Source organism: Cololabis saira, chromosome 2, assembly GCF_033807715.1.
Source record: "Cololabis saira isolate AMF1-May2022 chromosome 2, fColSai1.1, whole genome shotgun sequence".
Taxonomy (NCBI): domain Eukaryota; kingdom Metazoa; phylum Chordata; class Actinopteri; order Beloniformes; family Belonidae; genus Cololabis; species Cololabis saira.
This window is the reverse complement of record NC_084588.1, coordinates 27136407-27248963: the sequence shown is the minus strand read 5'-3', so window position 1 is coordinate 27248963 and position 112557 is coordinate 27136407. Positions and strand designations below refer to the sequence as shown.

General features: G+C 38.5%; 9 protein-coding genes across 11 annotated transcripts in view; 5 read left to right on the top strand and 4 right to left on the bottom strand.

Annotated features, from left to right (window-relative positions):
- Positions 1-8875: 8875 nt before the first annotated feature.
- LOC133461249 (ferritin, heavy subunit) lies at positions 8876-11744 on the top strand. The gene is made up of 5 exons (XM_061742099.1): positions 8876-9127; positions 10058-10163; positions 10687-10833; positions 11096-11221; positions 11364-11744. The coding sequence occupies exons 2-5, from the start codon at positions 10062-10064 to the stop codon at positions 11520-11522; spliced, it is 534 nt and encodes a 177-aa protein (XP_061598083.1). The 5' UTR covers positions 8876-9127; positions 10058-10061; the 3' UTR covers positions 11523-11744.
- A 4592-nt stretch (positions 11745-16336) lies between these two features.
- Positions 16337-18833, bottom strand: LOC133420478 (methylmalonyl-CoA epimerase, mitochondrial-like). The gene is made up of 3 exons (XM_061710174.1): positions 18803-18833; positions 17063-17403; positions 16337-16863 (listed from the first exon to the last, which is right to left on the bottom strand). The coding sequence occupies exons 1-3, from the start codon at positions 18828-18830 to the stop codon at positions 16711-16713; spliced, it is 522 nt and encodes a 173-aa protein (XP_061566158.1). The 5' UTR covers positions 18831-18833; the 3' UTR covers positions 16337-16710.
- A 57-nt stretch (positions 18834-18890) lies between these two features.
- Positions 18891-27077, top strand: LOC133420468 (U3 small nucleolar ribonucleoprotein protein MPP10-like). The gene is made up of 11 exons (XM_061710166.1): positions 18891-19005; positions 20724-21387; positions 21482-21678; positions 21762-21927; positions 24174-24315; positions 24468-24535; positions 24638-24775; positions 24857-24967; positions 25259-25366; positions 25444-25674; positions 26817-27077. The coding sequence occupies exons 1-11, from the start codon at positions 18920-18922 to the stop codon at positions 26964-26966; spliced, it is 2061 nt and encodes a 686-aa protein (XP_061566150.1). The 5' UTR covers positions 18891-18919; the 3' UTR covers positions 26967-27077.
- Positions 27078-28160: 1083 nt separating this feature from the next.
- On the top strand, positions 28161-34347 carry ist1 (IST1 factor associated with ESCRT-III). The gene is made up of 10 exons (XM_061742085.1): positions 28161-28279; positions 28777-28873; positions 29739-29919; positions 30007-30094; positions 30185-30268; positions 30375-30485; positions 30586-30783; positions 31355-31456; positions 32689-32734; positions 32852-34347. The coding sequence occupies exons 2-10, from the start codon at positions 28786-28788 to the stop codon at positions 33016-33018; spliced, it is 1065 nt and encodes a 354-aa protein (XP_061598069.1). The 5' UTR covers positions 28161-28279; positions 28777-28785; the 3' UTR covers positions 33019-34347.
- Positions 34348-36054: 1707 nt separating this feature from the next.
- On the bottom strand, positions 36055-48996 carry pkd1l3 (polycystic kidney disease 1-like 3). 3 transcript variants are annotated; one of them, XM_061710143.1, is made up of 23 exons: positions 48658-48993; positions 47986-48090; positions 47803-47828; positions 47681-47714; positions 47540-47601; positions 47371-47433; positions 47107-47265; positions 46922-47025; positions 46716-46839; positions 46517-46639; positions 45606-45825; positions 45311-45492; positions 44959-45189; positions 44757-44858; positions 43522-43700; positions 42909-43055; positions 42613-42815; positions 42097-42284; positions 41874-42006; positions 41129-41324; positions 40805-41024; positions 40528-40612; positions 36055-37150 (listed from the first exon to the last, which is right to left on the bottom strand). In XM_061710143.1, the coding sequence occupies exons 1-23, from the start codon at positions 48971-48973 to the stop codon at positions 37104-37106; spliced, it is 3249 nt and encodes a 1082-aa protein (XP_061566127.1). In that variant the 5' UTR covers positions 48974-48993; the 3' UTR covers positions 36055-37103. The 3 variants fall into 3 exon arrangements, with proteins under 3 accessions (XP_061566127.1, XP_061566134.1, XP_061566140.1); XM_061710150.1 differs by lacking the exons at positions 36055-37150; positions 40528-40612; positions 40805-41024 and having other exon boundaries at positions 41135-41287; positions 48658-48996; XM_061710156.1 differs by lacking the exons at positions 36055-37150; positions 40528-40612; positions 40805-41024 and having other exon boundaries at positions 41264-41375; positions 48658-48996.
- Positions 48997-50111: 1115 nt separating this feature from the next.
- On the top strand, positions 50112-61682 carry dhodh (dihydroorotate dehydrogenase). Its single transcript, XM_061710135.1, has 9 exons — positions 50112-50202; positions 53003-53215; positions 53299-53498; positions 55699-55781; positions 56336-56523; positions 58178-58291; positions 59927-60080; positions 60198-60357; positions 61209-61682. The coding sequence occupies exons 1-9, from the start codon at positions 50185-50187 to the stop codon at positions 61276-61278; spliced, it is 1200 nt and encodes a 399-aa protein (XP_061566119.1). The 5' UTR covers positions 50112-50184; the 3' UTR covers positions 61279-61682.
- Positions 61683-77941: 16259 nt separating this feature from the next.
- LOC133420428 (beta-2 adrenergic receptor-like) lies at positions 77942-90306 on the bottom strand. Its single transcript, XM_061710125.1, has 3 exons — positions 90216-90306; positions 79966-80317; positions 77942-78944 (listed from the first exon to the last, which is right to left on the bottom strand). The coding sequence occupies exons 2-3, from the start codon at positions 80246-80248 to the stop codon at positions 78037-78039; spliced, it is 1191 nt and encodes a 396-aa protein (XP_061566109.1). The 5' UTR covers positions 80249-80317; positions 90216-90306; the 3' UTR covers positions 77942-78036.
- Positions 90307-96842: 6536 nt separating this feature from the next.
- On the top strand, positions 96843-98158 carry hp (haptoglobin). Its single transcript, XM_061710115.1, has one exon. It carries the CDS (start codon positions 96938-96940, stop codon positions 97700-97702), a length of 765 nt encoding a protein of 254 aa, XP_061566099.1. The 5' UTR covers positions 96843-96937; the 3' UTR covers positions 97703-98158.
- A 10244-nt stretch (positions 98159-108402) lies between these two features.
- The window catches only part of sult5a1 (sulfotransferase family 5A, member 1), a 12930-nt gene continuing 8775 nt past the window's right edge, over positions 108403-112557 (bottom strand). Inside the window, exons 2-6 of the mRNA XM_061710105.1 lie at positions 112078-112289; positions 111287-111413; positions 111097-111191; positions 110254-110434; positions 108403-108623 (exon numbers count right to left, since the gene is read on the bottom strand). Of these exons, the coding sequence (XP_061566089.1) occupies positions 108487-108623; positions 110254-110434; positions 111097-111191; positions 111287-111413; positions 112078-112289 (752 nt within the window). The 3' untranslated portion in view covers positions 108403-108486. The remainder of the gene's footprint in view (positions 108624-110253; positions 110435-111096; positions 111192-111286; positions 111414-112077; positions 112290-112557) is intronic.

Genomic DNA, 112557 nt, shown 5'->3' with positions numbered 1-112557 from the left:
TAACTCGCCACCACCTCAGCCCCTCGTGTAGGAAACAACCCACATCACATACAGAACTCCATGGATTTTACCAATAAAATCCAAGATATGAAGTCATGAAACCATTTTATTTGATGTAACATCTCTTTTTTGTAATATATTTATATCTGAGACAGTGGAGACATCAGTAAACTGCTAAAGCAAGATTTATCCTTAAACAGTAGAAACATCCTCACCTCTAACTGGATTAATGCCTTGCTGGACTTCTGCCCCTCATTCAATCGTTTCAAACTATATAAGCTTTAAAAATAAGCACGGATGTGCCATTGATTCTCTAGTGTCCCCCACTGTTATAAGTGAATGAGGAAGTGGAAAACTGAGCATTAGAGGGTGTAGTCAATGTAATAGATGACATCCTGGTCTGGGGAGAGAGCATAGAGCAGCATGATCGCCGCTTGAGACAACTGCTAGACCGCCTAAGAAGCGTCAATCTGAAACTGAATAAAAGTAAGTGTAAGATAAGGATGACAGAAATCAGTTACATTGGACATGTGCTCAGTGAGAAAGGACTCAAGCCTGATCCTGAAAAGGTTAGAACCATACAAAACATGCCTGCACCAGAGGACAAAGCTGCCCTCCAGAGGTTCACAGGGTTACTGCAGTATCTAAATTCATCCCTAACCTTTCAGACCTGAGTGCTCTAGAGTCTAAGGAAGTTGGAAGGAAATGTGGAATGGCACTGGGGGTCAGATCAACAACAGAGTTTTGACAAACTGAAAGCTCTCGTCGGCCAAGCACCAGTACTCAAGTACTATGATGTCAGAAAGACAGTTATCTTATCTGTTGATGCAAGTTGTGAGGGTCTAGGAGCAGTGCTACTTCAAGATGGACATCCAGTAGCATATGGCTCCAGAGCATTAACTGATTGTCAAAACCGTTCTGCAAGAATCGAAAAGGAATTGCTTGCAATCATGTTTGGCTGTGAAAAGTTCCATCAGTATCTACTGTATATGGAAGACATGTCCATGCGTACGTGGCTCAACGCGACGCTGCGGTCACATACTTCCGTAGAGTGGGAGACACAAAAAGTTATTGTGGACAAACCCACTCTACTCTCAATTAAACCACACATTGGCTATTTTCATGCCTGAACTTGGGGAATTCGTGAGAGGATTACTAAAGTATTTTTCAAATTTAACTTATTACTTATTGCTTTCTTTCTATTGTTTTTTATATTAATTTATACAATTTTAAGTCAAGCTGGACAGGTTTCTGTTTAAGAAAGACACTTAGTTTATTCAGTTCATTTTGTTATTTTGTATTAAAGTGGATAATCTGTTTTCCATGTGTTCATGGCATTCAAAAATATGCATCTAATTCAATTCAGGTTCGAGTGAAATAGTTAAGAAATCGCTTCACTCACAAAAAAAGGGGCTAAAAAAATTCACCACGCCAAATGCGTCATGTTTGTGTCGGAGGTACACCTGGGGTTTTGAGGTGGGGGAAAACAAAACACTGAGTGACCTTCTTTGAGACAATGCTGAACTCTGATGAGATAAAGCTCTGTTTTTGCTGTTTGATCTTCATAATCAATTGCCTGGGGTGGATCATAATATTATGCTCAAAACTGTTATGGTCTCATCTAAAGTTATTCAATGCTTGAAGTTCATTACTTTATCATCGTGGTGATGAATGAACCATTCCTCAAGTAAAAAAAAAGCCTTGCCAACTGGTATCCTGTAGGATACCAGACATACATTCAACATTATTAAAGAGCCCAACCTCATTTCTCGCATTTACACAGACTGCACCTCTCTGTACATCACTGTGAGCTTAAATAAAATGTTCTATCAACAGCTTGAGTGGAGACATATGTAAATGTCTCAAATTTAATGCTACTTGCAGAAAAATCAAGAGGTGAAATTTCAGATATGACCTTTAAAATCCGATTTGAATGTCACACTAGTATTTAACTCCCAGAGTTATTTTATTTCCCGGGCAGACAAACATTTCTACATGCTTCACTTCAAGCAGATAAATGGTTGCAAAGCTCTTCTTTGATACAGGAATTACACAGATATTGATTACCAGACTGGTTTACGGTTAATATCTGTCCAAATATGAAGTTGCGTTAAGCTTTTGAATAAACAGTATAGTTAAGTCATCCTGTAAATGCCTGCAAGATGCTTTTATCCCATCTTTCAAGCCTCATGATTCCTTATTTCTTTTTATGATTTTAAAACATGCAACTCTAAACTCTCCAACAGCGTGCATGAGGGTTTCACAAGCTTTCTGGTTTGTGAGTGCAGACGCATTTCTCAGCTGTCGTCACTATTTCTGCCTGGCATCCACACTGCTCCAGTGAACTCCACCCAGTGAAAATGGAAAACATTTGATCATCAGCAGTTTCTTGCTTTAAAAACTGTTTAATCCTTTTAAAATCACGACATAACTGCACACATTTGCGTCATAAATTTCTCCTCAGGGCCACTATGCATCCATCTCCGACTCAAACCGGTACATGACCACTGAAGGAAACTTTTGATGCTTCATATTCAACATGGGCTAACACTACCGTAATCGTTTTACTAAAACTGTACTAAGCTAGACATGGTGTTTTTGATATTTAACAGTACCAATGTTTTACTTTTATGATCAGCCTGATCAAGTTTACTTAGTTTCAGGCGGTCAGCCATTTGGTTCACTGTATTCAGTTAATCTACTTTTCAGTGACACAAACATTTCTTCACATCCTGATTAAAGCTCAAATCTGAAACAAACAATCTGAGTCAGCAAATACCTTTGAAGGTAGACAGCATATAAATAATACTGTTGAGATGAATACTGGAGAAGTGTGAGCCAGATTACACAGAGATCCATTCAGACTCATCACCCTGAATGCTGCGAGCTACAATGACGCAGTACCAGTCTACAAAGCTGCTTTTATTCTTATTATCGACTCTTTATAATCATTTTACAAAAACAACACAGTACAGTGGTAAATATTTTGGCACTGCAGAACAAGATTTATTTTATTGTTGATAACAACTGAAATCACTAATCTCCCAAGTGCCAGCGAAAGATGACATTCTTCAAACAAGGAATATAGAAATATATATCCTCAGGTCCAGGGAATTCTTCAAGCTCATGAAAGTGCTCCAATCCCAAAGTGACCAGTTCAATGTTTACTTTTGATTCAGTCATCATCCTGAATGAATGTGGTTTTTAACATTTGACTTCAGCATTATTGGTTAACTGGGAGAATAGGACAGAAGCAACGGATTCGTACATGGATGCACATGAATAAATTCTCCACTAGTCCATGGTGTGGCATTAAAGCTAAAGCATTTGGTTCCTAAACTTTACAGCCAAACTAAGCAGACGAATTACACATTACACAGTAAGTTCACTGTCAAATGTCCACAATTGTTATACCAACCACAAAAACAGGGCAACAATAAAAAGCATTTATTAGACAAGTCTGCCTCCTCTTGCTGTCTTCAGCACTGCAGGTGCATCACCAACGTTCACATTTAACAGCAAAACAGTTCACAATGTTTCTAAAATAAAATACAAAATTAACAAATAAATAGATCATGCAGAAACAGAATCTTCAACAGTAGTTACATAGTCCTGTAGAGCCGAATTTTGTTTCAAGCAAGTAGGCTCCCAGACAGCAAAAGGACTGCAGGGTGTGACCGTTGAGCTACATTCGGCTCCGATCTACAATGTAGACTCACATATAGAACATATGTGAGCATCATCATATAGTCAAGCTGGATGGGGTGACGGAGCCTCCGCTGCTCAGTTTTCCCAGATGAAATTTCATTTAATTCATTCAAAAACCTTCCCAATGTGTTATACCTACAACAGAAGTCAAAGCAAGATGAGCATTAGCCTAATGATATCAGAGGTATTAAGAAAATCCTCAGATATATTGAGCATCAAATGGTAAACACAGCAACCATGTCTTCTTTGATGAGTACCACAGGTACACATTTGATGGGCTAAATAATCATACTAATTGCTATTGTTATTAAAAAGGACCATTTAATATTGCTAAATTATCAGGCTAGGAGACAGAAATGCATAAATAAATAAATGTGGAAATGTAGAAATACAGAAATAGATGTAGGAAGACATAAATAAATAAAATAAATGAATGTATAAATAAATACACATGTAATTGTATAAATAAATAAATGTAGAAATACATTAATGTGTTATATACACAATACACACATACATAAATAAGTACATAAATAAATACACAAATACAAGTACAAAAAAATTCTATTACCTTTTTCATGACCAAAACATATTTGTTTATTCATTTATGCATCAGAATCAGAATCAGAATCAGAAAAAGGTTTATTGCCAATTACATTACTGGACATTCAGGGAATTTGGACGTACACAGATTTTCTAAATAAAATATACTCGGTAAGTGAATTCAGTGAGTTGAATGATGGTCCAACAATGTGCAGGTGATCCCAGTGTAAGTTTCCAAAATGCGAGCTGAGTGTTAATGTAACACATAGAGGGCTGGTGAAGTGTCATGTCGGAGGTAGGGTGGGGGAGAGTGTCAGGGTGGGTTCTGGGCCTGGTTAATAAGGCTAGTGACGGACGGGAAAAAAACTGTTCTTGTGGCGTAAGGTTTTGGTCTTGGTGATGGAGGATGTGAGGATGGACTCAATGATGGCTGTGTATTGTCTTTGGCAGGTTGGATTTTTCAGCTGCCACAGGAAGTACATCCTCTGCTGGGCTTTCATGGTGAGGGAGCAGATGTTCATCTCCCACTTCAGGTCCCAGGAGATGATGGATCCCAGGAAGAGGTAAGACTCCACGGTGTCAATTGTAGAGCCACTGAGGGTGATGGGGGCGGGTGAGGCTGAGTTCTTCCTGAAGTCCACAACCATCTCCATTGTCTTTAGACCATTGAGCGCTAGGTTGTTTTGGCTGCACCAGTTCACCAGATAATCTACCTCCCACCTGTAGGCGGACTCATCAGAGATGAGTCCAATCAGGGTGGTGTCATCCACAAACTTCAAAAGCTTGACAGACTGATGACTGGAGGTGCAGCTGTTCATGTACAGGAAGAAGAGCAGAGGAGAAAGAACACAGCCTTGGGGGGATCCGGTGCTGATGGTCAGGGTTTCAGAAACATGTTTCCCCAGTTTCACGCACTGCTTCCTGTCAGACAAGAAGTGGGTGATCCACCTGCAGGTGTCGGGCACGTTCAGCAGGGAGAGCTTGTCCTGGAGTGATGAAGATGTTGAAGGCAGAGCTGAAATCCACAAACAGGATCCTGGCAAAGGTTCCTATGGAGTCCAGGTGCTGGAAGATGAAGAGAAGGGCCAGGTTCACTGTATCATCTACAGATATGTTCGCTCTGTAGGCAAACTGCAGAGGGTCCAGGAGGGGGACGGTGATGTCCTTCCTGTGTGAGAGCACAAGGCGCTCAAAGGACTCCATAACCACAGAGCTCAGGGTGACAGGTCTGAAGTAGTTAAGTCCTGTGGTCCTTGGCTTCTTGGGAACAGGGATGATGCTGGCGGTCTTGAAGCAGGCTGGAACATGGCTTGTCTCCAGTGAAGTGTTGAAAATGTCTGTGAATACTGGATACAGCCTATCAGCACAGTGCTTCAAGCTGGCTGGTGAGACAGAGTCCAGTCCAGCAGCTTTCCGGGGGTTCTGTCTCCTGAAGAGTTTGTTGACGTCCCTCTGATGAATTGAAAGAGTCGTGACTGAGGTGGGTGGGGGGGTGGAGGTGGTGCACTGGAGCTGGAGCTGTTGGGTGGTGTTGTGGGGGATGGTTGCAGGACTGTCCCTTTGTCTTTCAAAGTGGCAGTAAAACTCATTCAGGTTGTTGGCTAGGCGTCGGTCGTTGATGGAGCCTTTAGGTTTGTAGCTGGTGACCTGCCTGATCCCTTTCCAGACAGACGCAGAGTTGTTGGCTGAGAACTGGTGTTGGAGCTTCTCATACAGTGGTTTAGCTTCCTTCACTGCCTTGCTAAACGTGTACTTTGCCTGTCTGTGTCTGTCTTTGTTCCCACTCCTGAAGGCCTCTTCCTTGTACAACCTTAACCTTCCAAGTTTGGCTTGGGGGATTGGTCATTGTTGTAACTCACCCTGGTGCGTGATGGTACACAGCAGTCCGCACAGAAGCTGGTGTATGACATCACAGCCTCTGTGTACTTATCCAGACTGTTGGTAGCAGGCCTGAACACATCCCAGTCTATAGAGTCCAAACACGCCTGGAGATCTCCCACAGCCTCACTGGTCCACTTCCTTGATGTCCTCACTACAAGTTTGCAGAGCTTTAGGCCCCGTTTACACGGAGCAAAAACTGAGGCGTTTTCATGCATTTTGGCCGTTCGTTTACACGAAAACAGAGCTCAAAGTCACCAAAAACGATCATTTCTGAAAACTCCGGCCAAAGTGGAGATTTTCAAAAACTCAGTTTTCACGTTTTTGTCTAAACAGAGGAAAACTGAGATTTAGGCTTCAGAACGTCACATTATGCAACAGAAACGTCACCAGCGCCATGTGTGCGACCTGTGTTTACAATTAGTTTGGCCACCGTCAATATTTTCTTGGTACACAGCAGTCCGCACGGAAGCTGATGTATGACATCACAGCCTCTGTGTACTTATCCAGACTGTTGGTAGCAGGCCTGAACACATCCCAGTTTATAGAGTCCAAACACGCCTGGAGATCCTCCACAGCCTCACTGGTCCACCTTGATGTCCTCACTACAAGCTTGCAGAGCTTTAGTTTCTATACGTAAGAATCAGGTGGACCATGACGTGGTCGGAGTGGCCCAGTGCAGCGCGGGGGACGGCGTGATTAACATCCCTAACAGTGGTGTAACAGTGATCCAGAATGTTATATGTGTATTTATTTATTTATGCATTTCTATGTGTATCTATTTATTTATACATTAATTTATTTTTATATTTATTTTTTGTTTTGTCATTTTTTGTCCCTCATAAATTGAATGGACATTCCTATATCCCAATACAGTATATGAAAAATGTCCATACAATGCTGAACATAATTGTTGCCTGAAATTCTACATGATTTGGTTACCAAATACCAACAATCTAGCTTATTTAACACCATTACATAAACACACACTTTAAATGTAAGGATTGACCAGTCATCTTCAGCGGGGGGAGCGGGGACATTGCACAACAGCAAAGTACCCGGATGTGTTGTTCTCATCTGAAGCTTGCGTAATTTCACAGTCTATGGTGAATTTTTCCCATTCACGTCTGTGCTAAAGTGTCACTAGTCACGTTTTTTTATGTGGTCATTCTACTGTTGCTTAACCCCTAACTTTTTTAATTTGCCAATGTAAGTGTTAAAAACCCCCCACAGAGGTGAGTCACGTCATGTGTTCAGGGATGAGTCAGCAGAAACGTCGACCGCTTTTTGCTGTGTCATGTCAAGTCTTTTTTTTTCTACTCTTAACTAACTCTTAACACATACTCTTAGTAAGTGTAAGAGGTGGTCCACAAATCAAAAAGGACACATAAAAAAAAACAGAATATTTATTTACAAGCCTGCAAAAGTACTACATGTAACAGTCATGCTAAAAAAAAAGAAAAAAAAAACTTTCAAAGTGTGGTACAGTTGAATTATTTTAACTCACGTATTTGCACAATTTTCGATACCACATTATGTGATCACTAACTGTATTATACAGTTAGTATATATGTTTCAAATTAATATTTACTTATAAAATAAGACGATTTTTTTTGTCACTTTGTCTTTATTGGATTTTCAGGTTATTACAACTGCACATTTTTACCAGATTACAAAGATCGTCTGTATATTCACTGTGCAATAGAATAAGCAATCTGAAATAATAAAGCAAAAACAAACAAACAAAAATAAAAAGTAGAGAAACATGAACATAAACTTGTGGGTTAGCGCATTAATAATCTATCCAAAAAAAGAAAAGAGAAAGAAAAAAAAAGGTCTGCATCCTTATGCTTTCTCTAGATAAAATGTCCACTTTTGCCATCTCTTCTCAAATAGCCCTTCCCTCAAACCCAGGATATGGGTCAGTCTTTCTATCGTCCATATTTCTTTCATAATATCCAGCCACTGTTTTAGAGTAGGCGATTCAGGTTTCAGGTTCAATGAGACGAATTTAATCTGTAAACACTCAAAGTAGAGTTATTTTCCATCAACGGTACTAATGCTGCGTTCCATTTACCTCGGAAGTCGGAACTCGGAACTGGGAATGACGTCACAGCCGAGTTATCAGCGTTCCAGTTACAAAGTAGGTAAACAAGTTTGTAGTTCGCATATACCACATGAAAAATGTAAATTACACTATAGCAGCATATATATGCTGAACAATACTTGTATACGACTGATTTAGTGTGACCAAGACTAGAATGAAGTGCTACGAATTTTTACAGAGCTCTCTTCTACTGTTTACAACCGGGGCAGCCATCTTGGAATGTGAACTCGGGGGTGGTGAAGACTCTCCCACTTTCCAAGTGGGAAATCCCACTTCGAGGGGTGTTCCAGTTGAAAAATCCAACTAGGAACTGGGAAATCCCCACTTCCGAGGACAAATGGAACGCGGCATTATGCTTTCTCTAGATAAAATGTCCACTTTTGCCATCTCTTCTCAAATAGCCCTTCCCTCAAACCCAGGATATGGGTCAGTCTTTCCATATTTCTTTCATAAAATCCAGCCACTGTTTTAGAGTAGGCCATTCATGTTTCATGTTCAATGAGACGAATTTAATCTGTAAACACTCAAAGTAGAGTTTTTTTCCATCAACGGTACATAATCAAGCAGCTTGGGGTTTCCTCGACGCCCCGCCCCTTCCCGAACGTGACGTCACGCACAATGGCTTTATAAGCTCCGCTCACGTCCCGACGCTCATTCGACCCTCGACATCGGACGGTGAAGGTTACCTGCTTCAACAGTGCTTGAACGGCAACCTTTTAACTGTCTTGAAACATCCTTCGACGAATCTCTTACCTTTTTATTTTTCTAACTTGGTTAAAAACATCTACAAGCTAAGTAATCTTAAACCACAACGCCTAGCTCCAAAGCTATCCGTTTGTTTTGCTAACGACACAACCTCAGCAACCTCCTCCCGAGACGACCTCCGCTCAGGTGAGACCCTGCACCGCTTCACCTGTACACTGCTGTTTTTAGTGGGGGACTGGGACTATGTTGTAGGTCGTAGCGGCCCGGGTGGTCCATATTCAGGGGCGTCTAGACCGTTTGTCCTCGTTGTTTTCCTGCTGAAGCCTAAATTATGGTCGACGCAGAGCCTACGGCGTAGGGTACGCGGCGAAGCACACCGTACGGTGTGCGTCGTAGGCTCTGCGTTGGCGTAACGCGGAACCATAAATCAGCCTTGAGGCTCATGGCGCAGTTGCGCAGCATTTTCAGTGCGGGCATTGCTAAAGCCAACCTGCTAGAAATCATGTTAATTTAGTCTAAAAATTGTTTTTTATTTTATTTTTGTACATGTATTTATTTTTATATTTATTTTTTATATTATTTTTATATATATATATATATATATATATATATATATATATATATATATATATAAAAAATCTCACTGCAGTTGACAGACATTAGATTGTCAACCATCCAAATATTTGTTTGGTCAACAAGGGTCCTGTTCATGAACTGAAAAGTTGCGCAACGAAACGACGCACACACTAGTGCTTCAGTTATACATCTTTATTTATATATTTTATTTTTTCAAATTAAATTGTAATCGAATTTAAGTGTTATTGATAAACTACTTTTTTATTTCTATGAACTTTATTACAGTCTCTAGACCCAACAGCAAGACGTACAATAAAAAACAAATACGTCGCACCCATACCAATGTTTCCATAGATTATGATTGATATCTGACCGAACTGCACCTGGGGCTTGTGAGCTTCATTATAATACAGTTTTGTGACTCATCAAGTCGAGACATAGACCAGCCGCTACTTAAAAACACTTACCATTTATTTTATAACGTAACATTAAGTGGAAGCTGTTGGTTTGTTTTGTAATTGTGGTCTTTGTTTTTTTTAGAATCATGAGTTCCCAGGTGAGACAGAACTTCCACCAGGACTGCGAGGCTGCCATCAACAGGCAGATCAACCTGGAGCTGTATGCCTCTTATGTCTACATGTCCATGGTGAGTCCAATAGGTGAAAGTAACAAAATGGTAGAATATAGTAAAGATGTGTGAAGAACTCTGCAGGAACCAGGTGTTACAATACAGGTGGAAGTGGGTTGGGAAAGGGGAACTTTGTATGTCAGTTGTGTTTCATGACTTAAGCGGGCACAACTATCTTTATTGCCACTTAAAAAAGGCTGCAATGTGGTTATACAAGAGCTGCCAGTGTGGCATTTTAAAGTGTAATGGAAGTTTAGATGAAGGTGTTAGAGCACCCTTTATATTAAATGTAACGTGTAATTAAACAGAGACTAAAGGTCTTTTTTGAGATTATGTTCCTAGAAAGGGCCGATAATACATTAACTTGCTGTGTGGCAATCAGTTTTTTAACCTACATTAAGCTGTGTATTCAGATAAATGATTAAATGCACAGGATGTGAACATGGCTAGACTTTAGACTAGACAACTAAACAAAGATTATGTGTCAGTGCTATCTGATGGAAATGCACGAGTTGGCATTAAACATTTCTCTCCATTACAGGGGTATTACTTTGACCGCGATGACCAGGCATTGAACAACTTTGCCAAGTTCTTCCGTGGGCAGTCAACTGAGGAACGTGAACATGCTGAAAAGCTAATGAAACTCCAGAACCAGAGAGGGGGGAGGATTTTCTTGCAAGATGTCAAGGTATGAGCTTAGCAAAAATAATTCAAGATTAATGTGTGATAAACTTCTGTTGGGGTTGAGGCAGCTTATTCAGTATTGTAAGGGAGGGGCCAAAAAGATAGTGAGGGTGTGAGTGGGGTGTACTGCTTATCTCTTCTGGACAGGCTATCGCAGGTCCCAGAACTTTAGTAAACGTTAAACTGTACATTAACTGATGCGACCTGAAGGCCGGTTGTTTATCCTCTGATTAATGAGTATCTAACTTGTTCTGCCCTTATTGCAGAAACCAGACCGGGATGAGTGGGGCAGTGGTGTTGAGGCTCTTGAGTGTGCCCTGCAGCTTGAGAAGAGTGTGAACCAGTCACTTCTGGACTTGCACAAGCTCTGCTCTGATCACAATGATCCACATGTAAGTATTAGCAGTGTACAGTCATAAAGGCTGTGTCTTTAACTCGGAAGCATTTGTTGGGAACTTTTAAGCTGGAACTGTTTATCAAATTGTATCTTTCATCTATGCTGTCTGAGCTCATTGAATAATTTCTTCCTTCCAGCTTTGTGACTTCATTGAGACCCACTACCTTGATGAGCAGGTGAAGTCCATCAAAGAGCTTGGAGACTGGGTGACCAATCTGCGCCGCATGGGAGCTCCCCAGAACGGCATGGCTGAATACCTGTTCGACAAACACACTCTGGGCAAAGAAAGCAGTTAAATCCGTCCAGATCATAGCCAAAAGCTTCTGTATTTGTACGTTGCAGCCATGTGTTTTTTTTTTTTTGTTAAGTAAAGAGTCTTTTGCATGGTGTACTGGCTGAAACTTTAGATTTGACACAAGCTTTCTCCATCTTCCAGTTCTGTCAGCTTTGCTCATGCTATCACTACATATTTGCTGAAGTTGCTTATCAAACAATAAATGGAACCCTCTGGATTCTGATTCATTGTGTGTTGTCATTTGAGCATGCCTCAGTTCTGCATTTTTCTGTTGTCTTACTGGGGAAAAGGGAACTAATGACTTCTCAAATACGCAATGGGTGGATTTTTTTTTTTTTTTTTTTTTTTATTGAGGGGAGGGCTTTAAACTTGATCTGAAGTTAAAACTTGTAAAACGGTTTTGGAACATGGACTTGACGAGGGAGGTGTTGCCGTCTTGAACTTGGAGAACAAATTACTGTTTTCTCTTTGGCGCCTACAATTTTGTAAATATACACCAGAAATCTGAAATGACCAGTTTGTTGCAAAACTAATAAGCATCTGCGGTTCAAACACTTCACAGGTGTCCCAAACTCAACTTCAATTAGTAAAGATGATGCCACGCAACTTAAGTACAGTTGACGCTGCTTTACATGCTGGGCCAAATAGGAATGTGGATTTTCACATTTCCTGACTCGGTAGACGGCATCAACTCTGTCGCTACTGTTCAAATGGTGTCCTAAAAAGCTGATAACTAAAATGTGTGTCTTACCTGCAGACATCTCTAAGTTTTTGCATGTGGAGTTTTTTTTTTCTCAACCTTCAGAGCATGAATCCTGTCTGCTCAGCTCTTGGTTTCAACTTGTGTACACGACTTGTGTATCAGTCGTGTTTACTGTGGTTTTGGGATTATCCGTTACTGCACATTTATTCCTACTAGCGCCGCCTTGAGCAGCTAGGGGCCTCTTGGTAATTTATGTTGTGCTGTGATGCAGGAGTATCAGGAAACACCTGCTACCACTAAAGAAAAACACCGATCTGGTTTCTTCAGTATCTCAGACAACTTCAAGGTTATGCCATACACTGGTGCTTCTCAGTGTTGTGAGAAGCTTAATCATTGGATAAGAGGTGAGCCAAAGGTGTTTTGGCAGTCTTGGAACAGTCTTCCCAGGAGTGGATGCCTCAGGAATTTAATCTCTTTCAGGATGTGAACAGAACATGCCATTCCCTTCCATGTCATTATTTCAAACATGATAGTGTAAGGTAACAAGACATGCTTGAACAATGATTGCAAGAGACTTTTTTTTGGTAATAGCAGCATTCATGACATGTTTGAAAAGGAGTAGGAAGAAGTAAAAAACTTATGAACTCCTATCCCTTGAACTCAATACTATTCTTTCAGATGGACCCTCGTTATTAGATATCAAAAACCTTGAGGTATTTAGAAGTTACATATAGATAGTAAGAATAGCAAGAATTTTTCACAGTATAAATATATATTGTGGTATACCTCAGTATAAATTTGCAGATACCTGAGTGATTATTGCCATGTACAATTATGTCACTGTATATAAACACTATTTACCGTGAGTCCCTGTATTCATCTGTACATAAAAGCATACATTTACAATGTGACTATACACCCGTGTACAATCTTATTCATTAGAAACGTTCTTAAAGATATTTCTACACGCATTAAATCATACATGTACACATATACTTGTTTCTTTCCAAATATATATATAGATACACACATTTTCACACACGTATACACCCACAACCATACAAGTCCTCCCACCAGCCCTCAACCAGCACCCCCACATTTACATATACACATTTGTACTTGCACCCACCCACATTTTCTGTATCTTGTGAAAATTACCTCCTTATATTTCCTTTTAAATTGTATTACATTTTGACTTTGTTTTAGCTCCTCCTTTAGTTTGTTCCATAGTTTTATGTCATGAATTTAAATAAAAAAAGCTCTTTTTTTTGTTGTACGTATGCTACCAATCCTTAAGTTTAAATGACCCCTTAAATGATATTCCCCTTCTCTTTAAAAAAACCCAAAATTTTCTGTATGTGCTCAGTTAATAATTTATTAGATGCGTTAAACATAATTTGAGCATTATGGATGATTCTCGTTTCTGTAGTATTCAGTGGTTGTAAAGAGCTTTTGTACTTAATTCCCCACACCTCTAAACAGTATGTTAAATAAGGCAGAATCAGCGAGTTATAAAGAATATGAAGTGATTTATTGTTCATAATATGTCTAGCTTTGGCCAGGACAGAGACGCTTCTAGATAGTTTGTTCTCTAAATGTTTAAGGTTGATTAATGTACCCTTTCTAGAATGACACCCTCTATCTGGACTGGAATTTGAGCATTTTTGTGGCAGTTTCCAAAAACCATAATTTAGGTCTTGTTCAGATTTAATGCTAGTTTGTTGTTGCCTAACCATTTCTTTAGTTTACTGATTAAGGTGATTATGTATAGAAGTAGTTGTAAACTCTCACCAGAGACCAGAATGTTGTGTCATCAACAAATAACACAAATACTTTCTTTTTCAACGATTCACTACAGTACAAATGATTTTATTTTAGGATCTAGTAAAAATCAAGTGTTATTTAATCATATCTTAATGAGTAAAACTTTAAAAAATAGATAAACTAAAACAAGTTGTACTTTCTTCCTCAAATTCATAAGCTGAACTGATTTAAGGACGCTGTTGCATGCCTCTGGTTCAAATATATGAAGAGAAAGTAATTTGGGGATTACCGTGGTTGGCAGTATTCTTTTTTTTTATGGAAGTAGGTTAAATGTTTCTGGTTGAGTATACGTCACCAAAATTTCGCAACTGTTACAACATGATCCTCCCTAATATCCCTGACCCTATTCTGGTTGAACTGAACCAAATGTTTACAGGAAGATAAATGATACATGTTGGCATTGTTTCCACCCAAAACTCATTGGCTTTATTTTCTGTGACAAACATGAACAAACAAAAGACAAAATCCCGACCACATGGGCATCCTTCATATGGTCTGCAGGGGAGTTTGACTCTCATACACAGAAACACATCCACACACACAGAAACACATTTACACACACAGATCATTTTACATTGTAACAATCAATGCACAGAGAAGCTGTTTGCTCTCACTCTTTACCTTTTGCCATGCGTCCACCTGCAAACTGTTTATTCAGAATATTTTTACCCAACATCACACTCAACTTCATGTTCACTGTCAACACTGCATCTTATATATATATATTATATATATATATATATATATATATATATATATATATATATATATATATATATATATATACATACATACATAGATAGTACAACTTCATCAAAAAAGGCTAGACACGTTGCTGGCCTACAGAAGAAGAAGGATAATCTGAGTTTTTATGGCATTAACAGTCTGGATGGCAGTCAACCCATATTGGGAATAAGGATTTCTTTGAGCAGTTAGGCAAGGCACTGGTGACACTATACATCCAAAGGAGACATGTGTCCAGAACGCCAGCTTCTCCAAACACAGTGAGGAGAACGGCAGAGCCTCCAGCTGTCCCATCTGCACGCCTCACATGACCACATCCTCATGTTTGTGAAGTAAGTGTCCTGCTGCAGTTGTATGATTTTAGAAATAAATTCTCAGTTGCAGCCGTAGCAAGAGGAAGTGCTGTAAGGTGTGTGGACCATCAAAAGACACAACCCACAGAAACTAAAAAAAAAAGGACACATATGGTTGTTTTTTGTGAGGCACATGGTTTATAAACAGGCATGTGTCTTTTTTATCTTCCCCCTGTTGCAAGGACTTTGCCTCTGTTGTTGCAATCTGCATTTGATAAGATTAAATTGATTGACTGTTGAAGTTCAAATTGATATATTGACAGTTGGCATTCACAATGATAAATATTCATGAAAAACGTCTCACTTGATTGGTGACTTGATACCTTAGTCTTGACTTATGGTAGACTTTTAACAACATTTTTTTTACCTTATGACCAAAAAACAAAAAACAGAATCAGATTTCAATATTTCATTGTGGTCTACTAGAGACTGATCGCAATCATGAAATAAATATCCCTATTGTCTGAAATTGAGATAAAAGAGACATGTTGATAGTGTTTAAAGTAAAATGTTATTTCAGAATTTGACCCAAGGGATACCAGAGGGTCCCAAAGACTATATGAGGGTTAAGAGTTCTTGTTTTTCTTTTGTTTTGTTTTTTTTAAAGACAGGGTTACTGTTGTTGCCTGCTCATGTGTTACTCCCTCTAGTGGTGAACTGAAAACAGTCCGATGTTTGGCCCTAAACGGGTTAGACGTGGATTTGAAAAATGTAACCTCTAAAACTAATAATAACCCATATTCTACTGGTGGCAGACCGGTCCAGTGGTTGCTGTACCTTCTTTTTCACTGCAGCCATGCCCTTTAAATATGTGCAGTGTGGATTTGCTTTGTTTTGTTGAAAAATAAAAACACGTCCCTAGAAAACAAGTTGTTTTGAACGCAGCATAAATTGCTGCTGACACTACCTCTTTACAAGGATAACATAAGGATTTGTTTTTTTACAGAGTGAAGTTTAAACCGTCATTTCTGAATCTACATATTGTCATGCTCATCAAAGGCTTCCCTTCTCATGGTTCTTATCATATCAGCCATTGATGAAAGACGGTTTTCAATTTTTACAACTTTACAACTACAACAAAAACTTTAAATATATATATATATATATATATATATATATATATATATATGTATATGTATATGTATATATATATATATATATATATATATATATATATATATATCTTGTTCATATTTTATAATAAAATACAAGTCAAAGTAAATTTTGTAAAGTAGATGCAATTAAACTGCAGAAAGTGTTTTATTTGAATAATCCATGCTGTCCCATCTTTTCAGATTTTTGGGGTTGTCGGACGGCACAGAAAGATATTCAAACTTAAATGAAAACAAAAATTAAAAAGTCAGTGAATAATATTGTTATTATGTTATTAATATTGTTATTTATGGTAATTGTAAAAAGACACACCACACTATGATAATTTCCCAACAGAAGAAGAAAACCAAGAGCATGTTTTCGGAAAATGTTACAATGAGGATTTGTAACACTGTAATCACCACGATAATCTGGCCGTGACATTTCTAGATGTGAAGGAACAACTCCCACATTCATGCTTGCTCAAGCTCCACCAACACACCGTCGCAGTCTTTGGGATGAAGGAACATGACCGGCTTCCCGTGGGCACCTATTCGGGGCTCTGCTGACAGCGTTCTGATGTTCCTTGCCTTCAGGTCGGCCACGGCAGCGTTAATGTCGTCTACCTGCAGACAAAAAGGAAAATGATTCGCTAATCATCTAAACATGTACCATTAAAGGATGAAAAGTACTGTGGAAACACACAACCATTTATGTTTATCCACTCATTGTGAAAAAAACAACAAAAACCCCACAGTATTGACAAAAGAAAAACTGAGCTTTTTAATAGTAACAGTAATCTCCACGCCATCATTCTTGTCTCACCTCAATACAAATGTGATGCATTCCTCCGGATTTGTTCTTCTGTAAGAAGCCAGAGATGGGGCTCTTGTCCCCCAAAGGATAGAGCAGCTCCAGCTTGGTGTTTCCAAGCTCCACAAACACTGTGTAGACGCCATGCTCAGGCAGGGGCACCTTGTCGCTCACTGTGGCCCCGAGTACATCCCGGTACAGAGCTGTGGCCTTCTCCATGTCAGGCACAGCGATGGCAATGTGGTTCAGCTTTCCCAGCTTCCAAAGCGATCCAGGAATTCCCTGTTGAAGGGCCGCTGTTGTTGAATGTCCCCTGAGGAGCATGATGCGGGAGCATCTGGAAACACCTGATACTGAATAAAGTTTCAAATTCAATTGGATGAAGTATCGCAATTTAGCTTTAATCCTGAATGTATTTAATTTTCATTTAAGAAGCATCAGGATTATACAGTGGATTCTGTTGTACCTTGACCCCCTTCACCGATAAATTTTGGTTTCATGTTATTTCAGGGCTGCATCAGTCCTTCAAATTAAAATGAGCATGTATTGTAGATTATGTGTTTGGAGCAATTTATGCACACGCTTTCTGGCATTGGGAAGTAGGTTTAACATATACATGTGGATTATTTCTCAGATATGCCATTTGATATTCTAAAAAAATTAAAGTTGAAATTTTTTGGAGTTATTCTTCTTAATCATCCAAGGAAGTGATACATTTTAGGTATATTTGAGCAGGACCGTTTAACCGTTCTTCGACCCTCATCATCTTTTTCTGCATTACTCTTTAAACCACTTCAGCGCAAATCAAAACAACTAAAACATTCAATAATGTTCTGGATTTCAACCCTTTAAATGCCAGTAAGGATATGAGATACTTTGTCTACAGTGCATAGTGGAAGGATGTGGGTTTATTTTTATTTGATTTTTTATTAAAGTCTCGAACTATGGACATGATCTCATTGCAATGCCCTATCCCCCCACTATCCATTTTTAATAAAACAAGTGACATCATCTATTCAAACTAGCATTTAGAATTGATATAAAGTCTCAAAAATGATTAGTCGTTTGGTAGGTTTGAGAAGAAATGGTTTGAGAGATGAATACTTAAAAAAAGCAACAAAAAAGAGATGTATGCGTGTATTAAAGGTCCTCTGAGGACGAAAAGAGTGTCAGTATTGTATAAAAGACCTGTAATTGTAACTAACATTAGATTTAAAAACTGTGTTAAAAAAAAATTCAAAAAGAAAGAAGCAAAATACTTGCTTAAATGCCTGCCATAAAGTGTAATAGAGCCATGCTGATCACCAAATCAATAAAGAAAAATGACGAATATTCACAAAAATAGCCTGAGTGCTCCCGACGGGTTCATGTTTATGTGGGTTATTGGTCAGATACTTTTGTGGATTATAATTCTGCAAAAGGACAGGAAACCCCCTGCGTTATTTTTAGTTATTCTTAAAGATCTGACGACCAGATATATTTATATGTATATTAGAGCAGGACTGGATAAAAGCATCTGATTAAAAAAATTACTGGAAATATTTTAAACAGAAAAACATTCGGTGTGCACATCATGCACGCAAACGCATCACGAAGACAAACTCAAAACGTTGCGTGAATATAATGTCTTTATAAATGTTGAAGTCTTGTTCGGTGTTTAACAACGCGTCATAGTTGTGTCTGTGAAAGCAGACAACTGAAAACATCAAACATAAATGTAGCAATGGAAAATTATAATAAACAAAAACTAACCTGCAACCTTCAACAGTGTGGACGCCATGTTTGTTCCTCGGAACTAAAGTGCAGGACTCGAGTTGCTCGTGGAGCCTGTTTACGTGAGGCACAGAGGGCCACACATGTGAGGGGAACATGGCTAGTAAAGATGTGCGGAGTGTGCTGGAGGACTGTGTCAAAACCATTAATGCCAATGCAGCACAGCCAGAGAACTTTCTGAGGCAAGTTCTGGTGGATATTTTTCTCTTTTAAAAGTGGTTATTGATTTATTTTTGTATCCTTATGAACGAGAAGGCTCATGTGTCGGCTAATGCTAACTGCTAAAACCCCTGCACGAAGTCAGACTTTATTCCCGTGCTCAAATGAGGATTTGGAAATGATTTCACGATGAAATTACAGGTTTTTGTTAAAAGTGTGAGATATTTATGTGAATACTAGCAAGCGTACAGAACGTATCGTCTCGTACCAGAACTTGTGCTTTCTTGTAGTTGCATGATTTTTAAGTTCTTCTAATATTCTTGTGTGACAGCTAAACATACTCCATTAAAACATTTTGTGACTGGGAAGTTCATAAAAAAACAACAACAACAAGGTTTTAACCACTGAATAGTTATGCACCTAATTGCTACTGTCAGCAATATCTGTAAAAGACATTTGTTGGCTCAACCCTCAATTTCTCCTGGAATCACACCCAGGATTACCACCTTTTGGTCTTTAATGAATTGTTGATTAAACACATATGTATTAAATTTTGAACTTGTTCAAAATATGTGAGTGTGGTTCCCTATCAGCCTGCCACAGTTTCTCCAGCACTTGTCAGATTCATTCACACTATTGCTAGTGTCTGAAAGAACCTTGTAATTACCTAATTGTATTCCCTCCAATGATTTGAATTAGTGACTAAAGGTGTCTCAGTGCATATTTTATCTCATATGTCCAGTGATATATCTGTGTTCATTTCAATTTCCCACCTCTCTTTTATCCTCAGTTTGTTTAAATCCATGCCTGAGAATGCTTAATGAAAAAGTCCTATCACTTTCTTATTTATGTTTCCTGTTGGAATTTTCATTAAGAGCAGTTCAACGGGGGTCGGCTCTAAGACCTTGTCCCATTTTCTGTTTTTTTTTTAGAACATTCCTTAATTGTAAATATCTGTAGAAGTCTGTTTTGGGAAGTGTCAATTCATCCCTTCCTGTTCAAATGATTTAAGACTACCATTCTTATGAAGTTGGTGTAAGCTAGTGAGGTCATATTCAGACCACTTTCTAAATCCTACATCCAGAAGGTACAACATCTTTTATATAACCAATATTGGTTAGTGCACACATTTCCTTTTGGCAGACCAAATGATCATCCTCCAAATATTTCTTGTGACTCTATTCCACCCATCCATTTGAGTTTCGAACCCAGTTCCTCCTGTTCCACCAAAGACCCTGAATCCCCAGTTGCTCCCGGTTGTCAGGCCAGCGCTGTTGTTGAATGTCTACAGTGTAAAGCGCTTTGGGGCTGTAGGAGTACAGCTGGGAAGTGCTATATAAGTGTAAGCCATTTACCATTTCCCTAAGGCGAATGTTTAGAAAAGGCAGTCAGTAGGGGTCTGTCACATAAACCTTTTTTGATGTTGAGCCAGCATGTAAATGAAGAAGCCTGGATCCAAATAGTTAGGGGTTTTAACTATGCAGCCCAGAAATGGTATAGTTTTAGAAGTTTTAACCCACCATGTGATTCAGATAGCTGCAATCTTTTTAGTCTAATTCTGGGCTGTTTTCTTTACCATATAAATGCAGAGATGAGCTTGTTCAGTTTATCAAATGTGGATTCAGGAATGCCAATAGGAAGCATCAGAAATGGATATTCAAGACTTGCGAGGACGTTTATTTCCACACAGCTGTTTTAAGCCATTTATGATCTCTCATAATGATTATTTTCTCCTTTTCAGCCTTCAAGATGAAGTGGCAGCAGACTTTAAATCCCTCACTAAGGCCCTGTATGACTTCCACAAAGCTCAGGAGCCCGCAGATTATAAAGGCAGCCCTTTGGCTCAGCTGGTGGTGGAAGATTTTGATGAGGAGCAGATTTGGCAGGAGCTGGAGCTTCAGAATGATGCTGTATTGGGACACTTCAAACGTGCCATTGATGTGGCTTTGTCAGACAAGACATTAAGTTTGCTGTCAGCAGAGGAGGAGGAGGAAGAAGAAGAGTATGGACAAGAGGAAGAAGGAGCAACAGATGATGAAAATGAATTTAAAGAACAAGAGGAGCCATCTAGACGGTCTAAGAAAAAGCCTCTGGAGGCTGACAGGTACTCGGAGGATGACTCTGACATAGATTTCGATGTGGATGATCTCGAGAAACGAGAGAAGCAGAAGAAAGAGAGTGGAAGAAAAGGCTCCAAAGCAAAATCAGTTCCCTCTGAGGTTGACGATAAGTTCTTCAAGCTGTCAGAAATGGAGACATTTCTTGACGATATGGACAAACGAGAGGGAAAGAAAGACGAGGATGAGGATGAACTGGACTATTTTCAGGACCTGCCTTCTGATGATGACGACGACGATGATGATCTTGACTTGGATCAAATAATGTCTTCCACGAAGAAAAACACAGTGTGTATTTTATTCACAGCTTTCCACTCATTACATGGGATCCCGATGATACAGAGAACAGGATTTAGATTATTTTTATGTTTTATGTCTACAGGTAAAAAGCTCAAGAGATCTCAAATACAAGGACTTCTTTGATCCAGTGGACAGTGGAGCAGTTAAAACAGATGAGCAGTCAGATGGAGAAGATCATGGCACGGATGCGAGCCAGGAAGAAGAAAGTGATGACGAAGCCGCTGATCATGATGGTGAAGAGGATGAGGATTATGATGATGATGATGATGATGAGGATGGGTAAGTGTGATCAGAGTTATCTAATACGTACCATTCACGTGTGGGACAAAATTGTCAAGATGTTTGTGTCTCCTCTTTGCCAGGGAAGAGCAGAGAAACAACGCCAAATCATCTCATAAAAAAGTGACCTTTAATCTCAGTGGGGATGAAGACAGCGAGGGGGAGGATATGGAGGACATCTTTGGAGGAAAAGCCCCAACCACAGACAAGTCTGAAGTAAAGTCTTCATTTGAGAAGCGGCAAGAAAAGGTAATCAGGATTCAAATGTGGCTGACTTTATTTATGAATTTTTTCAAAATAAGACAAATATTTCTAATACAAGTGTTTGAATTCTTCAAATGAAGCAGCTCAGACCTGAAACTTGCTCAGCAGTAAAATGAATGCTTCAATCAGACCAGCTGTTTGATGCCAAGTTTATTTACCGTATTTTCCGCATTACAAGCCACACTGGCAGTGCGCCCTATAATCCGAGCCACCTTATGTATGAATTTAGTTGTGTTTACTGACCTCGAACCAATTTTATATGGTACACTCATAAATCTGGCAAAATGGTTTAGTGCGACTTTGATTAGCGACGAAGCCGCTCCGCTTGATTGATATGTCGGATCATTCCCAGCTGACACATTCAAGTCTGTCCTTGGTTGGATACGGGTTGCAACGCCAGTGAATGTTAGATTACTAATTATGTAGTGCTGGCAAGCAACCATCATCCAACTTCTAGTCAATGTTACCTTACTATGATTAGATGTCAAGCCAATGTAAGGGTTTTAGCATAAACACAATCCAGTTATAATCAAATGTTGGAATATAACGGTGTTCCAACCTCACACTAACTTCAGGTATCTGCTATCACTGCCAACTATGAACCAATCACAGAACATGACGTAGTACGGCGCTTACCTCTTCCCCTTGTAATTGTGTATCTGTGGAAGACGGATGATTTAAAATGTGAGTGTATTTTTCTTTAATAGTTACAGCTGAACGATATTCTGAGTTATTGTAAAATGAGTTGAATAAAGTTCAACTTACCAGACTGTTTTGTTTCGCTTTATATATGTTTTATCATGCGCCTCATGTATGAAAATAGACCCGTTCATTGATATTGCGCCTTATAATGCGTAGACTGTAGAGTTTTTCAGTCCTTTTTCAGTCCTGTGGTATGCACAGATGAGCACCAGTTTTCTTTGAGAATGTGAGGAAAATGTTTTTTGCACAGTTGCAGTTGACTCGCACACTTCCCAGAGAGAGATTCTCGGTGCGTCCGAAATGCCACACTAAACAGTATATACTAAAAAGTATACTTAAATTTGGCACACTTTTGAGTAAATATCAGTAGTGTGCATTAATTCGGACGTACTATTAAGAGCGCACACGTCACGGAGGAAGTGACGTTTCACAGCGGCAGTAGCAGCGTACCGCTATTTTACATTATATACTATTATTATATACGAATATTTTAATATTATATAATAATATTATTATACTTAATATTATACTTATGACATATACGTATCACTTAGCAACCAAACAGCGCTGCATTGCATTGTGGGAAGATTCTGCTCAGCTAGTGTCCATCAATCCACACTAATAAATTTCTCCGGAATGAGTATGGATAGAACATACTATGGAGTACGTTCTAATGTTTCGGACGCACTAAAAAAATCTGGCATACTCATTTTGCATCCTCATTAGGGTGGAAGTGTTCTGACCTACCTGCACTTCTGTTTACTTTCTGAAATTGCTGTTGAGCCTTATTTATGCTTCTCAGTTTATCAACAGTGCCGTGATGCAGACCCCTTTCTGCAGAAAGGGGTCTGAAGTGCACCTGCAAAAGTGACTGACATGTCACGTTGACGCAGACCGCAACAAACATGATTGGTTGATTATTTTTTGTTTCCCTTTTTCCAAGATCCCACTGCTAGTGCCCAGTTTTTTCTTAGTTTTAAAGTCAGGTAGAAGATAATTTGCTGCAATGTCCGCAAAAATGACTCATGGCCAACATTTTCAGCTTAAGCTTGCATAAATGATATTTGATATTTATTTGGTCGGTTGTTAAATCTGAGCACCATACAGGGAGTAAACAAAAAGAAACTGGGCACTGTGACCTATGGTGCTGCAGAAAAGAACCAATGCTGTCACCTTGTAGTTGCTGGTGTAATTAGAGAGCAGCCCAAGTGATAATGCAGAAGTGTAAACGGCAAGGGGCTTTGTGTGTCCCACATCCCTCCTCTGGAACATCAGTTTAGAAGTTTAGCTTACAATTTTCATGTATTTGAACGTTCTTTTCTTGTCATTTACTGGGTTTTGATCTGATCTTGAAAATGACAGACTAGAGAAAGAAAAAATCCTATTTACATAAGATGTATTGAAAGAGTCCATGTTGGAAATTGGCTTCAAGAGTGATTCAAAATCACGTACCGAATGTCCTGTGTGCCATGGATTAACTGGGTAGATTTTAGTGCTCTAACAGCAGCTGTCGTTCTTCCAACCTGAAGATGTCGCAGAAAATCGAGGAGCTGGAGAAAGCAGCTCTCGGCCAGAAGCCGTGGCAGCTGTTGGGAGAGGTGACGGCGCAGACCCGTCCTGAGAACAGCATGCTGGAGGAAGATGTGGAGTTTGAGCAGACGGCAAGGATGGGTGAGGGCTGACCACTGAGTTTACTTTGGATCTAAATGCTTTGTCTTGTTCACACCAGTGGAATTTAGTTATTCAGTATCACAGTTTTAATGTTATAAATCCCTTTCTGTGAGCTATTTTAAACCGCATTTTAACCAGATTTTGTTTTTTAGCTCCCGCCATCACTGAAGAAACCACACTACAGCTTGAAGACATCATCAGACAGAGAATTAAAGACCAGGTTAGTCCCAGGAATTTCTTTCCACTTTTTTGGAAATGTTTATTTTCGTTTCTTACGTTCCCTTGAATCATAACCGATACCTGTCGCTTGTGATTTGTTTAGGCATTTGACGATGTGGTCCGCAAAGAGAAGCCTAAAGAGGAGGTGTTTGAGTACAAGAAGAGACTAACCTTGGACCATGAGAAGAGCAAGCAAAGTCTAGCAGAAATCTATGAACAAGAATACATTAAACAGACCCAGGTTTGACTTTTGCTTCATTTTCATTGCTACAGTACCTGCCAACTTGGCATTATCCATAGTGTTTTATTTTTCTTATTGCAGAAAAAGACTGAGGATGAGGAGAACCCAGCCCATGCAGAAATTCAAAAAGTGATGGATACCCTCTTCCTAAAGTTGGACGCTCTCTCCAACTTCCACTTCACTCCAAAACCAGTGGGTTTTCCCCGATATCAGTGACTAAAAACAGTCCGATGAACTAAAAATATTTAGATTGGTTGTCCTTTTGAGATATAAAGATTTTAATGATGCAAAAATAGACAAGTGTGTTTAGTAAAGACTCGCTAAAACTCAGGATGTTAATTAAATAATTATAGTTTGGAAATCATCTTACAAAACTTTTATCTCTAAACAGAGCAGTTCCTTTTAAATGTGTCAAATGTGAAGGGTAATACACTAGTGGAGTTATTGATAAACACATTAATTTGTTTTTTTCCCCCCCCACAGCGTGTTCCTGAAGTCAAAGTTGTATCTAACTTGCCCTCAGTTACCATGGAGGACGTGGCTCCAGTCAGCGCCAGTGATGCTACCCTGCTCGCACCAGAAGAAGTCAAGGTTACCAATCAAACAGTTATTTTGATGTGGGTTTATTCCTTTACACAGCCGGTCTAACAACTCTCTTTTCACTAAAGGGGAAGAACAAAGCAGGAGATCTACTGGGTGATGCTGAGAAGACGTCAACGGACAAGAAGCGCGAGAGGCGTCACAAAAAGAAGGCGAAGCAACTGAAGATAAAGGAAAAAGAAAAGAGACAGAAACTTAAGGATGCCAGCAAATCGGGGGAAAACAACAAGCCATCAAAGGCTCAAGTCACAGAAAGCCTGAAGAAACTCTCAAAAGCCGGCAAAGCCACGATACTCAAGGTAGGTGTTATATATGACTAAACTGGGCTTTTATAATTACTTAAGATTGTGTTTGCGTTCAAGTTCGTCTGTCTGTCTGTCTGTCTGTCTGTCTGTCTGTCTGTCTGTCTGTCTGTCTGTCTGTCTGTCTGTCTGTCTGTCAATGAGAGAAAACAAAGAAATTAAAATAACAGTTCTCATACATATATTTACAAGGTAAACGGCACCAATTTTTACCTCCTGACACGTGTTAAATGGCTTTAAGTTGTACTGGATCTTATTGCATTGCCTAATTAGTACTTTTGAATAAGAGTACATAGCCCAAAAAGGGATTTTTACTATTACATGTTTACATTACATGTGTACTTAGAATTCTTTTTTTAGTTTTCACTTTTATAGCTCATTCTTAAAGTGAAATGGTGGAAATACATGTGTATACACTGAAAAGTGTTGCATATGTGTTACGCACCTCTAAGTTATGATCAGGTGATGTGAACTGCCTTCAGAAGTCCCATAAATGGTTCTGTTAGGCCCACTTGTGTCCACAAGTAATGAAAGGCCCTCCAACAGACCTAAGTAAGGGGTGCCCTGAAGCATGCAGCGCAGCGCAGAGCTCTCCAAACCCATCAGCGATTAAGTTGTGGAGAGGTACAGACTAGGGTTAAGTAAAAATAAAACTAACTCTTAATGTTCCTCAGAGCATCATCAAACCAATCATTAGAAAATAATATGAAATCATAACAGATTATCCAAAAAGGGTACATCATTAGATTTGCAAAAGTTACAGGGACTCATCTCAAGAGGCTTCAAAATTCAATTCAGAAATACTTTAATACCTGAAAATTAAGTAGGCTATTAATAAGCTGCAACTGCTGAAAAATTAGATTTAAAAAAAATATTTCCCTTCAGCTATGTTTTCAGATTTTTTTTCTCTCGCATGTTATACATGAAAAATGTTCAGCATCTGCAATGCCTTCCACCACCAACACACACACACGCATATCTATTTTAAGCATCCATGTCGAATGAATTGTTGATTCCCTCAGTCTTTCCAGACATGCCACACCTTTTAGTTGACAAAATTAACACTACATTACCTCTTAGATAATGCTGTGTCTGTGTGCTCCTAAAATGACTCGTCTAACAGCTTTTCTGGTCTTCAGGACGAGGGAAAGGACAAGGCTCTGCGATCATCTCAAGCATTCTTCTCTCAGCTGCAAGACCAGGTCAAAAGTCAGATCAAGAGTGCAAAAGACCAGTCTTCAAAGAAGAAGAAACGCAAAGAAGTTTCTGCCAGCAAACTCAAGTTGTAATGAATGTAATGGTGTGTTTCTGATGATCAGTTTTATTTTGTACAGATTATTTTTTCTTTTTTTTTTTTATGAAAAAGCTGCAATTTATTAAACATAATGGTCCATGTGAAACATTCCTATTCCTTTCTAACATATCGGCTCTATAAACTCATAGTTTTGAGTGATGCACTATTCCTGTGTTTTCAAACGAAGTCTTGCACATTTGGGCAGCACTTTAACAATGTGCAACAAATTTAATGGGTTTCAACTGCCAAATAGCATTTGTGATTTATATCAAAGGAGAAAGCGAGAACACAAGTGTTGACTTCATGCAGGGAGATAGTGATGGGGAGACTGGGTAACTTTACCCAGGTGATTTCTAATGATACCCTTCATATCTAAACAGCTCACTGCTATTTTCAGACTCGGGTAGCCCAAGAAAGAGAAACGGATATGCTTCATCTGAATGTTTGAGACGGTCATCAAGTCAGATGTGTTGGTATTTATATTATAATGAATAAAAATCTGGTAGCAATGTTTCCCTTTTAGATAAGATAAGATAATCCTTTATTAGTCCCACAGCGGGGAAATTCGCAGTGTACAGCAGCAAAGGGGATAGTGCAAAACAAGAGGCGTCAATAGAAATAATAATAATACAATAATATCAGAGTATGACACACTATAAACAGTACTGGTATATAAAATAAGATAACAGACGGATATTTACATAATTGCACGTTGCAGTGAATGATATTGCACATTATTTTCCAGTATGTTTATATGTAGGTTTTTATTTATTTATAGGTACAAACTGCAAACAAGTCTACGGTTGCCTTGTCACTATTATCTTTATTAGAGCTAAATGTTTGAAATTTAGTTCAAATGAGTGACCGTATATGAAATATGTCACAAGTAAGGCAATCGTTTGATTTTCTGTAGCTGAGATATGAGGTACAATGTCACGAGTTTAAGGATTAATTTGGCTATAATTTTGTTTTTTGTATACTGGACTAAATGGAATTAGTCTTTGTAAAAAAAAAAAAAAAAAAGTGAAATTTGTTCAGTAAAATACACAGGGAAACGTAAACCGTAAAAAGTTGTACTTAATATTTAAATCTTCGAAGAAGAAAGGAAAGGAAACATTTCTACATTTTACACGTTTGTTTTCTTAACAAAGGTGAAGCTGGTTCACCTGCTCCTGTTGCTGTGGTTACTGGCCACGCCCCCTCGTTTCCAGTGACGTCACTGCAGATCAACGCGGAAGTGAAACCAGACGACGAAGCGAAGAGACAAAACAAAATAAGTTGCTGTTTACGCTCCTACAGCATTCACGCGTACGTTTCCCTCGGGTTTTGTTTTTTAATTTCAAACGTGTTTAATTGACCCGGTTCTTCAGGCTACTTAAGTAATGTTGTGTTAGTTTTTTTTTATTTGGTTTATCTTGCTAGCTTTGTGAGCTAACCGTGAGAGACCTCGACAGAAGGAAAAGACCAGCCAAACCTTCGGTTTGACGACATAGTTTTACATCTCTGAATGTTTATGAATACCGTACTGTGTCCTCAAATATATAGAAATGTCAACCCCGTGAGATGTTAAGGTTTGAGGCGGTCCATTGTTAGCGTGTGTTAAGCTAAAGCAGCTAACTATATTCAGTGTCAGCTTGTAGTTTAATTTATCTATCAGTATTTACTGTTCGCTGTGTTTCTATGTGTTGCATTATTATTACTAGAGTGTAACCTGTGAGGGCTGGGCTCACATGATGCAGTGACTCAGCAGCATGAGGGAGACGGGCTTGTGTTTTCTTATTTAATACTCTCTTGTCCACAAATAGTCTGTCACCATGTTGGGAGGAGGCTTCAAAGCAGAGAGGCTCAGAGTCAACCTCCGCCTCGTAATCAACCGACTCAAACTCCTGGAGAAAAAGAAAAGTGAGTCCAGCTTTTAGTCTTTTGACAGTTTCATTGGATTTATGTTGGTAAAGAAGTCGTGGTTAATCTTTCGCGTGAAACCAGCAGAGGTGGGTAGAGTAGCCAAAAATTGTACTCAAGTAAAAGTACTGTTACTTCAGAATAATATGACTCAAGTAGAAGTAAAAAGTAGTCATCAGAATAATTACTTGAGTAAAAGTAAAAAAGTACTTGGTGAAAAAACTACTCAAGTACTGAGTAACTGTTGAGTCATGTCGGATTAATTTTTTTAACACAACCATTCTAACAGACAAAAGTACAAAATAATCATCTTCAGGCAAATTAAATCAATAAAATAAATTAAAATTAATAAAAAATATCTTAAATTAAAATAAACTTAAAGTAAATTCAAGTACTTTCATACATAATAAAATAATAACAGAATAAAAAAATAAATTAAGCAGACCTAGCACAAAATTTCAAGCCTTTGTACTTTTCTTTTTTTAACCAGGCTCCGCAGGCAGAACTAGAACAAACCCATGAACTCATATCAACTATGTGTGTGTTTGAGTCTGTGTAAATGTGACAAAACATGCAAAAACAAACATTTTTCCCAAAGAATCACCCAGTGATGTCATGAGATTGACACGTACGCGGAGGGGATAAAAGAAAAGTAATGAGCTCAATGTAGCCTAATGTAGCGGAGTAAGAGTAACAGTTTCTTCTTCACAAATCTACTCAAGTAAAAAGTATAGTGATTCAAAACTACTCCTAAAAGTACAAAATTTCCCAAAACGTACTCAAGTAAATGTAACGGAGTTAATGTAACTCGTTACTACCCACCTCTGGAAACCAGTAGTGACTGTTTTCCTTTTTCCAACCCAAGCTGAGCTTGCCCAAAAGGCAAGGAAGGAGATAGCCGATTACCTGTCATCTGGAAAGGATGAGCGGGCCCGCATCCGCGTCGAGCACATCATCAGAGAGGACTATCTGGTAGAAGCTATGGAGATCCTGGAGCTTTACTGCGACCTGCTGCTGGCTCGCTTTGGCTTGATTCAATCCATGAAGTGAGTACTGGATGGGTGGCTTTTACAGTCTGTCATTAACTGTCAATTTACTTGTCAAAATGTAAATCCATGTATTTCACTTCTTAGAGAACTAGATCCAGGCTTACAGGAAGCAGTGTCCACCCTCATCTGGGCAGCTCCTCGTCTCCAGTCAGAGGTGTCTGAACTAAAAATTGTAAGTAAGATTAAACTGGCTGCTGTTCCAGAAGATGAAACAAGATTGTTCATTTTTGTCATTCTTATTCATATATCATTCTTCTTTCAGGTCTCTGAACAGCTATGTGCAAAATATAGTAAGGAGTACGGCAAACTGTGCAGAACAAACCAAATTGGCACAGTCAATGACAGGGTAGGCAATTATCTGCAGTAGCTGCCTACCTTTCTTGTTAAGAATTCATGAACCTTTAGTTTAATGACTTGTAAGCCATGTGATCAAATATCTGACATGTCTACAGCTGATGCACAAACTGAGTGTGGAGGCCCCTCCCAAGATTTTAGTGGAGCGCTACCTCATAGAGATTGCCAAGAATTATAATGTGCCATATGAACCTGACGCCATAGTCCGGGTATGTTTTTACTTTTTCAAGACTGTCTGTCTTGTATGGATGATTAAATCATGGAATCTGTTCACATAATTATTCACTATTCTCTGTTGTCTTCTGATAGCCTGAAGTGTGTCCTGGAGAGGAGGCAGACCTGATTGATGTGGACACTGACAAGAAGTCTGGAGGAGGAGGAGGAGGTGGTGGAGGTGGTGGAGGTTTTGGCGTTCCTGCTGGTGCTATGCCCATGCCTATGCCTATGCCCATGCCCATGGGCATGCCTATGCCATCGGCTTTCAACTATCCACCTCCCAAGGGAGCGGTAAGGAATTTTTTTGGTACATATATATCCCAAATAATCATATAAGATAATATATGGTCTGTATAATTATCAAATCTTCAAGTGGATTCAAAACATTTTGAATTGTATATTTTTTTGTTTTCTTTTAAAGTGAAAATGTGAAAATCCACTTTTTTAGTGATTCTATTTAGGTATTTTTAACATTAAATTTTGTTGAAACAACCACATTTGGCCAACAAAATGGTCCATGTTACAGTGCAGTTTGGAAGTCAGTGAAATTCATGTTTCTCACATTTTGGTGTGTCTCAGTTTTTTTTTTAAGACTAATATTCTCTTTGTGACTACTTTATGCAATAAACTAAATAAATAGGTAATTCTTCCTCAGCTCACTTTTTGACAGTATCGAGAGTATCGATACATTAAACATCATCCACTGAGCCCGTCGACATTTGTCTTTGACTCTGCACACACAAAATTTGCAGTTGTGTATTTTCAGCTTGATGGATTTACAACTTGAGATGTGTGTGTGGTCATATTAACACTTGTAAACAGTCTCCCTTAGACTTTTTTCTTGGCTTTTGTCAACCTTCAGGAACCCTTTAACGCTCCAGTTGGAACCTACGACAACTTCAGTCACGCCATGGGAGGAGGGCGGCCCCCTCAGCTGCCTACTTCTCCCCCCACATATGAGTCTGTAAGTCCCTGAGCCCTTCACATCCATGCCCACCTCCTGTCCCCACAGATGGACAAATGGACAGGGAAGGGCATCATTCAGGGAAGGAATAAGTTATTCAACTTGCTTGCAATTTTGCCTACCTCAACTTTTTCAACCCAATTACGCCTGCTTTGCCCATGTGAATCTACAGTTAGGGCCACATATATTTGGATGCTGCCACAATTTTACGATTTTTAGTCGTTTGTTAAAATATATTTACTTTGCAGTTACGTAATTGAATATGGAACTACAGACTGTCTCAATTTGGTATTCACATCCAAACTAGAAGGCTTAGAAATTACAGTTCTGTAATGGGAAGAGGCTTTTTTAGGGGTCCAGAATAGTCTTAAGCAGTATTTTGGAGCATTCATGGGGACAAAAAACAATAGCCAACATAAAAGATCCTGGATGAACATCAACGTTTCATCGCAAGATCTTTTATACGATAAAGTGGCCATATTATGCTGACTTGGAGCTATCATATCATTACCGTATGTCCTATTTTCACTGGACTAAAATCACCCGTTGGTCCTGCAGTAATTTTGAAATTACATCCTGACATCTGTATTTAGTTCCGTGCATTTGCGTTGGATAAGTGAAGTCTGTGTTTTTACACTTGATTTACAGACATTAATTTTATTAAACAATTACCTTTTTATTTAACATTAAATTTGAATAATGAGTTAAAAGCATCTGATCAGGTGCTCAAGGGTTAGATTTCAGTGACTACGCGTCACACTTTGACAAGTTGATTATGAAATCTTGCACTTTCTTTCAACAGCTATAATTAAAGTGTCAATGTGTCCACATCATTTGCACTTCAGGTGTTTACTTTCAAATGAATTGTGGTGGTTTCGCTGAGCCAAATATATGAAAAATGCATCATTGAGCAAATTTAAGCAAACCTTGACTCTTGCCATTGAGACGTGCTTTTACAGCAACTTACTAACAATGTTAATCAGCTGCTTTGCGCTTTACTTTAATGAAGGGGTCATAGTATTGCATCACTTTGAGGGAAAAGTTGGACTTCCTTTCTCCTTAAATCTGCTGTAGTGACTGAGGTTGGTGGTTTCTCAAAAAGATAAAAGGTGTTCATCTAAATCTTTAATGTTTGTTTTGTGTCTGTGTTGCTGAGTGTGTTCAATCTTTGTCCGTTCTAACAAATAGGATGTATCTTGGTACACAAATGATACAATTTCTTTGTTTTTCAGATTGATGACCTTACTGATAAACCTTCTGCTCCCTTCCAGGCTGTAGGTGAGTTCTAGCTACAACAACAGTGTCAACTATATCGATACTATCTGAATCCAGCATAATGTAATGATAGGCTGCTGCATGCTTTGTGTAACGTATTGTTTTTATTTTTCACCCCAGGCCCTGGTCCATCATCTTACCTGTTTGACAACAACGCTCTACCAGAACTGCCCTCTGTTCCTGACACACTCCCCACATCCTCCATAGGTGGAAACACCACCAACTCGGATGACATAGACTTTGACGACCTCACACGGAGGTTTGAGGAGCTGAAGAAGAAAACCTAATTGTTACCCTACTGGTCTAAAACACACAGACACACAGCAGCTTGTGTCATCACCAACTCAACTCAGAACAGGAAATGTTTAAGGCTTTGAATCAGATCTGGATTGTTCTCCTCTCCCTTCTGTGTTAAAGTAATTTTACAGTGATATTTAAACATGTATATTCTTACCTCATTTATAGAAATACAAACAACTTACTGAGGGTGTGGATGTTCATTTATCGACCCTGTCTGTGAGAAAAAAACTAACTTCCTTTTGCATTGAGTGCCACATTTCTTCCTTAAAGGCACATTCTTACATACAATCATGTGGGTGCTGAACCCACTTTCACTCCATTTCATTTGGAGGTTACACTGGCTTTTAACTTTTCCCATTTGGCTACGTGATAAATTGTTTAATCAAATTTAGATTTTAAGTTTTGTTTTTTCCTTGGGCTTGATGGATATTTACTGTACATGCCTTGATTCTATTTTGCACATGTTGATATCGCTGTGATCTTTGCCAATGTGTCACCCAGTCCTCACTCAGACCGGTCAAACAAGCCCGACAGGCTGCCTCACTTTGAAAGGAACAGGCATTCATTCTCTATGAAGTCACCATGTCTTCTCAGAGGACACAATTCAGCGTCCAACTGTGCTTTTCTAAAAGGTATCTGTGAACACAGAAGCCATATTTCCGGTGTGTCGAGCTGTCGTCTAGTTTTATCCATGTGGAATGGACATTTGCAAACGCTCAACGCTCTCTCAAGAAGAAGCTTATCTAGTCACATGTCAGACCTGTTCATCTGTTACAGCTGGTAGAACACAAAATTAAAAGAGGCGAAAAAGTGTAGCTCTGTAAAGTAGACACCTATTTACACGGCTGATTTAGAGAGTCTGGAAGCAGGGAGTTGTCCAATATTTGATGAATCAGTTTTCTATATATTTATATCATCTCCAATCTCCATTTTTTTCCCTTCATCATTTTGAATGTCAGTTTTACCGAATACACTTTATGATGTATGTAGAAGAAATCCTTTCAGACAAAAGCAGCCACGCAGAAAGCTTATAATCAGATATCATTTTTGACCCCAGAATAGTTTTGGGTTGTCCTTTGTACATGGATGTAATACTACATTTGCCTTACCTGTCATCTCTCATCTGAGGCCTTCCCAGTCTTTTATAGGAAAGAAGTATTTGTTAGCCATCAAGACTGGAGAAGTGTTACACTTAATGAGTCTCCGTTTATTTGATTTTCAAAAACAAATCTATCTCTTCAAAATAAGGTAAATGAACATAATGTTTGCAAAAGGCATATTTTTGTCTGTTGGGGTAGTAGTTTTTTTATTTTTTTATTTTATTAATGCAATTTCTTTTCCCCCCGCCCCCTTTGGAAAGATACAGAGAGGGTTTTGTTCTCATGCAAACATGGCTCGTTGCTCTAAGTCTAACCTAACCACACCCAGCTCTGCTTGCATGGCAAATGAACGGCTGGCTTGAGTAAAATGATTCAGCAGTTTTGTGGAGGAACAACTTCACAGTTGGATGTAGACACAGAAATTGTTTAACTTTGTTTTGAAGGAAGTAAAGAGAGATAATTAACACTATAGAGCTTTGAACTGTTAATCTTTTTCTATGTTGAACTGTATTGTTGTTATATAACCTTTGAGACACAGCTGTGTCTTATAAAATGTTTTTTTTTTCCCCAAAGTGTATGCTAAAATGACAGTTTAATAAAAGATTGATTGGACCTGGACCCACTTGAGGCTTCAGAGCTATTTGCATTTGACTGTTTTAAATTCCTGTACTGAGCAGCGGCGGCCAGCGGGGTGCGCTGTAGTTACATTGTCACAACGTGCAGTCTTCACATGGATTTGTTTTTAATCTTTTTAGACAAAATTGATAAACACAAATTCCTTCCAGCCTATGTCCCTGAAAAGATAAGAGATACAAAAAACATATTTCACTGAAAGGTAGAAATCAAACAAGCAAACAAATGCTTTTCATGCAGACTCAAGGATGATCTTTATAGCGTTCTGATTATAGTAATCTCTGAATTAAGGGGAAATAACAAATCAGTATAACGGGTACATTTAATTTGTCCATTGTAGTCCATTGTAGAGACATTGTTCCTCCATTTATAGCTCGCTGTTGCAGCATGAGAGAAATGTTCATCACAATTCTGGCAATTGATTTATATGAGCTTCATGAACCAGAACTACAACCTTTCAGCAAGTGTTTTCTTCTTCTTGACAGTGCAATGGCATACATAATCAGAATTGAAGACATTCATTGTAAAACCATTTAATGTAGATCAAGGTGCTCATACAAGGATGTCAAAAATCAAACAAATCTGGAGATTTGGGTCTGGAGAAGTATGAATATTTTTTCCTTTGATTTCCGTTAATTAAAGAAAAATAAAGAAGTATGAATATTTTGAAATTGAGAGTGCAGGGACCTTGTACAGTGATTAAAAAGATGGTTATCTGTTAATATTTTACATTAGAGTTGCCTGTTACAGTCTTAGTTTGGTCTGGTGTCTGAACAAGTTTACATGTGAATTTGCAGATCAACAAACACTTGACAGATTGTGTGTTTCTACCTCTTGCAAGTTTGGTGTGTTGAAGAACGGATGCTGCAAGTCTGCTTTGTTTAGTTGATCACAAATTGCGAAACGGCTGCAGAAACTGAAATGGCTACCCATTTCAAGAGAGAGGGTTTTTGTGACGTGAATGGGTAACATTTTGTATACAAACTGTCTGAGCTTATTTTCAGAGAAATATTTGCTTCTATACTTTTCTACCTTTTTACTGAATATATTCAAATGTTTATATAGTAAGTGGCAATGTTTGCTACACTAGTATTGACTCTTAAGAGCCTCATATGTGAAATAACACAAAAAATCCCACATTCCCAACACTTTGTTGTTATTAAAAGTCAACATTTTTCCCAGGAAAATTGCTCGTGTTTACATGTACCAACGTATTAATTATTAATTTTGCCGTCAGATTTAAATGAATAAATTCCAGGTTTTCCTAATTTTCTTTAATTAAAACACACATTGAACTTTAAATATAGATACATTTATTGAAATTCAAGCAAAGTATCAATAGCTAAATAATTTATAATTGAAATGAAAGCACAAAAACTCAGTCAAAAGTCTTTGCTGGACTACATCTCCTGTATTTCTAAGCCCCAAACCCAAACTTAACACATAGTCAGGCCTCCACATAAATCATTCAGGGGGAGGACAGACTGAGTCTCACAGAAGAGGCCATGAATGATGAAGAGGCAAAACATGCACTTTCAGCATGTATTACAGTGACGGCACTAAAATGAAAAAAGTGATCAATTAACCATTAGCTCCCATATGTGTGATTACATAAGTGTTCCTTTTCACTTGTCCTCTCAAGTGTGGGTTCATTTACCATCCGCCGCTGCCTGTCACTCGCTCAGATGCTTTCACTCTTTAAATGCTGATCACCATGTTTTAAAAGTTCCCAGCTGCAAAGACTTATTTGCTAATGACGCAAGAGCCGCCTGTTTAAATTAAGAGCCTCTTCATTCAAACTATCACACCAAAATGAAAGATAAGTTCATAATAATGAAACTTCAGATAAAAAAGACACTGATTCTGGCAACTTATTACTAAAATCACACTGTAGATTCCAGGATCAGCAGATTAGAGTTACTTTGATGGATTAAAACAGTTTTTTTTAACTCTCGAAATAGCTCAAAAAGCTCAAAACAGGTTAAACAGTTGTTGGATGTTTAGATGCATCAGTGCCTCTTTAATCTGTAAATATATTGGGTTAATTTTCCTAACATTAACATTAAATGAACAAGCTCTTTAAAAGCAAATATTTCTTTTTACACCTACATCATTATAGATATGTTTACTACATACAAGAATAGTTATTTAATTCCCCATTTACTTTGACTCACCTCTACTGAAACCTGAAACTCTGTATCTAAACACCAGAATCTAATTAGATCATGATAAGGTCAACCCTTCAGTAAGTGAAACAAAGGTGGAGGAAGTGAGGAGGCGTCATGATGAAGGTTTTCACTGAGAGGATGGAGGACCCCCCCCCTCCGACTGCTGCGTCCTCACAGCGTCTCCCTGTCCGTGTACAGCCTGCACCTGTCTCGCTGCTCTGTTAAACGGGAGAAAACACTGCAGTTAGACTGTCGGTACTTAAGTTCTCTTAAAATCACTGGAACATTCAAGACAGATAAATTACTTGGAGGAGCAGGGAATGAAAACGAACCCTTGATTATGGTTGTCAACAAAATCTTTTTGCACAAGACTACATGAGAGCTCTCTGCAGTCAAGCTGAAATAAAATGGGAAGGCAATGGCTGTCTGCTTTATAAAACATGAATAAATTATTTGCGTGTACAATTATATTTGGAGACGATCTCAGGTTGGGTCAAAGGAAAATCTTCCCTTCTTGGAATCTTGTTTTTTTTTAGGTTTTTTTTTTTAGTTTTTGTTATGTAAAGTGTTACATATTTCATGAAAACTTCCTCTATGAAGTAAAAAGTAAGGCAATATTACTTTGAAGCAGGGGCATTGGAGATGGGAGGGCTGAAGGGGCTGCTAGCTCACCTACTAAAACTGTTACCCGACTAATATCCAGCGACCGACGGACTCTCTCCCAAACAATATAGTAAGGAACAAAAAAAGCAACAAACACAACAGATATAACCTGTCCATTTTGAGGTCCACAATCGCAGTTTCTCTACTGGAGTCTCACCTCCATCACAGACATGAATGTGATAGGCTGTGTCCTCTCCCACAGATGGACTGGCTCTGGTCGTAATTAGCACTAAAACCCATCAATCAAATGATTGCAGAGGTGAAATCTTCTGCTCACTCGTGTCTGTGCAGATGCCAGGTTGGAAGGAAGGTGGACATCAGGAGCTACCTACATTTACACTGCAAGTCTTGGTGGCCTAGAGAGGGAATGCGCATGACGTCACAGATGCAACTTCACAGCGGGTTACGCCCACTGAGTGGCAGAAAGACTGAGTGGCAGCGTAAACCTTCAGTTTGAGCAACTGGAAAACATCTAAAATGAGACAGAGCTGTTGTGCAATCGACTGTTCTCATAGATTTAGCAAGAAATCGTAGTTATCGTTTTACAGACTGCCGAAAAATAAGCTTAAGAGAGACAAATGGATCGCTGCAAATCGCAGAAACAACTGGATTCCAGGCACCGAAACGTGGATTTGCGGTTCCCATTTTGTATCAGGTAATGTTGGATTTTTGGGTAGCTAACGTTAAACGGTCAAATCATAAAGTTCGGTGTCCTCATCACTTTAATTTCACCAACAAATCCTGCCTTGAAGTCGGACCAAGCGTCAAGACTTTTGTATGCCTTCAAGCTTTGCTTCGTGTGTAGAAATTAAGTACATATAAATATCAGGAAACTGGATTCGTGGCCAGATATTAATGTCCATGGACCACTGGTTCTTCAGGTAACTGTACGGGTCACTGTCAAGTCCAACTGCCTATAATTTAAGCCGGTAATCGGCTGGTATCCCGTCTTCTCCAGTAGTTGCAGCTGTTTTTGCTGATGTTTTGCCACTCAGTGCGAGTAAGGGGGCGTGGTCCAGTGGGGAAGTGACGTCAAAGCATACCCTCTATTCAAACCTACTGCCTATGTACAGTATATTTTAAAAAAAATAGTGATCCGTATCTGTTGTCTGTATTAACAGATGTTAAATACTAGAAAAGCAACTGTCCAAGGTATATGAGCTCACAATGATCTGGATAAAGTTGGGCAGCGAGGGAGAAAGACAGGTGATATTTCAAATCAACACAGGTTAAATAGAAGATGTAGCAAACCAAGCAAGCTAAAAAAACGGAATTTTGTTTGTGAAGCTGGCTGAACGAGTACAATTGTATTTTAGCGCCTTTTGAGGAAAATAGTGCGGTCAGGTAACATTTCAAGAAAAATCAATAAACTTGTACATTTTTGTAAAACAAAACTCTTAACACAAATAGTGCACGTGCTTCATGGTGGGTTACTGAAATGTGTTTATTTAACTGGTTTTCAGATGAGAAAAGGTTATTTATCTCCAAATACAGTATGTATCTGGTGGGTGACCTTGTAGCTTAGGGGCCCCTAGTGTCTGCAGGAGACACTTTTCCACTAGTATCGGCTCAGCCCGGCTCGGCTCGGCGCGGCTTTACACGGCCCCACACGTGTGTTTTTGCCCTGCCAGGGGAGAAGTGGGGGGTTGTGGTGAAGCTGCTGTGACGTACTCGATTGCGCAACACCTTTGTTCATGTCGGCGCAGATGAGAAATCAGCTGGAGCCGCGAGCGGCTGAGAGTAAAACAGCCCGTCTACATCGCTTTTTTAATTTTTTCTCGACAGCCACCAGGTTTATGAACATCTGCACCTCAGAGTTGGATCACCAAACAGACGTTTTGCGCTTTATAATAAAATCGCAGCGAGCCGCGAGTCCCCTCGCTCTGACTCCCGCTTCCTGATTGAAACGTTTGACGGCCCCGCCCCCGACCAATCGGTGGCGAGGAGGTGGTGACGTCAGAAATAGTCCCTGCTCAGCCCGCTATAGAACCTCACTGAAATGGTTACAGAAAAAAGTATCGACTTGGAGCGGCTCTACCGTCTCAGCCCTAGTGCGAAAGCGCAAAACGGGTAGAACCGAGCTAAGGTGATACTAGTGCAAAAGCGGCATATGCATCTGCACGGTCCTCATCCAGCAAGAAACAGCTCTGGACTTCTGTGTTTGTATGTTGTAAGCCGTTTTCGGGTTTCGGTTAAGATTTAATGCTTGTTTATAGAGATTCACAGCTGCATTACTGCTGGAGTAAAGTGGTGAATTATTTTAACGTAAACAAGCATAAGGTGGTACAGCTCCCACCTTCCACGTTACAGGGGGGTGGAGTCCAATGTCAAAATCAAACATGCAGCCTTTCCTGTAAATTTAAAGTTGTGTATCATGAAGAGATTGCATGAAACGAACAAAATGTTCTATTCCCGTTTCCTCCTTGAGGAAATCTGTTGGAGCTAATGACAGTAGTAGTAATGTGCTGGTGTATTTTTAACTCGCTACATGATTAATGGATATTTGCTTAAATTACTTAACAAGAACCACGACTTTCAATACATAAATTAACAGTATTCGATAACTTTAGTGAAGAAGCCTAGCATAAAGAAAATCTGAAAAAGCCACAAAAGTAATTCAAAGTACTTCACTAAGTGAACTTTAACGGGGTAAGGACACTTTTGTGTTATTTGGTATGTTTAAAGCCTTTTGAGTCAGATTTGCCTGAGAATGTGTCGTACAATATCAAAATCTTAATAATAATGTTAATAATAAATAATAAATGATAAATAATATATAAATATATAAAGACTGCAAAGCAAAACATCAGAGGTAGAAGAACTCAAAGTAAAATGACAACTGTAGCTGCCTTTCTGAACGTATGAGAACGGTACAAACCTGTAAAGTCTTCTCTGTCCTTGTTACAGATGGCCTACATAACTTTCTCCTTACCTAACAGCACTTGCTCCACTTCTTCAGTCTCCTCCAGAGCCACAGGTTTCAGCAGCAGAGCAAAAAACACAGCAAGGCCGATCACCTGTGAACAAAACAAGCCACAGCAAAATCTCCCATAAATACTGTATGCCTGATACAAAGAAAGATAATAGTAGATAAGAATCCTTTAAACAAACTGATTTATTCAGTGTTACATGGTCCTTTCATTCGTTTTTTGATGGTTTTTAGAGCTAAATTATTTTTATTAAGTGATTTTTGAATGCAGTGTATCCACCTTGAGAGGCTGCAGTATGAAGATGCTCTCAAAGAGGGAGAGGCCCAGAGACATCACCCATTTGATGGACTTTTCTTTGCCGTACTCAAAACCGTACAAAAGCGTGAAGTATGTGGAAATGGCACTGATGGACAGCAGGAGAAACCACCCCAGGAACACAAACCACCAGGGCAGCCGGCAGCCTGAAGAGGTCTTCTTCTCCCTCATCACAGGAGGGGGGCTGCAGAAAGAAGAGGAAAGGCAACAACACGCAAGATGATACGAGCTGAACAAAACTCCTGTTGGTCCTAAGCAAATAAAAAGTGTGTATTTGAGTTGGCTGACCAGTTGGACAGGTGGTAGCTGAGGACCATCTCAGCCTTGAGAACCAGCGTGTTGGTGGTGTGGAGGGCATACTGGTACTCTTGCTCACTCGTGAAGTTTTTCCCATCCAGTTTCTTCAGGCACATCAAGAGGTGGCAGAGACCGGACAGGATGAACTTGCTGCAGAACAACCAGTGGTTGTCACTCTCAGCCTCACCTGTGACAGTAGCATGTACACAGCTTGTAACCGGGCCTTAAAATGTGTTTTCTGGAGAAGAAAAGTATTTGTTTTGGCCCTCTTATGCAAAGCAGAACGGTGCGAGTGCTTGTCCTGATGTTAAAGGCTTTTTAATGTGTGCATTCCAATAACCTGCTATAAGTGAAAATGATGTTGTTAAAGGACAGGTTTGTTGAATTGTTACTTTACTTTCTCACTTTCATCATGATTATCAATAAGCAACGTGGTTTATTTTGAATTAGTCATCAATCATGCACTATTGTGCACCACATTTGAAACTGCATATTTTCCCATAAACCTGCACACATTTACTTAGGTTTAAAGATCTGGTTAAGGATGCATTGCATGGTTTTTTCAGAGCGTAGTTATCCCCTTTAGCCTTGATTCAGCATATTGAGTAACTAACAGACTGAGGATTACTTTTGAGCATTATGGGATGTGCTGTTTCAGTTTGGTAAGGATTAGAATGAACAGTATCATATCTAATTTTTCTGTCGACCCAAATAAATAAATAAATAAATAAGCTACCTTGCATACAGCGGAGGAAGTCGTGCACCCTGTCCAAGGCAGGGCAGAGGTCAGCGGAGGACTCCAGCTTGAACGTCTCATGCATCTTGTTTCTTGGACTCATGCCCAACAGGGAAATAATCTCCTCTATTTCCTGGAGGAAGCCAGAACAGCACATGTAATGAAGATAACTGATCGAGCCAAGAAAAATAATCTGAAGTCAAAGCCAAACATAACAAAACACCTTCAGCACATTTGACAGGTTAACTTGGGGGAGTTTAAAGTTCTCTGCAGGAACGTCTTTCTTAGATGTTGATACCACGCGAGGTCTGATGCTTCGGAAGATGGTGATGATGAGGATGTTGATGGGGAACATGAGGAGGCCACTCTGCACCCCAACCATGATCTCCTGCCATGTGATCTGCAGGGACCCTGGGCAAATAGAAGAGCAGTGACACCGTTGGTGATGTGCAGCAACTCAAAACAGACCACAAGTTCATATTGCTTTGAGCTTTGATGAAATTTCTAAAAATGAATCCGTATTCAAGTTCAAATGTTTTAGTGCCACACAATAATACAGAGGACCAGTTTAATGCTTTGCAACATCAGCTGACCTCATTTCCCAGCTTGTGATCAGTGGCTAGTTTAATACGATGCTGTTAATAATCAACATCAGAGCTCATTTAAAGAATAGTTTCCCTTTCTGACTGATACTTTTTTCTCCTGGTCATTCAGCTATGTAAATGGAGACTGGAGTCACCTAATGAAAAGATGACTCGTGAGTTCTCATCCAAGGGGATGTTCCAGAAGGCGATATTGATGGCCATGGTGCAGAGAAGTAAGCTCATGCAGCAGGAAACCCTCTGAGCCCGGGTGAAGGGGCTACGCGAGGGAGGATCCACGATGGACACCCAGATGTGTTCATCCCTAAAACCGGTCAACGTTCGGGTCTGGAAAATATTCCTGGCAGGAAAAAAAAAAAAATGACACAGATCTTTTGACATGGCTTCTTCAAGAAGGGTTTATATCATCAGAATGAAGAGGCCTGAGTCTGACCTGAAGCTGGCGATCTCGTTGCTTTTCGCAGCATTGAAGGTTTTCTTGATCAAGCCGTCTCCTTTGTCAGCACTCAGCCAGCAGTCACAGAAGAAATGCCACACGTTTCGAGTGCGAAGGTCCTGTATCGTTACCTTCTTAATAAACCTATCAAAGGAAATTCTTAGAACGGTTACAGTTTCACAATATGAGTAATTTGATTTGATTTATGGGCAAAAATGAACTCTTTAGTGTCAATAGCTTTATTTTGATTCTTTTACGTTTTTACTTGCATGTTTCCATTATCATTTAAGTCACCTGAATTCTAACTTGAAGCCAAAGCCAGAATTAGATTGGTGCTTTGAGCAGATCCGATATTGATCGTGTCCTAAGCAAAAACGGCATCAACTGTAGGAATCTTATTCAAATCATATTTTACAACAAGAATAATATTTTATATTTCAGTACAGCTCTATCTGTCATATAAGCCTGTACATGTACATATGTACAGGATGCCAACTTGACGCAGTCATTTACACGTTTCATGAGTTGCTGTTACTTGAACATTTTGTGTTCTGTTCTGATGTGGTTATAAGTGTATTGTTTTTTGTTAATAAAGCTCAGCATCTTGTACCAGGATGCGTGACCTCCAGAGCCGTCGTGCTGCAGCCGGAGGTTCTTCATTTCGCCCAGCGGGAAGGGGGTGGCCAACAGGAAGATATCGGTAGCCCCCCTCTCAAACACAGGCTTGTCAGGATCGGTGAGGTTATGCGTGGTACTGTCTCCTTCTGAGCCAATCAGCTTCACTGTGACCTGCAGGAGAGAACCGTAACTGGTGAAACACCACTGCACTCACACATCAGTGACACACATGGTGGGTATTCCTCATGACCACGTGACTAGTGGCTTTGCAAAGTATGACAACGGAGGCCGGGAAGCCATTAGGTGACACCACAGTGGATTATTCATTTCCACCTTACTCTGTCTTCTGCATTTTATTCCTCTGTCACACCAACCGCTCCATCCTCTTATCACACTATCCAGATATGTACCCTTTGGGTTTTTTCTGTCCTGCTTGGATATCCTGCGTCTTTGTGCCCGATCATCTCAATGTTGCCTGTTTTACTTTATCTCCAATATCTCCAATCCTGGCTGTCCCTCGGATGTGCTTCATTTTAATCCAATCCATTGTCATCATTCCTAAATAAAATTTGAACATATTTTCTCCTCCAGCTGTTTCTTGGTCAGTGCTACAGTCTCCAGGCCATATAAGACTTGTCTCCCTTCTGTCTTGTAAACCTTTTCTTCTCAGTGCTGCTCCTCCGTCACGGTGACTCCAGACACTCTTCCCCACCTGCACTCTCTCCCTCATCTCTTTTCTACATCACATTGCTTTGAACAGTTGAGCCCATTTAAACTCCTGCACTTTTTTCACCTCTTTTTTCCAAATTCTTCCCTTTCATTTACCCATGTATCCAGTCTTGCTGGAATTGAGCTTCATTTTCTCTGGTGCACAATCACATCTCCACCACCCCAGGTTTTATTCCACCTGTTCCTTTCAACTACTACAGATCACAATGTCATCCTTAAACATCTTGGTCCGTGGCGAGTCCTGTCTGATCTCATCCATCAGCCTCATAGTGTTGTGATTCTATTCTTCCAAACGTACTAATTTAATCATTAAATATTATGAGTTTTTCTCATAAACATACAGCTGTAATATTATGCTTCATTCCATCTTCATAAAATTGCAACTTTATTCTTGAAATTCAAGATTTTTTCATTTAAACTGGCCCGAACACTCACCTTTGATACACCATTGATAAATAAGAAAATAAAAGACTGTATTGTCAGTGAAGGGAAACTTACATTAGCAGAAGTCCCTGCATTCTTGCGATGGCCAGTTTGGACACAGATCAGATAGTTGTACTGAGCTCCAAGGTGATTGTCGTCCAGAAGAGTCATCTTTCTCTGATAGTTCAGCAGAAACGTTGTGGTGCATGAATACAAACTGTTTATGTGCTACGTGCAAAAACACACATCTTGACTTGTTACATGAGACCCATCTGACCTTGGAGCGCGACCTGCGGTCGGCATAGCAGGCCCAGAACAGTGTGATCAGGTAGAGGCTGAAGAAAGCACACAGCAGGGCAAGCACCACGTAGTTCTGAGTAACGGTGGCAAACAGTTCTGCGGTGCGAGACACATCCACGTAGTTTGGCATCACAAAGAAGGAGCTCGCGAAGAGGGTGAGGTGGTTACACAAGCACTGTGTCATCTCCGGAGTGCTTTTATCTCCCACCTGAGACGAAATATAGCATTTCACTAAGTGTTGTGGAACTGCTGCTGCCACTGTAAGATTAATGTCCACGTAGAGGCAAAACTATTCAGTGAAGTTATGACAGCAGATTACAAGCACCAACCATGCAGCCATCAGTTCTCCACTCCAGCTTGTCTGTGTCCCAGTACAGACACTTCCCCATGAAAGAGGTGATTGTTAGTTTCACGCTTGTTTCCTGTGTGTAATTGTCTAGTCTGGTGTCAACATACCAGACCCCTGAAGTCCCATTTAACATCTCTGGGGTTATCATCCAGCGATAGCCTCCTACAGCAAAAACAAAATGTATAATAAATATATGTATATGAACCCATCATCCCAACTATACCAACAAAAATGGCAGAAATCAGCACTCGTGCTGCACAGTTTAGTGCAGTTACCTTTGTGGCTCAAGACGGTTTTTTTGGTGAAATGTGTAGAGGTGGGGGGTGAGGTATGAGACAGAAAAAGAGACAGCGACACATTGAGACTGGGCTCCACGTCAAAGACAATGGTCATCTGATGGTCTGAGACGTTCAGCCTGGTGAGAGATTTTGTGTCCTTTCCCAACTCAACAGTGTTGCTCAACAATGCTGAAGCATTTGGACGGTGCAAAAAGATCTGAGGAATCAAAACAATAGGTCAGTGTCACCATGAGGAGCATGGACATCAATCTTTTTCATGTTGTGAAAATTATAATGTCAATAAAATTGACATCTGATATCTTAAAAGTCCCCCTCCATCAGTCATGGCATATGGATAATGCTTCTATATTGAGTCATAAACCCTTAATTTACAAATTTACACGGGCCTTAATAGTATATTAATAATAATATTCTTATATTTTAATAATATTGTTAGTACTTTAAAGCTACTCTGTGAACCAAAACCAGCATATCAAAGGAAAGTTCATGCATCAGCCATGAGTGGAAGACACAACAAAATGTATGTCCGGTGAAAAAAGAATTGGTTTATAAGATGCGCCGGATGCTCCCCACTCATTGCCATAGTATTGTCAGTAACGTTTGCCAGCACATCAGCTCTAAAAGCCCACCTGTGGTCAGAACTGGTACTGCTACATAGAGTGGCTTTAATAATAATTACGAGTGACTATATTTGTAATTATTTCCAAGGAGTATTTGTGAATCTCTACATTTCACCTCTGTTTCAGCAGAGCTTTGGAAATCTCTCTTATGGTCTAAAGATCATTGGAAGTATGTTTATGCTGAAATCACTGCCCTGATTTATAAATATAATACCTGTAAAAAAACAGTTCAAACAAGATGGTACCCAATTTTTATTTTAGTAGTACCTCAATCTTCTCTGTCAGGTTTTGCATCTTTATATCCGACTTTCCATCACTAAGTATAATATTGCAAACAATTCCTGATATGTTGTCATCAGAGGGATGGGGATTAGTGTTGAATGTAGCCATCTAGGAATGAGAGAGAATTTGTTAATGTCATAGATGGCATTAAAGACGCGTAGATATATGGATAAGCCGCACTGACCTGTGCGACGACCTTGTCGTACTGCTGAAGGTAGGACGCCATTGCTGAATAAGAAGGGAGTTTAATATACTCGCCATCCTCCTCTGAACCCAGCACTGTAGAGCCGAGGGCGGATGGTTCTTGGCTGAAATCAAATTCCTCGTTAAAAAACCTATCTTGTTTTTTTAAGAGGAAGCTTTAAAATGGAAACAAATAAAAATACCTACACTCTCTGATAGACTGTGCTCGTGTCATACTTGGTGACAGAATTTTCTGTACCCACCAGCAGGTAAACTGCCCGAATAATCTCAAAGGTATCCTCAAACAAAGTCTGCAAAAACAAAACAAAACAAACACCTTATTTGAAGAGCCATAACAGCCACATATTACTAGTAAAGGCCCATAAACTTACTTTAGGGTTTGGGTTGGTTTCAATATCACATTTTGTTTGTGAAAGTCGCAGCATTCCAGTGCTACAGTTCACAATGGATTGGACTATTTCTTCATTTTCTAAAGCAAATTCTGGGGTCAATTGTTTTGTCCCTTCCAACAAATGCCGAAGAAAATCTTTCTGTGAGAAGAGACAACAGAGAGACGTAAACAGAGCCTGACATGCTGAGATGATAAAATTATATCAAGTCATATTTTTGATTCATTAGAAAAAGCTGGTGTCCACCCTGTTGTCATCTGTCGGCTCCCCTTCTGTCTGCTCCATTCGTCGCAGTTCTCCATCTGCAGCCTGCCTCAGATAAAGGTATACCTGACTAAGACCTCTTTCTGCGCAACTCAGTCCCTTTTATATATTTCATGAGTGACCTGAGTGAAATTAAAGAAGCACCACTTACCTTGAGAAGTTTTTCAATTTGTCCAACATTATCACCCATATCGTCTATGTTCCTTCTAAGTCCTGCAACAAAGTATGTATGTTTGTTTTTTTTGTACATAGTGAATTAATAAAAACAAAAACAGATTTTGACTTAACTTACGGGATCTGGGTGCATTACTGGAGACAAATGTTTTCTGTAGAGAGAAAAGAATAAAACGGAGACATACAAAGTACCGTACTATCTTTTGACTTCTCACAGATAATTTGAGGCATATTTCTTACCTTTCGGCTTGGTGTAGATGTTAAGCCTTTAAAACAAGAATTTCACTTTTAACTTACCAACTTTAGGTATAATGAAATGTAGTTTTTAATTCTTTCGCTACAAGAGCAAGAAAAATAAGGAATGCAAAGAAGACAGATAGAAAATAAACAGCATTAAAATGATAAGAGGCAAACGTCACACACTGTACGTGCAGAGGAAGCCGCGTTTCTCGCTGCAGTCAGATGTTAGGAGCTGAAGAGGATTCAGTTTTATGTATCTGCAGGAGTCACTGGAAATATGGCCATTGTCTGTTATGAAAGAGTGTATGAAGAAAAACACATGGGGTATCAGAGGAATATGTTTTTTGAGTTAAGGGACTGGTGTTACAATGGGTCTGTCAATTATTTTATACTAAATCAGGTAAAATCACAATAAACTGTAACAAAATGCAAAACCCCCTGTAATGGCTCTCATATAGCCTTTTTATGTCCAGTTATTTATGTAAATTGTAATTATGTATTTGCTAAATGTCTTGTTTTATTAATAAATAATTTATCTTTTTTTCTTTAGTCTTATTAATCACATGTTTTTTTTTCTTTTTTATAAAACAGAGTATTCAAAACTATTTAAATCCGTACTGGTTAGTTACAATAATATCACAAAAATGAAAATGTAACAGACATCAATTTTTATTCAGGTAGTGTTTTTATTTAATGGAGCCAGATTTTTTTTCTTTTTTTTTTATATGTGAATGTCTTTCCTGTAATTACCAGCCTTTAAAAACCTTTACAGCCTTTACACACAAACAAAGCAAACTGTAGAAAAGAAAAGAAAAAACGACATATTTCTCTCACTTTGAATGGGATCTTTCTTACCGATTTGGCCCCTTTCGCCCATCCACCAGGTGAAGTTGCTGGTGTTGCTCTCTCTGGTCATGCTGCCCATGAAAAATTGATCAGAGTTGTCCAACACCTCCAAAAGCTTCCCCCCCTTCTCTTCACAGCTGCTTCTGGCTTGACACCAGGTTTTCGGATTTCTAACAAACTCAAAACAAACATTTCTTGAAACAAATTCACACCAGGCAGGCAGGTTACTGCTCAGAGAGGCCCCAGACCTTTGAGGTACAGATGAACATTCAACTGAAATCCACAAAAAAATAGAGATCTGGAGTAACATGGTCATTCTTGACATAATGTGCAGAGCTAAAAAGCATATGATGCTGCTGGAACTGTGGCCGAACCAGCAAGTAAGTGAGGTCACTTCAGTCTGTCGCATGGAAATTAGAGTAAAGAGTTAGAGAACATCCTCCAGGAAGTTCTGCATATGTTATAAGTGTCCCTGCAGACACCCAAATAAGATGCAAAGTGAAGAAAGAGATGGATGTAACTTAAGGTCCTTCAGGCTTTACCTACACTGTATATAATGACCAGAATCAACGTTTACTGTCTGTATCATCAACATTACAATTTTGAAGAAAAGTTTATTAAATTAACCAAACATTTATTTTGTGTTAAGAAAAGCTAAATAATATGACTGAAAAGCCTTATCAAATAGTCTTTTTTTATTAATTTTTTTATTTAACATTTGCAAACATTACAATGATAACAAAACTTCAAATTATGCAATTTCACGTTGAACTATAACATATAAAGAGTATAACTCAAATAAAAAACAAAACAAAAAGCACAACACATTATAACCAGCCAGGGGGGATGAAATTATAACAGAAAGCCAAAACATTTACATACATTTATGGTTTTGATTGCTTTTGAATTAGTAGAAAACTTAATAGAGTCCAGATACTGTTTTAATTCACAATGAAAAGTAAAAAAAGAGGGTTTTTGGCGTAAGAATTTGGATTTGTGGATGTGGAATTTTGCGAGGATAATCAACAAATTAATAAATGTTTATTTTGGCTTTGTTCTAATTGTTACATGGTCAAAAACACCAAACAACACATCCTTCCAAAATAAATTAAAATCAATATCAATTATTTCAGACACAAAATTACACATATCACACCAAAAAGTTTGAACAATGGGGCACAGCCAGAATAAGTGAGTCATTGTTTCAGAATTTGCAGAACAAAAAGTACAGTTTGAATTGATATTTCTTTTGAATCTTTTTACAATGTGATCATTTGTAGGATAGAATTTATGAATTAACTTAAATTAAATGTCTTTAACTTTGCTCATCAAATAGTCTTCTTAATGAATACTGTCATTAATATGGTCAAAGATTCTCTATACATATTCTATATATTTATTGAACGTCTCTGATATGCTCATCACCCGGATCCAAACTCTCGTTCAAATATCGCGAGAAGACATGGAGGAAGCTGAGCGCGCGTGTGTTTGTGTAACGAAGGAAATGTCCTTTAATGCAAAGACTAAACTGCATCAATGGCGGGACGCTTGAAGGTAATTTCTAGCAATTTAATGAGGTTTTTAGTTCTCAAATTTAGATATCTTGAAACGGCATGTGTGTTTCTGTTCGTTTGCTCGAGTTACACTGTCTGAAAGTCACTTTAAACTACAAACAGAAGCTCATCTGTGCAGCTCTCTGTTACATATTTACCCTACAGGCGAACCTTTCCTTTCCCTTTCTCTGTAGGAAAGTTTTATTTAGTGCAGAGGTGCGCTTTATTTTCCCTTCAAACACAATAAATCCTCATATTAATTGCCAGTAAGCTGCTATACTGTTTCACCACTAACAAGGGACATGGTTTACTGTTTCATTACTTATTGAATAAAAACTAATCCAAAGTACAGATGCAACTTGTGGGGAAAAGTGTAAATACACGTTTATTGCTTCTGTATGAGTCACAGGCTATGTAGCTGCAAGGATGTAGGTTAAAAACATACCAAAATAGTCTTCAGCATCTCTGTAAAAGCAGAGGTGGCTGATCCGAAACCCAATGCCATGGAGGAAAGACATCACCGATTATCTTAGAGAAGGACTTGTTGCTTGCCATCAACATAGGATGGTTTGTAATGCCATTTCCACACCATTTGGAGTCTCTCATTCTACAATGAGAAAGATTATTGACTAGTGAAAAACAGGAATGGGAATTACGACTATTTTGGTAGTCGATCTGTTGATTATTTTCATGACTATTGACTAGACAGTTATTTCTATCATACCTGCCTTGTTATAGGGCTGCCAAGAAAATACAGCTGTTTATCAGCTAATGGCCCTTTTGCACTAGTCTCGCTTTACCTCGGTTCTACCCGCCACGGCCCCGTTTTGCCCTTTTGCACTAGGGCTGAGACGGGTAGAGCCGCTCCAAGCCGATACATTTTTCTGTAACCATTCTGGCCAGGTTCTATCCGGGCTGAGCCGGGACTATTTCTGATGTCACCACCCTCCGCGCCACTGATTGGTTGGGGGGGGGAGCCGTCAAACGTTTGAATCAGGAAGCGGGAGTCAGCGCGAGGCGACTCGCAGCGATTTTATTATACAGCACAAACGTCTGTTTGGTGATCCAACTCTGAGGTGCAGATGTTCATAAACCTGGTGGCTGACGAGAGAATTAAAAAAGGGATGTAGACGGGCTGTTTTTTTCTCAGGGTGGAGCTGCGTCGAGCCGCGTCGAGCCGCGCCGGGCTGAAGCGAGACTAGTGGAAAAGTGGCATAACACAGGCAACTCACCACTAGCATATTGGAGGATACGGGCAGCAGATTGGCTGATGAAGCCGAGTACTGAAAGCCCTCAGTGGCATCACTATTGTCACACAAACTGCTGCAAAGCAAGAACTTGCTCATGCTCTTCATTCCCCTGATTCTTTCCTTTGTCTCTGTTCATATTTTTGACATACTGCACCCAGTGCTTCCTGCACTGCATTACAAAAACAAATAGCCAGTAAAGACCTGTTTGCCCAATACATTCATGTGATTTTACACACTGAAAATTTTGCACCGACCAATTTTCATAATCGGTACGTCGACTAACTGTTGCAACACTCGTGGAAAATATTCAAGATATTTGTCATTTTTCCTTTGAGTTAATGTCAAAGTGGAAATGATGAAAACCCACCAACTACGTGTGTGACTATACAGACCTCAGTTAGCATGTTTAATACTAAAGTTCTTGACAGTACAATTACAAGAAAGCTGACTAAATATGGCTTGCGATGATGGAGAACAAGTGCTTTTGGTTTGTAGTAAGCCACAGGATCTCAGCCTCTTTTTGTCATATTGTACGTTGACCACAAACTCTTCTGTATGTAAGAATGTATTTAAGAGCTAAATCTCAGAAAAAATTAAACAAGGGTCATGTTACAGGGGCTGTTTTCTGAGGTAAACCAGCAAATCTACGACAGAATGACTGATTAGAAAATAATCAATCTGTTGTAATGAGCCAGACAAAGTCCATACCTCAACCTGATTGCGATGACAGCATCTTAGGAGAGCTGTGCGCAAACACATAAATCAAAAATATTCTACAGCAGTGTGAGATGCTTATAATGTCCCATAGAAAGCAATTACTGAAATCACTTTTTAGTTGCCACAAAATTATGTGATTTTACAAGTTAATGGGGTGTACTTAGCTTTTTCACACACACTGTCTTCTGCATTGTGGTTTAGTTTCTGTATAAGTTCCTCTATAAGTAATAATATGGTAACATGTGGTTGACTTACTTAATTTTAGAACATAATGCGTCCCAAATGATCTTTTCTTATCTTGAGTGACTTAAACTCTGATCTTTCCTGTAAGAGTAGGTGAAAACTAACTAAAACTAAGAAAGTGTAAACATTGATTCCAAGTGAACGATAACAGTGTGTAATGGATGAGGCAATAAGTTGTTTACAAATTTGCTTGATGGGCATGGTCTGACATATCAGCTGATAATGTTTCTGTATTGTGCTCTCCACTTATTTCTACAACCTTAAAAGTAATTTAAAAAAGAAGTCAGTTACCCCAGTGTTGAAGTCATTCATTGAAATCAAAAGATAGTGATTTACATTAACATTTGGCAGATGTTCTGACTTTTCATTAGTTAAACAACACAAAAGGAAGCAATGCCCAGTTTCCATTTCATCATGTCATGTACAGTAATGGTGTTTAAATAACAAAAACACTGTATGCAGGTTCAGTATATCATGGGAAGTGGGTCATGGAAAACACACATGTTCTTTGTATTTTTAATTTGAGCATATTTGTTACTGTGACAAATATCTGACTCCTTTTAAAATCATCTTCCATGTTCTTGTCAACAGAAACAGCTAAAAGAGGCTGTGAAGGTCATCAGCTCAGGTAGCCTTTTGTTTGCTTCCTACCTCACTGCGGTTGGAGATGAGCGTTTCTATGCCAACCAGCTGATGCCTCTGCTGCAGAGGATTGTGGGTCCAGAAACTGCACATGTGTTGGCAGTGAAGATGATAGGAATGGGCCTGGTTCCTCTGAACCGCTACCAGGACCCTGCTTCATTGGTAAACATGTCAACGGCACTCTCTTACGTGGACTGAGCACTTTGTAGTGACACCATGTTTTGTTTTCCAATATATTTCTGCAGGAAATGAACATACTTGGATTAAAGTTCAAAAACCCTGTTGGGATTGCAGCAGGTTTCGACAAGCACGGGGAGGCTGTAGATGGCCTGTACAAGGTGGGCTTTGGCTTTGTTGAGGTGGGAACGATCACTCCAAAACCTCAGGATGGGAACCCGAAACCACGTGTGTTTCGACTCACTGTAGATAATGCAGTGATAAACAGGTTAGTTGAACAGGAGGTCGATGGGTTGAGTCAGGTTAAAAATGTTTCACAAAGGAACTTTAATTGGAAAGAAATTTAGCATTTTTAATATTGTCCTTGTTAATTCCTGGTGGACCCTTTTTTTTCTGAGAGTCATCCAGTAGACACAAACATCCAGTTCCCCACTGCCCCCAGAAACAATACAGTCTTGTTTTCAGGTTACACCATAGTATGTATTTGAATGGAGCCAACATTTCTGAAACATGATATATATACACATACATACATACATACATACAGGACTGTCTCAGAAAATTAGAATATTGTGATAAAGTTCTTTATTTTCTGTAATGCAATTTAAAAAAAAAAAAAAAAAAATGTTCTGGATTCATTACAAATCAACTGACATATTGCAAGCCTTTTATTATTTTAATATTGCTGATTATGGCTTACAGCTTAAGAAAACTCAAATATCCTATCTCAAAACATTAGAATATTTCCTCAGACCAAGTAAAAAAAAAAAGATTTATAACAGCAAAACAAAATCCAACATTTGAAAATGTCCATTTATGCACTCAGTACTTGGTTGGGAATCCTTTTGCACGGATTACTGCATCAATGCGGCGTGGCATGGAGGCAATCAGCCTGTGGCATTGCTGAGGTGTTATGGATGTGTAGGATGCTTCAATAGCATTTAGCCTTTAGCTCATTTGCATTGTTGGGTCTGGTGTCTTCAGCTTCTTCTTCACAATACCCCACAAATTCTCTATGGGGTTCAGGTCAGGGGAATTGGCAGGCCAATCGAGGACAGTAATGCCATGGTCAGTACATCATTTACTGGTGGTTTTGGCACTGTGGGCAGGTGCCAGATTATGCTGGAAAATGAAATCATCATCTCCATAGAGCTTTTCAGCAGACGGAAGCATGTAGTGCTCTAAAATCTCTTGGTACACAGCTGCATTTACTCTGGACTTGATGAAACACAGTGGACCAACACCAGCAGCTGACATGGCTCCCCAAACCATCGCTGACTGGGGGAACTTCACACTGGATTTCAAGCAACTTGGATTTTGCTCCTCTCCAGCCTTTCTCCAGACTCTGGCGCCTTGACTTCCAAATGAAATACAAAACTTGCTTTCGTCTGAAAAGAGGACTTTGGACCACTCTGCAACTGTCCATTGCTTCTTTTCCATAGCCCAAGTCAGACGCTTCTTCCTTTGTCTTGAGTTCAGAAGTGGCTTGACCATGGGAATACGGCTATTGTAGCCCATTTCCCGGACACGTCTGTGAACAGTGGCTTTTGATCCTTGGACTCCATCTTCAGTCCACTGTCTTTGAAGCTCCCCACAATTCTGGAAGCGACTCTTCTTCACAATGCTGTTAAGGCTGCGGTCATCTCTCTGCAGCGTTTCCTGCAACATTTCCCCCTTCCAACAGACTTTTTGTGGATGTGTTTTGAAACTGCACTCTGTGAACAGCTTGCTCTTTGAGAAATGTCTTTTTGTGTCTTCCCCTCCTGATGGAGGGTGTCAGTGATAGTCCTCTGGACCGCAGTCAAATCAGCAGTCTTCCCCATACTTGTGATTTAGTTTACTGAACCAAGCTGAGTGTTTTTCAAGGCTCAGGAAACCCTTGCAGGTGTTTCGAGTTAATTAGACGATTCAAGTGATTAGTTGAATACCCTACTAGTATACTTTTTCATGATATTCTAATATTTTGAGATAGGATATTTGAGTTTTCTTAAGCTGTAAGCCATAATCAGCAATATTAAAATAATAAAAGGTTTGCAATATTTCAGTTGATTTGTAATGAATCCAGAATGTATGACATTTTTGTTTGAAAATAAAGAACTTTATCACAATATTCTAATTTTCTGAGACAGTCCTGTATACATGCATATACATATGTAGATATTAGGACCCAGTGATGTGGGCTAATTGATTGTCACCCTCTGGTCCAAATATGGTCATTTCTGGCTCCAAAAATGTCAATATTTAAAACATAAGAGAAAGTCAAAGCTTCGAAACTGCTATTAACAGACTAGTTTGATATGTCATAGTGTTTGATATGTCCATACTGTTGTATGCTGTTTATCTGCCAATCACATGAGGTACATTGGGTTAATTCTTAGACGTCATAAAATAATGAATAGTGTATTTTTCTGTTCTGATTATTAGGTAGATATTTTAACATTCTGAACACTGTGTGTTTGTGTGTCAAGATACGGATTCAATAGCTGTGGTTTGGCAGAAGTGCAGGCCAGGCTGAAGGCCAGAGAAGAAACGCAGCTCCAGCACAGTAAAAGTTAGTTGCCCGTCTTTATGTTCTGAAAACTATAGTGTTAACTGAATCAGCTGGAAAAACAAAACACTAAAATGCTGAAGATCTGTTCTTCCATCTAGATCGGCTGTCAAACATGCATTTGTATGAAACTTATTTGCATTAAAAAAATATTTTCTTGGAGTTATATGTAAATAGATTACAAACTAAAGTTAAATTTTGAGGTATTTCCAAATAACTGCAACAAGTCGTGATTTATTGCTATGTAAAGAAGTTAATTGCTTAAACATATGAGTTAAGATGTCAGAGACATCTGGCATAAATTTGCCTTTATTCTCCATGTATTCTTTGTTCTTGGTTATATTTTTTGTGATGAAGGAAGTCAAGCATTGAATTTATGATCAGATTAATATTCTTCTCTATTCTCCTCTGTTTTGCTGTTTTAAATAATCCTGACCTCTCCTTGTCTTATGTTTTATTCCATCAGCACCCTCTGCCCCAGCTGAGTCATGTGTCTGATGATGCAACCTATGTTTGTGTTTACCTGAAACTTTCCATTCGTGTGTGTGTGTTTATAGCTGGCCTTCCCCTGGGCATCAATCTGGGGAAGAACAAGCTTTCCCAGGACGCAGGGGCAGATTACTTGGAGGGTGTGAGGGCACTGGGCCCACTGGCTGACTACCTTGTTGTCAACGTCAGCAGTCCAAATACTCCAGGTCTCCGAGACCTGCAGGGCAAGGCAGAGCTCCACCGGCTCTTGTACTCGGTAAGATGTGGAGATGTTCAGTTGGCACAAATTTGAATGCAATGTAAATTTTCATCAAACCTTCTTTGTCAGCCGATGCCCCTCAGGTGTAATTGGACTGGCATTTAGCAATAAGTAAAGGGTATTTTTAACTAAAAACATTGTTTTGGAGACTTTGAAAACTAAAATATGCAAACTTTCACAACCAGAAGGTCTGGATGGAGGCGGGGGTGCAATCTTCTTTCTTCTTTTGTTGGTGTTTTATCTAAGAATATGTAAAATCAGACAGGATGGTTGACACTGATATAATCTCATGCTATTTAATCTGTGAAACCCTGCCTGTGCATTTGATTGGTTCAGTGTTTGCACTGGAGGTTGCTAAGTTGAATTATTCTAGTTTAACTTTTCACAGCAAAGTATAGGACGTGTCAGTTGAAGTTAATGAGAGATGTGATTTGAAAATAAAACACAAAAAATTGAATTCATCCTTTTTGTTGAGTGGAGCGTCCGCAGCGTAGCTGTGAGCTTCGTGTATGAACTAACATTTGGAATATTTGTAAAGCATAAGTGCAAAAGTACAGTCAAAAGAATCAAGCATTACTGTCACTCAGTAAGGTAATTCTGTTATTTGACACACACACACACACACACACACACACACACACACACACACACACACACACACACACACACAGAATGCAGATACATCTTGTGCATCAGACCCTGATAGGGGCAAGATTACATTTGTACCCTTCAAAAACAAATATATAAGGCAGATGTTATCTGAGCAGGAGCAGGTGAGTAGTGGAAATACTTCAGGTGTCTCCTTGAAACTTATGTACCAGCGTTGATGGTGGAGAAGGTTTGCATACAGGTCTCATTGTTACTGCTTTGTGTTTACCAACAAAGAAAGGAAGCATGTGTCCTTGGATTCAATGTTGATCTACTTATCACATTGCAGTGAGGACATTTTCACTAATGTGAGAGGATTAGATTTGTCATCATAGGTGTTACACCATATTTTCTGACCTTTCAAAGCCACTGAGGCCTGCAGCAGTGCTGAACTTTTAGTTTAGTTCATATTAAATATATAATAAATCTGTGTGTTATCACTTAGTACTTAGTAACAATGTAAAATTGATGCCTTCTGTACTGTTCTTACTTAATCTTGAGCAGCTGCAGCACAGCCGCCCCCCTCCTCCTCCCCCGTGAAAAGCAAATACTCTTTCCTTGCAGCTACAGAAAAATCAAGGCCAGGGTTAATGAATGCCACTGAGGGATGACAGCATATGTGATAAAAGCCCTTCGGCTCCTTCTCACAAGAGACCTTTTCTGTGGTTTAGCTATTGATTCAACTCAAAGAAGATAATTTTTCTAATGCATTCATAAATCAAGCCAGTTTTAAGATTCAGAAGAATATTGGAAATTGATGATGCTTTCAGACTCCATCAATTATATATTTTTTTATTCATATTTTTTTGAATCAGGTAAGGTGATCAGCTGCTGTTCAAATTACTTTGTGTTTTTGTTCCTCGATCAGTCCATCAATTCAAAGGTTTATGTTTTAATCCTTCACATTCACACATTTTACATCTTTCTGAAGATTCCATGTACAGCCTTTCAGAAAGCTGAAATTTCTCTGCTTCTTCATCTGATGTTCATATATTTTGTTCAGGTGATGAAGGAACGGGACGCTCTGCAGCAAGAACACAAACCTCCGGTCCTGGTTAAGATTGCTCCAGATCTCACCGCCCAGGACAAACAAGACATCGCTGATGTCGTCACTGAGGTTTGGAATTTACTCTTCATATTTTTCATTTTATTTGGGCAGATTTTATATAACATACAAAAAAAAATACCATTCAGATTCTGCTGCTTTTATAGACTCTTCATTTTAAGATCATATTTTTTCCCTCAAAGTTAGGGGGGAAAAATCCAAAAATGTACTGGAAGATCATATTCTCTCTGGATGCGATGATGCCAATAGTCTCATATCTGGATATGAATCGGGAGTTAGGCAGGTGACCAATAAACTAGTGGTTGGTCATGAGATTTAGGATTCATTTGTTGCAGATGCAAATCCGTCATTGTCATCATCACACAAGCTTTTTCGCCTTTCGCGCAGCATCAATTATGATTGAGCTTATACCAACGAGAGTAGGCTGTGAGTGGCTCAAATAATACTAATAAATAACATGAAGTAAACAAAGTTAACGAATTAAACGAAAATAGGCTTAATATCTTACCAAGGCAAGTCCGTTTCGTTCAACTGTCCGACGTGCTTTCTCTTCAAATGCTCGTGCATTACCGACGTGCTCCCAAACTTTTGAAGTGTTATTACGCGCAGCTGCTGTACAGGACGCCATCATTTTGTTTTACCCGCCACTGCTCGGCAGAGACGCTGTTGTGCACGCACGACTCTCGGCAGAGATTGTATTGAAGTGAGATGCCTCACTCCATTGGAAAAACACGTCTGGCGACAATGGAATTCATTGTCGACAATTTTGATTATCGATCTTTGTCGACGTCGACAAATCGTTGCAGCCCTACAGTGGACTGGCTTCAAGATAAGCGCTATTGTAGACACAGTTTGAATTTTTACCCACCAGAGCACTTAAACAGATAATTTAAATAGAAATGTATGAATGTAAACTGAAGCTCCCTGTTTAGCCTGGTGTTTTTTTTGCACAGATGGGAAGAAAACTGAATTGAATCGCCATTAAGCTTAGTCTTTACTGGGGCTGAAAACGTCTGTCAGCACAGCACTAATTTAAAGGAAAAATGGGTTCCGCATCACTTGTATGACTCGATAATAAAAAAAATTGGTTATCTTTCTAAACATGAGTACAAGTCTTTCTAAACATGAGTACAAAGTCCCCTGAAATACCAAAGTCTATTAAAATATTTCAGCAGTATACTCCTGGTAACATAAAAAAAGTGCAAGTGAAATAAAATGAAACATCTTTGAATGAAAACTTTAAAAACAAAAACAAACCCCAGAGTGTACCACTCTCCTCACCAATGTATTTAGGTTTTCCACACATCACTGTATTTCCTGTATTTTAAAAGATAAATATTGTGTAATATGTGTTGTTCACTTAAAGTGTATTTACCCTCATCTTACCAGGGGAACAGTTTATTTTTAAGCATTTCTGCTCTGGCAACCATGTCAACTCTGCAGTATGTTCTTGTGCACATTGGGCAATTGTGAAATACACCTTAATGGAAGAGACATTTAAGAAAGCAAATGTTTTGCTGCCACTTGATCTCCTTGTTTTCACAGTGCATCTCACATTAGAGGACAGGAAAAATCAGAAGACCCTTTCTTGTAGTCACACACATACAGCACCACAGCTGCTGGAGATACAGCAACACGTGCCACTTACATCCTGTCCTCGCCTGTCTGTATGTTCTGTGTTTGCAGCTGGGAGTGGATGGGTTAATGGTGTCAAACACAACCGTGTCCAGGCCAGAAAGCCTTCTGGATCAACACAAGTCTGAGGCTGGTGGGCTGAGTGGCCAGCCTCTCAAGGACCTCTCCACTAACACGGTCAGAGAAATGTACAAACTCACCAAAGGTACACATTGTTTTTATTCCACATAATTCTGTCTTTTTCTGTTCTTTTAAAAGTTGAGGCAATGCATTTGAGAGAAACATGTGTGTACAAATGTGTACGATTTTTTTTTTGTCGTAGGGACAGTACCAATTGTTGGAATTGGGGGTGTGGCCAGCGGGCAGGATGCAATGGATAAGATCCGTGCTGGCGCTTCACTGGTCCAGCTTTATACCGCCTTGACCTATCAGGGCCCACCTGTGGTGGCAAAGATTAAACGGGAATTGGACCAACTTCTAAAGTGAGTACAAATCTCCTCTACCTTGAAGTACAAAGTGTGTGTGTGTGTGTGTGTGTGTGTCACAGACACATATTGTTGTTCTGCATTAGTTGTATCTTATGATTTAACAGCTCCCACCACACTGCGGTTTAAGAAAATAAATTTTCTGCAGGCTGAGAGAGCAGAAATTTAGCAGCAATTTAAAGAAAATAAATTGAAAGAAAACAAACAGTGTTTCCAAGGAAACTAAAACATTTTTTATCACATTTTTGGACAAGCATGTTGACTGCTTTTTACACTGTTTTGCTATTAATCTGTTTTCTTTATTTGCAACACAGTCTTCTATTTTCTTTTGTTTTCAAACATCTTTTTGTGTTGAGTTTTGTGTGCTACTGTGATATTAATGATTTTGACCATTCTTATTGGAAATAACATTGCATTTCTTGATTAAATTGCTCATGGTCATTGCTAAGAGTGAGAAATACCAGCCATACAGTTTAAACAACAGAAAAAACACAACAAAACATAAAATAACTTTATCTTTGAAGTGAGGAAATGAAGGTGAATGGGACAATTTTTTTCTAATTATTTTATATTGACTCTTTTTTTTTAGTACAAACTGATTATTAAGGAGATATTGTCTCCACTTTTGGTTGTTTAATAGTTAAGATAATCTTTTAAATTCAATATATTTACTACTGGTATATCAGGGACTACTGATATATTTCCTCGTGCAGAAAATAATGTCAGAGCAACTCCATGATGTAGAGGCAGTTGTGCAGAAAAAAACTATTTACAGATCATTCAAGACTGTGCTTTATAAAAGACATTACAGATGTGTTAATAATTTGCTTTCGTATGTGTTTGCACAGAGATCAAGGTTTCAGCTGTGTGTCGGAGGCTGTTGGTGCCGATCACAGGGAAGGACATGGAAAATGTTAATGTGAACACTGATGGCTGGTGATACCTGTGACGGCCAATTCCTTCAACAAATCCAGCGTGATAATGAGCTTGTCCTGAACTGTATTTAATTCAGAGTTTTTATGATCATCAATCTGTCCATCTGGATTTCCTTGTCAGTAAACAACAGCAATGCTTTTACAGAAAATGTAATGAAAAATGACCACAACTGTATGTAATCCAGAGTATTAAGAAGCTGAAGTCTCCCTCGTGACTGCAGCTGTTCATGTTTTGTTACAGTGTAACAGCAGGTAGTGTATCTCAAGTGCAAACTGACGCCAAAGTGCTGAACCTTTTTGTTTCGTTTTTGTGCAAAGGAAATAATCTGTCATAATTATGTGTGTTTTGGCTGATAAAACTTGACAGAATTGACTAAAACAGTTGAAACATGAATTCAAATCCTGATGTTTTATTTCTTTCAAAAAAAATCTGTTATTTGTGAACAATTGAAGTGAAACACTCCTTAGATATTTAAGGTAAATGTCTATGAAGTGCTGTGACTCTTACTCTGCTGTGGACAACATTTTTCTTCATACGGCCATATTTTCTATTCTTGAAATAGTCACACGAATGAGTAAATGAAAATGAGGTCAGTTTACCAACAGATTCTGTCATCCATATTTTCAAAATTCACCCAGATGAAAGCTTGATTTCACAATTTTCAACATTAGTTAATTACTACTGCAAATTGGTGGATGCAGGACTGTTCTGTAAAACTATGCATTTATATTAAGTTGAAATACTTCATATTCATGATATTTTTCTTGTTTTTGCATCATGACAGATTTTCTGCTATAGTTAACCTGCTTGGTTGAAAAGTGTGCTGTTCTATTTGAACACGATAATACTTACTGTACCAAACAAGTCAGAGATGTTGCCAGTGACTCAGTACTCAATGCTATCAAGTACCAACCAAGCCAGCATTTACATGTTTAACTATATGAGTTAAAAATGGGTCCCACATGGGTTTGTCTGCTGGTTCAATGCTTACTGTTACCCTGCCTGCCTGTGCTTGTCCATATTGACTCTCAGTGGGATCTACTTGGATTTTAGGTGGCAACCAACTGGTTAATTTCCCAATTAGAAGGATATGTTGCTGAAGCTAGATGGGACTTGCACTTTCCCCTTTCTTAGCCCTTTCCTAACCCATTTCAAGTCCTCTCTGTACCCAAGTAGCCAACTCTAATCCAGATGGGGCCACATGGAAATGCTGTATGGGAAGAAGAAAAAAAATACTTCTGTTGGATATAACCGTGAGGAATGCCATATTGATATGTTTTTGCCCATGACTGCTCTTACTAGAGTTACAGGGCGTGTAAGAAATGCTTCCTCTCCTTGGTAACTGGGACGACATAAAACTTGAATTATAGCGACCTAGACCTCTAGATCTCAATGAACCCTCTTATTGCTGTCAACAAAATGTATTTGTACAGAGAATTTGCTAAATCAAAAACAGGGCTATGCTTGGATAGGATCTGCAGTTCCTGTTTTTGAGAATAGAAATTATTTTCCCCAATCTTCAAGAGAAGCCACTGATGATCTAAGATATTTCTACAGTTGGAAGACTCCTGATTTTTTTTTTTCAAAAATATATTTCTGGCAGGAACACAAAAAGCCTTTCAAGCTATAGGCGGATGGTGTATCCTCCCATTGGAGCCTTGGGCTGCTTTTAGAGATATTCTCAGCTTTTCGTCACTTACTGACATATTGAAATGTTTTCTTAGTCTATCAAAAATGCCCAGAACAGACAACAATCATTAGCCATTGCCAGTGCAGGCTGTGAGGATCAGCTGTCAGATGCCAAGCACTTCCTTCTTCTTCTCCTGAGGCCAAGTCCACACTGGTGTGTATCCCATATGTGGTATCACAGGGGGAGGAAACGCTTCCAGACAGGAAAAACTTTCTTAACTGATGGCCACTTAGATTTATGATGTCCTCAAATAACTTCCATTTCAGCTGGGAGGCAGCACGAGCTGTTACACAGAACACTGTCCTTGAGATGCTTGCTGATTTTCAAAAGGGACATTCAAAGAAAAATCATTACCAGGTCCAAAGGAACCAAGTGTTTAAGCATTAGTACAAAAAAGAGAAAATGTCCAAAATATCAATACTGGAATAATTTTAATAGCAAAACCATCAATGTCCCACAGTCTAAGTTAACCCTTAACTCAGCCTCCAGACACATACATACCTGATTATCTTTATTAAATACTTTTAAATAAAACAGTTGTGTATGTTTTAAAATGTTCCTTGATGAAACCCAACTCGTATATAACTTTGCACTATTAAAACATTTGATTTATCTTTCATCATAAGTTGACCACCCTATTGCCTTTTTTTTGCCTATATTTATTTTAAATCTGGGAATGTAAAATTCATTTGATCTAAATTAGTTTACTGTGTAATGTCAACTTCAGCTCAGCTCAATTAAAGGAAAGATTTTAATAATTTTGTTCTGGAAGTTACAATGTTATGTGGTGGCTTTAAGACAATCAAAGCTACCTGTCGTAAAATATAAGTGTGGAAGAATATCTTTAAATCTTAAAGATGGTGAATTTCTGAACATAGTGAACTTGTGTGTGGACGAACGGTATCTTCACCTTCATTGCAGAGAGAAAAATGAATAAGAAAGCATCCACCATCAAGTTCCTCGTCATTAGCACATTTTATATGAAATCTAGATGCTATGAGATAAACATCAAAATAACATAATTTGAGAATCCAGCCAACTCCTAGCAATAGGATTAAAAATGTATAAATGGACAGTAAAGCAAGCGTGATGGTGTAACCCTGAGAGCTGCAGGTGCGGTGTGAGGTGTTTGTTTGGGGAAGCCAGCTGTGAGCCTGTCAGCTCCCGTCAACTAAACGGGCCTGACTGTTTCTCCCTAGTCCTGATGGTGACATAATGATGCTGGGATGCTTGTGTTCAGCTGTCTTCAGCTAGAAGTTACAGTAGCATAGTGAGATAAAACTGGAGGGGATCATCATGTTTTTATTGATGTTGCCTGATTAATTGCTGGCTTTGATTTATTTATTTAACTTTTTTTTTTTCAATATTATGCTTCTATTTTTTTTTCTTACTTGTGTACGGTGTTAATATAATGAACGTTTGCTTTAAATGGACTGAACATTGTTTTACCATCCCTCAATACTTCAGACCAATGTTTGTGTATGTATGTTTATATGTTGATTACGTTTTCCTTCACAGAGGTTGGTATGACTCACAGAGAGATGAGAGATGTGTGCATTTACTAATTAACGTCAGTCCAGCAGTGACCATGAACAAAAAAAATTAAGCTTTATTAATTTTTCTTTAATTTATTTTTTAACCTTGAAAGCATGATACAATATGATTAATTTCCACTGAGTCTGTGCTTTATTAAAGAGGAATTGCTTAAGAATCTCAGACAAATGATCATTTTGATGAGAGAATTTGAGCAGTGCAAAAAATCTGACAGGGTGTCAGGAGGTCATGAAAAGTATTTACAGTCTTTAATACTCACAGTAGATGTAACTATGTAGTGAAAATATACGTTTTTGCTTTTTTTCCTCTATTGAAACTGTAAAAGATGTAAATAAAAATATAGTTTCTTAAGATATGAATGAAGCTATTTTGACTACAAATGCCCCTAAACTTTTACATTCCCCAATAAGTATGGCAACCCTTTTAGTATTAATAATTTATATTTCAAAAGAGGTATAGTGTATGTGCGTGGTTACACAGATTTAGACAAGCATCTTTAAAGTATTGATAGTTTTAAGTCCTTTGTTTAAAAGTAAAAGATACATTTAAAAAAAAGAGAGAGATTATTACAACTTTTTTAGTCAAATTATGCTCAACTGAGTTTTCTAATGGCAATTGTGACATCAGTTGTAGTTGTAAACCAGGAATGTTTCTGAAAACAAAATGATTCCACCTTGATAGTCAACAGTGAATTTGCTACTTTTAATTAAAAGGTATATGTATAGTAGTTGATTGTTGGACTCTTTTTCTGTTGGCTGAATTCATGGAAACTATGTGGCTCTGGTGTAGTGATCCTGTTGACGATTAATGTTTTGAACCGTGCTGACCAAACCATATCAGTGCAAGGTTTACTGGTATAACCCAGTCACACACTGCCACACATAGTTTAATGCAAACAAGAGCTACAGAGAACCTGAACAAACACTTTAAAGTTGTTTTACTTTTGCTCAAAAGACCTTGCATTGACTTAAACGTCTTTGAAGGTACAGAGAGGAAACATAACTTTACATACGCCAAATACAATAATTGGGAATTAAGAGGAAGAACTTGCTCCAGTTTTGTGTCATTTCGTGAAAATATTTACCGTGAAGGTAAATATTTACCGTGAAGGAAGACGTCAGAGGTGAGAGCTGCATGTCTGCACTGGAGTGTGATTGATGTGTAGAGGCCAGTGTCTATCTGCTGTGTTGGTCATGAAACAAGGTGGCGTCTCAAAGTCACAGGTGTTATGGAGGCAGGCAGGGTCATAATCCACACACCAGCTTGCCCAAATAAATTACAGCTGATGGGAGGATGCACACACAAATGGAACTAAACTTAAGAGAGACCAACACGGTCTGATGCCGTGTGATGGATAAGTTAGCCAGCACTTTCACATTTAAGGTTCAATATTGGTTCAGTCCTCATACGTCCCTTTTCTCATTACAAAATGATACACGTTTGCACAGTAATATTCTCTGCAGTCCGGACAAATTTCTCGTTTCACTTTCAAATTGTTAAGGTTAGGAATTTAAGGGACAAAGGATTGATTTTCTTGGTAGAAAACAAGAGCCCTGGGGTGCTGTAGACTGACTTGTACATTTCTGATATGTAAATTAATGTTTTTATTTCAAGTTTTCTGGTGAAAAATGGACCCAATAGCAACAATTATCTTGTTCTAATGAGTACGAACTTCGACTGAAGGGTTTAAAAAAAAAAGAAGAGTGGACCCATTTTTCATCAACCCTAAAAATGAATCTGTTGTAAATAGGAACTTTTAAATAGTTTCATTAATTCTAAGAAAGACACATGCATTGAATCATTGATTTATGGCACACTATATTGCAATTAAATCAACATATATTGTTTTATATTTTTATTTATAGATATATTCTTATAACTTTAATTTACCTTATTTTCATTTACTAAATGTCAATACTTTGTAATGGAAACAAGCTTAACATTTATTTTTGCTTGGATGTGAGTTAAATGTGTAAATGTTTCACATGACCTAAATGATAATGAGGGCGTACAATGACATCAATAATTTAAGTTGTAGTGCATGTTGTGTCGTCTGGATTCACTACAGAACTATTGGTAACTAATAATTTATTATCAAAAAAGCATTTTGCAAACTGCTGTGTTTTAGAGAGCAAATATGATGTAATATAATGCCATTTGATTGTAAGGTTAGTTCCTAAAAAATATGTATTAAGGCAAAAGTGCAAAAAACCCTTTAGATTTTTATCCCCCAAAATATTGCAGTTTTGCTGCTTCTATTATTAGCAGTGTCCCACGGTTGTTTTAAGGCTTTACATAACTACCGGTTCCAATAAAGTCAGCAACTCAGCGTCGGCCGTGCAGGAAAGCCATATGGAACTTCAGCTCTTATTAGTTCAAGTCAGCGTGAAACAAACACACTGAGAGGCATCAGGGATAAATGTCGTTCAGCCCCGAAAGTGGCTGCCTTCTTAAATATTAAACCTGCTCCGGTTTTACTTACATGCATGTGTAACTAAAAAAAAAAAAAAAAGTAATGGATTTTGTGTCAGGGATACAAGACAGCACAAGATATGTTTTGTGTTTGCAACACAGTTTGGTTCAGCTGAAAAAGTGATCACGAAGAGTGCTGTTCTGTTATCACACCGCCTGGAAAACAACAACCTCTCCTGTTGAAGACTCTCAGGTTATTCTGGACACTATGAACTGTGCAGATGTGTATTTATAGTGGACCGTATCTACAAAGACTGAGGGTTTATCTGCAGGACAGGTGGCATCACAGGGGCCACTCTGTTATTATGATTGAATAATCTAGCTGACACTTCTGCGAGGCATGGGATTCGGGAACTTGCCTCATTCCATTCATTTCTTCAGACTCAACTGAGATGTTTTTTTCTTTTTTTTTTCTCTTAACATCTTGTTAAACTGTCACAAATGAATCGTTCAGCTCCATGCTCCGTATAGGGACTCAAATGAGGATGAGGAGTTAATGTTTTCACTGCATGCAGAAATGTATGACAAGCATTTGATCCTCATTTAAACATTGCAATTTCATTCATTTAAACAAATTCTAAATATATATGAATTGTTTTTGGAGAAAAATACAAACCCCATTTCCAGACAAATCATACATTTTCCAAAATGTAACAAAAACTTCAATCTGTAATGTTTCTTTGAAACACACATATTTTACACACATACATTTACAGATCAAATGATTGGGTGTTTTTATTGACCAACTAAAATGGTTTAAAGAATACAGACAAATCTGGATACTGATGGTTATGACCGAAAATAGCTTGGCTACTTTGGGATTAATTGGCACTATATAAATAAAGTAACATGAACTGAAGTAAATGGATGGCAATGGAGCATAATTCATTTGACTTAGTCTTAAAACTTGAGGTGGACTGTATTTAACTGTAGCTGCACTAAACTTGTTTATCTCTTGTATAAGATGCCTTGTAATGATTTTTGTTGTGATTTTGTACCATATAAATACATTGAACTGAATTTCAATGAAAAAGTGGATGCAACGTGGTCACCCCTGTGGTGGAAACCCAGCAGCGCTCCTGAGCCCACTCCTCTCAGCTGTCTCCGTCTTTGCCCTTTTTCCTCCGCTGAGCCAAAAACAGACTCCAGCCACAGGTGGTATCTGTGCTTTATTGGCTTTGACACACATCTCTTGCCTTAAGAGCTCAGCAAAATAATTAAAATTTCATTAGAGAAGTGAAACTAGAGAGGATAGAAAATATATAGGACAAACAACAGTACATAACCTTGCAGAGGCCCTGAAACACTCATGACCCGTCATCTACAATGCCTCTTGCCGGCGGTATCAGTGTGCCTGTGTTTGTGTAGCTCTGTTGTGGTGTGAGTCTAACAGAGCAAATAATACTGTTGACCTGAAAATCATACATCTGAGGTAAATCTGTTTATTTCTACAGGACATTTAAGAACAACTAGAAATTACTTATGTATTTAATTTCATCTCAGAGAAACTGGTCAAGCCATCTGATTTGTGCATCCTATCCTTGGACATTTGACCACATGTAAATTATTCTGACTAACAAATAACTACCAGCGATGGTTTTTGTTTACTTGCAAATTAGCCTTTGCTGTCTTTCAATAGCTGATCCTTCCAACACAACTGAACCAATTTTTCCAATTAGGAGATGTTAAATATGCTGACACTTTGTACATGTTCCTGTACCCATCATAATGACTAGCTAGATATAGCGCCCTTCTAGGCACCCAGAGCGCTTTACAGAAATCATTATTCATTCACACACATTCACGCGGGGCAAGGTGGGTAAGGTGTCTTGCCCAAGGACACTACGACAGCAAACTGGGACAGAGCGGGATTCGAACTGCTGACCTTCCGATCATTGGACGACCCGCTCTGCCACCTGAGCTACTGCATCACTCCACAAAGTTAGGCTGTAGCATCATTTTTGTCTTGATACGTTTGAAAAAGTATCATACAAACTCTGCTGAGGTAAGCGTTAGTGTGTTGTATAAACCCACCATGCAACAGAATAATGATCGTAATGGTCCCGTAATTTGTAGTCTGACGCACTGGCTGTTCTCTGTCCACCTGGCAAATTAACCCTGGTGATAGAATAAAGGTCCCTGCTTTTACATATATATATATTACATATGCTTCATTAGATCACACATAATCTTAATGTGTCATATATGAATATCAGCATAGAATTTAAACCTGTGACTGTTCTGAGAGTTGACTTAAAAACAGAAATATGGTGTAATACGAGGCAAAAATTTAAAATGGTAGTTGGTCACTTAAAGGTCTCATGTTTTTCTCACTTTCAAAAAGTTCAAAGTGGATTTAAAAGTGTAACATGCTCAGATGTCAGGCCATCTAGCTGTCATTATAAGCGGTGCACCACTGATTGAGCTTTAAAAAAAAAAGAAGAAAAGTCAGGAGCTTATGTGATTTTTTTTCCCTTTAAATTGCAGAATTTGCATATGCAGATTGGTTCTCTGAAGCAGATCAACCAAGCCCTGCATCTTTCCCCATATATCAGCCCTGCCCCTTTAGCCACATTCAGTTCAAAAGGTATCACCCTCCAATTGTCTCCGTCACTGTAGCAGGTGACCAGCAGTAATGTGTCTGATTGGTTCAGGAAGGTAACCAATAACAGCAGACTGAACCGGAGCGAAGGGGAAGTGTGGTGCTCACTGCAACACACAGAAAATACAGATTTTAGGCTGTGCAATCTTACACCCACAGAGAGTTGTTGTGTCAAAATCTAAATAAAACAACTCCACTGTGGTGCTTGATCAATATGAATAGGGATCACAATTGTATATTATGGAACCTTCACAGTTTCACCAGGAATACAATCGTTTAAGATTCATTACAGCAGTAAGGAACTGTTTGCCAAATCCATGTCTGTGCATACTTATTTCCTCATTGCCCTTATATTTTATACTAATGCCTTTATACAATTTTATTTACAAATACTAACTTTAAGTATTTATATTTGTGTATAATTATATACTGTATATATGAAGTTTTTGTCTGTTAATGCATCACTTGCACCTTGTCTTGTATGCACTATTTGTTTATCTTTCTTTGAATATGCCACGTTCTCCAAATAAGAAAAAAACAAAAAGAGGAATAAAAGATTCAGAGGATAAGGATATGAGGCCACATCTGGAGTCTGTTTCACAAAGTGGGTTGTGTTGAATTTTCCGTTTCGTAACACGAGGGGACAGTTGAGCCGGTTTCAGAAGGCAAAAAAAAACTCCTATTATCTGTTATCATGGTAACTTACCTCAAATTACTTTCCATGTCCTTCCCTTCACGAAGCTGAAATGAGTTCATTTTAATCAGATAAAGGATCATATAACGTGCATTTTAGAGAATTCAGAAGGATGACGTTGCATTCGTGTCAGTATATGTAAAAGTATATTGAGGGTCACCGGTCAATCTAACAGTCTGGGTGACCCCCTTTGCTTTGAGCTGACAGTACTTACCAGTGCATCACTGTGCTGCGTCTAACCTGACCAAACTATAATTCATGCATATATATGAACCACAAACCTCCAAATGTCTAACCCTAACCAAACCTTATTGATAACAATAACTGGAAGTAAAGTTACTTTATCTTATTTGACAGTACCATGTGTTTTTTTTAAACTTTGTATTACATTTTAGTCCTGTTTCCTGGTTGTTGTTTTGAATTTTTTCAAAAATGTAATTTCTTGCAGTGTGCAGCGCTTCATGTCGATTAAAAGGACATTGCTCACTAGTTCTGTCTTCTTGGTCTTCTGCGCTGGTGGCCTCCCTTTACCTCAATACACATACATATTTTTACAAAATAACCAAGGTCTACTTTGTAAAGCACTTTCCGAAAAAATATGCACCCAAGAGAGCTTTAATATAATCTAACATCATATCATAGTTTTATTATGATTATGCATAATCAAAGACTAAAGACTGTATACTTTTAGTTTTTAATTTGTTTGTTTTTTCAACCAGAAAAAGACTGTGTTGGTGAAGTGAGTGTCAGGGTTTGACCCTTCCTGTTTTATTTTGAAGCCCGTGTCTTTGTGTTTAAGTTCTTGTATGACCTTCCTGTTTCTCATCAGTCCTGATCGTCTGCACCTGTGTCTCGTTACCCCTTGTGTATATCTAGTCTTGTCTTTCCCCTGCTCCCTGCTGGTCCGTATTGTTTCCTCCCTCCGTGTTCCCATGTGTTTGCAGTTTTTGATTCGAGTTTTTGATTCAAGTTTTTTGTATCCTGCAAAGCAGGGCTTTTTTGTTAGTTTAAAATAAATCATCATTTTTGAGAACTCCTGCCTCCTGCTCTCTCCTACATTTGGATCCGAACAACGACTGTTTCCTAACACTGAGGCTTATAAACACACTGGATCTCAGCAAACACAAATGTATTAATTGTGATAATCTGGTCAGTTTTAGTGTGGACGGAGCAAATGTAGAAGAATCAACCCTAACCCTGTTGAAGAGTACACTCATTTTTGTATGTGCTGGTGAAAAGTGACTTTTTTTTGGATTGTAGTCACATAAACAAACCGGTGGACATCTATCCAGATGTTTTCCATACCAATTCATCTTAAGGTCTGCATCAAGAACCGTCTTTAAGAGGTGACGATGTTAACCACCCAGGTGCCCATGATATAAAATGTATTTATTGTTGTAATTTGGTTTCTCACTATCATTTCTCTTTTAAATAAGGTATATTTATCTCTGACTGTGGGTGCTATAAACTATTAATGCTCTGCGTCATGGTCTTGCATAAGGATGCCTGCTCTAGCATTGCTGGAAGGCTACGCTGAGACTTTAATAAGAGATCAGGCATTTCTTCTGGGCTCCTGTGAGGAGTCGGGCTGTCATAAGCAGAAAAATGTACTGAGATTTTAGAACAAGCTGTGCTGCCTTTAAGATGACATCAGCTGCATTTCCTCTGCACGAACATTTTAAAAGAGCTAGAGTTTTTTAAAGGGGGCTTTCCTTGGCCAGCTCCCTTCCCACCACATGAACCAAAAACTAAAAGTTTGGGCTAATAATTATTATGCAAAGTAGCTTGTAAAATATTTTAACTTCATATTTAACCACTGATTGAAACAGTACATACTTCAATCAAGCTGTGAATGGGAGAAACACGGGTGATTTGTGATTGTTTCACAGGATAGCAAGTAGAACATTGACAGATTTTGTGTTGATAAAGCTAAAGCGCCTCCCTCACTGCTCTGTTTGTGTTGTGAAAAAACATGATAATAAAAGAGTAAATACAGGCAAGTGAGTGAATTAAAGCAATAAAAGATCGGTCTCCGATTGTTTCACAGTAATTAAGTTCTATCGCTCAAACAAACCCACCCACAATCCATAGAAAATGTGAAACATTAATAGATTTTACAGCAGTAGAAACTGAGGCGCACATCCTGGCTTGACTTCTTGTTGGCTGTTGTGTAACCAGAGGAGAAACCGACCCAGTTCATCTGAAATCACTTAGGAACACTTAACGTTTCATTTAAGATTTAATTCTAAAACTGAGTGGATTTCAAACTGTTAAAAAAAATGTATTGTCCCATTTTTTTGTGCAATCCCCTGCAGGCCTGAAATTCAAAGATCAAACCATCCTGCTTGTTATCACTGCTCACTTCAAAAGCCTGGATCTTTGATGGTATGGGGGTGCATTAGTCCCTATAAAACAATTAGACTGGATATCTGGAGATGATCATCATTCATGTGTACAGTACTTATAGAGGAGCTAAAAAAGTGGATAGTATGAAAAAATAAGAAAGAAACAAAAGAAAGAAACAAACACGGAAGGCCGGTGTGAATAAGAAATTGGTTTACTGTGACAGGTTATCAACCAAAGCAAGGCAGCTTTATTTGTAGAAGCTGAAGCTTTTTAATGATTTAGATCCATATGAGAACTGAAAAGACGGCACCTTTGATCCGATCTGCTTTCTCCACTGAGACACCTGATTTGTTTTTTTAACTTGATTGTGGTGTGAGTACATGTGCAGTTGAGAAGTTCAGGACTTTCAAATCTCTTCAGTCACAGAGGGCTTGCCTATGCCTTGCAGTGGTTAATCACTACATTGTTATGTAGAAAGACTTTTAGTGAGGATGATAAATAAATGAAACCATAAATGATGAGTGAAATTAAATAGCACTAATCAACAAATTACATTGTAATGTATGATGATCTCAAGTAAAGAAGATAAGCAGGTGTGATGAAAGTTGCTTTACATAATTAATATATAATAGCACTAAAACTAAACCTTTGACTTGCACTTTTCCCCTTAACCACACAACAGTATTTAAGTCCAAAAAATATAAAAAACAGAGCAAAATGTATTGTCTACTGATGATTTACAGAACCAAGCATGTAAATACAAACGTGGTGGACTCCTCAAGAGCATGATGCGGTACCATGATCCCAAACTACACTCTGACTGTTGTATTGATTCCTCTATCAAACTCTCAGAATGACAGAAGTGCAGTTGATATTTTCCAAAATGCTGTAGACTTTTATTGGGTATGTTAATATTTGATCAAATGGCTTTGTTTTGTAAGGATTCTACATTTCAACGACATGTGGTTATTCTTAGGGTAGGGACTCTTCCTGTTTTTCTCAAGTCCTGGCTGTTTTAGATTTTTAGCTGGCTCCTTTTGTTTAAGAAAAGCCCAAAAATATCGTGTAAGATATTAATTAATCCTAAATTTACATTTAATTCCTTTCTGTGTTTTTTTCCTTTGGTGCAGGACATAAAAGAACAATAAAATAAATTCTAACGGTAAAGAGGACTGACACTTTTGTTTTGACTTTCATGCCATTGAATGGACTATTAATTATAGAGTCACAATAAATGTTCAACATTTCACAGCAGTTATTCATAAAGATAACATCTTCAGCATAGCATTTATTGTCTTTGTATCAGTTTTCTTTCAAACAAAGATCACGTAGTTATGACAACATTACATCAATCACCTATAATAGGGCCATTCAACATTTCAAAAAGCTTGTCAACCTCATGATCTATTTTATGATCTATTATCATATAGTCAAATTATACAATACAGAATTTCAAGCAAAACACATGACTTACAGCTGACACAGATCATTTTAAGTTACAGACACGTTATACCCTGAAATCAGAGGCTGTCACAGTGTGAGGGTCTGCTCTGATTATAATCCCTACACATCTGTAGCTGGCATTTTTTTCATTTAGTCATTACTGAAGTTTTAAATGTACAGCTAGCTCATTAATGTTCTGACCAAGATAAGCAACATTATAAAATGCTAAGTTAAACCTGTATAAAATAACGTCATCTGACACATGGGACAATGCAAGTCGCTCACGTAATAACTGATAAAGTGCATTCCTGCCAGTTGTGGCACATTTTTATCTCAATAAATGAAAATTAGATGCAAAAATGAATCAAATCATGCCAACATTTCTCTCAACAATAACAATTGTAGTATGCATCAGTCTAATAAAGAAGATTAGCACGTTAGATTTGATTCCTGAAATCAGTAAATTGTTCATAAAAGCCCTCTAAAGCAAAGCTTTACAAGAAAGACTACAAAACAGAGGAGAGATAATAGGAGAGGAGTGTGGATTGTTTTGGCAGTAGAGCAGCTAGGACCTGTTTTTTTCTATTTATTTTCTTTTTTATTTCAGATTATGGCCCTGTTTCTTCGTAATCTACAGTATGTGTGTTTGTACTGGACCTGAAAGCTGTTTTGTCATGCAATGCATAGGTTTAGGCTAGTTGATTTTGTATGTTTATCATATATTTTATAGATAAAAGGGATTGTGGTCAAAATATAGACTTTGGTTTTTTGTTAATTTTTCACTTAAATAAAGAATTTCATGATTAAGTTTAAGATAAGACTAACTATTTTCATTAGCTCACATAAAGTTTATCATTCCGTAGTGTTAACTTTCTTGAAGGGTTAAATGGGACATATGAGGTGTAACTTGAAAAAAAACTTCAAGCCAGCAGCAAATTTAGCATGAAGACAGGAAATACATAGATTTGTCCAAAGACAGCACCATCAGCCTACAAGCACATCTGAGCCCCACTAAATGGTATTTGTGTAAGATTATTTCTTGGATGACCAGTAAGTGGTTATATGTTAATTTATCCAATTCAATTACATTTTATCTATATAGCATCTATGACAACACAAGTTGTCTCTAGGCGCTTTCCTGAGACCCCGAACATGACCCCCGAGCAATTATTACAGTACATAAACATAGACAACTGGCTCACAGTTCCCTGAATGACCACTAGCTGCTAGCACCAAAGGCAAGTCCATTTCCATTGATCTCTATATTTTCAAAATGTCCAACTTGCTGAAATTCACATACTTAAAGCGAAGCACAAAAAAGGTTTTGGTCTCTAGGTAGATCTCACATATATGTGAGAACTGAATAGGGAGGGAATCTTTATGTACCTCATCAGTTAAAATTATATTAATCCAAAAATGTATTCATAATTAAGGCTGTGAGTTCTTTGATTTAGCTGCATTGCAGTTTTTGGTTTCAAATTGCTTGTTGTCATCCCCTCAGTTACTTAACATTTTCAGCTAACTTGTCTTAGTTGTATATTAAAACCTAGCATTTCCTTATGAAAATTAATATGGATACGTTTTTATGTTAATTGTAGCCAACTGCTGCTTCCAGCTCTGCGTTGGCCTGGAAGGGTCCAGAGGTGACGTTGGCTCAGGGTTGAGGAGCTGGGCAAAGGCTGAAGGACTATCCACCTGGCTTTGGCTGAGCCACTAGCCTTCATCGCTAGCTGTCTGCCTGAGCTGCCTGAGCTGCTTCCCCAGAGCAGCCATCAGCAGACAATTTGGTCCCCAACCCATGACATGTCATTGTCCTGTGGCATAGGAACAAGGTTTGCTACTCCAGCTAAGCTACTTAGCCAGACCATGGCTAGCTGACTATAGCCAGCCACAATGGAGCTCTGTCAGTCCTTGTTTCAGCTCTAGTAACCTTTGCAGGTATTATTTTGGCTCTGACTTCAAAAATGAAGATGGATGGATTGGTCTGATCAGGATCAGTGTATGGTAATGTTAGTTAACATCATAGGTTATGATCAGCTTTGTTAAGCTGGAATCAAGCTCCAAGCATCATATTTCCAGGTTGAAATCAACACGGAAGTAACACAAAATGAAGTTCGTTGATTGACTGCTGGGGGCTGGCCCCAAAAGCAAGCCCATCTCTACTGACCCCCATGTCAAAATATCACCTTTGCAGCAGAAATAAACACTTTTATAGCCTGGTTCAAAACCTGGTTTTAGTCTCCAGACCATTTCTAGATTTCACATCCATGGATGTGAATTTTTTTTTGTACCATGTCAGGTGAGTTTATACAAAGCAATAAAGTAATTCAGCATATGGGGCATAGGATTTTCATAGACAGGTGGATTAACTAATGACTATCCATTATCACTTCCTCATCGGTCATAGGCTACTATGACATTTCGTGAGGTCAATGGCACTTTCTTCTCTCCCAGTATCGGCTAAATGTCGTCATTTCTGATTTTGCCAGCAAAACATTCCTCTGCCATGGATGGGCTGAAGAAGCAGCTAGAAGTAATACGGGGAAAGAGACTTCAAAGCTACTCTTCAGAAAACCTATGGGTGACTTCCTGAATAGCCTGTCCAGTATTTTTTCAAGTCTATGGCTGAAATAGATAGATTGTTATAACTGAGGCAACATGGACATATTCCTATTGACTGCCAAGCTTGAGCGTTTCACCCATTTAACAAACTTTGAGTTAAGTGGGTTTTCCTGTCAGCTCCTGCCAAGATGGCATTTACAATACCAGCACTAAGAAACTTGTGCTTCAATCCCACTCTTCAGAAACCTGTGGGTGTTGTCACAGAGTTGTTTTGCACTCTTCATTAAAAGTGATAAGGATAACTAACTAAAAGAGGGAGTAATGTAAATGTATTTATTGACTGTATAGTTATAATTAGTGTGACATTGGGTACATTAGGTACAATGTTTTGACTGAAAGAGTAAAAAAAAGGCATATTTCTGTTATAATACTAGATTTATCTTTGAAGAAAGTGTCAAGTGGTTACTCAAAGAACTGAAGTTTTTTGGCATTTCTGGGTCAACTTGTTTTTCAGCCCCAGGGAATGCTTGGTCCTGTCTGATCTGATCGCAGCTGGACACTTCTATGTGTGCCAGTTGACTTCCTCCATTGATGTGCATCACAAGTGAAAACTTGTGGCCGAAGCTCACCTCCCTGTTTAAACAAACACATTTCCCGTTCTGTAAGACCAAATCCACAATCCTGCAGTTATCTTCGAGTCAAATCAATATAATCACCCTTTTTTTTTTTAATGGCACATTTTCCTCTTATTTGGCCATTATTTTAAGAGGCTGGCAATATCAAATATTGATTATATATCATATAGGTGAATGTATGTATGTCTACCCTCACCACTTTCTTGGGTATAACCAGTGTTTCTAACAAAGCAGCCGATGAATGTGTATCAAATATATTTTGACCCAGCGGTTTCAGTCCTGTAACCTGACCTGTGGCCAGAATAGAGATTCAGACAAATTGTTACTGAACAGATGGAGGAACATCTACTGAGTAGGTGTTTATATGAACTGGCCCTAGACACATTCAGGTTCATGGTGCTAAAAGAACGCATCCATTTGCTTCCCCAGAGCACCTCCAGCTGTGTTGTTTAGAGGTGTTGCTCACACTGCTTTCTGGGTGAATTTACAACTGTATTTAGAGCAATCTCTTTGCAGTCAAATCCCTTAAGACACACATTAATGACAGGTGATAACAGTGCTTGTGTTATCTTTGGACAAAGCATGGACTAGCTGTGTTCCTCTTATTATGCTAGGCTAAGCTATATGTACAAGGATGAGTAAGCCATTGATCCTCTCACAAAGAAAGTGAATAAACATGTGTAAAACCTTGCACCACAGCCACAAACCGCATTTGCAGCTACAGAATGAATGAATGCGGTTATCAGGTCTTCTCACCATGTGGGAGGGATTGCTCTCTTTGAAAGAGCAGGGTCACACCCTTCCTGAAGCGGTGGTCCCTAACACTGTAGATAATGACGTTACAGCAACTGTTTCCTGTCAGAATCCAGAAGGCAAAAAAGGAAAAGTTACACCAAGTGTATCCCACCACATTTCCAAGCACAAATACTGCAATGGGAGAGAAGGATGCTGTAAAGGCAAATGTTAGTATGCCAATTGTCTTTGCAGCCTTGATGTCAGAAAAAGATGGCCTGTGAGAGCATCCTCCCCCTCCACCTCCTCCTCCTCCTCCTCCTCCGTCACTGAGGCTTCCCTCTGAAAGTAGTTTGCGTTTTCTGGTGTACTGACGAATGCTAGAGAAAGACACAATATTTACTGCTAACGTGCCCCCGAGCAGTGTGAAATCAAATGCTGGAAAGAGCAACAGAATGTTGGAGTCAGGTGGGAATCGGCCTTCAAACAGTAGGGGGGTGTAGTTACACATACGACTGCACTCGTTGTACTCCAAAGTGAAGTTTCTGCTGAAGATGAGAGGAGCGAGAGCCAACAGAAAGCTGGCCGCCCAGGAGAGCAGGATGAGGAGCAGCGTTCTTCTTCGGGTCACCAATGTGTCCTTGTGGAGCGGCCACAGGATGGCTACACTGCGCTCCAAGGTCATCAGGAAGATGGTGCTGATGGAGACAAAAGTGCATCCAGCAAACACGGGCCCAATCAGCATGCAGGGCTGCCATTGGTTCACTGGTCCATCCAAAGAGGAGAGCACAGCGGATGAGGTGGTACTGCCCTGGTACCAGATGGGAGGAGCACTGGTCACCATCAGAAAGATTTCGGTGTAGATTGAGAAGGGGACCACAAGAACACCAACCATCATGTCTGCTATGGCCAGAGACACTGTCACAAAGAGGAGAAAGAGAAGAAAAATGAGGGATGATGTGGAGGAAAAGGAAGAGGGGGAGCTGCATTCACCCTTGTAGAGCAATTCAACTGTATTCAACTTTACTTTAATAAAAACTGTTGTGGTCTATAGATCTTTTGGATTTGCTGATGTTTTATATACTCTAGTTCTCATATATATATATATACCGTATTTTCTGGACTATAAGCCGCTACTTTTTTCATAGGTTTTGAACCGTGCGGCTTATACAAAGGTGCGGCTATTCTGTGGATTTTTCTTCCACCGCTAGGGGGAGTGCTAACCGGAATTAGAATCAAAACTAAGACAAAATAAATGCAAAGAAGAATATTCTACTTCTTTAGCAGATAGAAGTAGGTAGAAGCAGATTTCAAACAGATAAACAGATAAATAAATACAGGTTATTTTCTCTTGGTTCTGTCCCGTTTCAATCAGCAAAGTTGCTGCCGTGTTAAAAGACTGTTAGGAAAGGATCTATTTAGGTACAAACATGTACATCATTTACAGTTCAAAATCCTTCTGTACATGTAGTAAATATCTAATCTAACAACATAAATATCTGCGGCTTGTATATCTTTTTTTACTTGTTTTTTTTTTTAAATAGAGCGGGTGCGGCTTATAGTCCAGAAAATACGGTATATATATATATATATATATATATATATATATATATATATATATATATATATATATATATATACACACACATAAATATATAAATATATATATATATATATATATATATATATATATATATATATATATATATATATGAGAACTAGAGGCGAAAACACATCTGGCCAGTGGAGGACAGTAGATAGAGTAAGATAGAGAAAGAGTGAAGTAAATGAAAGTGCATTTAATAAAAAAAAGTAACAGGTTGCTTGTGAAATATACTTAAAACATCAAATTAAATAGTTTCTAAATGTAATACTGAAAAGAAAAAAACATCTCTAATACCAGTGAGCTCTGTGCATTGTGGAGATCAACAGCATTTACCTTTCAAGTATCCCTGTGGTGTTCTTGATTGCCTCGTTTGCACAAAGACCGTAAGTGTGACCACATTTCCAATGACCACAGCAAACGCCAAGATGACCATGAAAACCACTGCCAGGATGCGATTGAGGAGCCCACAGCAACAGAGTGTACAAAGAGGCGCCAGGGACTGGCCTGGCCCGTGTCCTGCCTGAGCAGCAGCTGTCAGGTTAAAGGGATGGTCGGTGGTCCCCAGCAGAGCTGCCGTGCTCCCTGGAACGCTGACATTGGGAAGCAGAGCGCTCATGGCCCACACTGGTTATAACCCCTGTGATGTTCTGGTTTGAAGGCCACTCAGGAAACCATTGTAGTAATTCTAAGGGAAAAAAAACACCTCAGTGAAACAAAAATAGTTCATCTGCATGTGAAGCATAATTTCAAATTCCTCCAACTCTCCCATCAGTAATTACAGCTGGCCTCGACAGGAAGGGTCCCCCCTTATGAGCCTGGTCCTGCTCAAGGTTTCTTCCCTCCTAAAGGGGAGTTTTTTATTGCCACTGTTTGGCTTAAGGTTTTTCTCCAAATAAGGGAGTTTTTACCTGCAATTGTTTATATAATAATTGCTCCGAGGTCATGTTCTCGGTCTTCTAAACGCCTATAGACACAACTTGTGTTGTAATAGAGGCTATATAAATAAAACAGAATTTAAATGAATTGCTGCTGTAATATAAACTGCTCTCATTAAACAGCCGGATTCACGCCCCCCAGTCAGCTTTTTTAAGTTTCTGTCAGCCATGTCATTGTTATTTATAATTATTATTTAGGATTCTTGAAAGTAAAACTTCACACGAGCACATGCAAAAATGGGGATGATAGATTTAGCATTTTGTGGAACTAGAACAATGCTGGTTTAGCTTGGATTGACATTACTCTGTAAATTAAAAACAAAAACCAACATCTAACCTGTTTGTACATTGGTGGAAAAAAATAACCCTTTCTTTTAACTTCATAATACATGAAAAAGAAGGAAAAATGTTTATTATTTCTCCCAGCATGATGCTTCACAGTAAAACAGGAATTTCATGTTTTTTGTTTCTCTTTTTACTCAAACTTTAGTCCAATATTGCAGTGTTTTGCTTTGTCTGTATGAATAACTTGAACATTTATTCATAAATAGCAAAAAAAACAAAATCTGAATCTCCCAAGGTTTTCCAGACGAAAACTTGATTCACTAAAAATGGAACTATGTCTCTGATAAATTGAAAATAGCCTCTCCTTCCATATTTAAGGGAGACAGTACAAATAGAATTAATCGTGACTGAGTTGGAGACTAAAACATAACCATTCCAGCTGGCACAAACATAAAATCCAACAATTGAACTTATTGTCTGCACAGTTCAGACCTGCCAAACACTGAGCATCACAAACTTCATAGAAAAAGATTTAGCAAAAGCAAAACAAAGTGTGGGTCAAATATCCTGAAGAAATTAACAATCTCATAGGTGAAAAAAGATTCAGATTCAGATTCTCAACAAAACAGCAAAATGGGGGATTCGTTGGAAAGGTAGTTGCAAGGAACAAAACCAGTCTTGTAAGCAATGACTGAGACCACATAAGTATTTATATCAGGTGACTAATTACTGATAACAAACCAGTATGCAAGATGGAAAAGGAGCAAAGACAGAAATAGCTTGAGATTGCAAAAAATACATTTGATTAAAAATTGTGTTTGGAAACCATCACACTGCGGTTGTTTTAGATATCACAATTAAACTTTCCAAGTTTAATTCCTCAATGGATGATGTATTGTAATTTATAAATACATTTCGGAGAGTATAGCAATAGCGGAAGTAGTCAAAGAAAAATCCACACAGAAACATCCCTGCAGGGATTCAAACCAGGAATTGATTTTTAAGATTTTTCAAGTTATTTTTGTCATGAAGTGTCGTAAAAGCCAGGGGCATGATGCAGTCATATCCTGACCATAAATGGGCTCCATTTTTATTGTAGAACTTATTCCACCAATTCAATTGTATGGGTTTCAATAAAGAAAAGAAATATATAAATATATACAGGATAACTGTCTTTTTTAGTGTGGCATATGTGCTTTGTCACCTATGTGTTGTTGTTTGCACTTGTTATCCCTGTTTGACGCCTGTTGAAGTTGACAGCACCAATACCAAAACCCTGACTTCAGTAGCAACTGTCTCTCAGCTGACAGCTAAATACACAGGTCCCTCAGTCATTTGTGCCGCCCACTGGACTGAGAGCAGGAAGGTGCACACAGTAAAAAAAACAGTGTAACAAGAGTGGACATATTCAGACCAGAGCAAAACCAAGCCAGTGTTGGAGCACTGCTTTGTATGCAGGAGCACAGTCAGTGAACCACTCAGAGGCTGTCAAACCAGAGATACTTGAACTTATTTTGCCCTCATCAGCAGTGAGAATTAAACATCTTTTTAAGATACCTCAAAGTTTGTTCCCCTTCATAATGTCTTCACTTGTGTATTTGAGTGTCAATCTAAATTGAAGGATTCAGATGCTAAAAACATGTGAGAATTATCCTCAGTGCTAATTAGGGTTAGACATAATAGTCGTATCTTGTTGGTTTGTGATTTACATATTAACTGTACAAAACTGAAGCCGTTCATAGTTTCCGTCAAACATCACGAATGTTTTTAAGAATAATGAATCTCCTTCAAACGTTTTGTTGAGATTATGTGTACTCAGAATAAACCATTTCAGTGAGAGCTAAGATGACATGTCTAAGGCATGTCTAATCTACAGGTGCACCCTTGAGAACCTGTGACAGCCAGTAGTGTGAGTAGGGATTCCTCTATGTGCATGAAAACACATCTCTCAGTCACATTGTGCATGTGTCAGAGTGCACACATCCAGATAAATTCTCCTTTCTCATTAGCCAGGTTTGCACGTCCCCTTTTATCAAGAAGGTGATGACGTCACAGATCTGAAGCTGTCAGAGCCGGTCTGACATCTTCACACTTTGCATCTGTGTTTATGTTTATTCTTCTCTGAATTTCTCGTTTTGGTTTCCACGTGGTTCAGACCTTGCAGGGTGGTTGTCTAAGTGAGATTGTGTTGTGTTGTTTGTGTATGTATTTATTGCTTTATTAATTAAAGGCTCTGCTATGGACCGGCAAGCTGTCCAGGATGTACCTCTGCCTTTTACCCTAGCAGAGCTGGGCTGGACTGCAGCAGATCCCTGTGACGCTGAATGGGAATAAATAGGTGTAGATAATAACGTGTTACTTGGAGGTTGTTCTGCTGGAGGACAGGGCTGTACAATGCAGTCTGGGAAGTGTCTTGCCCCACACTGACGTAAGGCAAAAAGCTCTTTTAGTTCAGATTAGGGAGATTATGGATTCAGTTGATTTAGTGAACGTTAATCAACATGATGCATCTGAATTAACTGCAGTCTTATTTTTGTGTGAAAAAACAGCCTCATATTGCTTTTACTAATGACACCTATCCGCAAACTGTTTATAAGTGCTGTCTTTAAGTGAAACATACAGTGATTATCTTATTATCTGAGCTCTGGAAAATGTGAGAGAAATCTGAGAAAGGAAAATGTGGGTCGATTTGTGAAGAACAGTCCTTTTACTCGCTCCATGCACAATTACCTTTATCAAACTGTATCTCCTAAATCAAATGGGCTCAAATGGAAGTGAATAAGATTCTAATCTTTTAAATAAGGGTTCCAGAGTTTGTCATTGTACTGTAAATCAAGATTTGCCACTATTTGCCACATGCAACTTTCTGACTGTGTTGAAAGCATTTGCATTTACAGAAAAGCTTAGTACTCATAGAAATAGATGCATACTTCTTTCGTGAACATTTGTGCACTTATACAAATTATGAAACTGTGTCCAAAGTTCATTTTCTTTATTCTTATTCTTAACAGGATAGTTCAAGTGTATATGTGGAAATTCTACCTCACTTCAGGACCCGCAGTGCACTTGAAGGTAGTGAAACCATCTGTCCTCTGATTGGACAATAAGTTTGAGAAGTAGATGGCATCAAAATTTGTACTTATAATTCCAAAGTCACTCACAGTAAAGGAACCTTCTTTGTTTGTATACGATACTCATATTTGATTTTTAATCACACTTTATTTGGTTCTTTATGCAAACGTTTTTTATTTTGTGCAATATTTTATCAATAAATCATTAAGGCTTAGTTCTGTAAAAATAAATGTTCAGACTTGTCCTCCTTTCAGAAGCAAATATCATCCCATTAGCAAAATGAAGGAATGTAAATCTGATGAAAAAATGTCCAGTAGCAGTTGACTTTATATGATTCTCTCATGTAACTTCAGATCCAGCAGCTGCAAATCCGTGTCGCTATTCATTTGGCCACTTCACTCATAGACTTGTGGGAAATATTTGTTTCTTGCTCAGCACTTCTGTATGTTAACTGTGTCTGTTTATATATGGTATTATCATGTGTGCTTTATACTGTATGTCCCCCTCTGCGTGGCTCAGGACAAATTTGCTTTCATCCTGGTGACTCCAAGCATCCCACCACCCCTAAATATGATCTGAATGATCAGGCTCTTAACTTCATGGTCGTAAAATGCTTCCAACAATTTTGGCTTATACAACAGAGACCAGGAGCAAGAGCTTGGGCCTCCGTCAGAGAGCCTGTACTTGGCTCTTGTCAACCAGTCAATGTCTCAGTCAATGTTTCCTCTCACACCGTCTTGACTCTTGTTATTTGGAAAACAGGGATTCTTGTTTCACGCTGCTCTTCCTGGACTTCAATTCTGCATTAGATATTATCTTCGGGCAGACTTAAGCTGCTTGCACCAAAATCATCATTCTACAACTGGGACATTTGGCAAATAAACCACAGACTGTTAGAGTCCCCGGCATCTCATCTTCCACATTCTCTTCAATATCAGATCTCCCCAGGACTGTGATCTAAGCTCCCTGACATTCATAAACTGCTCAAACATAACTGGTTAACAAGATATCCAAGCAGTAATGAAGAGAAGTTTTATTGTGATCTTTCATGTGGTGACATGTTAAAAAAGACAATAAATTCCCAATCTTATTCACAGGAATGCACTTGTGATCATAACCCTGGACTCATGACAACACGAGGTCTGAGCAAGTTACTGTATACCTTTCTTGTTGTTTCCTGCGGTGCTATTTAATTAGCCATAAATAAACTGTGATACTTTTGCCATGAACTCACATTTGTGACTAATGGTTTGAATCAATATTTGCAGTATTTGAATACTGTAGATGGAACGTTTTCCAACCTTTGTAATTTTTTTAAATGTTTTGTTTTTAAAATTGATATCTTTCATTCTTTTTATCTTATAGAGGGGGGGGGGGGTCAGAGATAAATAAAGAGATGAAGAGAAGAAAGAATATTTATATGTATTTGTTACAAAATAATGTAGTGGCTGCTGTGGATCCCATTCAAAGTAACAATTCTGGTACAATTAATTAGGTCTATCGGAGGCTCAAGCATCTTCCACTAAAGAAATATGGTGCTGCTGTGCTTCAGGACAGTTTAAATGTTTTTACATCATTCTTCATGTTTGTTCATTAATACTTTCTGTTTTGAAGTTCTGCAGACAAGTCTCTCCACCTGATGACTTTCACTGTTTAAATTATATTGAATAAATTGTACTTACATACTCCAATCAAGTTGTAGAGAAAGTCCCAGCATGCAATAGACCTCCACGATAAAGGTTGTTATAAAATAGTTTTGTTCATTAAATTTCTTTAATGCTAAATTTTATTTTAATCCATGTTGATTACTGCTGTTTCATTTATGTATTTTCAACTCATGATTACTTATCTCTGTAAATGATGTCATCTAAATATGTATATTGATTTTTAATTATATTTCTGTTTTTGTTCTTTATTGTGTTACTGTTGTTTTGTTTTCTGGAGGAAACAGAAAGATAAATGAGCAGAATAATGTTTAAAAGTTTGAAAAGATTGGAATGAATTGCTTGCGCTCAAGGCTGAAGGTGACTGGATTCTCTGTTATTGTGATCGGTGGAAATAAGATAGACGGAAGAAAATCCATCTACCTTTGGATTCCTTGATAAGGTCGATATGTGCTTCACAGCCATGCCAGCCTGCGCAACAATGATCAAGGCCAAGCTTTACAAAAGACTGTTTGTAAGTGTTAACCCTCTCAAATAAACTCCGGAAGACCTAAAGCAAATGAGGAAACAAGTTACAGAGTTTGACGTCAAACGTAGCTCAGCCTTTGACTGTGATTTAGCTGTAAATGAATATATTATATCATCTGTTATTCATTCAGCATAAATGCAGAAGAATTACAAAAAAGGAAAAGATAGAAAAGAAACAACGCCTAACGTTTTTAACTGGACGTGTTTTCAGCAGCATTAGGCATTTTTTCCTAACAAAACAGTTCATTGAGTTTTAATCGGCTTTTACATGTGGTGAAACAAAAGGAAATTATTTTTGGAAGGAAAAATGAGGAGCCTCATTTACAGGCTTTTTTTCCCCATTACCTTGAGTGAAGATGACAAGCGGAAGTCTTCCCGGCAGCAAGACCTCAGGTGTAGTGACACATGGTCCTAACAGCAAACACAGCACACACACACACACACACACACACACACACACACACACACACACACACACACACACACACACACACACACACACACACACACACACACACACACACACACACACACACACACACACACACACACACGTGCAGCTGCTACACAGATCTGATCTTAGCATCTTGATAGACATTTAAGACTGAGAGACTGGAGTGTGCTCTAAATTAGTAGGACGGTAGATATTTTTTTAATTTACAGCCTTTATCAAACATGTAGCAGGAGACAATAAAAACTCCTCTGGAGGTTGCCAGGTCTTCCCATTGGACAATACAGACTCAGATGACTGAAAACCCATTACATAAATCACACACACACACACACACACACACACACACACACACACACACACACACACACACACACACACACACACACACACACACACACACACACACACACACACACACACGATCACAGCTCAAGGTGGCTATGAAAGCTATACATCTTTTACATGCTACCTGAGCCCTGCTGAGTTTGAGATGTAGCACTTATTCTTGTTATTGAAAAATATTTTCTCTGAGGGCTGAATTGTCAGATTTTTGGACATGGTATGTCCATTCCTGAGAAGACTGCTGGCATTAGTCAAACATCTTGTGATTGACTTGCAGAACCTGGCTTGTTTTAAATTAAAAGTTACCACAGGAATATCTTTGTGAAATAAGTTATTTTTCAGTTCATCCAATTTTAATGTTGTTCCCATAGCTTACATGTTATTTTATTTTTACTCTAAATGTGTACTGTCTTTTTTGGATCCATCTTTAAAGGTCAACTGCCCTTAGATTTAACCCCTGTGGCCCCAAAACTGCAAAGATGTTGTTTTAAACTCAGACAACAAATATTTTCTTTTGTTACTTTTTATTATGAAATTGTATTTTTTCAACCCTGAATTGAGAACATGGCCCAAACTATATAAAGTTGGTTTTAACGTAACAATATTTGGGGACTCTTTTTTAAACTAATTCAACTTCCAACCAGAAATAAAATAGTAACTGGATAAAAACAACATTCTGAGCTCATGTCTTGTTCTCTTTTGCCTCTGGTTGTGTTTTATGTTCAGCTTGTTTGCTTGACTTTCTGCGTTTGTTTATTACTTCCATCGTTCTCTGTTCCTGATTCTCAACACTTGTGTCTCCTCAACCCCAGCACCTTTATGTTGTCCTGCTTTCCCTTCCTTTACTGCGGATCTATTGTCTTTCTTCTTTCTAGGAGGATTAACTAATGTTTACTCACAATGACCATAAATTGATCATTTCTCCCCATCAGTGTTGAACGACGGTGGACACTTTGAATGGAAATGACTATGAGTGGATAGTGTACCTTCAGATATCCATTCATTCAGTATAATAAAAGCAAAATAACCTCCATTCAAAAACAAACGGCACAGCTGTGCTGTGAAAATGCAGTTTTCACTTTTAAGGTGGGGTAGGCAACTACGCAGAACGCTTTCTGTCACATTCAGTGAATATCATATACAGTAGCAAGTGGGTGACTTTTTTTACAAAAAAAACCCCAACCATAAATAATGTAGCTCAAGCCAATCACTGGTCACTAGCTGGTGGGTTTTTGCTTGGAGTGTTTTCTTGGGGAGCACTGTAGGGAGTGAGAGGGACATGCCACTGTCCATTTTTGTTTCTATTTTGTTCAAATATCAACAGATGTGATGCCATCCAGAAATTGCTTACTCTACCTTTAATGTGTGTATTTTTAATGTCACACTCAAATGACAGTTATTAACTATTTTATTACCTGTGCAGGAAAAAATATTTTGCCAAATAAAGGTTTAAAAACATTTGAAATAGATTCCATATGTATAAGCATTATTATTATAATCATTGTTGATATTATTATTATTATTATTATTATTATTATTATTATTATTATTATTATTATTATTATTATTATTATTATTATTATTATTATTATTATTATTATTGTTCTTGTTCCGTAAAACCCACAGTTTCCTTGTTTTGAGGAGGCTGTTGTGCCGAAATAGCCGTATGATTTGTTTTTCATGCATGTAGTGAATTTCCTTTGTCAGGGCTATGTCCTTGAGTGATAGAGTCAGGCATACGAGGAAAGACTGCGGGGTCCTGCCCGGGCCCCCAGGCCAGGTCGTTCTGCGTACACAAGGGTCATGTGCAGCAATAACTGCACTGGACAGGCCAGCTCCGGGACGCCCAAGGGTCCGGGCTGCCACAAACCACAAGTAGAAAGGACTTTCTCGTCACATCTTTGCCTGTCAGTCTGTCTGTGTTTGTTTTGTTTGTGTGTGTCGGACAAGTGCACAACAACACATTCATACACACAACGTCATGATGTCGGTGCCGTGAACCTACAAGATTATTTTTGTTCTCTGACAATGTCTCCTTGGGCGGACTTTATTCTCAGACTCCAACAAACAATCAACCATTTTCTCTCATCCTTTTAATCCATCATAAAGATACCGTTACAATTTATATCAGTTTGCAAGGTATACGAAAATATGTTTTACATGTTTCATTCAAAGGAAACACTTTGAGAGCACTTTGGGAACAGAGGCAAATACATGTTTTTATTTAAGGGAACTGGAAGCTAAATCACTCAGTATTGTAACTGTTTATGTTGAAACTCTTTCCTTTTTTTCACCCGACATGTGAACACTAAATTAGATAAATAAGCATTAGTGATGTCCTATTTGGACTAAATGATCATACATTAATTTGCAGGCTTGTATAGAAAATAATCAATAACTTGTTGGTTTCCAATGAACTCCAAACATCATTGTTTAATTAACTACTGAAACATGACGATGCAAAAATTTGCACATGTGAGTACATTGTTCATACTCCATGTGTCTGTGTACTGTCGTTCCAGTCAATGACTCCCACTCTAAATTTGATTCTGTGAATAAATGTCGCACCCACAGCTGCACAGAGTCAACAGCTGCTTCGTGGCTGGACGATCTGACAGCAAGCAGGACAGCTTTGCTCACACGTTTATGAGATCTGAAGTCATGCAAGGCTTTGGTTTGTGATTTCTAATTGAAGCAATATTTACATAAGGATAACTATATACTCTCCATTTAAAATGCAATTTTTAACCTTCGGTTAAAAAAACCCAAAGCTAACGAGCAATTTATACAGACATTTGTTAATTTCTTGGTTAGAAAAAGAAAGAAGAAAATACTTTTGATGGTGAAGCAATTTGCCAAACTGCATCCCACTGAAAAATCTTTCTTTAAGATAACAATAAGAAAGAAAGAAAGAAAGAAAGAAAGAAAGAAAGAAAGAAAGAAAGAAAGAAAGAAAGAAAGAGAAAGAAAGAAAGAAAGAAAGAAAGAAAGAAAGAAAGAAAGAAAGAAAGAAAGAAAGAAAGAAAGAAAGAAAGAAAGAAAGAAAGAAAGAAAGAAAGAAAGAAAGAAAGAAAAGTTTAGATGATTACTTATTGCAAATTAAGGTCATTCAGGAACTTCTGGAGTATTCAAATAAATCTAAAAACATGAAGTCTATATGATACAATCTCTTATACGTCATAACAATAACAGAAGTTGAACATGAAAATGACAATGTGAAAATGCTGATTTGTTTGTTGGTTTTTAAGAGAAACCAGGTGCCATAAAATGACGAGTTCCTATAAATGAGAGGTCTGAACTTACCAGCATTGCCACTGTTACTGGCTGGACCCCAGAGCGCTTGTACAGGTGAGAGGCCGATAACCCAAACAAAATCCAGGTTTAAGACACTGACTTAATGGAAGTTAAATCCAGTTAAAAGCTGTCCAGTGCACAAGAAAGTGGAGCTGTAGTCCTCATCGTTCATTCTCCCGAAAGCACACTTTAAGCTTCTCACACACTCCGGCTCTCTGTGGCTGGGATTCAGCCCCCCACACCCTCTCCCTCCTCCTCTCTCTGCTGATTCTGAGCACTCAACCTCCAGCAACTGCTTCCCCCTCTCCTCGTCATCCTCATCACATGCACAAGATCTCTCCCAGGGCTTCAAGGTAAAGTCCACAGCAGCATTTCACTTTTCTTTCTCTTGCTTTCCTCCCACGTTAGTCTTCTGACGTGCCCACCCTCCCTTTCATCTTCTTTCGACATCACCCCTCCGAACATCTGTCTATCTTTGTGTCTAAGAGCTCCCATCCCTGTTCAACTCTTAGTGTCAGTGCACGCCTCATTTTATTAACTTAACTCTTCACTCGCCTCACAGGCTGTTTGTCATCCAGGTTATGTCTGCAGTGGTTTCTTTTCTTCTTTTGCTTTTCTTTATGTCCAAAATACTGAAATGTTTGCTTTTATAATGAAGCTAAAACAAATACAATAGAATGATCGAGAGAGTCAGACGTGGAAATCAAGCCACTATGTTGCACTAATGAGAGGTGACTGTACTACAGTATGCATGAGCGAGAGAGTAAAAACATCCATTCTCCCGAGGCATTTGTCCAGCACTGCCACTAGTGGACTTGCATGTGTGCAGACCTTTAGTGGTGTCTGGCAGGGATGCTCATATCTATCCTCTACGTTGTTGCCCTCAGAGAGCAGAGAAGCATCTTTCATGTGAGATCCTGCACTGGCATAGGACTGGAAACACCAGAAAATGTACTGATGGAGATAATGGTTGATGTATCCTTTATTTGACATACCGGAAACAGTCTCATTCAATAGTAAACACACTGAAATGGAAATGAAACCTCAGACTTAAACTGGAAGAGATGAAGACGTGGTGGGAGAGCAAACTTGTGCACATGGCCACATTATGTAACCTAATCCTCAAGGCTTTTTTGTAAACCTTCCAAATAAATAACTATAGGACACAATCCTGCCATGTGGTAGAAAAAGGGTCATACTGTTTGTCTGATTTGCTTTCCAACAAGATATGACCTCTGTTCTTGTTGATAAGGACCAGCAAGTGCCTTGTGATGGTTGGGTACACATTTCTATAGCCCGCTGAAAAAGGGTATAGCATCGGGTTTGTTAAAAGTCATACCGAGAATAATTCAATACAAAACAGGCAACATTGCCTTGAATAAATTATTTCTAATGAACTGGTTGCCTGGTGGCCCACAGGTATTTAAGGTTAATCGCAGTCACGTTCACTCTGGTCAGGTTCAAATTCAATTAATTTCCCCAAAAAGAAAAAAATATATATTTCACATTAGTTCTGTGTTTTAATGCAGCCATTTTCACACATGGACGTCAGACGTTTTCGTGAGTTAGTGTGAGATTATTTATGTACTTTTGATATGTTTGGTTTAATCAGAAAATCCAGGAATTTCAGCTGGAAGTCAAAGGAGCCTGACAGACTCCTCCTTCAAAATAAAAAGAATGCCTAATCCATCCGTCCGTCCGTCCGTCCGTCCGTCCGTCCATCCATCCATCCATCCATCCGTCCATCCGTCCGTCCAGCCGTCTGTCCATCCAGCAGCTCCTGCTTGTCTGAATTCGGGTCATAGGCAGCAGTCCAGGCTTTTCTCTCTCCAGTCACAACCTGCAGCTCCTCCAGAAACATATCACGGTGTTCCCAGGTCAGCCAACAAATATAGTCCCGCAGCATGTCGGGTCTGCATGTCATGGCTTCTGCAACCCTATTAAACATGCTCAAAAATACCTCTGCAAGTACATGTCCAATGGGGTCCTAACCAGATGTCCAAACCACCTTAATTAACTCCTTTTGGTTCGGAGAAACAGCAGCTCTTCTTCAGTCACTTCTATCTGCAGACTTGCTCTTTAGTCAGTACCCATAATGTGTGACAATAGATGAGGGAATGGGAATCAACCAGATCAATTATTTAGCCACATTCGCCGGGTGCGACAGGATTTGTGTAGCTGCACTAATAGTGGACCTTTGCTAGCAACCCTTAACTTCCAAAACTGTGTCTTGGGACATTGTGAGAGTCAGTTGTTGCCTAAAAAATTTGGTATTATCTCAGAACTACCAAATAACTATGTTGCCTGAACATTCGTTTAATCAAAACTAAATATAGAAAAATATAAAAAGAACGTAACGTAACAGAGTGCTAAATAGAAAAAAACAACTACATCTGCATAGGGAAAGTCACCTTGCTGACTTCTGAAGGCACCATTTAATGGGCTGATAACATGAGATATATGACTTTTGTTAAACTGTAATCCGTATTATAATAACCAATTAAAAGAGCATGTGATAAATAAAGCTTTAAAAAAACAGCTGCAGCATTAAAATAACATTTATTAAAATGATCCAAACATCCCACGCAGTCTATACCTGAGAGTCGTGTTTATAATGAACCGTTTCTTTGAATAAATCCTGTTAAGTACATCTCTCTCATGTTACCACAGATCGTATTACTTAGCAGCACTGCTACCACGAAATAACGACATTTCAGATTTCAAGTGCTTGAAAAAATGTTTAAAAACAGGAATAAGGTATGATGATTGACCGCCCGAAACTGCTTCTTAATATCCCCAAGAACCAATGTTATTTCAGCTTGAATGATAACATACGAAACTCCCAGACCAACAAGTCAGGCTCATTACAAGTGAGGAAGGGAAATTATTTTGTTTGCAATGCAGGAAATAAAAATATTCATGAATATTCTCTGTTAATGCATTTGTTCATTTAATAACTTCCTAAGACCTGGTGCAATTTGTTTTGTTGTTGCTTTGGGCCCCTGTTAAGAAATCAAATATTATGAAATAGACAACACAACATATATTGCCCACATATGTGTAGCCAGGTCAATGATTCACATCAATGAGCACTGGCTGTTTTTGTTATTGTCTATGTTTCAATATTACAACTAGTTTTTAAACTCTAATGATCTGTTTTGGTTTCTTGTTTGACTATTTTATTTGCAAACATGATTTCTCTGGTGAGTAAGTAAAAATAATAATAGTAAAAATAAAAAATTAAATTAAAATTTAAAAATTTAAATTAAAAAAACGTTGGATGCAATTGTGGACTTTCCTCTGCGCTGCATTTTCCTGACATACGTCTGTCTCTTCGAAATATCTGCTGCCAGGAAACTGGAAATATCTCGTGTTTGGTTCCAGCAGAAAAAGTATTTTCTGTAATCACAGCATAAACAGCACACTCAAGTACAACTCATTATTTACACAGATCAGTCAGCTATGTTTGCTAAAGAGTGTCCCTGTGAAAAACTATGGTACTTCAAAAAGTGTTTTACTTTGCACATTTGATCCCATTACAGCTAAACTTTTTTAAAGCTAAAAAAAGCAAGTTTGCATAAATTCTTATCTAATTTACTGATTACCTGAAATACTTTCGTAATCATGAAACTTGCAACAGATGTTCCCTTTAATCCTGATGTTTGCAGAGTCGTCCAAACCATGTTTAATGAAATTTCGCAATTCCACTGTTTATTTAACATTCTGTTAATCCACCTTTTTTTTGGGGGGGGGGGCAGTTGTGCAAGGCAGAAATTTCCAGGTCAGAGGTTTTTTCTCTCAGCAGATATAAATACTCCGAGGACAAAGAACACACTCGAGAGTCGAGACTGTTGCCATCTCTGCAAAACATGAATACTCTGAATAAGAGGTAAGTTAAAATATTCTCTCACTTTTCATGTTTCAATCTCTCTGGATACAGCTTACCTGAGTCTAAATCTCTTACTAACGTAATATTTTACACCTCGAGGAAAAATGATTATCCAATCCGTATGACTGGAACCTGTTTATCAAAGCACAGATTTTTCCATGAAAGTTCTGACATCTTTTAGGAAAGCTTTGGGACCTGCTTCAGTTTGCAATAATTATTCTTGTAAATAAAAATAAATGACCCTTGTAAATGAAACTCTTAATGCTCCTGTAGCAGGGCGAGTGCTACGGGGGCCCGACCGACAGGATAGAGAGGACACGGGTTTTCGTGCAAGAACTCTTTTTATTCGGAACACGTGCACAAGCACCTTCTCCAACAGCAGCCCTCTTGGGAGTGAAGCTGCTCCTTAAGAAGGCAGGCAGGGTGGAGAGGTTGATTGGCTCCTCCACCCTGCCACAGCTCCAGTTTCTAAACTCATTTGACCAGTGTATGATTTTTGTTTATTTATTTTAATCTTTGATAGACCCATCTTTATTGTTGTTTGAAGGTTTTCTCTGGCGGCGGTCCTGCTGACTGCCTGGGCCTGTCTGCCGGAGGCGACGCCCTCCGTGGCAGGTAACAAACACTCAATATCACTGCAATATCACACATAACTTTCCCAACAAAGTAAGGGGTTGTAGTTTTTACATCAATGTTCTATACAGCATTTATGATGAAATATAATATTTATTGTTGCATTGATTATACATTTGTTACGTAGGAGAGTTTTATTGTCTTCAATATAAGTCCTGGAATTAAATTTTCTATTATTTCACTATTTTTATATTTATTTTATTGAAAACTGCCATAAATGTTTTCCTTTTGTGCAATTCAATGCAAGAGTTAAAGATCTGTATAATGCAGATTGACGACTCATAATTCTGTTTTGTGGCTGAATGAATGTCTTGACTCATTCCCTTCGTTTATGAAGAATCTGAATGAGGGTAAAAAGACTGGCCCTCTAACAAAGTGCATCAAACAGGTCAAGAATGTGGTTTACTGTGGCGAGAGGAAGAACATTTATTGCAGAACAAAAGGTGTAAAGAAAATTCAGTGATGCACAACGAAGACTGAATTCATAAACAAGCAATCTGAAAATTAAAAAGTAAAGTAATAAACTAAATGAATTGATTCAAAACCACTCAAAGAGCATTGGTATTTTAGATAATAAAAAGAAAGAAAATGAGGGATGTAAAATAAAAGAAGTTCTGTGATAATCAAGTGAAGGTGTCTGCAGCTATTAACAAAAGAGACTGAAAATGAGGCTTTATGATGGTGCTCTTTATCACTCCTAAATGACTCACTTTGCAACATGATTGTATGGGCCACACTTAGCAACCCAGAAGCTGCTGGAAAAATTCAGTTTGGACGAAAGTGATTGTCGACTGCCACAGCAAGCTGACTGGGACAAGCTCTGGTAAATTAAAGGTCTACTCTGACTTGTTAATAAGTTGATTCACATGTTTAATTGCCTGTAAAACATTATCTGCTGTTTACAATACATTTACTGACCAAGACACTGGAAATCCTTTTGGTAAATTAATCCTCCTAGAATGTGGGATTTCAAGAGGATTGATAAATATCAACATATACTTCAAGATATTGGAGTGACTTTGAAGTAGCTTGAAGGTTGATCATATGGGTCTCAGCACAAGTAGATCAATAGCACAGAGCCTAGTCGTACGGGTTTCTTTTCTGTTATTCAAGTAAATTCTAAACAAGTCTCTAAGAGCTTGAAAGTATTGCAAAGTAAATGTCTGGGGAAGAAAGTAAGTTATTCAATGTGGTGCAAAAGGTACATGAAATACCAGGTTTAGAGAAGGAAGTTTTGATTGAGGGGAATTTCATTGGGGCTTTCAACAGAAGAAATGCAGAAATAAAATCTTGAGGCTTCAAATCGTATCCTGAAAATCTGGCTTTATCAAGGAAGTGGTTAAACATTATGCATTCAACAAGTCTTCTTAAGATCAACACATAACAAAAATCATATGCAAACATAGGTTGCCTCAGGTGAGTCCGTTATAAGAAGGTAATAAACACCAACATTTAGTAAATAATCCAGTAAATTAGACAAATTAGACTCCTCTTTGCAGATAAGAGAGCAAATTCAACATAAATATCAGAGTTCATCAAAAAGGAGGATACACTTTAAATAGCCTGGATTTAAGACACACACACACAAGATGGAGTTATCCGCATAAGTTTGGACATGCATGAATTTAAACTACTGCATATCCAGGATGAACACAAATTAACAAAGTGTGTGTGTGTGTGTGTGTGTGTGTGTGTGTGTGTGTGTGTGTGTGTGTGTGTGTGTGTGTGTGTGTGTGTGTGTGTGTGTGTGTGTGTGTGTGTGTGTGTGTGTGTGTATTGATGCATTCATTTTTGCTTCTTATTTTTTTACATCTCATTGCCGTCATGCTATGTCTGGTTCTGGTTGAACTGACTTAATTTGTGGCTCTTTTATGTCTCATTTTGATAGTTTTGCATCACATTATAATATGTTCACTTGTATTTTTCTTTTTCTCGCCATTGCATCTCAGTGTCTTCTGTCTCTGTGTTGGCTTGGTAGATGTCTATGCAAATGAAAAGAGGACAAAAAACAAGGAATGTTTCTAAAAACAAAATGATTCAAACTTTATGGCAACAGTGTTAATTTACTTTGATGGTGATTAGTCTCCCCTAAAAATATCCAATAATGAATCAATAAATATCTATTCATTTCCCAGCCTCCAGGTTACCATCAATCCGTTCAAAGCGAATAGTTGGAGGGATTCGGGCTCCTCATGTACCCTGGCAGGCCATGGTCCACCTCTCTGATAGCGAGTCGGGAGGAGGCTACGCAGGTGGTGCTCTTATATCTGAACACTGGGTGTTGACGGCTGGCAGAAACCTTTTTGTATGGAAAAGTAGACAGGACATTGGAGGAAAAGATCCCGCTATTCCTAAAGTGTACTTGGGAATCTTACACAAGGCAGAAGCCAATGCCTCCAGAGAGGTCGCTGTAGAAAAAGTGTTTCTCCATCCCGGTTTCCAGAATCAGTCTGACTGGGACAACAACCTGGCTTTGATCAAACTCCAACACCCTGTGATTATGGATGACAAGGTGGCCCCCATCCCTCTGCCAGAGAGGAGCCAACACCTGGACAGCATTGTTGAGGGGTCAGGAGTTATCACTGGCTGGGGCTGGAATATCTACCTCACCGCTGGTAAATCCCTCAAACGCCTTGTTCTCCCCCTGGCCAATCTCTCAGACTGCAAATCAGAATATGAACGCATTTCTTTCACACCAGCAGTGGACAACAACATGTTCTGCACCGGACCCACCAAATATAAGGAAAATGTTTGTTCTGGTGATGCTGGAAGTGCTCTAGCAGTAAGAGACGCTCAAACTGGGGACATATATGCTGCAGGGATCCTCTCCTATGACAAATGCTGCACCAGGTACAATTACGGAGTTTATATGAAGATTTCTTCATATTTACCCTGGATCCACAGCGTCATCAGGGGGGACACAGAGAAATCATCTTCTTTACGCTCTAATGCAATGTCTAAGATGTTCCCTTGATAGCCGTAGGGCTTCAGAGTGTCAGGTTTCGATGTCAAAGAGAACTCACAGCCAAGTATTTTGTCAGTAAATGTTTGTAATTTCACCACAGCTATGTTGTATCAGTCAATTGTTGCAGCAGAAATGTGTCCTATATTAAATCCAGTATCTGAAATTTCTTGACATGGTTCAGTGAAACATTTCCTTTCATGTAGGAGTTAAGACTTCTCTATCATTGAGAACATAGCAAAGCTACAAAAACAGATCTTTTCTTTTCTGCAGTTGAAGATATCAACAAGAGATAAAATAGAGGCGGTAGATCAGCTGTTCCTGTGCAGGATGTTCCAGGGTTACAGATTTCACTTTGAAAGGAGAAGTTGGAAACTTCAAAAGTCGAGACAACATTTCATCATGTGCTGGAAAAAGCATTAAAGCAAAAGTTAACAATGGATTAAAAGACGATGAGGCGACTCTAAATTTGTCAATTTCTAGCTTTACCTGCAGGAACCATGACTTCAAAGCTTTTTTTTTCTGGCAGGTCTTCCCTCTCTGCCATAAATCATAAACTATCTCAACAACAAATGGCCAGAAAGGTGATATGAAAGAGTCTGTGCAGTATTGTTGGGGAAAATAAGAGGAAAAGGAAAATCAAAGAAACATATGACCTGTTGTATTCCTCAAGGTGTTTCTCAGAGTTATATGAATGACTCACCTCAAATATGAAAGGTAGTTATTTAATTCAAGTGTGGGTGAGGGGATTCAGTCGACAGCTTCTGCACACTGCTGCTGACGTAAAGACCTATGAAAGTATTACTGAAATGATTTATCCTGGGAATCTGCAGAAAACTAGATGAAAACTAAATTACAGTCTATTGAACTTCTTGTCTCACACTTCAGTCAGATCTTTACTTACTCAAACTTTCCAAAAAGGATTTCCTGTCATAAATATATTGATCAATCTGAACAGTGGCTATAGTTTCAGCACCTCTGACCTGATCTCCAAAAGGTATGTAGAACACATTTTTCTAATATTACAGTATAAACAGGATTACATGTATACTTCTATCTTTACAGTTCAAAATAACAAAAAAAGATGGATAGTGACACGCAGAAGTTTACAACAACCCCTTTGGCATGGATCAACTAAATATTTCAATGTTTGTTAAAAGGATTTTTACCCAGTTATGCTGCAAAATGGTTTTTTTTAGTCCTGTGTGCGTCTTTGGTGGGTTTGCATGTATTCCTGACCCAGTGTCTGCAAATAAAGTTTATATATATATATATATATATATATATATATATATATATATATACAGTATATATTCTACCACAGGAAGTTTAAACAGATTCCACATAAATATGTCAAGGTCTGATGGAGCGTTGTAATTAAACACTGACGTCCACTCGGCGATGATGACAGAGATGTCTCTCTCCATCTCGAAGGTCATATCTGTGCAGGTTTGAAAACATTCTGGCTCCACTTTAGAGTCTGTTAAATCTTCATTAAAACTGCAGTATGTAAGTTTTACACTTTAAGCTATTTAAATTTCAACTTAAATATACTCACATAAAAAAGAAAAGAACAAAATGTTCTCTTTGTCTCATTAGAGGTGATATAATTTAGAGTAGCGTTCATTCTACATTAAGCTTCAAATGAGGAAGAGGAAATGACTTTGGCTGAAGAAGCATTTTGCTGGCATGTCAATCATGTTGAGAGTATCACCAGGGCCCGGTTTTTCAAAAGGTTTAATCCGGATCAAATTGATCTGGATTTAGTAACCCTTTTTTTTGCTATCCAGGATCACGTAATCCAGCTTACTTTTGAGCCGGTTTTTCAAAGCAACATCGGATTGGATCAATCTGATCCGGATAGAAACTTTTCAGGATCACCAAATCTGGATAACCAGTGCTCAAATAGGGTAGGAAACACAATGTAGAACTATAGATATGTAAAGAGCAACAAGGGACGCAATAGTTAGACACTATTTCTGATTTGGATTTGTTTTGGATTTCAAAAACCAGTGATGCCATTACCATTGCTTTGTTATTCTGTTTTATCATTGCATGCATCACTAAAAAATCATCTAAAAACAAAACAAAAATATTTTTGATTGTGATGAATTATAATATTATAATTAGTGACAGAATGATATATATTATTTGTGGTCAATATTGACAGCTGTTTGGGGGATTATTTTATGAGGCCAAACTCTTTCTACTTTGCTGTAGGCCTATACTGAAAGGCTGAATACGTTATAACCTACCTAATCACTGTAGCCTGACGGATGAACAAATCAAATTAAAACCTTATGAATAAATAGGATATCTTGTAGGCTATACTGCATGATCCAAATATAGTAATATTTGATACAATTCTAAAGTTTCATTACATTTTGGGCCTGAAATCTACGCTGAATCCACCCTTCTGATGGGATCAGTTTAATCCCGATTTTTTGGATCAAAGTGATCCCAATCCTCCTAAAAAGTTTTGAAAAACCCAAACTGAAGGTTTGATCCAGATCAAAACCAGGATTGGATTACGTGATCTAATCCGATTACGTAATCCGTTTTGTCTTTTGAAAAACCCATTTTCATGATTTGATCCAATCCCTTATCCAAAATCCGAGCGGATTACTTTTGCTGGATAGACCCCAGACCGGCCAAGGTTCAAATCAGGAAATAATCAGCGGTCACCTGACCCCTCAGTTAGTATGTGTGAATGACTCAAAGACACCTGCCAACAAGCCATCTTAATCTGCAAACGCTTATCCCGGCATGACAAAGATGTGGAGTCACGCTGAATCCTGTGTGAGATGTTGTGAGGAGGGGGATAATGCCATAAAGCAAGAGGAGATTGTTCACTTTTATTGAAACACAACAATAGATCGATAACTGCTTTTTAATTATAAATGTTTTTTAACTCACCACTGCATTCTGTAGCCAACGGGTTATTTAAAAAGATATTAGTTTCTGTGCAGAACAAATCACAGTAAGAAGTTTGCACCACTGTGTCTTCCCTTGGCTCACCTCAATTTATTTTATAAATGGTCTCTGGGTGCTTTTCAAAGACCAAGTATATGACTCCCCCAAGCAAACATTAAATATGAGTGATAATAAAGTGATTATACTTTCAAACACAACTTGCTTTTGAGTGTGGTTACACCTCCTCTTCTGTAAATGTTTTCTTAAAATAAGTGGTTTGGAGACTTGCGTAGTAACAGAGTTGCTGCCAGATCTTGTAGTGTGTGGCGGCACGCAGGAGTGCTGAGAGCGAGCGGATAACCTCCCCACCAACAGCACCCTCTACCTTAAAAACTAAATCACATCTGGAAGTGAAGTGACATAGCGATGAAAAAGAAGCAGAAGCTGTACGTGCTATGATTTGTACAGTACACAGATTAAAAATTAAAGTTACTGTGTGCTCTTACGTGTTCATCACTATGAACATTTGCACGATATGCTGCAGACATTTGACGTGGAGAGGACAGGATCTGCCTTTGAAGTCTTTTATAAATCAGATGCATCACTTGGCCTTTACAAATGATTGACAAGATTTGACAAGATCGTAGTCCTATGGAGTTCAGTTATTGAGTTGTCAAATCTATTGAGTGTCTCAAATTAATAATAATCGGAGAAGCTCAAACATATGCAAAGAAGCTCAAACATATGCAAACCATAATTAAGCAGTGCAATCTGTTCCTTAAATGATGAAAATATAGTTTCATGCTTAACTTGAAACTGTTCAGAGAAAAGTTCATCTTCTTCTCACACATCACTGGAATGAATATTTTGACAGATCTTGCCTGAACATTTGTTGGCCACTCTAAAGGCTACAACAAATTTGTAGGATTGAAAATGTCAAATGGTAACATCTTAATGCTGCGGGACATTCAAGAGGACTTTGGTCCAGTTTTAGTTCAGTTCTGACATTTTCCTCACCGGTGTTTGATGCCTGGTTCGGCTACTTCTGGTCATCATTCTACTGTGTTTCTTTTCAGTAAAGGTCAAGACTCTACGGGGGGAAAACAATTGTTCAAAGTACTTTTTTAATTATTTTGATTTGAAAGTTTAATGTCATGCTGAATTTCAGCGCACTATCTTGTAAAAGACCTTAATTAACTTGGAAATTAATTTTCCTCTTAATGATGGCAAACTTGAGAACTCCCCACAAAGCTTTTCCAGCGCTCCAAAAGATAAATGCTGTTTTCAGTATGCTGTGCAACATCTATACAGGCCCAAATTTGGGATATTTTTCCCAAACACTTTATCCCTCAGTCCTGAAGTCCACTGATTCCTCTACGGTCCACTCATATACAAGAACCACCTCCATGATTCATTTAAGCCTCCAGCTTCACTTCCTTCAAATTTTTTAAAGCTATTTAAGCATTCTGTGTTGTACTTTAATAGTCTCTTGCTGCATGCCGACTGCTGGGGAGAGTTGCCACGGGACAAAAATAATCTGCATTTATAATTAGTCTGGGGTCGGATTAATATCTAAACTCTTTTAGATAACATTGTAACATTTGCAATTTTTATGTAAATTACTGTAATCATTCCTCTAAGATTAAAAAAAGAAAAATGTTCACATTTGGAGGCATTTCTTTTGAAAGACGTTAATTTCTATTACATTCAGTTTAGTTTTCAACAACAGATGTCACATTAAATTACGTGAGAGAAAATGCAAACAGCTTTAAGTCCGTTCTACATGCAACAAGCCAGCTTGGTCCAAATCATCCCTCCATCCCTCCATCTGCCCATCCCTCCATCCATATGTCTGTCCATCTTTTATTCCTTTCCTTCCCTGTTCAGTATTATGAGGGGGATGACTGTTGCCTTCATGAATTTAGGATTAGATACGGTAGTCTACACCGCCCCCCCCCCCCCCCCAAAAAAAAGGTAAATATTACAAAATAATGATAATAATTAAATAGAAAGTAAATGAAATAAATAAAAACATGAGTAAAACAAATGAAAAATTAGTGGAGTCTTCACTTAAACCTCATATTTATACATCTGATGTTCTTTTACAAAGAATTATATTTTGAAAACATTTTACGTGCCTATAGTATACTGACTAGAGTATAGATTAGAATAGAATAGATTAGAATAGAATAGAATAGGCCCCTAATGGAATTAACATAAGACACTAATTTGAAAAATAAAAAGGTAAAATGGAAGGTTTTTTTTCCAAATAAAGAGGCCAGGGGAAACGGCTTCTAGCCAATGTTTGCTGGTTGGGCCTTTGCTCACGGGTCTGGCTGGGAACGTCCCATGTGATTGACAGTACCGGTACATCGGATTACCCTGCTGTGGACCCATCACCTAGTTTCCCATGAAGGAAAATTTAGATATCACTTTTTGACACCAGATAATAGTTGGATCTTTGCTCTTAAAACGTCTGTGTCTCCCTCCTGATAGTCTCTACATGAGGCTGTATGACCTAATATAAAGGGAGTGTGTTCATTAGTTGTAAATGAAGCAGACGCTGACACCTCTTGTGTGATACTCGTCACCCCTGGTCTGCAGAGCTCAGCCTTTTGCTAGTTTTAGATGTTGCTCTGCTCTAAAACACCGGGCTCAAGCGAGTGGTTCATTGACAGACTTGTGAGCACCTTGATGACAAGCTGACAGTGATATAATCATTTAAATCAGGTGTGTTGGAGCAGAGCAACATCTCAAACACACAGGACAGTGTCGTGAGGACCAGGGCTGAAAACCACTGCTCTCCATTTAGAAAGGTGATCACTTCCGTCATTCTTTCCATTCCAGCTTATTTACCAAACTCACTCTGTATCTTGTAAAAAGGAGAGAACATAAATATGTTTTAGAGGAACTATGACTTCAGCTACTTTGTGAATTTTAGTCAGACTCCTTTTATGCATTTGTCCTTTTTTAACCTTTTTTGTAAAAATACGACTAAAAAGTATATTTCTAGCAGACCTGCAGCAGACTGTAAGAGGTTCTCCTCTATGGCTTCTGAAATATTAATCCCCCTGTCAAAGATCATTACTCTCTACCAGGCTCAGAATGTACTCTCCATGGCTCCGTCACTCCACACAGCACTTACTGAGGTCACAACACCAGCAGTCTTGCTTTGCAGTTTGAACCAGAACTCAAATACAGTTTTATGCAAAGTACTATATGTTCTCGTTTGAAAAAACTGACCTCACATGGCTTTTGTTTAGCCCCAAACTGAGCAACAAAAAATAGATAAATAAAAGTTTTAAATTATGCTGCAGCCTCAGAGGAGATCAGTCAAGCTTCTTCTGGACGTACTGTATTCAGTACTCGAGTTGAGGGGGGATGAGGAGGGATGGCATCCCCCCTGAAATAAAAACGGTCAAAATCATCCCCCCTGTAAAACTGCCATCCCCCCTTTCCATCCCTTATGTCATTTCATCAATGAATGTGGTATTACTGCTATTTCAACATTTAGAGTCATCACCAGAAAAATAACACCAGAAAAATGTGACAATTTTCACCTGTTCTAGGTAAATTTTCACTTGAAATAAGTAGGAAAATCTGCCAGTGGGACAAGATTTATCTTTTTACAAGCAAAAAAATCTTGTTCCACTGGCAGATTTTTCTACTTATTTCAAGTGAAAATCTACTTGAAACAGGTGAAAATTGTTGTTTTTTCCAGTGATGAGTCTTGTTTTAAGTGTAATGAGATTTTTTTACTAAAATGAGACATTTTAACTAGAAATAAGACAAATATTCTTGTTAAGATTTTGAGTTTTTACAGTGATCCATTTTACTTATCCTGTGAAGGACAGAGTCATATTGATAAGTTGGGAAAACTGTTTTTTATTGTTTTGATGTACTTGATGTAAGCCCAGTGGATATTTAAAGCTTACAGAAGAATGCATTTAACTGCTGCTATGTAATTCCTGCAGTATTTCTGCAGGTGTTTTGGTCACTGCTATCTATAGACTTAGTTATCGGTCGCAAGAACGAGGACTTGAAGCAGAAATTAAGGCGATCGAATGTTATCGTCTAAGTTGGCTTGATGCTACGAGGGTCTTATGTATTAGGTCTACTTTTAATCTCAATATATTTTGTACTCATATTTAACTTTTTACATAAAAACAGCAGTTCAAATAATGTCTCTCTGATAAAGTACAACTGCTGACATTAGCCATAATTTACATGCTTCCTATTGTTGAGAATATCAGTTTTGCCATTTCAATCATTTATATGGGCAGCACTGAATTTCTTTTCTTGTCAGATTAGTAAAGACACATCCAGTTACAATGAAAGAGAAATAAAAAGGCTGAGTGTTCAAGAGATTCACAGTGAACTGTGTCGCTCTGAAACCTCAACTAAGAGTTTAATCCTCCAGAGTTGGTCAAACATAAAGGTGAGAACATTTTTATTTATGTCTTTTCTCGTCACATGTAAAGACACAGTCACAGCTTCCTGACCTGCCTCTGAATTAGATTTTTCTCTTTTTCTCTTTCATACTTTTACATCTAAATCCATGTGAAGCTTAGCGATGAACTACACTTTACTTCCTTTGCAGCTGCTAAGATCCTCCTCAGTTATTGACTCAGTACAGAAGGATGAGCTGACAAATAATAAATGTCATACAAATGCCAAGACTGTCACACCTCCTCCTGTCCAGGGAGCAACCACCTGCCATGACTCCCTTCAGAGCTCCCGCTCTTATTACCAGACTCTTAATAGGGGGGAACCACACTTGTGACTCAGATGTTTATCATAGTTATGACTCCTTCAATCATGTAACAGAATGAATAAAAAGAAAGTAAAATGAATGGAATGAAGACAGATGTTACATAAATGTAAAAGCAACAGCGACATCTGTTCAAAGAATAGGTATCACTGGATAAAAAGAGGATCCATAATCCACAGATTGTACACATCAAAGTGTTAGATCTTTGGAATTACCAGTTCCTAGGATACATTTAGAAAAAAATATATTAAACGCGGGTGTTGCAGGACGAGTGCAGACAGTCCGTCAATCACGTGCAGAGTGAGAAATCACAGGCACACAATTTCTTCAGCCACGTCTCTTTTTCTCCTGAGTTCTCACGTTGTCATATAACAGCGAGATGGAAAAGGTCAGCATCCTTTCAGCAGCAGCTCTGCAGAGAAGCGGCCCGCCTTCTCCTCCACTCACACCAACTACAACAAAATAACCGATGCAACTGTCTGGTATGAAGTTCAGGAGACAAAGGCAACATTAGCAGAGCTTTTGAGAATCTGATTGTTTACAGACAGTAAAACTAACTTGAACCTTATAAAACACAGGGCAGTGGCGTCATTTGAGCATGGTGGAGGTTCTGTCATGCTGTGGGGCCGTTTTGCTGCCTTGGGTAATGACAGCAGTGGAGGACTGATGAATCAGAAGATTACTTAGACATCAGGGTATGATGATACATGTATGTGTCAGTATCAGCAACAACCGCCAGCAACTCCTACCACTTTATTTTAAAAGGTAATAATTGATAAATATATGCACAAATCAGAATGTCAAAGCTTTAGATGACAGATTATAGGCCTCATGACAGCTGATAAGAGTATATTTATCATTCTAAAAAGTCCCTTTTAAAATCTTTTGGTTTTGTTTGGATCGTTGTGAGCAGAAGTCAGCTTCACCCTTCGACCTCCTTCCCCTCAGCGGAGTCTTGGAGGCTTGAGAGGTGTGAAAATGCTCCTCACGTGACTGAAACATGAGTGTCCATGAAAAAAGTGTGTATTTGTGTGTATCATAAAAGCTCACAGCTGCACATCAGAAGTCTTGTCAGAACACGGTCGCCAAGACTCAGCCACACTGTTGGGTTAAAATTTTCTTTTTTAACATTTGTAAACATTGCAGTTTGATTTAAAAAAAAAAAAACCTACCTAAACTGACCTTCTTCATGCTTGTGCAGCATGCTTTGTAGTTTTCATATCTGGAGTTCAAAAGAGAATATAACTGTGTACATTACATGTAATGTGCAGGTGGATGTGACACATAGTAAATAAAATGAGCTTATTTATGCATCAGGATGATGAGTGTCCCATCAGTGGGGCTGCAGAACTGGAGGTGGGATGAAGTTTACTGCTCACGTCTGAATCTGCATGTTTTGACAGAAATGGAGAATTAATTTAACTCTTTTTTTTAACAGCTGTAATCACATTTCAGATATTTTGATGACGTGAAAGAACGGTATTATCAGGACACTGGGTAAAATGTCAATTTCACCGTAAGATCCTGTTCCCGAACATTTTATTCTTTTGTTTCTTCAATTTAATTTCATATTTGTGTTTAATGGCTGTAACATTTTCCAAATAAAGCTGAGGCAGTAAAGGTTTTGTTTTCTGCTTTGTTAAGTTGCCGTTCTTCTCATAACTTTAAAAAAGATATTTTTTTATGCACAGTAAAGTTTTAAGAGGCATTTGTGAATGTGGCTCCATACTGCAGTGATTGACAAAGGTTTCCCACAGTAGACAAAGACTCAGCTCTTTTTAGGAGCACTTCTATATCTAGTAGTTGCACGCACTGTTAGACGTAGCTTTCTTATATATTAAAAAATAAATAAAAATTATATTCTAGCACTGGCATGACAGCACCTGTGTCCAACTGGACTCTCAGCAGTCTGACCAGCACTGATCCAGCTGGACCGTCCTATGTGATTTTGTGCTTGTGTTGTTCTCTCAGAAGTACGGTAAGTCGCTTTGGATAAAAGCGTCTGCTAAATGACAGTAGTAGTAGTAGTAGTAGCTCCCTTGCACATGTGATTAAATCAGCTATTGATGAATGGTGGTTTTTGATTTAAAAATAGTCGTGTTTTAGGCTTTTGCCATTGTCCTTAACACACTGAAGCTCCTCCCTAGTCCTTGAACAACTAAATCATTATGGAAGAAGGAAAAATATGCAAATCCATTCTCATCTGATCCTGAAAGACGCCACTTTTCATTGACAACAAATTCATCATTGATTTTGCTGCTTGTTGGCTTATTGTTGCTTCCAAATGACCTCAAATGTAAAAAAAAGAAAAGAAATAAAAAAGAAATTGCATGTAACAGTAGCAAATGAAGTGTTTGGGAAAAAAACAGGAAATGTCAGGGGGAAAAAAGGGTCCAAATTGCCGTCCCGTCCTGCAGTTATAATGGTGCTGCATCAGCCACAACCTAGAAGTTACAAGGAAGAAATGGAGGAAGACTCATATTTTTATTTTAAAACCCATATTTAGAGAACAGCTTCCTCAAACGCTGTCACACACTTGGACACCGGAGTTTCCAGTGGAGTATAAGGGGAATGCTATAATAATAATTCCAGTGAATCAGCTCACATCTCTGAGCTTTTCCTCTCCACCAGTTATAGTGTTACCCGACTTTATTCTTGCAGTAACAAAAGCACGTTATGTTTGTTAAACTAATATACACCTATTAATATCCCCACATGCTCTACAGGGTTTTATCAAATCATGGAGAGCATGGAGCCCGGAGGGGAACCGACACTCTTGTTTGGGTGTGTGAAGTGACAGGACAAACAAGGTCGGCTCAGCCCTCCGGATGGGGAGCTCCATCCAGTCTCTGCTCTTCGTTTTACTGTTGACGTGACTCACTTCCTTCGCTCGTAATTCACATGGCAGAAAAACCCCAAAAACCACCTCTGCTGAACAAAAGATACTAAGATATTACCAATAACTAATTTCTAATGAACAAATTCAAACAATTTCTGGAGGATTTAGAGAATCTTAGATTTATTCACCAAAAACATCAAAAGATATTGCTGTACATTAGCGACGCATCTGTGAGAGCACTTCACACTTCTGGTTTCTTCTCTGTGTTTGTTTTTAGGTGTGTGACTCCTCTCCCTCCGGCTTCTCCCACACAAATTGTAAAGGGCAGTCCTGCATCTTGGAGGCGAAGACACTGTGGAAATACTGATTCTGCTCCTCTGTGAACATGTTTCTCCAGTCTCCAATCTGACCTGCATTGTAGGAAGAAAAGACAGAAAGTTGACATTTTGTTGCAATTTCAGTATCAATTTTAAACAAACTAATTTAAAATAAACTGAAATACAATGTGTTGTGTATTAGAGATTAAAGCCTAAATATGGCTAACAATGAGCAGCTCAGCTGACTGAACAGATATATGTTGAAATCAACTTATTTTATATGAAAGGTTCTTAAAAGGAAAGTTTTTATCCCTCTTTATTTTAATTTACATTTCTTAATTTAGTGTTTTTGCCCCTCTTAGATTAATTTCAGACAACTTGTGACATCCTGAAACCATCTGAAACAGGGGCATCACTAGGTTTTAAGGACGGGGGATGAACAGAGATGAACAGGATGTAATGAACGTAGTGAGCGAGCACAACATTTCACTAACAGATATAGTATGTATTGCAAAGTTAAGAAAGAGGAAAAAAAATAATAAATAAAGAATAAGAAAAATAAACATGGTGTGACAGATTTCAAAAAAATATTCTATACATAACAAGACCTGTAATTGTGACAACCTATTGGTTGAAAACGTCTAAATGAATCAATGTTCAATTATTGATATACATTTCTTGTTTCTGATTAATTTAGGAGACTTAAAAAAATAATCAATTTCAATCAACTTAAATAATGGGGTTGAAATTTACTTTCGTGAATATGGAATTTACATAATAAAATATTGAGGTTGATGATAGTGCAAATTCTTTTCTCTTTGAATTCAAAATAAGTAATATCATTTTTCCCTTATATGTTGATTTTATACGTTGTTTTGCACAGTATGTAGTTCTCAAGTTCTTTCCAAAATGTACTACTATATGAACAATCATAGAACAGGTGAGTTACAGTACACTTTCAGGTTCAGCTTTTCAAAAGGTACACCTGTTACCAATATCACGAAATCTTGAAATATATTTGTTAGATGGATATATACTATGTAGTAGGTTATTTTTAAGTGTAGTTCTCTGATTTTATTTGTGATACAAAATCTAAAAGGAACAAGCCACACCTTATGCCAATTAATATTTACAAAAAGAGCATTTCAGAAAAGAATCCCCCGTGGTGTTATTTTTCTTGCATTATAAAAACATTCTCTAATATGTTTATCAGTACATTTTTTACTCAAGATGTCAATACCATTTATATAAAGGGTGTTAACAGCTGTATGTTGGACATTCTGTCTTTTGTAGCTTTTCATCAACTCTTTTGTAGCTTTTCATTAACTTTTTTGTAGTTTTTCATTAACTATGCCCATTTCTGCTGCTGCTCTCTGCCTGGCTCGTGTAAACGTCTACTGAGACTGTGCAGGGAGCTTGTAGGTGCAGCTGCTGGCGGGAGTGAAAACGCAGACTGGATTTTCAGTAATGTGGGCGTTCTCTGTATCAACAAGTGGACGGATTGGATAATGATTTGTGATCAGATGAATAATGACAGGTTATATTATTATTATTTATTTAACTCATATTCCTGTGTCTTTGTATTGAATTTGTCTAGACTTTTTAGTTAAAGAAAAATAAAAAAATAATATTATCGTTAGCTTATTATTCCAACTATTTGACCTCTCTTTTAGTCATAAAATCAGTCACTCATTATGATGCACACGTTTAAGGTTTAATCCACCTTTTCTCATGAAGGTCCCCTTGCTGTGGTCCATTATCTCATTAGGGACGAGGGTGTAGTTGATCATCTTGTTGTCCTTCATGCTGCTGAAGCTGCAGTGTTTCACGCAGTTAGTGAGCTCTTCCTCCAGCAGAGGGCGCTGCAGGAAAGAACTCACCCTCTCTATGGTTCCACGCAAGTCCTGGAAATCCAAGAGGAAACGATCATGATTTTCAAACCTTCACCGGATGAAATGAAAACACACTCATGGCCTTAATCCATCACTTCACTGCCTGCTTTTCTCGGTGAATTTTAAAATAACAGGTACACGGACACACAGAAATCCCCGTGTCCATCACAAGACACCAAGACTGAAGGAGAGACATAATTACGACCCCACAAATTTTTTTTTGTCTCATTTAGAGTCTTAAATCATTCATTGTGTCTTTTTTTGTTAATGTAATGCCTGCTTTTGTTCGTTTGTGTCTATTTTGATTTCACATTGATTTTTTTCACATCATTTAGTTTGTGTCTCATTTTTATTCTTTTGCATAAAAATCTTTTACTTTATGACTTTTTTGCATGCTTTTGATGTCAGTCTGCTCCTCTAAATGGTTGCTTATGTCTAATTTTGTCATAGATCTCTTCACTGACACTTGCCCCTTGTAGATATTGTCCTGATTTTCAGTTAAATCGCTTTTTCCAGGATATTTTCTATTTATTTGGGTGTAGACCAGGCCCCTTGTACATCTAATCCAGTAATGTACCTGCATCATAGAGCAAGAGCAAATATTTTAAAATAAATGTTTTCCTTGTTTTGGTTTGAGTGTATTTGACTACGGCGATTAGCGGTTTCTACTTTACCATTGACATCTGTTCATAGGTGATGTGAAGCAGATTGAGAGCTGCTCCCTGACAGGTCCAGCCTTTAATGTGATCAAACCAGGAACCGAAGTGCACTGGAGCAAATATGCGTGAAGGAATAACGCAGTAAAATTAATCAAATTTCAGCTTTTCAGGAGCACAATGATGATCAAAAGCAAAAAAAACTCACAAGTGCTCTCAAGGAATCGGTTTAAAAACTCTGGAAATGAGTCGGCTTTGGGGAGAAAGTTGGCCATGTTGTGGAAGTGGTAAAAGGAAACCACAACATCTTTGGGGTTTCTGCTCACATAGATGACCTGAGAGAAAAGAAAAAGCATCACATGTTTGAACAGTACTTACAATAAACAGAGAGATTAATTTCAGGTTGATACTTATATTGACATTTGGATGATAACATGCGCTTTTGAGACTGTGCATGAGTACAACCACCTCCAAAAAGTGTGAGTGAATAAATACTGTAGAGTGAAATTACATTAGTCACAACCGAATGTTTGACAGCAACAATTGTGAACATTGGAAAATGAGACAGTTTTACAACAAACTCATAAACTGTGCACTACCTTTGTGAAGCTAAAGTCTGCACTGGACTTATGTGATATGGATTCAAAAAGCGTTTTTAACGTGGAGGTCGATGGAGATTGACTCGCTTTGGGGAACGCCCCCAGTGGTCAGTCGATGAAGTGCAACTAGGCAGTAATTCCTTAATTAGCTTCAATGAGATGTTAGATTATTGGTAAGGAATCATAAAATGAAATGCAATGACATTGATTCACTTACTATAAAAAAGGAAGAAACAAAACAAAGAAAAGAACAACTCCTTAACCACCTAAGAGGAGCAGAAACAGTAAAATTGAAATATTAGGAAAACAGGTAAGTTTTTGTCTGTTCTGTTAAACTGGTTGTTAATTTTGGCCTAAAACCAACAATAAACACCTCTGGGAAGATTAGTTTAATTCTGACCCTGGCCTTGGAGCCCTGGAGGGCAGGGCCCAGCAGGTGATGAGGCAGGTGTGTGGTGATGACCCGTGGCCTGATGGAGGAGGCTTCCAACATGGCAGCAGCATAGTACTGCTCCAACCAGGGAGCTCGAGTCCAGTTTGGGACAGTCTGGGACAAGAGCGGCTCTCCTCCGCTGGATATGAGAGTCACAATTTCCTGCATCCATGTGGTGCCTGTTGAAAGAAAAGAAACAGGATCTGACTTAAGCCTGAATTATGGTTCTGCGTCAAACCAACGCAGAGCACACGGCGTCACCGTGACGCCGTCGTGAACCCTTCGGACTTCTCCGTCACTCCATTTCGCCGCGGTGCAGTACCCCCTGTGACCGCTAATTTGCAATCTTCTCCTGAATGGTTTATCCGACTTTTTCCGGTCACAGTGAATCAAAGAGATGAGGACAACTATTGTGCAAAAAACCAAACCAAAAAAAATCACACATAC

What these genes read in the sequence shown, in the direction of transcription:
- LOC133461249 (XM_061742099.1), top strand. Translation starts at nt 10,062, where the DNA reads ATGAGTTCCCAGGTGAGACAGAACTTCCACCAGGACTGCGAGGCTGCC. An exon ending in CTTATGTCTACATGTCCATG is followed by an intron (nt 10,164 to 10,686) that starts GTGAGTCCAATA and finishes TCTCCATTACAG; the next exon opens with GGGTATTACTTTGACCGCGA. An exon ending in CTGATCACAATGATCCACAT is followed by an intron (nt 11,222 to 11,363) that starts GTAAGTATTAGC and finishes TCTTCCTTCCAG; the next exon opens with CTTTGTGACTTCATTGAGAC.
- LOC133420478 (XM_061710174.1), bottom strand. Translation starts at nt 18,830, where the DNA reads ATGGCGTCCACACTGTTGAAGGTTGCAG. An exon ending in CACACTGTTGAAGGTTGCAG is followed by an intron (nt 17,404 to 18,802) that starts GTTAGTTTTTGT and finishes AACTTTATTCAG; the next exon opens with TATCAGGTGTTTCCAGATGC. An exon ending in TGCATCACATTTGTATTGAG is followed by an intron (nt 16,864 to 17,062) that starts GTGAGACAAGAA and finishes TTTTGTCTGCAG; the next exon opens with GTAGACGACATTAACGCTGC.
- LOC133420468 (XM_061710166.1), top strand. Translation starts at nt 18,920, where the DNA reads ATGGCTAGTAAAGATGTGCGGAGTGTGCTGGAGGACTGTGTCAAAACC. An exon ending in GATGATGATGATGAGGATGG is followed by an intron (nt 21,679 to 21,761) that starts GTAAGTGTGATC and finishes CCTCTTTGCCAG; the next exon opens with GGAAGAGCAGAGAAACAACG. An exon ending in TTGAGAAGCGGCAAGAAAAG is followed by an intron (nt 21,928 to 24,173) that starts GTAATCAGGATT and finishes TCCAACCTGAAG; the next exon opens with ATGTCGCAGAAAATCGAGGA.
- ist1 (XM_061742085.1), top strand. Translation starts at nt 28,786, where the DNA reads ATGTTGGGAGGAGGCTTCAAAGCAGAGAGGCTCAGAGTCAACCTCCGC. An exon ending in AACCTGACGCCATAGTCCGG is followed by an intron (nt 30,486 to 30,585) that starts GTATGTTTTTAC and finishes GTCTTCTGATAG; the next exon opens with CCTGAAGTGTGTCCTGGAGA. An exon ending in CTCCCCCCACATATGAGTCT is followed by an intron (nt 31,457 to 32,688) that starts GTAAGTCCCTGA and finishes TTTGTTTTTCAG; the next exon opens with ATTGATGACCTTACTGATAA.
- pkd1l3 (XM_061710143.1), bottom strand. Translation starts at nt 48,973, where the DNA reads ATGTCAAGAATGACCATGTTACTCCAGATCTCTATTTTTTTGTGGATT. An exon ending in AACCGTCTTGAGCCACAAAG is followed by an intron (nt 45,493 to 45,605) that starts GTAACTGCACTA and finishes TTTTTGCTGTAG; the next exon opens with GAGGCTATCGCTGGATGATA. An exon ending in ACGAGTCATCTTTTCATTAG is followed by an intron (nt 42,285 to 42,612) that starts GTGACTCCAGTC and finishes CTATTTGCCCAG; the next exon opens with GGTCCCTGCAGATCACATGG.
- dhodh (XM_061710135.1), top strand. An exon ending in TCGCTGATGTCGTCACTGAG is followed by an intron (nt 58,292 to 59,926) that starts GTTTGGAATTTA and finishes CTGTGTTTGCAG; the next exon opens with CTGGGAGTGGATGGGTTAAT. An exon ending in GAATTGGACCAACTTCTAAA is followed by an intron (nt 60,358 to 61,208) that starts GTGAGTACAAAT and finishes GTGTTTGCACAG; the next exon opens with AGATCAAGGTTTCAGCTGTG.
- LOC133420428 (XM_061710125.1), bottom strand. Translation starts at nt 80,248, where the DNA reads ATGAGCGCTCTGCTTCCCAATGTCAGCGTTCCAGGGAGCACGGCAGCT. An exon ending in ACCACAGGGATACTTGAAAG is followed by an intron (nt 78,945 to 79,965) that starts GTAAATGCTGTT and finishes TCTTTGTGACAG; the next exon opens with TGTCTCTGGCCATAGCAGAC.
- hp (XM_061710115.1), top strand. Translation starts at nt 96,938, where the DNA reads ATGGTCCACCTCTCTGATAGCGAGTCGGGAGGAGGCTACGCAGGTGGT.